Raw genomic sequence first — 144,179 nt, 5'->3', positions numbered from 1 at the left:
CGCAGCTAGTAAAGCATTAGGTTTACCAATGACAGCCAGCCACTAATAAGTTAGATTTATTTAAATGAGGCTGGAGTGGAGAAGATAATTGTAAACGTTGTACCTGCCTGTTACGTCTCGATATGGCGGCCTCTAAATGGACAATATAACATATCCAGTGAAAGAATGGAGGAATTGATTGAAATATTTATTAACGGTTTGCAGAATTACAGTACAATTCAAGCACAACTCAATACAAAGACTGTTAACTAACTGAGTGGACGACCCAATAAAGCATTACACTTAATTGTTTACAAGAGGGTCCACCTTGTTCAATTCATTAAAAAGTTTCTTTTAACATGTTTCTGAACAAAGCCAGGGAAACAAACTGGTGAGTGCCAAATCAAAATAGCCTACCATAAAACAAAAACTGTCAACTGAAAAATGTAAATAACTTCTAAACCTGCTATACACAAACAAAAATACAGAGGGTGGCACTCACACCTAACCTAATGTTTTAACAGAAAATAACTTGAAAATGTACAGGGTACCCCAGCTCTTACCTAGTTTCCCTGAAAGAAACAATATAGTGAAGGCTGAGACACATAAAGCAGGCCTGAATTTGACACAAAGCCTGTACACAACCAGAGCTGTCTCTGTCTGACATGGTGCAAGGGACAGGGGCTTTTAACCTTTGTTTAACAGGTAAAAAATACATTTAGACTGAAGTCTCTTTTACAAGTGTGAACTGGTCAAGAGAAGAGGCAAAATAAGTGACACAGCTCTGCCAGTAACAATACATACACGACAAAAAAACAGGAAAAACATACAATGCTCATAAATACAGAACCCACTACCAAAGAAGCTCAAAGGGAGAACAGGAACGTAGTAACACAACCAATAAAGACTAATAAATAAAAACTAAGCAACTAAACTAAAAAGCAAGAGAACATTTGCTATACATCAAAGCAGATGCAGTGTTTGGGAAGTGTGCCCATGGCAATCCTTTTAAAGCTCACTTATCACAGCAGCCAGTTTGAGTCTGGTCTGTAGGTCATTCCAAGAACAGGGTCCAAAATAAGCAAGTTTTTTCCCCCAGCCTCAGTACACTAGTACACAGGTGCTTCTGGGAAATTGAGATGATTGGTTGACTGATTATTGGCGGACCAATGAGATAGTGAGGCAACACAAAATGTGGCACTCCTCAACAGCTCAATAGCATTGCACATAATACTCTACCTAGTAATATATTATGTAAAATGTGCTGTCTAGTACAACCTATAGGCAGTACCATTGCTGTATGTCGGTGACAGTAAAGCAACAGTTTATCTACACTGTGACTTGAGTGAAAATGGAACAAGCACATTTTTTGTTTAATTTTTTGTTAAGAAAATGGAAGGCAGTGGTGAAGAAGAGGGCACATCTCAGGATCAGCAGAATGGTGCTGTTGGAGACCAAGAGGGCTTAAGAGATGTGAAGGGAAGGTACAGGGCACTGTTCAACTTAGTTAAAGGTGAGTAAGACAGAGGCCAGTCTATGCTGTAGTAAGTATTTTTTTAGACCTTTTTTTACCACTGACAGTTCTGCTTTCTTGTATGTTTGATCTGTGTTTTCCAGAGAACAGAGATGAAATGATGAATCTGTCCAGCGATGGGCTCAATGAAGTTATGCATGAGGCATCCGGTCTTTATTCCCATGCAGGTAGGTCCAACATCACACAAGTAACTAAACCTTAACTAAACCCCTACATACTTTTTTTGGTCAAATTCTACAAGTACACAACACATAGTGAGCTTGAGGTTCTGCTATATTCACAAACATTTCTGTCAAATGCTATTCTATTTTTGCAGAATGTTAACATGCCCAGAATAGGGTTTCTACTTTCTAGGCTTCATGTGTATACTCTTACTGGCCAATGTCTACAGGTGTGGAGAGAGAGATTGTGGTATCGCTGTATAGTTAATATTCGAGTGGTTTCGGATTAACAATTTCAGGTCATTTATTAAACATAAATTTGAACAGCCCAACTTTCGATTCAAAATAAACGAAGGAATTCAATTCATAGAAGGCTTATTCTGTCATAAATATGTGAAATATGTGTTTGAAAATGTTTGCTCTGCCGCTCTGGTTAAAATTTCGGATCGCCTGCAGTCACCTGTCTCATCACAGTATGACACCCACATTAGTAAACGTCACCCTCTGGGACATCACATCACCATAATCAGATGATCATCATATTAATAATGGCAGCAATAACTAAGAAAAATGGAAAAGCAAAAGGTATTTTATTATTATAATAATAATAATTCCCCAGTCCCCACTCTTTTTCCGTGTTTTTTTGGTTGCACTTCTTCCTCTGGAAGTCCCATCCTAACTAATAGTATCTCCCTTAGATAGGGTGAGAAGTTCAGTCACGCGAGAGACTCGAGTCGCTGCTTCTTTGCCTGGAAAGGAGGCAGCTTAAGTGGTTCGGGCATCTAGTTAGGATGCCTCTCGAGCGTCTCCCTAGGTAGGTCCTCGATGCATGTCCCACTGGGAGGAGACCCCGGGGCAGACCAAGGCACAGATGGAGGGATCACATCGGCTCACTGGCCTTGTAACGCCTCGGGATCCCCCCAGGAGGAAGTTACTAATGTTGCTCTGGAGAGGGAAGTCTGGACTCTGGAGCTCTCTGGTGGAGCTGTTGTCCACACGACCCGACTACGGATAAGCGCCGGCGGTTGAAGATGGATGGATGGAGGCGCTTTTAATACAGCGCTCACTGAGAGCAGTTTTGGCTAATACGTTATGCAGTACATATTAATAAACGTATTGCAGTGTTGCCACATTCAGACAACTAATTATTATTAGTTTGTATTTACTAAATAAATAAATGGTAAATGGCTACGGTATATCTTACAAAAAAAGTCTTCTGTCTTTTACTCATGTGCATATGTCTGGTAATTGGTTTCTTCTTCTTACAGTATGTTCCTTGACAGGAGCTTCTGCTCAAATACAAGCTCTGGATGCCCAGCTACTGGTTGTGATCACAGACCTGTTACAAGAGAAGGCCAGCCAGCTGTTTGTTGAGGGCAATGCTTTTGACATGTCTGTCTTTACTGAGCACCTCGTGAGTGTAATGAGTGATTATGTGAACTGTGAAGTAGATTTCACTAATGTGTACATTTCACATGCCCATTATTCACACACATACCGGTACCCGTGCTGGCTGATGTTTATCTCATGACTGTCTCTTTATCCGACAGCTGAACTTCATGGGATCTAACCGACTGGAGGATGAGGAAAATGGAGTGGCAACTAATGTACCCCAAGATGGCTGGCTTAAAGTAGCCAAGAGAGCCCAGTGTTGTTTCAAGACAGCTCCAACCTTCCATTACATGTGAGTGGCTGATCACTTCACCTGCTATTGTTAGAAAAGCGGAAGCAAATATCCCATTTCAACCTTCTTTATAGCAAATTATATGTTGGGAAATAATGTACTCCAGACTCCCTTTCAATATTTTATTAGGCTAGGATAGGCTCAGAGGCAAAGGCTATGTTTAGCTTGTGTGCCCGTGCCTGTGCCCGTACATAGCTAATCTCGGACACTGCGATTTCTGTTGATTGCGATCAAAGTTGCCATGCATAGAAGACTACCTCATTTTGTCCTGGCACAACCAAAAATCCTGGATTGCTTGTACCATGATGCAACTCCTCATAGCCCATGGCATGCCCATTTCCGCCTGGGCATGGCCAAGAATTTCCATGTCATCTTCAAAACACCTTTTGCTGCTATTCCTAGATCCAAACTCACACCAATCAATACACAATCCCTGGAGTCATGTGATTAACATTACATAACATTTTATTTGAGGATACTCACACAAAGGCACCAGATGTCGTTCCTCCCAGGAGAACACACTTTACCAGAAGTAATAACTTTTTAATTGTTTGTTTTATTTCTTTGTTTTTTTATGTTATTTTAGAGTGGTCCTCTTGAATCTGTAAGAAACATCATAATTCATACTGATATGCATTGATGTTTTCTAATAAAACCTGAACTTAAAATGTGTAATATTATTTAGATTCCATTCTGATTGGCTATGATTGCCTTCCAAAGTGGAGTGGACCATTTTTATAAAAAATGCCAAGAATTACCCCAAATTTCAGTGACACATTGAGTGGCCCTTAAATACAAGAGCCAACAATTCCCCATGCTACAAATGTCAGTGCATGTTATGGAGACTCATTAGAGCGCACCACCAAGAGTGCTTCTTGGAGTTTCTTGAAGTTGAACGGTATGTCGCAGAGACACACGACCGTTGTATCTTCCTCACAGAAGCCAAAGACACATTTTTGTCCTAGTTATTGACTTTTTCAATTGTTCTTATTCCCATTATTCCCACTTATGGTGGGTGTATATACTGTATGTTTCCATTGTTTTGGTTCTGTTAGGATGGGTTCATTCGTCTCAGAGACCCCTCCTCCAAAGCAAAGGGTAGAGCGCCAGAAGAAGGCACCCACTACGGAGGCCCAAAGGACCATGCCAGCACAGGTAGATTCGTTGTTTTTTTCTGTGTCAATTAACATATCGTTTGGTGCAACTCACATCTATGACTATAACATTGCTTATTTGCTTTCTGAATAGCTAACACTATTATCTTTGATAACTGAAAACATTCAGGATATTATGTTCTCAAAATATGGTTAATACATTACAAAGCTGGAAATATTGACAATGCTTATCGTGTGAAAACTATTTAGTGGTACAACATAACTAGGGTTCCAGGTAAACATCAGACCTAGTCTAAACATCTAAACAAAGTATTTTTAATTTAAAAAAAATCCATATTACTGAAAATCAACTACCGGTAATTTAAAGGTTATATAAATTACACACACACTCGCTGAACAGTGGATCATTGACAATAACCCATTATTCAGCTCAGCATGTAATTGTAATTTATTGAGACTCACTTATGTCCAAAAGATACATTACAGTAGATGTTATTCAAGTCTACAAAGTTAATGCATCTTGTCCATTTTCTTCTCTTCAAGTTGAAGCAAATGGAAGAGTCTCACCAAGAGGCTACCGAGAAGGAGGTAGAGAGGATTCTGGGATTCTTGACGACTTACCATGCAGACGATCGTGAGTTCAAACTCCACAACAGGAATAATAACTTTCAAACTTTCAAAGGAATAATAACTTTCAAACAGACAAATGTCTAATTTAAAAATTTCTGTCAATTGCAGCAACTTCACCCATATCGTACTATGAGTTTGTTATTGATCCCACGTCGTTCTCACGTACAGTGGAACACATGTTTCACACATCATTCCTCCTCAGGGTGAGTCATCTGTTTAAATGTTACAGGTACAGGGTTTTAGTTTTCATCTGCTTGGCGGTTTGCTTAATTTTTTCCAGTTACTGTAGCTGCATTGCTCTGAATGAGCAGAGATGGAAGCTTGAGGATGCTTGAGGACATTATTAACCACATAATGGTTGAGTGGTCTCCCTCAGGGCTCTATACTAGTGTAGTTTCTGTTATTGTTTGGAAAACAGATGTTGTGATGCGTTGTGAGCTTGTCGATCATCTATTTTCAGCGAAAGCTTTCCTCACACTGTGGATGCTGGGGTTATGTGGTTAATTCTACATGTTTTTTGCAGGATGGTTTGGCGAAGATGTATCTGGACACAAACAAGTTGCCTTGCATTGGTGAGAAAAACAAAAACACTTGTTGTTTAACTTGTTTTCCCCCTTCTTCAAAATGAACAAGTTGTCAGCATTTGTATAATTCCAAGTGCTAGCAATTAACTAAATTCAATCAGATACATGGACGAACTGATAAGAACCAGAGCGATACAGGGCAAAGGAAAACGCTAGCCCCCCCCCCCCCCCCCCCCCCCACATATATGCAGCACGCACACACACGCTCACACAGCCACCCCTTCACCCTCCTCGTACTATAATTCTCGAACTCCACCTTTCTAAACTACCGGTAAATGTGTTGGAACATAGCCTCGAATTGCACCTTTCTAAACTGTATATATGGAACATAATATTAACTTTGCTACTACAGGGAAAAATCGCACATGTACATATGTTGCACATATGTTCATGTGTATCTTTTTTTGTACTCGTTTGCTCTTTCTTGCACTCTTTTTTTCTAGCCTTTGTTTGCTGTGCTTGCTGTTTGATGTTATGTTATCTACTGTATGCTGCTGCATTGTCTAAAGGAAGCCAAACAAAAATATGTTTTTCTCTTATGTACCTGTACACAAGATGTAACAATAAAGTACAACCTTGAACCCTTTGGCATACATTACATACTGTACAAGCAATGGCCGCCAAGTGTATTTTTGGTTGGTTATTACATTATTTCCTTGGTAAAAATATAGCAGCCAATAATGTAATAATAACCACCAATAACTTAAGGTGATCCGGACGGCTCTCCCTGCCTTGGCAGTCTTTCCCAGTCTTTCCTCCATCTGTGGTATTCTCTCTTGCTTCCAAGTTCCAATAAAGATAAGTAGAGTGGTTGGCTCGATTCTCACTACTGGTGAGGTGGTAGTTTCACTCCTGTGCCTTGCTTGTCTCTGTGCAGTGACAAATTCAGGTTTCATGCCAATATTAAGCATTAACAGGTTGCTGTCTGTTCATTCATATTGTGTGTGTCTGTGCGTGCGTGCGTTTCAGCTCCTAGGACAGTGGAGGAGGATCATGGTGACGATGGAGAATCAGCCTTCAGTAGGCGTAAACAATGCATCATGTCCATCAGCATGCAGAGCTGGAAGGTGAGGAACTGTGGGCCATTATGGACCATTTCAAGAATACAAGTACTGCTCTAGAATCACTGCTCTAGAACCACTGCAGTATAAACAAAATATTCACTCTGGTTAAAGATCAATACAGTAATCTTTGGTCTAGAGCTAAACCCTGCGCAGGACCCAAACTAGTGAAGAAAAATGGGACCCAACCCAGTGTTTAGGAACCGGTGATCTAGAGAGTGATCCAATTGCTATCTCAAGTCGATTTTCAATTCAATTGAATCTAGGAACACAAGCCACTTCTTTACAAAGAACAAAGACTTGCTACTGAGATGCTGTCATCCAAATGATATCTGCTAGATTAGAGAATTAATAATTTCCTCACTATGACTGTACATGTACATTAACATGGATATACCATTTTAGTAAAGGTTTGCTAAAGTACCTGCACCTTTATTGCAGGGGTCTGATCTCAATTCCTATTTTTATTAACAGTAATCTTTATTTTATCATCTTCCTTAGGACATAATTGAAGCTTTTGAGATCACAGCGCCCATGATCCCAGCAAATAAAAATGTTGAATGATGTTTTTTGTTGTTTTGTTATTGTTAGGGCTGGACAAAAATATATCAAAACTGTTCTGTAGGATAATCGATAATCGAGAAGTGGGGTTTTTGTGATATTGTTTTATTTCCAACCCCCTGTATTATTTTTGTTGTACAATGGTGGTGTACAGAAATAGTGAAAATAGCTCATCTACAAGCTCATAATGCGTAGTATCGCAATTTGCGATGCATTGTAAGTTTGTAGAGCTGCTATTTTTGCACTTTTTGCATTTTTCCTTTTTTTCTTACTTCCAAATTTGCTCTTTGCCCCTAATGGGGCACAAGGCATCGATAAGGTTCCTTCACCTATCACGTTTTTTGGCAAACACCCATCTCCAGCAGCTCAGCCTCTACAGTTCTGTGGCAGATGATCTTAGGTCAGCCTTGTTTCTTTTTCCTTGGGGATTTTTGGGGCATCCGCTCTGGGGGCATTCGAAGTACGTTGTATTGTTCTTTAAATCGTTAGAGGCTAATGTTATTTGTGATATTGATTTCTAAGTCATATTGTCCAGCCCAACTTTAATTTGTTTTTCTTTTGTCAAATATTGAATAATAAAATATATTGTTACAGTTTTTCATTGTAAAAGACAGTATTGTGTTGTCATGGTTTCAGTAAACTCCCCTAAACCTTTCTAGTGACTGAATAAAGTCTGGCAGACAAGTGAGAATAATGTATGCCCAACAGGCCACAATTTATTTTGATCATGTGTGTGCTCACCCCATTTCAAGTCCAACGGTCTACACTACAGTCTTTGATCAAATACAAATCAATGTAAGTTGGCCTAAGAATGTGATAATATACCCAGCATAAAGACTTAACTAAACTCACCTTGCACCTCGAAGGACATTTTTACTTTGGGGGTGGTTGAAAAATCAGATGGGAAAAGTTCCATCCTTTTTTTTAAAGCAAGAATCTGCTAAAAAAATAACAAGATTCATCACAAGAAAAGCTCTCAAATTCAACAGACAGGTAGGTTGTGGCCCAACTCGATGTGAGCTGAACTGGAGACAATCTGATGTACATATCCGCAATGTGACATATGATATAGTTGTCTGTACTGGCCTGATCACAAGTACCATTTTAATTTGTGATATTCCATCCACAGATGAGGCTCTGTTCTGAACACCACTGCCCTTATCTATGCCCTTCACTGAACAACCACTTGAGGTCATTGTTGCTCTAAGAAGGTAGCAGACTGCTCTCCCCTATTAGTCCTGAGGCCAGAGCTACAGTCTGGGCCAGAGGCCTTATTATTGGATATCGTTGCGCTATAAAGGGACAAGACATATGTGGTATCATTTTGTTCGTCTGACATCCAGGAGTGCTATGATTTTAGGTGTATAATCTGATTATGCAAAACCATATAATATATTCTTATCTAAACTCCAAAATTATTCACTTTTATGCACATTTCTGATGTTTGTACCATGGATGGGCATGACCAACTAACTGGCATGACCCTGTGTGGGGATCTGTTTGTTAAATCATCCACAATGTAGAAAAAAAGCTTTCAATCCTTTTGACTAAAATGCACTTGCTTTTACTTTGGGATGAAATAAGTTATTTGGTACTCCCTGTTATGTTGATTTAAACAACAATTGAACAAACAAATAATAAAACAAATGAACAGAAAAAATATGTAGGCCTGGCTATATTATCTATTAGAAAAACGTAAGCTATTGTTGGCATTATGGTAGATGTAGTTTCCATGACTGCGGAAATGACGGTTTATGGCAACGTCTCTCAACGTTTTAGCTTTTTTGTGCCACCGCTATTCTCGCGAGATGGTCTTTGATGTCGTCGGCACTTTGCAGCAGGACCGATCATTCGACGTTGACAGTCCTTGGGCTTCAGATGAATGTGTTTTTGTCGTTAGCACTGAGTACTGCCAGTTAGCTAACTTTCGCTAACGTTACATATAGTTAGATTTAGTAGTAGGGTGACATTTAAGAAGCTGTAAAAAATTTAAGACGACTATAGTGCCAACACGTTCTCTGGACGTACTTTTATTTATTTTTCTTCAGCCTTATCATTTCAGTGCGATGCCATTGAGGACAGTGTGCTGTCACACACGAAGGCAAAATTAACTTCAGCTAGCCCGGCTAAAGCTAACGTGACTTGGAACTTGTGCGAGTCGGCTAGCGTGTTGGCTAATCAGCTTGCACCACCCAGTGAAAGTGGCTAGCTAGCATTATAGCATTACTGGCCAGACCTGCACCCGGCGGGACGACTCCAACCCGTGAAACAACAACAACAACAAGCTTCGGAGAACGATCGTACAATGAAAAAAGCCGCGTGTGACACGCTAGGATTCATCCCCCAGAAAGACATAGTCTATAACAAACTTCTGCCGTACGCCGACAGATTGGACCAGGAATCCAATGACATCCTGTGTAAAATCAAAGGCAACCTGGCCCGGGCGGTCCAGCTCAGGGAGATATGGCCCGGAGTGCTGTTCTGGACCAGGAAACTTTCCACGTAAGTGACCGTGGTTATAGTGGCCGTTCTTCGGCTCTTCAAAACGAACCATTGCGAATGATTGCGTCCGATCATCACTTCCATAAATATTAGCGACAGCTGTCAGTTTCTAGTCTTTAAATCATCAGATACTCTCAGTTTCTAGTCTTTAAATCATCAGATACGTTTGTAGTATGTATGTATGGTTGTCATCCAAGTCCAACTAGTGTGTCCCCTTAATGTCTGCCACCCACCATCAAAGTTCACAACAATAAGCCAACACACCGTACGGTACAATGTTTTCTAATTCTTATTGGACACTGTCCTGTCCCTTTGGTTACATTTGTACACTTTCATTAGTTACACATGTATAAATGAACACTTTTCTTTGTGTCTTTTGTCCAATGTGAACACATTAGGTTCATAGGGTTGTAATAATCAGATTATGAAAAATGAGTAAATATAATCAGCCAAGAAATTTACACCCTGAAAAATGTTGAAGGTTCTAGTTATATTGTCAAGGAAGCATAATTGCATGTTATCAATTTTCAACCCCCGCCCCTATAGCTACCCCACCCCCAGAGCTCAGCAGGACAGTCTGGGTCTCTTTTCTCAATACAGACACGGTGTCTCGGATAGCAGGTGTCTCAGACACCTGCTATCCCAATTCTCACCTCAGCTGCCGAGTCTGACTGCCCCTTCCCATGCCCAGCTCTGCTAGAGATGGGAGGTGGGCACTGCAGGAGATGTTGGTGGGTGGGTTGCTGATAATATTAAGTTATCCCCAGAAAAGTACATTTGAATGAAATGGTTTCTCTGCCCTGTAACGCCCACAATTCCAAGTAGACTCCATGATTACACGTTAATATGATCATGCTATTTGATAAAATGTGTTTTATTTGAACAGAATATATTTTGAGAAAAAGTTTTACTTTTTGTACACGTGTGTGTGTGTGTGTGCGTGTGTGTATGTATATGTAATTTGTATTCAGTAACTAAATATTTCAAAGTAGTCTATCCGACCCAGACCTGCGTATTCAGGAAGTGACAGACAGTAATCATCAGCAACACTGTTGTTGTTCAAGTGTTGCATGCTGCAGCCAGGTTATCTCAGCCACTGCCTGTTTATACGACAGCAGGTGTCGGGACATGTCTCATATTTCTCATTTCTCAATCAAAACCATTGGCACAGGCTCTGTGCTGTCACTGTGCGCTTGTCATCTTCACCAAGTTGACATGGTCACAAACTGTGAGTGAGGGGGAGGGGCTGTTCCATGTGTGTGTGTCACTGTCTCTGTTGGAGGGAGACATTTCCATTAGGAAGAAGTATTGGGAGAACACATGGCTAAAGGGCCATTCACACTGAGTAGTATAACTAACTGCACCCCGCCTGCACCACTCAGTTCACACCAGATTTTTCTTCATACACAATTAGCATTTCAAATTAATCGCATGCGTTTGTGTTTTTTGACAGCCATAATCTCACTTTTCTGAGATGTGGAACACATACAAATAAACTATTCAAGTCATTTGGAGAACACGTGCCAAACCTTGTTGATTTTTGTTTACCGGTAATTGTATTTTGGCCAATCTTCATTTGTGTTGGAATGAAATTGGTACTTAAAATATAAATATATATATATATATCATTGGGTGGCAAATATTCCAAATGGGATATCTCATAATATCTTTTTTTTTAATCTGCTGCTTTTAATCTGTCTCAGTCCTGTTGCTGGCAGATATCTCTGTCCAATTGTGAGTCACTGCCGTCTCCGAGAGATGGAAAGTCTCCTCTGGGGATGACCCAGATTCTGACTGCTGGTATTAGCCTATGGCTTTTCAGTAGAGAAACGACAATTCTAAGGCTGTTCAGACTGGCAGCCCAACCCAATTTTTGGACATCCAGATTTGAATCAGATTAAAGTCTGAACATGGGAAAGTCTTTTTGAAAATCTGATTTGATCACATTGATTCCTAGGTGGTTTGAAATCAAATAGGATTTATAAATATCTTTCTCAGTCTGGACACTCGGACATTGGAGCCTGATGTATCCCTGGTTGTATGGTGATGACGGTATCACTGTTTGTCTGCTTGTAGATGTGCTACTTTAATACACAAATCCGATCTGATCACTTGCAATGATGTCAGTGTGGACAGTAAATTTTAAGATCATATTTGATAAACAAAGCAGATTTCTCTGCTGTCTACTCTGAATAGTATATATGTCTTTTTTCAAATAGGCCAATGCCATGTGTAGTTGAATAATGTAATGTTACATCTTTTCAGTCAAATTAAACATGGTCCTTTTTGGTCATTATCCCTCCCATGTTTTGCATGTGTTATAACAAAAGGAGGACATTTCTCATTATTGCTGTATGTAGTACAAATAGAAGTCTTCAGCATTTCACTGTCCAAAATAACATGTATACTATAAACTTTCCTAAATGTGTACTTCTTCTTTAGGTACATGCGCTTGTATGGACGAAAGTTCAGCAAAGAAGACCATGTGCTGTTCATCAAGCTTCTATATGAGCTGGTGACAATGCCCAAACTGGAGATCAGCATGATGCAGGGCCTGGCTCGTCTTCTTATCAACCTCCTTAAGTATGATTTTGCCGATTTAAAGCTCTACTCACTATTGCTCAGCAAACCTACACACATAGCATAGCACACAGCCGATTTCCCTTTATAAGTATTACTTTAAAAGAGGAAACTTACAGTGTGATGATGTTAACCTTTTCAAGAATTAAACGACTTTTGAAAACCTAGGCCCTACATTTTCCGCTGCCATCCTCATACTTATTTGTGAGGGGTGCTAGCCCCATCCTATGTCCAGCGTTGAGGGTTTGTGCAGTTTGCACACACAAACATTGAATGCTATTGACAATGAATGGCCAGCTTTGAGTCTTGTAAACGCAAACATTGCATAAACACAAACATTGAAGACGAAGGTGAGGACGCAAATTGTGAATGGCCGGAATGTGATGATGTATGATGATAAGAGCGATTACCGGATGACTCGCCCCGGTGCTTGCCCGTTTTTCCTCCCGGAATTGTCACCAGTGAGGGGGATAACTTTGTAATATGCTATTGGCTGTTTGTATTCTTTTTGGAAAAATATAAAAATATACTCATGTAGAAAGCCTATATTATTTTACTTATATTGACCCTATAAACAATTTAGTATTATTTAGTATATGTAAGGTTTTGCACACTCAAATGGTACCTCATCAGATAATCCCCACATAGCCTACAACAACTTCTGTGAACAGACTTCAATGTACCGTAGTAGCTTTTCATAAATTATATTTGTACTTGTCTGCTGTCATGAAAGTTTATAGTTAGAGAAATTCAAAGTCCAGCCGTCTGCTGTCCAGCCTCTCCCACCCCTCACTGGGGAAAATTCTGGGAGGAAAACAGAAACGGGGCGAGTCATCTTGTTACTACAGTATAAGAGCGCCCCTCTTCACACGTGTGTGATTTTTGTTGTTGTGAATGTCATGTTTTATGTGTCTCAAATTCTCTCAATCGGATCTATCTATTAGGAAGAAAGAACTTCTCTCAAGGGAGGACTTGGAGTTGCCTTGGAGACCTCTATATGAGCTACAGGACAGGATCCTTTACTCCAAGACCGAGCATCTGGGACTTAACTGGTTTCCCAAGTAGGTCCCTGGATTCTTTCAACCTGCTTTTATGGTCTACTCTACTGAATCTTACAAACATGTTGTACCTGGAGGCAGCATTGAATGCAAAACTTGCCAACATGTGTAACCTAAAGAGTTTAATTCTTCTTAACCACTTGAGAAATTGGGGAAACATTCCCAGAAAATAGCTAATCTACAATCTCACAATGCAACACACTGTGAGGTTGTAGATCAGCTATTTTCGGCGTAGAGTGTAGATTGGGAAAACAGGCAGACCAACTAACTAAGTATTAGTTTATAAAGTATAGAGGGTTCAAGTGGTTAATCATGTATCCACAATTTTACTTTAGTTACTACAATTACAATTTTACTATAGTGTTTGGTAGGATATTAGAATATTTGTTAGGGTCCCACATTTGTGCTTACATTTACATATTACAGTACCTGTACTGCAGTCTTTAGGGCAATATTTAAATGCCTTCACCCCCCACCCATATGTGCCAGTTTGAACAACCCCTATCCCATTCTTCCAGCAAGCAGTGCGAGGTGCTCTTTTATGGTGCTATGGGAACATTGTATGTTTCTCACAACAATGCCTTGTACAGTAGTTGCTAGTGCATCACCATTAATTTACAACTGAGGAAAGCAAGCTGCCTTGACTCATTGCCAGTTCAAGTAGTAATATAATCATCTGGTTGATGTATGACCAGTATTCAGCCTGACTACAAAATGATGATTAATACATGTGTATACTGTTTATTGGCAATTTGTAGCCTGCTGAATGTGTTCTTTATGCCTTTGTCTCCTTTCACATTCAGTTCTCCACGGGCTCATTCTTCCTCTAAACTCGTAATGCTAAAATTGGTTCAGAGGTGGTAAGAAAAATATTTCTCTTTGTGTTTTATTTTGAATTCATCCTTTTGAGGTACTTGTTTATTAATATGTTGCATGTGTAAAAGGGAACACACTGGACCCCTCCCCACGCAGCTTGTCTGATGTGACAGTACTAGAGATATCAGTACCATATCAATGTTAACATTTCACTCATATTGGAGACTGTCGCACTGCAGCTAACAGATTTTATACCCCCCCCCCCCTCAATCCCTTCATCTCATTCTCAGCCATATCAGATTCACCTTATCTTCAGCACAGTATGTTGGTTGGTTGGTTTGATTTTGTTTAATCTATTTAAATTCACCAAGTGATTTTTCCAATAAGTCACAAGACTATAAATATTAGCATATCTATATTTACGATATGTGACTGACTCTGACACAGTTGTTTAGAAACACATTACAGAAATGTCATGATCTTTGGTAAAATGTGTCCTGGGTTCCTCACCTGACCTGGAGTTCTGCATGTCATCCTTCCTGTCTCACTTTCCTGTCAATTTTCATTTTCCTGTCCCAGATAAACACGTTTGGTGTTTAAATCAGAAAATAATTAAATTCTCATTTCAGTGTTGCGACAATGTTGCATTTTATTTCAGAGGTGGAACATTTTCAAAGATGTAATGATATTTTAGCGCAGAACTAGTGCAGATTAGCGTGTATTCTTCCCGTCACCTTGATGACAATTTATTGGCAAAAAACCTGTAGATGGGGGAGCCTCATAATAGAGTAGCATAAAGGCAATGGATAGATTGCACGTGACGAGGACATACAGTAGAAAGCATGTTAATGCAAATGTCAGACACACAATTGCCTCAACATTGATTGCCTACAGGGCACCGCTCCTATTCGTCTATACCTGCAGCCTAGCAGTCAGAAGTTGCTCATTGCTGCTTTTTGAATTAATTTAATCATTTAAATGTAAGATAATGCATACAAGTTACAATTGTGCATTTGGCAATATACTGAATTTAGTGGAACTGGTCACATATTAGTCCACTTGCCAGAATGTGAACCCGGACATGTTGAGTACACCAAGGCCCCCTTCATGACGTCATCATTTTAATAATTATTAAAATTATTATTAAAACCCATACATTTCTAACATAAAACCTTGGTGTACACTACTCAACATGTCCGGGTTGACAATGGGGCTCTATGGGCTGGCAACTAGACTATATCTACATACAACTACCACATAGCCAATGGGATTATTCAAATGTACATAGTGGCCGTGGGATCGTGAGGCCACTGCCAGTCAAATGCATGAAATACCACAGTAGAAGAAGAGATCCCAGGGCAACCAGGAAGTGTAGCCCCCCTAATATTGTATTCATAGGATACCATTAGGCTGCGGTAGACGGCGATGTGTTGTTTTCCTTCTGCGGATGTCATATCCGTGTGGTTTAAAATGTGAGTAAAAATAAATAAATATTATCTTTAATTACCGGATTAAATGACGTTAAAGAAAGATCTCTACGTTCTGGCACAGGCAGGGGATGGAGAAATAAACGGAATTCCACGTTCCTGGCATTAATACGGTCAAAATGTATCGTTGCCCCCCTAGTTGCGAGTTTAATGGTAGGCCCTAAAATAATGACCCCAGGTAATACCATGGTCAGTATACCAATTTCTAGTAGTTTTGACTCTTGTCAACATACGGAAGCACACAGTGCTGTAAAATATCCTAATAGGTGGTTGGTTCACTGACAGTGAAAACTTAACCCTGGAGTCAACACAGCCATCTACCAGGATATTGTAGAGCACTTTGTGCTTCAGTATGTTGACAAGCTTTCTGGAGAGACTGGTTTTCCTTCCAGCTCGATTTGGTACAGGTCATGTTCTACTTGCCCTCAGGTCATGGCCACTTGCCCCCTAAAAATATCGTAACATTTGAATTACCGTTCATTTTAACTAATTAAGAAAAAGAATAACAATCAAGTCATGTAATATATAATTTTATTTCAACAATAAGAACATGAGAGGTTGCTCTCTTCATAGTTGTATGCTCTTCAAAACATACAGTAGGTATTTCCAGATGAGGATCCTACACTGATCCCTGATTTATTTTCTCACCTTCATAGCCAATTTGGATAATATAATTAGAATTTCTAATGTAAAATAATAGCAATGTAAATATAACATGAAATCTTCATTACATATTGCACAGGCACATAGCTTAGCCTACTCACTTCACTTCTAATCAGTGGCACTTCTAATCAGTGGTGGAAACATTACTCACATGTTTTAATTATGTAAAAGTGTGGTTCTCTCTCTCTCACACACACACGCACACACAGGTTCGCTGTGCTCATGCACGCACGCACAGGTCCGCCGTCTCCTCTTTCACAACACAGTCAGGCTCAGAGCGAGACTTTATTTCTCTCGTCTGTAGCTGACTCGAGGCTCGGATAGTTTCTGAACACTTACACTTGAAATTATGTACTTTCTGATACACTGTGAAATCAAAAGGCGCTCTGGAATGTTAGCGACGCCCCGTACCGTTGTGTCAATGAGTAGTTAACTACACATGGTGTACAGTACACACATTCTACAATTAGATTAACATCAAGAGCTAGCTTGCGCAGCTCAGGGTCGCGGCCAGCCACTTCACGCTGTGTGTGTGTGTGGTGTGGGAGGAGGGTCGGGAGAGGGACTTGGTAGAGCGATTAGTCCGGCAGCTGAGGTGGACAGGTGGGAAATTTGGTATATAGTATTTTTTCTTTTTTATTATTATTATTTTTTATGGAGGGACAGACAGTAGCCTGACAGGAAAAGGGGAGAGAGATGGGGGGAAGACATGCAGTGAAGGCCGTCGGGATCAGGAGTCGAACCCGCGGCACACTGCCAGACTGGATTACCAGCCAAGGTGCCTGGACCACTGAGCCATGGCCCAGGCCTATATAGTCTTTTTTTTATATAATATTGTCTATATACATACATTCATGAATCCACTTGACTGACTGGCTGTCAGTATTGGGCAATTATTATTAAGGGGCACGGTGGCACAGTTGGTAGTGCTGTCGCCTCACAGCTAGAAGGTCCTGGGTTCGATTCCTGCTCGGGACGCTGTGGGTGCTGGCGGCGTGTTTCCTCCTCTGCGTCATCAGTGCCCATACCCGAAGGCGGGGTTGGCGAAAGGGCCTTTCTGTGTGGAGTTTGCATGTTCTCCCCGTGTCCCCTAGGGTAGGTACCCTCACAAAAAACATGCAGTAATCCTGGTCACTAAACTGCCTCCCCCTGGCCAGCCGGGGCATCTGATGGAGGGGAAAGGAACTGGTTGGAATAACGTGTTCCCTCCACGCGCTACGTCCAACCAGGGAAACTCCCCCCTGTCAGGTGTAAAGAAGCAACTTGGACACTCAGGCATGAAGGAAGCATGAGTTCAAGTCCGTTGCTCTCCCCATGTCCCCATATATGGGGACTAGATTGGTGGAGGGTGTGTAGAGCCCAGGATCACATTAGATGATTGACACAGGTGTGAAAAATGGGTTACAAAATCGTGGGATAGAAAAAAAGTATTGGGCAATTATTTTTATAGGGGTTTCTTGTGACCCTACCACACAATCAGTGCCGGGATTTCTTTCAAAATAGAAGCTCGGGGTGCCGGGAAGATATGGCCGCTTTTACTCTGTAAGCCCACTTCCGTTCCGGAAAAAGAAACGTGAGACATATTTTTGCTTGCTTACCTCGTCACTGATGATCGCTCGCTTCATATTTTGAACGAGAGGCATGTTGAAGTCAGAAATGAAGAGCTTAGTATATCCATCTGATAAAAACCACGGAGAGCTCCCTAGATTAGGAGATACGAGGGATTCCTTCTGCAGCGGTAAACAGGGAAGTGAACGGGACCGCGGATAAGCGAAGAGTAAGGAGTATGGTGGCCTTGGAGGCCTTTTTTTTTAAATGGATTCAGAATCATGAAAAGCCTCTAGTTTGACATGTCACATGCTACTTAAAGCACAAGGAAGGTTTGACAGTTTTGCCTGTCATAAGATGTTGATGGTAGGGTCACAAGAAACCCCTATAAAGAAATGTCCCACTTTAAACAAAAGATGCCTGTCGGCTGCCGGATTAGGGGAGAGATGCGGAGCGCATTTACCACGTTCAAGACGGATATATCTCGTGTTGTGTTTATAGCCAACTAAGACTGTTATATCCCCACTCAAAATGCACACCTGCCCGACCGGGCAACCCGGTAGCATCCTTCACCTGCCCGACCATTTTTACTTGCCCAGGGCAGGCGTTAGTGTCAAGCCCTGGGATCTTTTTTCATGAGCTGTATGCCATAATCATCAAGATTAAAAGAACAAAAGGTTTTAAATATTTCCCTTTTTTCAATGAATCTAGAATATATGAAAGTTTCACTTTTTGAATTATATTGTGAAAGAAAACTTTTCCACAATATTCTGATTTTTTTTATAAGCTCCTGTCGTCCCTAGAGCGGATATCACCAGGTGGCGGGCCTGGTGATATTATCCACTTCTAGACTGGATCAGAAAAACTCCAAAACAAATTGATTCCAGTCTACTACCCAGATATCATCTGACCTACTTTCTGAGTAGTTTTGATAGTAAACACTTTTCTTCCTAGTTTACCTTGAAATCAGCCAGGACTGCACTTCTGTATTGTTAAGAGTCATGATGGTGGTGGTGCATGCTTCTGTCACGTTCCCTCCCCTTGTGGAATGTAGCAGTGTGTACGTGAGGTTTCACCCTTGAATAAAGGTCACAGAATGTGGGGTTCCCTCTCCCTGGGGTTTTGATCGGTGCACTTTGTAATGGGACACTTCATTTAGAATTTTAGATGCTGATCTGGCTGTTTTGGGATTTGCTGTGCATGAGTTTTCTCCCTGGCTTGTGTGTTGTGAGCCTAGAATTTCTAGTGGATATGGGGCAAATGTTTGTTGCCAGACATTATCTGTGGGATAGTCATCATTTACTGTATGATCCTTCCTGCCGTTTGAGTTGATGGAAAATGGAAATGGATATAAGACATGGACATAAAAGGCAAACTGAATGGGATTTTGTCGGGGCAGTTCAAACAGGCATGGCTTGGCTTGAGCATGTGAGCAGATAGGTAGTAGGATTGTGGGTGGGGAGCTCAATGGCAGGGTTATTATTGGTCCAGCACTTTCAACACTGTTATGTGACCAGAGTCCTATCTTTGCAGTTCATCTGTTAAGATAAACACGCCATGAGTTGCTCATGCAAAAGAACACTTTATTAATTAATGCAAACACACACACACACACACACACACACACACACACGCACGCACGCACGCACGCACGCACGCACGCGCGCGCGCGCGCAGGCGCATAATATGAATGAACAGACAGACAGAATAGACTGTTAACGCTTTATATTGGCATGAGGCCACCCAGAAATAATTAACACCATTTCAGTGGCTGCTACAGAGAAGTGAATATAATCTGATTGCCATTGCATCACACTAGATCCTTCTCACACAGCAGACATCTTGACGTGTCATAGATGGTTAAACACAGCTGAAAGTAATAACATTAATTGCAGGTGTGATGCATCTAAATGCAGACAGGTCACATCCGATTTTTTCAAATGTGACTTGAGTCACATTCAGAGGTGGTTTCAAATCTGATTTTAAATCCGATCTGAGGAGATCTGACGTACAGAGCGTGAGTATTTTCATTTAAGTAAACAAACGAGAGAAAAAACTAAACTAAACTTCTCGAAATGTACAGAAACAAGGCCGTTTATGAGGACATTTCTCACGGAATGATAGATAATGGCTACACACGGTCCTATCTGCAATGTCAGATTGTTGTTGTTGGTTACCATGGTATCCAAAGCAGATATGCCGACGCAGGGTGGCTTTGGGTTGAGTTGTTCAAATCAGTCTGAACGCACAGATTGGATCTGGTCACTTGCAAACGGTAGTGTGAATGGTCGGGCCAAAAGATCGGATTTGAGAAAAACAATCAGATTTTCAATCAGATTTGACTTTGTGACTGCAGTCTAAATCGGGCCTTAGTGTTACAGTGTGCCAGCATGGTCAACTTCATACTGGCACACAAAAGCATATATGACTTCTGCTGCGTTTACCCTTCTACGGCAGTGTTTCCCAAACACCGATTTTCATGACTAGCAAGAACAGGAGAGGAGAGCTACAGGCCAGTGCATAAGGTCAATGGCATCATGTCTGCTGTGAAAAGGGTCAATTTCCTCACTAGGCACCAAACCCCTTACAATGTTCTTTCAATGGCTGTTCCACTGTACACTAGTCAAATTGTGTGCATGCGGTCAGACTTGAGTCTAATTGCACTGGTGTGGTCATTGTTTGATTAGCTGTCACCCTAACATCAATGTATCTTTATTTATTCAGACACCTTACTTAATCTCTCTCCCATTTCCTTTTATTTCAGCTCTGTGGAAAGTGTGTTGAAAACACTTGTGAAAAACTGCAGGCCGTAAGTATGACTTTTGTGAAATAGTTGTCTGTCTGTCTTATGCTGCATTCTCACTGGCAGCTACAAAAGAACATACATTATTTCTGTCTTATGCTGCATTCTCACTGGCGGCTACAAAAGAACATACATTATGTCTGTCTTATGCTGCATTCTCACTGGCGGCTACAAAAGAACATACATTATTTCACACTAACGGCCCGTTAGTGAGAAGCCTGGGGTTAAAAAGAACATGCAACTAGCGGAAACAAAATGGTAAATGGTCTGCAATGATATAGTGCTTTCCCAAAAGTGATTTAAGGGCTTAAAGCTGCACTTTGCTCTGCTAACCCGGATTTGAACCTGGTTTCCTGCACGAGTGCTGTAATGTTTACCAATAAACGAATGGAGCCTGCCTTCCAATTGTATTCTGTATCCTGTCTGAGGTCTCTATCCTGATTGGATAAAATTGGTATGCTGACCTGAAAATGCATTTTCGGATTAATTAAGAGCTGGAGAGACGGGGAGAATCCTGTTATTTCTTATTTCTTATTCATTATTACTATTATTCGTTCTGCCAGGAAAGCAAGTCCATTCCCAGCCAAACATTGTATGTACTGTGAACAATAGGACAGGTGTAGTTTTTGGACATCCCTCACTGGCCTCAGCATACCAATATGCAAATATAGCTGTCTCCTCACTAGAAGGCTTTTTGTAGTGATAAGTAACAAGGTCGCGCTTATGCATATCTTACAACCAGTGGCACTCTAGGGTTCAGGACAGGTCGTCAACTTGGTACTAAGGCCGATAATCCTATTATGTCTTCTAATTCTGTCTTGTCTGAGAATTTCCTCTTACTTTGAGAGGAGTGATTTGTGGTGAACTGCAACACCACTGTGGATGTGAAGCAGAGGTGGATTGGTTTAAAGCCGCAGCATATTCTGGAATGGCACCGTAACATCCTCTGTGTTAATTTCCGATACCAGGGATTGTCCTGTGTGGCTAGTGAGTCCATTAAAGTGAACTGAAATGCTGCAGTTGGTTTCACAACGGCTGTGAAAATCCCCCTGCAAGACCAGAAGCCCGGTGGCATCACATGATTTTACCCTGGATGGCAAAAAATGTCCCATGTTTAACATGTAATCTCCTCTTTCTGGAATATTACATAGAGATGAAGATGACAGTAGAGCCCCACTCAGACATACAAATGACAGTTGAGCTCAAGTCTATGAAAACACACACACACACACACACACACACACACACACACACACACACACACACACACACACACACACACACACACACACACACACACACACACACACACACACACACACACAATTCAATTCAAAGGGCTTTATTGGCATGAGAAAACATACATGTACATTGCCAAAGCAGAAAGAACAATACAGCAATACAATCAAAACAAGAATGATGTTCATTTGAAGGTCAGAATCTTCAATAGATCAAATTCTATGTACCAAGATCACTCGATGCTGGTTTAGTGCAGGAATATACACAATGATTAGTCTTTAGGGTGGTTGTGTTCCATTTGATATCCTCCTATCACAGCAACTCAAACACAAATCTTGCTGCTGTGTTTGCACATTGTTGTACTTCGCCCAGCAGATATGGGAGTTTTTTGTCATTGGTCATGTTTTCAAAATCTCCGTGTGTGGTAACGGTTGTAATCTGTGGGAAGTATGTGTCTCTGATGTCTTGGTACAATGGACAGATGTTTAGGAAGTGTAGCTCGGTTTCCACTTCATTTTGTGTGCAGTGGGTGCATAGTCTGTTTTCTCTCGGGATACAGGTCTGCCTATGACGGCCTTTCTCGATCGCGAGACTGTGCTCACTGAGTCACACACACAAGCACGCATGCACAAGCTGATGGGAATGTAAAATGAAGGGTCATTGGGCTTCCCTTTATTTGCTTACTTGGTCATGCTGATTGTTGATATCATTGCTATTCTTTGCTGTGGTGTTGGTGGTTTGTGAAGTTGTGATTTATTTGAGTGGGACTCGTAAGAGGCTTGAGGGTTCGTGTCATGCATGCTCTCTAAGCTCCTCTGCTGGTTGAGTTGCTTCTGGTGTCCTTACATATCTACCAATAAGCTGACCTGTTATAGCTCATCTAGTATAAGACCTTTAGCCCTCACTAGTGCCACATGTCACAGCCTAGCCAAAAAATGACCAACGCTGTTTCTGATTAATTCACTAGTCTAGACATTGTTAAACCGAACGCTGATTGTCATTGTGTTTCGTAATTCTACAGGTATTTTCCAGAGTCTGCTACTCAGGAGATGCTTGACGAGTGGCGGCCGTTGCTCTGCCCCTTTGATGTCACCATGCAAAAAGCTATCAGCTACTTTGAGCTCTTTCTCCCAACCACCCTGCCCCCGGAGTTGCATCACAAGGGGTTCAAGTAAGAACCCCCCCAAATTAAAGTTAGTTCAGGAGGCCGGGCATGGTGCTCTTCTAACAGTTGGGTTTTTCCTCTGTTAGGTTGTGGTTTGATGAGTTTGTCAACTTGTGGGCATCTGTGCAGAACCTCCCAAGTTGGGAAGTGGTAAGTGATGCGGAAGTTAATTAACCCAATGTACAATCAGTAACACATTTTAAATAATCTTTGTTATAATAATTAATATATTTCTCGTGCACCTTCTGCAGCATTTGGTCAACCTCTTTGCCCGGTTATCCAATGACAACATAGGCTATGTTGACTGGGATCCTTATATTCCCAAGGTTGGTTTCCCCCACTTGATCTGACCTGACCCAGTTTAACCGGCATCATGCAATCCCCCTTCCTTGTTTGTTTTGATGTCTGTGCAGTGTGCACCCCCCTGCATGCTATACTCTTGCTCAATAGCATGCATACATTCTCACAGAAACAAGCTATTGCATTTCCTGTTGATCTCCTACTTGGTCACACACGGAAAGTGACCTGTATTACATTTCTGTTGCTTCATTCTGACCAAATGTTTTTGGCTCATGTTCTGTGACCATGCTAATATCAATTCCTCATCAGTCACAAACATACCCTGCTGACTCATTGGTCATCTTGAAATACCTTGTGGGTTTTGTGTTACGTTCTACAGTCAGTGAATAGTTTATTAATAAAAAAACAAAATACTGTGTCGACAATAAACAGGAAAGGATGTATTTGGGAAAAAAAGATATTCGCTTTCTAACATCGTTTTGCATTTCAGATTTTCACCCGTATCCTGAGAAGTTTTAATCTCCCGGTGGGGACCAGTCAGATGATGGTCTCAAGATATGTCACCAATGCTTATGATATCGGCCATGTCGTCCTCTGGGTTTCATCACTACTGGTGTGTTTATTTTGATAGAAAATGTACTGCCATACTGTGTGTGTGTGTGTGTGTGTGTGTGTACATATACTTATTCAGAATTCATGTAGAAGACAGTCTTAGTCATATAATACCTGTTGTGTCACTTTACAGGGTGGACCTAACAAGCAAGCCCAAGTACAGCTCAGTGGCCTTTTCAACAGTATTACATCCTTCTTCCACCCATCGAACCATGGCCGCTGGCTGGTGAGTCACATGGATGAGCTTGAACTTGAAAATCGCATAATGTGAGAAGGACAAACGTCAAGTCATTTAGATGAGACTTTTACATTGAGGGACATAACCTTTCTGTCATGTATTGTAAAAAACATCCCAACGGTGTGCTTCTATCCAACATTCTGGAAAAACTGTATGTATGAAGTAATCAGAAGTACAGCTTCTATATTTAACATGGTCCCTGATCTTGCCCTTCTCTTGCACATCTCTGTTACCATAATGTTTTTTTTTCCTGGGTGGTGTCCTAAATCCCTGGCAGTGGTCTTGGTTTACGTCATTAATGACAACTAATTGGTTGTTTATGAAATCCCAAGCCGACGTGACTGTGACTGTGCACAACTGCTGCAAAAGGTCAGTCGAATCGGAGCCACATGCCTTTCTGCTTTCGGCAGGAGCGAGAGCAGCACCTCAGTTGGCAGGCTGTGTCTTCATACACAAAACATTTATTTTTGGAAAGGGGGATTGACTCCAAACTGTTGCTTGGGAACTCACGGATGTTTTTCATCTTAGCAGTAACTTCAGTCTTATGCAATCTGTTTGCTGTGCTAAGTACATGTCTTAGCAGGTTACCACACACATCATTAGGAACATCATTATGACTATTAATATTATTATTGCTACTAAGTTTTTACTTTTATTTATGACTTGTTTTATTATATCTTGTTTTGTATTTATGACTTCGCCAGGGACAGCAGGACACGCAGTATCTCAGGAACGCTGTGAGGGAATTTCTTCACATTTTGTTACAAACCGTTTTGGTGGTCACAGTCACTGTTGCCTGAGGTCCGCCCCATTCTTGTGAACGTAACATGTCATTAACACCTGGAGGGAATGTCGAACAGATGGCACCAACATAAAAGAATACTTAACGGCTTGAATGCCTACAATTTACGGCTGTCTTTCAGGCTAGACTGACTATGTTTAAAGTTACCTTTGAACAGCCAGTGCACTGATCACTGCGTTGCTTGTCAAATATTGTGGTGCCGACCACAACAACCGAACCGGATGGGGCAGCCGCTCGCTCCTAGGCAGCTCTCCCATTGTAAACAATGGGGACTCAATTTCCCATAACCCTTTGCATGTCGGAGCGACGGACCTTTTTGCGATGATGTCATCAAAACGCGTCTCATATCCCATTCTGTCCGGTGGATTGCCTGTATGACTTAAAACTGATTAAAAACGTTGATTAAACAATGAAAACATAACTCAGGCAACTCGCGAATCGCAGGGAAAGTGTTCTAAAATGAATTAACTTGAGCAACTCATGAATAGAAGTCAAAGTGTTATTAAATTCCTCTCCAACTGCATGTATCATGTGTCTGGATAGACATGGATGTTAGTTGGTGGAGGCATACAACCATGGTGCAGTATTTCTACATTCATATAGTTACCACAGTCTGCCAACCATGTCACACCAACAGTTCCCGGCACATATTTGGCTGCTGACAAATAAACCTTAAGTTGCAGGTTTACTTCAGATAGTAACTAACAACATAATTTTCCCAGGCTTGTCTTGCATATTGTGAGTTTGTCCCAATGAACACATGTTTTATGTCTTGAATGTATGTGTAGAATGCAGAGCATGTGAGCGGAGCGGAGCGCCGAGCGAGGGGATTTTGACGTGAGCGCGGAGCGGGTTTTTAAATGTGTCAGATTGACTTCCGGAGCGAGAACTGTCCTCCGCTCCGAGCCGCTCCGAGCCGCTCGGAGCGAGAACTGTCCTCCGCTCCGAGCCGCTCAGTGCACACGGCACGGCGCTGTGCAAGCTTGGCTAGCAGTTTACATCAATCATTGCCTCTCAAGCAGGCTCGGCACCACGGGGGGGCAAATGGGGGGAAATTTGCACCCTTAAATCAACCTCTTTGCCTTTTGTGCCCCCTCAAAATATCAATTGCCCCCTCAGTTTTTCATCCTGGCGCCGAGCCTGCTCTCAAGCCCATACCCGTAATCTGCTTCACGGACTGTCCATGAGAATAGACAGACATTGCATGTCGACAGTTTACATATCTGTTCTTTTGGATTTGGACACATGACGATGGGTAGCCTACAAACTTGCGGCATGGTGCTCGCAGTGGTACATTAAAACAAATGCCATGCTTCGGTTGATACATTTGAACTGGGTCTGTTTGAATTATTCTGTGATATTTTAAATGACGAAATCAAGCTAATTTACATCATGCTCCAAAAAAGACCGCATGTTGCTGCAACATGCGGTCTGAAACGAAAGCCTTCAGGTTTAATTAGCCAATTTCAGGAAAACAGCATTTTATTTCCCCCCCCGTCATTTATTTCTGCTGAGCGGAGCGGGCATCTGTGCTGAGCGGAGCGGGCATCTGAGTGTAGCCTCGGAGCGAGCACGGAGCGGGGAGCGCTCCATGCGTAAATGAAGGTGAGCGGGGAGCGGCGTGGGGGGAGATGAACGTGAGCGCGGAGCGAGCGTAACAAAAGCCGTCGAGAGCGGAATTATCGGCCGCTCCGCTCCGCTCCGCTCACATGCTCTGGTAGAATGACAGCTGTGTGCCCGTTACCTCTTCATAGGATCATAACTAGGGATGTGATTTAAAAAACTAGACTCAAAAAGTAGAAATTGGCCCAGGCCATAGCGTAACGGTCTGGGCACCGGACTGGTGATCCAGTCGCGGTGTGCCGCGGGTTCAACTCCCGGACCCGACACGGCCTTTACCGCGTGTCATCCCCCCATCTCTCTCCCGTTTCCTGTCAGCCTACTTTCTATCCCTTAAAAAATCAATAAAGGCGTAAGCCACAAAAAAAAAAAAAAAAAGAAATTGGAAAATTGTATATATTTAGTGTGGTTGCCCAAAGGGCAACCAGACTCTAGTAATTGTAACACTTTATTGTGGGCTCGCCACAGCGAGCACACTATTGTTACTGCCAGTTTATTGTGGGCTCGCTACAGCGAGCACACTAGTTATTGCCAGTTTATATTTATTATTCTTTATTTATTTATTCCACCCTTTTTTTGGCACCTAACTACTTCCACATACTTTACACTAGAAATGTAGTTCAAACTTCAAACTGTTCAGCTCTTTGCAGTTATTTATGCTTGTATTTTTATTTTTACAAAGTTTTATACTTTTTATACTTTTTAACTTTTTTTTACATTCTTTATAATGAGAGTCGATGGAAGAAAGGTCCCATTTTTCACAGTTAACTTTTTTGAGCTCTTATTACTCCGTCATACTTTCACTTTGAAACTTCATTCAAACTTTATAATGTTCATCTATCTTTGAACTTTCATTGGTGAAAAAGTTGTTTTGAAAAAGTTTATACTTTTTAAAATATTTAACTTTATTTCTAGTTTTTTCCTCCCATTGACAATGTATGGGATTTATCTCTAAATCAACCTCACTTTTGCAGCCTCATTACTCTGGCATACTTTGTCGTAGAAACGTGATTTAAACTTTAGAAAGCTCACATGACTCTGGACCTTTTCGTGGTTCAAACCGTATTCGAATACGTTAAACGGTTTTTCCGAAATCGCAGTTCAATCGCAGGCCGTTTCGCCTAATTAGTGCCAACTTAGAGTGCAGTGCGGGGCTTCTTTGACTAGAGTGTGGAAACTGAAATTCTTTCCTTGAAAATTTACCAAACAAATTGTCGTCCCGGCCAAAATATTCATTTTACACGCATGTTCTTTGGTCATTTTGTAGCCACACATGTCCTCTTTCACACAATGTGACCACCAAAGCACAGAGACAGAACTACGGCCTTTTAAGTGACACAAATACAGTCAAGCTGCTCATTGACCTCCATTGTATAATTCTTAGGAGGAAATTATCGCGATGACAATTCTTAACTCGCTCTTATAACCACATTTTCGATCGTTCCAACACCACAATCGCACATGGTGTACCTCAATATCTCAGGCCACTCACAGCGAAAAAAATATTTGCATTCGACTTTTACTTTTTGCGATAGAGCAATTTGTTCGGGCATAGTTTCCCCCATTCAGGACCATTGAAATCTCCCAGTCATAGTGCTGGCAGTCTTTTACACTTCCACAGCTGAGACATATAAGGGCTTAATTACAGGGCTGAAATTAAAGTTACAAGATCTCAATGAGTTGCTCTGCGATACCTTGTGAGCTTGTAGGTCTGCTATTTGTGCAATTGGCTGGCCTTTACACAGCTCTCGCAAGAGCACGCACGCACGCACACACGCACCCTGTCTTCCTATAGAGCGGCGCAGTCCCTCCCCCTTTCAGAACAACAAACGGCCCAGGAAATGAAATGCAATGCATTCTGACCATAGGATTTTCTTTAAGTATTTATTTAAAGACGGTTACGCCGCGGACAAAGCCAACTCGGATCGTGACAAATCATGACAATAAACACAATATTTTGGGCCGATCAAATCATTAGAAAGAAGAAAATTAAGGCAGGAGACAACACTATTTGTTTCGTTTTTCTTCTTATAAATTATTTGATCGGCCCAAAACATTGTGTTCATTGTCATGATTTGTCACGATCCGAGTTGGCTAAAATTATTTAACCTATAAGTTTATAATTTTATCGGTCGGACTCATGGTGGCGCTATAACTTTACGTTTTGGCTTATAACTCTTGAACCGTAGGTCGTAAAAAATAATTTTTCCCTGGATTCCTTGGGTCATGACGCATCTCGCCATATAGGCCACGCCCATTTCCGCCATGATAGATTTTCGGCCATTTTGAATTTTGTCCAAAACACACTTTTTGCTTTTCGCAAAATGTATTTTCTCCAAATCTCACAAAGATCTGTACACGTGATCTCTGGACCTTTCTGATGAAAACTCGAACGGCGGAACTTTGATCACTTACGCATGATCACAGGGGTGATGCGACATTGTAATTGGCTGTCAACATTAGTGGGAGGGGCATATGTAAGCCACTGCGGCAACCACACTGCGAATTCTCTAGTTTGTCGTGTAATGGCTTGTTCAAAAATGTTATAAACCGTTTCTGCTTTCAAAATGATCAAATGTTGGGGGGCACGGTGGCACAGTCGGTAGTGCTGTGGGCTGGGGGTGTGTTCTCTCCTCCGCATCATCAGTGCCCATACCCGAGGAGGGGTTGGCAAAAGGGCCTTTCTGTGTGGAGTTTGCATGTTCTCCCCGTGTCCCCTAGGGTAGGTACCCTCACAAAATTACATAGCAGTAATCCTGATCTCTAAAACTACGTCCACCTGGCCAGCCGGCGCGCCTGATGGAGGGGAATGGAACTGGTCGGAATAATGTGTTCCTTCCACGCGCTACGTCCGGCCGGGGAAACTCTCCCCTGTCAGGTGAAAAGAAGCAGCTTGGACTACTCATGCATAGAAGGAAGCATGAGGTCATTCCGCTGCCCCCCCAGGTTGGCAGAGACAGTGTTGCAATGGAAATTAATGGTCTCACTATTAGTAAGTGAACAACATCAGGAAGAAGCAGGACCGTCAGGATTCGAACTCCATTATTTTATTGTATATGTCATCACACCAGAGAGAGACTAGTGTCTCTCTCCAGAGCTTCCCGCCGAACTCCCCACACACATCCCCAACACATATTTTATACTTTCAGGAGTGTACAGAGTTTCAGGAGTAACAAGAGATGGTCATTCCTTAAATGGACTCTATTCTATAGTAAACTCACACAGTTTGAAATAGGTTCACATGAGTCGGCAGTCTCTAATGAGTTTGTCAGTGAGGAACAGGTGGTAATTGGAGTGTAGAGTATCATCTACTAGTAGGCTACATTCAATGGATCAATACCATAGTGTTTATATGCATTTTTGCCACCACAGTGTAGCGCCCAGGATTACATTAGATAATTGACACTGGGTGAAAAAAACAATAACAACAATGACATTGTGGGCAACCTACCATGTAACGGCCGCCTCACTCCGTAAGAAAAGCCAACAAAGTGCTCTTACCACGCATGGACAGGGTTGACGACAGGGTCCTATGTGACAATAAACGCTCACTATTTGGAAGGCTGGGCTGTGAAGAGTGCCATCCTACAGACACGAGCAATGCCAGAGAGACATACTGCAGAAAATATGTCAATGTCCTGCAGTTGAGAGTTGGGTCATAGCCGGGAGCATAGCCAATAGTGCTCTCCTCTCAGTCTCAACTGCTGCGTAGAAAAAAGACAAATCGATCAACACTTGACTCACAATTTACAATTTAGGCATTTACCTTAATCCAGAGCGACTACAGTAAGCAAGAACAACACATGGTAATACATCAAATACATAAAAAATTGTCATCAGAATCATGCTGAAAATAGCCGATCTACAAGCTCACAACGCGGCACGCTGCGATGCGTTGTGAGCTTGTAGATCATTACGACGGCATCAAGGCCCTCCAAAATACATTTTAGTCGACTAAATCACCTGTAGATTTAGTCGACTAAAATCTTATGACATTTAGTCGACTGAAACTAGACTAAATACTAAAACATTCCAGGTGACTAAAATGTGACTTAAACTATTGAAGACTAAAACTAAAATAAATAAAAATTCTGCCAAAAACAACACTGTGTCCCTTTGCAATCCTAGATGAAGCTGATGAAGCTGCTCCAGCGCCTCCCGGCCAGCGTGGTGCGTCGGCTGCACAGGGAGCGCTACCGGAAGCCCACCTGGCTGACGCCCGTACCGGACAGCCACAAGCTGACCGAGCAGGACATCACGGACTTTGTGGAGAGCATGATGCAGCCCGTGCTGCTGGGGATGTTCAGCAAGACGGGCAGTCTGGACGCGGCCCAGGCCCTGCAGAACCTGGCTCTGATGAGACCCGAGCTGGTCATTCCCCCTGTCCTTGAGAAGTATGTGAATAAAATAAAAAACACACAATTCGCAATTCAAGAAATGTGTTATATTATGAATTTGACAGCACCCTAGTCTACTTGCCAGCCCATAGAGCCCCATTGTGAACCTGGACATGTTGAGGACAAACACTCCTTCGGCTAACAACAGCCACAGCCGTCATCACAAATGTGATGAGGTCAGCACATTTGGGCACATTTGGGCAAGTGGCTATGGCTGAATTTAGCCCAAGGAGTGTTTTTCATGCAAAACTAATGCTTGCAATTTATTCGGAATCATGAAAACCCCCTAGTTTGACATGTCGCATGCTACTTAAAGCACAATGACATTTATAAAATGTTGCCTTATATAGGATGTTAATGGTACCCTAGCTTATTATGCTAATTATGAAAATGTCCCAACATTATACAAGTTAGTGTCCGGCAGTTATATAAATACAGATAATTACAACAGTGTGTTTATCCTTCGGTAGGACATACCCTGCTATGGAGACTTTGACGGAGCCCCACCAGCTGACGGCCACTCTCAGCTGCATGATCGGTGTAGCGCGGAGCCTGGTGTCTGGAGGTCGGCACTTCCCCGAGGGCCCCACTCACATGCTGCCCCTGCTGATGAGGGCCCTGCCTGGCGTGGACCCCAACGACTTCAGCAAGTGCATGGTGGGCATACTTAACCCATTTAGACCCGAGACCAGATTCTACACAATGTTTCTATATCGGTGTTTCTCAAACTATTTCATGTCAAGGATCCCAAACATATTTAATTGGCCGCCGATCCCCATCTGAATATATGTTGTTCCAGGGACTGGAAGTCCTTTCAAGCATTTTGACCTTTCAAGCCTCCGGCATGAAATTGATTGGACACCCCTGATTTAAACCATTCCATGCCAAATTGTACGCAAATGCTGCTGAAATTGGTTTATAACCCTTGCCAGAACTTTTCTGTGAAAAAGCCCTATTTGACTCAAATCCAAAATCCCATTCTCATCCCTGCAGATAACATTCCAGTTCATTGCTACGTTTGTGACTCTTGTGCCTTTGGTAGACTGTTCGTCTGCCCTCCATGAAAGAACTGACCTGACGGAAGTGAGTCATCACACTTGCAATCATAATGTAAATTCCACCTTACTGCCCACTTGTAGTATTTCCTCATGATCTGTCTTGTCTCTGGCTTTTAGGTCGAGAGAGAGTTGTGTTCATTTTCAGCAGAGTTTGAAGATTTTGTCCTTCAGTTCATGGACAGGTATGTAGACGATTAAATAAGTACAAACAAAAACATGTTACCTATCCACTTTGTGCCTTGTGGCACATAAGGCCTTCACAGAGCAAACATGTTAAGGCCTATAAACTAATGTGAGTAGTTAGTTGACCAATAAACATAAACTTTATCCAAAATCCCCAAAGTACATTCTCATTTTGCATACATTTGGAAGTAAATGTGAAATCATTCATTATAAAAGATGACTCCTAGAATTATGAACAAATCCAGAAAATGTAGTAGTGATTACTTTATATGAACCATATTAGAGTGGTACACTACTGTCTAATGGGGGGATTAAATTTCACACTATGGTCCCGGGTGCACTCGGGACCATTTGGCAGATGTTTTTGATTGATTGAGGTAGTGTGAACAATGTGTACCGTTCCCGGGAGCGGATCGCCCAACCGTTCCCGGGATCGGATGGGGCGCGGGTCTCTGGACCGTTGAAGTTTATTCGGATACGGATCGTTTTTTGTTGATGAGCCAAGCGTCAACAAAAAAAACAGATGTGCCGCCTGTCTCCTGTTGAATCTGTGTATACGCGCAGTACGCGCTGGACTTATTCTGTGGACTACATGTGGCTCTTGGGCTTGGCATAGTCTCCAAAGTAAAACTAATAATAATAATGCTAAAGCAGAATCCATAGCAAACTATATCAAACACGACACTGGAGCACAGAACTGACTGACACAGTGAATAGCAGGGTGACGGTGAAGTAACGGCAAAGAGGCAATGCAGTGTGCCTGGATTTATTGGAGACAATGTGGCAGAGTTGTTGGTCAGTGTCCGTGCCCACCAGCCATCAAGCACACTGCCACCTGGAGGATCAAAGTGTGTTATGCAAGTGGGACGGTTCAAATGCGGACTCAGTCCGTCTCAGTGTGAATCCCCTAAGGTTCTTTGGGTTTGGTATGAAAACCCCTAATTATGGGAATCCCAGTTTCTGACACCAGGCCTCATTTCTCTCTAGGCCAATTGATGAACAATCTGTTGTTGTAAAATGTTTGAAAAACACAAACACTAAAACCATATTCGTATTAAGTTGCCTTTACACATTGGTATTCACAAACAACTGTTCTATTTGCAAACGACTGTTTTCATGTCAAAGAACATTTTGTGCAATATACAAAAAATGTGTTTAATATCATGTATCGCTTAGCAAAATGCCCAACAGCCTATGCTTGGTTAACTAAAGCCTTTTTTTGTTTGTTTATGTATAGGTGTTTTGCGCTGATAGACAGTAGCACACTGGAGCAGACACGAGAGGAGACTGAGACGGAAAAGATGACTCACCTAGAGAGTCTAGTAGAGCTAGGACTGTCCTCCACATTCAGCACCATCCTCACACAGTGTTCCTTAGACATCTTCAAGGTGAGACTCAATAGCAGATCTACAAGCTCACAACATGTCGCAGCGCGACACGTTGTGAGCTTGTAGTTAACATTTGAGTGTCCACTCAGCTCTCTCTATAACATAAGTTATACATGTAACTGTGTTTCTGATTAATCCAGATTGACCGCCATGGGTGGTGCTTTAAGTGGAATGGCTTAAAGCAACCCATCGGGCAGTCAGAAGGGTTTAAAATGGAACCTCAAAACCTCAAAACGGTTGTTGTTTATGTTTAAATATCAGAATCATAATGCGTTACATTCTTTTCGCAGGTGGCTCTGGAAAAGGTTTTCAACTTTGCCACCACCAACATCTTTGAGACGCGCGTGTCTGGAAGAATGGTAGCGGACATGTGCAGAGCTGCCTCCAAGGTTGGTCTACTCGTCCGGGTGCACAGCCGACTTAAATCACAGGCCTAGAGTGTGTACTGTGATCCTTACCCTGACATGTTTTCTTTTCCTCTCTGTTCAGTGTCACCCCGAAGAGTCTCTCAAGCTATTTGTGCCACACTGTTGCAATGCCATAAACCAGATTGCAGTCAGTAAGTGCTTGGAGGAATCGAACATCTCAAATCTGGCCCCCGGTTGATTTATGCAATATGTCATGCTTATTCCATTGGGTCTTTTGTCTGCTTCTGATTTGCACTCTGTCCCTGTAGACGAGGAAGTGTTGAATGAGGAGGAGCTGGACAAGGAGTTGCTATGGAACCTCCAGCTACTGTCAGAGGTGAGTCTTGTCTTCATAAATAAATGTACTGTACACTGTACAGTACATTGGCGTTGGCTCAGGGGTTGAGTGGCTGGATGGTAACCGCAAGGTTGCCAGTTTGAACCCGGGTTCACCCAGAGTTAGTGTCGAAGTGTCCTTGAGCAAGACTCTGAACCCCTAATTGCTCCCGATGTGCAGGTTGGTGCCTTGCATGGTTTCCGCCGCCATCGGTGTATGAATGTGTGTGTGAATGGGTGAATGTAATGCACAATCTATGTGCATTGGATAAAGGCCCTATATAAATGCACCATTTACTGTGAAATCCAAATGACCACTGATGCACTAGGGCAGGGGTTCTCAACGTTTTTGGCTGAGGACCCCCAGAAATGCTTTGACCATGTCTCGCCATGTCCCCGGGCGAATGTCTAATTTCTGTTTTGGGTCACGGGCTAACAAGTTTTAGAACCACTGCACTAGCGGTCCTGAGGGCCCATGGACTAACATCAAACTGAACATCCTTGTTCTCCGTTGCCTCCCCGCTATTTATTCAGGTGACCCGGGTGGATGGGGACAAGATCCTGCGCTATCGCTCTCAGCTGGTCCAGATCTTGCAGCTGACCCTCCACCTCAAGTGTAAGCAGGGCTACACGCTCGCTTGCAACTTGTTGCACCATATCCTGCGCTCCACCGTCCTCATCTACCCCACAGAGTACTGCAGTGTGCCGGGAGGCTTCCAGCAACCCACTGGAGACTACCTACCCATCAAGGTACTGACTCACACCATGGCACGATTACAGGGGTTAAGAGTTTTACACTGCTGCCAGTGATTTGTGCTCCACTGAGAGCACATTTCTAGTTTGTGGCCGGTTAAAGGGGGTATTTGGATTCAGAAATCAGGGGTTCTGAGGCCAAAAAAGTTTGAGAACCAGTGCTCTAATCCAATGAAAGAATTATCCAAGCTGCATATAACTATGGCGTTATGTGCATATATACTTATTACATCGTTTTGAAACTTTGTGCAAAATAAAGACACCAGTTAATTAATGTGGTTAAACCAGACCTGTTAGCCCGGCCCTATTTGATTGGTTGTTTTGACCCCTGTGTGTGTGTAGTCAGTCTGATCCTATTATGTCTCCCGGCCACCAGAGCTGTGGAGAGGAGCTCACTTGCCTGGATTAGCACTGCTCTCTGGCACACAGGTGACACAGGTGTGTCACTGGTTGTTAAAGCACTATGCTGGCTTACACGGTGGTGTTATGTATCAAGGTGCTCTTTTATTAGCACCTCGTGCTTACTACTTTAGGATGCAGTGACACATGCTTGACCAGGTTGCAACTCTGTGACCTTTCATTCATTACATGTTTCGTGTTTCTCAGTCTTGAGAGATGGCATACAGAGCTATCAAAAAAAGATGGATACAAAGTGTACCAGGCAGTTAAAACATTTGAGAACTAATTAAATGGTAAATTATCAGGCTTTTGGCAGTCTGGGAATACATTCGGTAGAAATTCTTAGTTTTTGCCTCTGGGTGCATGACCTCCTTATAAATCGGATTTGGCTACACTCCTTTTCTTTTTAGTCCACTTCCCCCCAGGGTGCCTCCGTTTATTCCTACTAACAACAACATTACATGTTTAAGGCAGTAGTTCTCTGGCAGAATCTGTTTTGAGAGATTAGGCTTTCGGTAATCCAGCACAGTAAAATCCTCAGTGTTAACTTAAATGTAACCAAATGGAGCTAAAAAGCCTACAGTCAAAGAGTTAAGTTAACTCTTAACACGCACACATGTTGATCATCTAAAGGCTGACCAATAATCCTGTGTAGGACTGGGGCAGACCTGGAGACCTCTGGAACCTGGACATCCACTGGCATGTGCCTTGTGTGGAAGAGACCTCGTTTGCTTTCTATGTTCTGGACCTGATCCTTCAGCCCGAGCTCCAGCGCCTCCAGAGATACGCACAGGGGGAGCCGGGCATGAGCAGGTAAGGAAGACCGAAGCGCACGGATCTGGTCCTGCTTCTCAGCTTCTCTGCATGATGCCGACTAGCTATTCTGTATGGCCCCGCCCCCGTGGTAATGCTTGGTTTGGTTTGACGCTGAGCCTGTGTGTTTTCAGAGACGAAGTCCTGCAGAGCCTGGCTATTGTTCAGCACTGCCTCCTGGGAGCTGGAAGTGTGATGCCTCCCCTGAAAGGAGATCCCGTTCCTGAACTGTAAGACAATTGCATTCACCTGTTTATATCTTTTAAGCTAGTGGTTCCCAAAGTCGGGCCCAGGGACCCCCAGGGGTGATGCTAAGTGGTCCCCAGAGGAACAGTTTAAGGACTTTAATAGCTAGGCTATTCGAAAATGGCGGCCAGATCAATTTGTGGGTCCTTCTTGACATAAAATGTTTGAGAACCACTGGTCTAAGCCTAGATAATGTCCACACCACAAGAATTCAAGAAAGAAAAAGCCACTCCTCCCCGATTTCAGATAACCCACAATAATCTTTTGACTTTTAGCTTTTGTTATTTTAAATTAATGTTTCAGTCAGGACAACTCATGAATGGATGGAATATATATTTATTGAATATAAAATGAGCAATATGTTTATTATGGTTTGGATTCATTGGATCTGCTTTTTAGTTATTCTGATTAAGCGCATCAGTCCCGTCCCAACCATAGGGACTCCGAATCCCCTGTACTTAAACAGCAGATCCAAAACGATAGGTGGTAGCTGGGGTTGAGGAGGGTGAGCAGCAAAAGTTTAGAATGGCAGCTCAGCAGACTCTGAGTGCAGCAGCAAGCAAGCAAGCAGGATGAGTAGTGCAAACCTCCAGTTGAAATGGCTGGTATGAAGCTGGAATGAGTGTGTGATTGGATGAGTCAATCATGTGAAGGCTGTCAAAGAACATTCCGTATTCGAACATTAATATTAAATAAAATAATAAAACTATGAAATTAAGGTTAAAATTAAAATATATTTTTTTCTCCGTAATGTTAAACTTTCTCTTTTTTCCCCCTCCCTCCAGCGTTCATAGCACGGTGAATCTGGATGAGACAAGCCTGTATACAGGAATGGCGTACGGTAAGATATTTTAAATCTCTACGTGATAAAACCTATGTGTACAGAAGTGATTTTGCGACTTGATCAGTTTCATCTGCTATGTCTGTGTTGTGCCTGCAGATGAGAGCAGAGAGAACTATCGGGATGCCATCTGTAGTGTGATGAGAAAGCTGCTGCGTAAGTGTGGAACCCCTTTTGGTGTTTTAAGCATTATGTTACACTTTAGCTATTGAAAAATAACAGATCTACAAGCTCGTAGAGCGGCACTCGGTGCCGCTACGAGCGGTTAGTAATGGGTTAGTGACACTACACTCTTCACTTCACTGTGACTGAACTAAGCTAGGTTGGTCTGTTTCCAAAAATTGTAAACCACGTTTCAAGCCCCCCAAAAAAATGCGGTACTCTGTTTAACCGTCTAATTAATTTTGCCGACGTTACCCGGTCGAGATGACAGCTGTGAAATTGATTAACCGCTATTACAGTCTATCGCCACAAGATGGCCCATACATTATTCCCGGCTGCACTTAATTCTATCTTAACTGATTGATGTCAAGTCTGGATATTAAAGCTTGTGTCAGTTGTTTATGTGAACAAGTCAGTCAGTTGTAATATGAGTTTGCTGCCCCCCTGCCGTCACTTTTCCATTCGGACGCCGGGTTTTGAGCTGATGGTGGCTGATAGGCCACCCAACCTTTGTAGAAATCCAAAGTGTTACCTAATTGGGGGACGTTTTAGTACTTTGTAGACTAGTCTCCAGTTGATATTTGACACGCTGTCATTCTCTCTACTGCCTCCGTAAATACAATAATCACGTGCGTCGTGCACCCAACCCACATGTCACGCGACACGGTTTGGCTGGCGACACCGCCAAGATTTCATTAAACCGTATTATACTGTAAAACCGCACAACCTTGGCCATAACCATAACTGAGCTCCAGTCACATTGGCTTTTGCAAACAAGCCAACAGACACTTGAGAAAGATGAGCCTCTGCCTGCTGTGCCATCATTGATCCCTGTGTTCCTCTCCCTTTTCAGATTACATCCTGGAGCACTCTGAGGATGACACCAAGTCTCTCTTCTCCATAATCAAGGTACGGACAAAATTACAGATAACGTTTCTGCTAAAACTGGGCTCAGATTACAGGTTTTTTCATATTAGATAATGTCAGACTCATTGTCTATTTTCCCAATTTCAAGACATTCTAGATCGAGTCCATTAATCACTTACATGTCCAATCACAAGGGTACATTAGTCACTTAGGTCTGTCCACCATTATGTTTAATACCCGAGTGGACCCGAGAAGACCCGTACTACGGTGTGACCGTGTGTGCGCCTACGGCATGCTGCACTGGTGAAGGAGAGAAACACAATGAAGTGCTGTTTAAACTTGTGCAATGTTTTTGGCTGGCTTAGGATCAGATTACTGCAGCGCAAAAAAACTAAGTTGAGCTACGCAATGCATGCGTAGCGTACCAAATTGCAAGGCAAGCCCAGCTGGCAGGCTGATTTGAATTGAAATCACTGCGTACAATGATGGAATCCTCGTTGGGGTCTTTAATCTCGGAAATAATCGGATCTTGGAACATAAGAAAAGAAAGAAAGTTGGAACGGCTCGTAATCTGACCAAATTGTCAAGGGTCCACTTGGGCTTGGGGCTGTTTATTGGACCCATGAAGAGCTCTTAGGCCAAATAACGTGAAGCCGTAGCGTAGCTTAAGTCATGACATCTTCCAGTTTGCAGCGAATAATATCTTTGTTGTCTTGTCTGTGACGTTATTTTCACAGATCATCAGTGACCTTATGCACTTCAAAGGCTCTCACAAACACGAGTTTGACTCCCGCTGGAAGAGCTTCAGTCTTGTGAAGAAATCCATGGAGAACAGAGTGAGTTTTTTTAATTCCTTTTTAAATGTATAGCATTTGTATAACATTTTCAGTGCATACTGTACGTCAGGAGTACTATAGCACATCTTGAGACGTTAACTTGACAAGACGTTTTTTTTTTTGGGGGGTTCAGCTTCATGGCAGAAAGCAGCACATCAGAGCCCTGCTCATAGACAGAGTAATGCTCCAGCATGAGGTAAATACTTTGTTTTGTCCGTAGAAACATTTTATCACACCATGACTGCACTTTTATGGAACATTAATCTCCTTGTGGTTCACCAGCTGCGCAAGTTGACCGTGGAGGGGTGTCAGTACAGGAGTACTCACCAGCAGCTGATGAGAGATCTGTTGAGACTTACCACAAGCACGTACAGTCAGGTGAGATGAATGATTCATAGTTCATACTACAGTACAGTATGGAAACGCTATTGTGTTAATGGTTGTGTACCCATTTCTCCTTTCTCCGTTTGCTGGAAATCAATACTTCACTTTATGACCCTTCCGCCCCCCCTCCAAACAGGTGCGCAGCAGAGCTCAAAGTGTTTTTTTCTCTGCGTTGGGAACCTACAACTTCTGCTGCAGGGATCTGATTCCACATGTTCTGGAGTTCCTCAAACCCGACGCAAGTGGTGTCACACAGCAGCAATTCAAAGTATGATGGCCCTGTGTGGCATGTCTGTGTTTTATAGACAAACGAATACCAACGCTATTATAGAAAGCAAGCTAGCTAACGCTAAAGCTTAATTTATATTGAGGTTCCCAAAAAGAACAGATCTAAACACTGCAACATGTTGCTAGCTTGTAAATCTTTTCTTTTTGGAAAGCAACACTGTCAAACTATGCGGTATGAATTCGGCTTCAGGTTGGCTTGAGTAATTTTTTTGCCTTAAAGGTATATTCAGTGATTTCACTTAATTCAAATATCACTTATTTTTTTGTTTTGTTGTGATAATCCTCCCTGTCCCCAGTTAACCCCTGGGGGTCAAAAAACCTTAGGTTTCGTTTTTGACTCTCTAACCTGATTGGACGAAAGGCTGGGTCCCACAGCCAAAAACGAAACCTAAGGTTTTTTGAGTGAAATCACTGAATATACCTTTAAAGGTTTTATGACATTCATTTTCATTTATTTTTCTTTTTCTTTTTTCTTTTAGGTTTTATGACCTCAATTACACCCAAAAAACCTGAACTTTGAACATTCAGTGGATTTTCTGTGGTCTGAAGCTTTCTTTGGGGTTTTTTGGGCCTTTTGAGCTACAATGAAAACAGGCAACACAGTGAAAACAGTGACATCTGCTGGCAAATCCCATTGACATATATGGGATTTGCAGGGTCTTACATCACTTACTGCCGGCAAATCAGAGCACCTGTTTGAGCCAGAAAACCCCAGATCACAGAAAATCTACTGAATGTTAAAGGTTCATGTTGTTTGGGTGCAATTGAGATTAGAAAACCTAAAAAGAACAAGAACAATTCCAAAACCTTTTTTTTAATGTCACAATCCCTTTAACATTCTTTCCCCGTATGCCCTCTCTACATCTTCAGGGTGCCTTGTACTGTCTTCTGGGAAATCACAGTGGTGTGTGCCTGGCTAACCTGCACGACTGGGACTGCATTGCCCTGACATGGCCGGCCATTGTGCGCTCGGGTCTCAGCTCGGCTATGTCCCTGGAGAAGCCCTCCATAGTACGCCTCTTCGATGACCTTGCAGATAAAATCCACCGCCAATACGAGACCATTGGCATCGACTTCTCAGTAAGGGACCCTTAAAGTAAAGTAAAGGAAACTAAATGCAGACAAAAACAGTAGAAGCAAACTCAAGACACCTCAAGGGCAGTATGATGGAATAATTGACATTGGCTCTATTTTATTAGAAAGAGGTGGATTATCCTTAGCCAATAAAAAAAATGAAAGAAGTACGGTATTGTTTGGAGGGACAATCGGGGGGGGGGGGGGGGGGGGGAAACAATATAGAAAATTCACCAGACATGTTATACTTAATAGTGTTATTAATACATTTTGCAAGTGTAGTTAGTGGCAGTGCCAAAATCACTCTGGCCTGTCATCCCGTCTCTTCGGGAGAGATGGGTGATTGTGGCATTGCCATAACTACGGTAGTATTAACTACATATACATGTGGTGGCAATGCCAAATTCAGTATGGGGTGCCATCCCCCGAAGAGACGGAATGAGCGGCCAGAGTGATTTTGGCATTGCCACTACACAAGCATATTGTAGTTTGGGCTGAAGTTATATAATCTGGTCTTGTGAAAAACCTAAATTATATTTATTGTTGTTCAAAAGTTGTACAGCAAGGTTTACCTAAGTGTTTGTGTATATTAGATTCCTGATGAGTGCCATAGGGTGGCACACCAGCTGATGGTCACCTCCAGACCTATGCCTAAAGAGCCTGTCCCGTCTGAGGAAGAAGTGGCTGCTGGCCTGAAGAGGCAGGAGCTCAAGAACTCCGAATCAGTAGAGTGAGTTCACGCCATTGTCATGACAAAGTGTCCTCATCTTAATAAAAGGCCATATTGCCATCAACTTGTCATATTTATCAAGTTCCTATTAACTGCTCATCAGTTCAAGACTATTCTAGGCCTGGCTGGAGACTTTTCCAACTAGTGCAGAGGGGACACCTGTTCCGGGTGTTCCCCCACCTGTGCGTGCGTGCGTGCGTGCGTGCGTGTGTGCATGCTTGCGTCACCTGCCTTGTGGGGAAACCAATGTCAACTAAAATTCCATTCCTGTTGTTCTGATGTGAGAAAAATAAATAATACTGTCAGTCAGTGTGAAAAAAATATATCTTATATATTCCATACACTCTAAAATTTAGTGTATAGAATATAAACTCTGAAATTATGCATTTGACATACAGTAAGCGTCAAACATTTCATGGCGAACTACACAGAAGTATCTCATCACATCAGAAGAATGAATCAGCAAAGTGTTCCTTAAATATTATCAGCCTAATATTGTTCCCTCCCTCCCAGAAAGTACAAACGGCTGGTCGGTGATCTCCTGGACTGCATCAGCAACAGAAACATGTACGTTCATTTACTCTTTGCTTAGTTTGTCAGTTCCATGGTCTCATGCTTTGTTTTATCAACGTTGTCTATATCCTGGTGTGTTTGTTCCAGGCCTTGGAAGTTTGAACACATTTCTATTGGTTTCCTGTCACTTTTGTTGAGGGACGACCACCAACTCCCTGCACCAGCTGTCCTGTTCTTTGTTAAAAGCCTCAATCATGACTCCCTGTTGATCCGCAAGGTCCGTCTTCTCACAGCCATTCACAATAAAAAACGAACAAACATGAAGAGTGCATTTGAAGCCGCATCAGTTGCATGGATTCACCCGAAAGCTTCCTGTGGACATTTTGTTTTCTCCATTAGGTGGCGATATCGGCCGTGGCAGGAATCATGAAGCAGCTGAAGAGACCTCACAAGAAAGTACCTGTCAGTCCTTTGGAGCTCAGTAAGTATAAAGCTCTTTCTATACTTTGATTAAGTAAAAAAGAAAAGGCAAAAAAGCGTTTCCCGTAACGCTTAGCTTTGCCTTGTATGCAAAGATGATAATCATTGATTTCTGCTTTTGCGATCTCACCCACTTCTCCCGAATTCTCTCTGAAAGGTGGGATGAAGGAGTCAAACGGTATTATAGCGGGTGACCGGCCAGACAACCGTTGGCTTCAGTATCACAGTGGAAATCTACCACGATCGCAGAAGGACTGGGACGACTGCACGTTTGTAGAAAAGACTCACTGGGGATACTACAGCTGGCCAAGGTGCTCACTCAACAATCTGGTCCATGCCTTCGTCAGCTCAACTTATATTCTCTTGATGGCATATTAACTTTATTTTCCAATGCTATTTCTAGAAATCTGATGATGTATTCCCCACCAGAGGAGCAGCCCAAAGAGAACCTGGCCAGAGAGGACATGACAGAGGTTTGCCAACAACTACACATGATCATACATTGTCACTGAAAAATAACATGGCATCGGGTCAATGGTGGAAAGTAACTAAGTACTGTACTTAAATACAATTTTGAGGTATTTGTACTTCCAATTTCCAGTACTTTTACTTCTACTCCACTACATCTCAGAGGCAAAATTTGTACTTTTACGCCACTACAATTATTTGAAAACTTTAGTTTCTAGTTACTTTGGCGATTTAAACTTTGATTAGAAAACATACATTAACCACTTCAACCTTATACATTTCGGCCATTAGATTTTGTACACATTGTGAACATTCTGCAATATGATATTAGCGTACGTACGATTCTTTTTTTTTTTTTTTTTTAAGATATTTTTTTGCGGCTTACGCCTTTTATTGATTTTTTAAGGGACAGATAGTAGGCTGACAGGAAACGGGAGAGAGATGGGGGGATGACATGCGGTAAAGGCCGTGTCGGGTCCGGGAGTCGAACCCGCGGCACACTGCGACTGGATCACCAGTCCGGTGCCCAGACCGTTACGCTACGGCCTGGGCCGTACGTACGATTCTTGATGACTGTTTTATCATGTATTTGATGGCATTACCACATTTTGTTACTTGCTTACTGTAAATCGCTCTGGATTAAGAGCATCTGCTAAATGCCTAAATTGTGAATATATATATATATTGTGAATATATCCCTGACAGAGAGAGCAGATCATCTACGACCACTTCTCAGACCCAGTGTTCATCAACCAGCTCATTGAGTTCCTCTCTCTGGAGGATCGCAAGGGCAAGGACAAGTTCAGCCCCCGCAGATTCTGTCTGTTCAAGGTGAGAACGCAACACCAGAAGAAGGGGTTGGTCAGAACAGCCTGGGGATGTTTGAAAGGAGTAAACGAGACTTAAAATGGGTTAATTGTTGCAGGGACTGTTTCGGAACTTTCACGATGCCTTCCTGCCTCTGCTGCGGCCACATATGGAGCGTCTGGTGGCCGACACCCACGAGAGCAAGCAGCGCTGCGTTGCTGAGATCATCTCTGGCCTCATCAGGGGCTGCAAACATTGGAGTTACACCAAGGTATTGTCCAACCCGTCCTCTTCCACACTGAGGTGACCAGATTGCCCTGCTAGCGCCGTCTGGAAAAAGTCCCTCATTGCTCTCAATGAAGAATTTAGTTGTCAATGTCAATCATATTATAAAAGCACATTTGTTTGATTTTTATATTTACATATCTCACACCAGTGCATTTTCTTGCGTCTTCAAGCTAAATAAATGACCTTTACACCAAATTAAGGGCTGAAATGTATCCGAGCACTTTTAATTTGACCCGCCGCTGTGCTTCCATCACAGGTCGAGAGTCTTTGGGCAGTGTTGTGTCCGTTGATCCGTACCGCCTTGTCCAACATCACCATAGAAACCTATGCAGATTGGGGTACTTGCATTGCCACAGCCTGCGTAAGCCTTCATCTTGTTTGTACAAATATTATTACCTGAAACTTTTGGATCTGTCATATCATGAAGAATGTTACTAAAGTATTGCATTACTATTGATCTGTACAGGAGAGTAGAGACCCACGCAAGCTGCACTGGCTGTTCGAGATGCTAATGGAGTCACCGATCACCGGGGAAGGGGGTTCCTTTGTGGATGCTTGGTGAGCAGAAGCAGTTTCAACCTTTTTCAGGAGTCTAGCAGTATAAAACTCCAGATGTCTGTCTGCTTCTGTGTGAGTCTGTGAGATAATATTGCAAACCACTGGACCAATCGGCATGTTTTTTTAGCACACTAACTAAGAAAAACATGCATTATACATTTTAAAATATTTAACTAAAAAGTCAAGTTTTGCTTTGCTGACTGTGCTTCCTTGTCATTTCTTCCTCAGTCGTCTCTATGTGCTGCAGGGCGGCCTTGCGCAGCAGGAGTGGCGTGTTCCAGAGCTCCTCCATCGCCTTCTACAGTATCTGGAGCCCAAGCTCACACAGGTGTACAAGAACGTGCGAGAACGCATTGGCAGGTAATGTGACCCCCGATTGTATTATATTTTATTTTTATTATGCACACATATTTATGTACACATATATTATGTACATATATTGTATTCAGGGTTCCCACGGACATGAAATTCCTGGAAATATTTTGAAATGAGAAAACAAAATATATATCCAGTCCTGGAAAAGGTTTCTAATTTATCAAGGGTCCTGAAAAAAGTGTTTGCTATCCATTGTTTTTGGCTATTGATTTTGATCATAAAACATGTATAACATGTCGCTATTTATTTGCCAAACGGGAATTTTTGCGGGAATTGATTGCAGCCTAATGTGTACCAGTACGTGACAAAAATTACAGACAAAACATTTGGCACAAAATTTGGAATAGATCTGAATTATAGCATTCTATATTCTATGCTTTGTTGTTGCTACACTGCCTGTCTTTGGGCATTGCACATAGGACTAAGAGACTCATTATTGCGCTGAATGATTGTTATATAGGCCTGGAAATTGGGTTAAATATTGTGGAAATGTTTTGGAAAATGGTAACAAATGTGTGGGAACCCTGTGTATTGCTCCCCTGCTCCCCATATTCTTTCTGACGTCTCTGTCTCTCTCTCTGTCCTAAACTCTTGCAGCGTGCTCACATACATCTTCATGATCGATGTCAACCTGCCGTGCATTCAGCCCACCACCTCTCCGCGCATCGCGGAGTTCACCGTGCGAATCGTGTCGCAGCTCAAGCCTCTGATGGAGGGCGACGAGGAGATCCAAAACCACGTGATGGAAGAGAACGAGGGGGCGGGGGAGCAGGATGAGAGGACCCAGGCCATCAAACTGCTCAAAACAGGTGGGATTATTGCAAAGTAGTTGCAGAGCTGAGCAGAATAATAAGGAATTCACGGCTTGAAACGAAACCGTCACAACCTTGGTTGAATTACAGTCAAAGCGAAGAATGCACCACATGAATTAATGGTCTTCCGGCCACGTTGTGTCTTTTGGTTTGGCTTGTTCGGAACACATATTATTTCTGTCTAAGTATACTGAAGCCGTAAACGCTGGGCTTCTTTGTTAGCTCATTGATTCTTTTATTTGTTTTAAGTGCTCAAGTGGCAGATTGCCAGCGCTGGGCGTTCTTTCTCCACGGCCCTCACAGAACAGCTCCAGTTGCTGCCGTTGCTCTTCAAGGTCGGTTCTATCTTCTGTCTATGTGTTACTGTTAACTAAGTTGTGAAACCATAATTGTGTGAATGAATCGGTCATCCTCAACTGGCTTCTCTTTGTCCATTTGTCTGTCTGTCCCCTCTTTCTCGCGTTGCATTTAATCTGCCTGCGGGACAGATCGCTCCGGTGGAGAATGACGACAGTTATGATGAGCTGAAGAGGGACGCTAAGACCTGCCTGTCTCTGATGTCACAAGGCCTCCTCTACCCAGAGCAGATTCCAATGGTCCTCAGCACTCTGCAGGAGGTGAGTCATCAGTCATTCTGCCTTCAGCACTTGAAAGACCAGTTAGGAGAAGGTGAACTTCTTATATGCTATATATAAATAATGCCATTGAATCTACATCAAAGTGAAAGTTGAACTGCATGTGGATAATATATACATGTATATTTACTTTAAAAAATCACACCCATGTGAAGTGAGGGGCGCTATATATACACCTATATATCTTTTATGATGTAATTATCAGACAAAACAAACAAATAAACTCTGTCCATGTCAATGTCGTTTTTAATGTTTGTTTAAGGAAAAACAAACATTAAACCTGTATATAGGAAGGGCTAGCGCCCCTATGGGAGCCAACCCAGGGCAAAGCCAGGAGGGGAAAGAAGCGTACCACCTATGTAGACGTGCTGCGGCACGACAACTTGGCTAACAACACTGCAGAGCTCAAGAACCTGATGTTGGATAGGAATTTGTGGAGGGCAGCGATCCAGGAATCCCGAGTTGGTGTTGGCTAGACCTCGACTTTCGCAGTAACTAACTAGCCCCCCTCAATAAGTAGCCTTGGAAACCAACAGCTCCCAAGGCATGTGTGTTCAGGAACCTTTCCCTTCTTTCCATAGCTAGCGTGAGGCAGCTTGATGTATATGAACCTACATGACAACAATAATCATCATCATCATCATCATCATACTATAATTCAGTCAATGTCTGAGTGTGTGTCTCTGTGTGTCTGTCTGTGTGTGTGTTTGTGTGTGTGTGTGTGTGTGTGTCAGAAACAACGCCGTAGCTGCTCACTGCCTGAACCAATCACTCCCACTTTTCACACAGGCATTGACCATAATAATATGGAGGTCTTAACGAAGCCCTTTTTTCGATTTGACACATTAATGATTAATAATGAATTTATTTGTGAATTAAAAAAGCGAGTAAGGGTAAGGGCTAGTAGTAATAATAATAATAATAATAAAACTTTATGAAGTGCTTTACGAAAACAGTGTTTACAAAGTGCTTTTCAGTGCCAAGATAAATAATATCCATAGGGATAACCAACAACAATCAATTAAAATGTATCGATGCAAACAAAACCAAAAATAAAACCAAAGCACATACATAGACGGACATACACATTATACATATATTGAAAGTAACACCATTGAGATTGTGCAAGGTAAAGGTACTAGAATAATTCAATCTTAGGAAAGGCTTTGGTATACAAATACACTTTCAAGAGTGATTTAAAAGATGACACTGATTAAGCTAGCCTTAAAGCCACACTAGGTACTGTAGGTCTTTCATGAGCCTGGGCGCCCGGGCCGCAAAAGCCTGACCGCCCATGGTGGCAAGGCGAGTCATGACATGTCACGTCACGAGCAGGAAGCCATTGTGTACCAAATACCATTTTTATAGTCTTTGTTGTTATGACTCTGCCTTTGATTGATCTCCGAGCTCCCAGTCTCAGGGTGAACTCTAACCACAAGGCCAATGAGCTGGTTTTGTTTATCCTGTTGTTACAAAAGGTCAGCTGCAGCTGTTGCTGATGCTGGATGGGGTTTGTGTGTTGCAGATTGCTGGCAGCAGCTCCTGGCACGCTCGCTACACGGTGCTGACGTACCTCCAGATCATGGTGTTTTACAACCTGTTCACCTTCATGAGTGACCAGGCAGCCGTTGATGGCGCGCGGGCACTGGTCATACAACTGCTGGAGGATGAGCAGCTAGAGGTACACACACACACACACACACACACACACACACACACACACACACACACACACTGGACAGGTAGATATTATAATATTCCAAAGCTTAAAACATATTTCTTAAAGGACAACTTTAGTTTTTTTCAACCAAGGTTCATGTTTTAGGTTATTATTAGAGAAAGTAAAAGATGAGTGTTAATTTTCTTTCATTTGCTGCTTTCTTTCGTTTTTGCGATTTTAGCAGTTTTTGACAGGGGGGCGGGGGAATTCGAGCATGGGGCTAAATTACATCTGACCACAAAATATCACAGGATCTACTGAATGTGACAAACTGACATATTGAGCCTATACACACAGTATAAGCCTTCCCCCTATAGGCTACCTTCACATTCAGTAGATCCTGTGATCTGCTGTGGCCAGATGTAATTTCCTGGGGTTTATTAGGACTATAGTAAATAATACAAAAATAAATCGCCCCTGTCAAAAAGAGCTAAAATCCCTAAAACGAAAGAAAGCAGCAAATGAAAAAAAATGTACTCTCATCTTTTACTTTCTCTAATAACAACCTAAAACATGAACCTTGGTTGAAAAAAACTAAAGTTGTCCTTTAGGGTTCCTTACACCATAGTGGACATGCCGTTCCGAGCCTCTCGGCTCTTCATCAGGAACCTTAATACATATTTGTAAAGCTTTGGAGCATTACTCAGTGTGCGGACCGTACTTTTTGTTCTGTTACTACCTCGGCACGGCACCTGGCTTTAAGTGAGTGTATGTGTGTGCTATATTGTACTTTTCTAGATATTATGATATGGCATGAATTTATATTAAAATATCAAATGCAAAGCATTTGCGCTAAGCTTTGTGGCCAATCTGGAACAGTTGTTTGTCAGTAGATGACGTCGACAGCTGGTGAACAAACTAACGGCAACTTCTGTCAGTTTTTATAGTCCCCTAAGCATTGGCTAGTTTAGTTAGTGCACACACTAGCTGCACTTCTCGCTGTCTTTCAGCTCCACTGTAATGATTCAGCACTCCGCTCCTTGTGGCTCTCCGCTGTCTCCCCCTCTGGCCCTCTCGCTGTTGCTAAGGAAACCACAGGCTGCAGTGATCTGTTGCTATGGAGATAACGCTCGGATTCAAGGAGCATGAGAGGAAGGGAGTGGGGATAAAGAAGTGGAGGGTGGATGTTGGGCCTTTCCCCCCCCCCTTCCGCCTCTCTTCAGCTAAATGGAGGCTGGACAGCTGTCTCTCGTGTACTGTTAAAAAGCCCTGACAATACAGTATGACATGGTATCTACCTCTGGCTCTGTGTAGTCTATGCTGGTTGCTATTGTTCAGAGGTAGAGCAGATATATCGTTTTAAATTACTTTAAGAATGCTATCTGATGAGGAAACAGGATTTGGATTAATGATGTTGTGCAATAATGTGGCCATTATGTGACCACAGGTGCCAGGGCTTGCATAATCTACAGATAACTCTCTAAAACCGCATGAGCAAAGAACTGGCTCCTTCTTTTCAGTTGGTTGATCATGGGCCTGTGAGCCTAGACGTGTTTCTCTGAACCCGAGAATAAGAAAGAACTTTGCAAATCACTCCCTACCTTGAAGTGAGCCCACCTTAAAAGTCTGATGACATGCCTGCCCAGGACCTGCCATATCAATGGGAACATGATTTATCTGCTGGTCTACTGTCATTGATCACTGTTATTCAAAATCATAACACATAAATGCACTTCAGCATCTCTGTAGTTCAATCAAATTGGACACTTTCGCTATCAAACCGTTCAACATACACACACGCGCGCACATGTGTGTTAGGTAATAGTTTTACATTTTAGGGGCCAAGTACGCAAAAGAAAGATTCAGCAGTGATTTGGGTATTGGAATTTGGCTACTTTCTGAAGAAGTGGGAGGTACCCACTTGATATGATTTTGGTGGAAAAAACTTCTAATCGTCCTCTTCTCTTGCTAGGTACGAGAAATGGCTGCCACCACTCTGAGTGGCTTCCTACAGTGTAATTTCCTGCCTGTCATGGCCGACCCCATGCAGGCCCACTTTGAGGCTCTCTGCAAGACTCGTTTGCCCAAGAAGAGGAAGAGGGAACTGGGCTCTGTGGTGGACACTATCCCCTCTGCTGGTATGGATGGATGGAATATTTTACACTCTTGTAATATTACTGTAGATGTTTTCCCACAGGACACTGGCTGCCCTTTCCTATTTTAAATGTTGTTCCCTCGTTGTTTTTGCATAGATTTGGTTCGCCGCCATGCAGGAGTGCTGGGGTTAAGTGCTTGTATTCTCTCAAGCCCATATGATGTACCCACGTGGATGCCTCAGCTGCTCATGGACCTGAGCGCCCACCTCAACGACACACAACCCATTGAGGTGCGTCACTCCACACCGGTGTTAAATCACGACTGCAAATTTGGATTTAGTTTTAGTCAGTCTTTTGAATTAAAAAAATAAAATGTAATTTAGTTTGGCGGTCCTTGAGTTATTCTTAGTGTTACAACAGTCATCTTATTATCTCCGCCCAACAACTGTTGCTGGAATCTGTGGAAACATACATTGGTTCCAATTTGTCAGCTTGACCAATGACCAGACAGTTTCCTGGTTGGTTTCCGACCAGGGGGAGCTACCCTGTGTCTCAAATAACACACAGTCCTCTCGGTTTATTTCCAGCCTAGCTGCACAGTCATGGTCTCATAATAACATAATTTTGTCTGACTACCAGATCACACAATTGACACAGGACCATGTATAATAGTTCCCACAATAGGCACTTTGAATGTATTTTTATGCTTTAGTTTAATTTGTTCTCTGACATTCTCCACCCATCTATTTCTTTCAGATGACCGTGAAGAAAACACTGTCTAATTTCCGTCGGACTCACCATGACAACTGGCAGGAGCACAAGCAGCAGTTTACGGACGACCAGCTGCTGGTTCTGACAGACCTGCTGGTCTCACCCTGCTACTATGCATAGACCTGGTACAGCAGTCCCATCCCACCACCCTGTTATTCCTAAAGTCCACTCCGTTTGCATTTTGCCTATACAGAAACACAGCTTCTCTCTATACCGACTTGAATATTTATAAATCCAGCATATTTATATGGGGGATAAAACCCCGTTATAAATGGTAGATGGGCTTCCAGACCCTTTGAAGATTTTTTTCATTTTATATTTTAACTTATGTGGGAACAGTATTTGTTTGTACATACTTTTAACTACATCAGGAGCGGGATTCATACTTTGTAACTCCCTTCCAACGTGTGATTGTTTGTTAAATCACAGTCGTCATGATGAATATTAATTAGGCTTCACACAGAAGTCTACATGCCACTTGCACATGCACCCAGACCAGTCATCTCCAAGTACCGGTAGTTGTATTCATCACCAGTGGTGGAAAGTAACTAAGTACATTTACTTGTGCTGTACTTAAGTACAATTTCCAATACTTTTACTTCTACTCTACATCTCAGATCCAAATATTGTACTTATTCTCTGCTACGTTCATTTGAAAACTTTAGTTACTTTGCAGATTTGGATTACTTTTTACAAAACCTACATTAACCAAAATTTCGGCTATTTTCAAAACATTATACATTTTTAGATAGATAGATAGATACTAGATAGATAGATAGATAGATGGATAGATACTTTATTTTTCCTTTCGGAAATTTGTTTTGTGCACAGCAGTCATCAGGATATACATAAAACATATGGGAACAAACAGATCACACAGTACATAGACAATAAAGAAACAATGCTAACAGAAGGCCACCAGTCATAGTTCCAAGAGGCATCACATGCCTAAATGGGACATTCTGCAAAATGACTACTTTTACTTTTTGGTGCTTTAAGTACATTTTGATGCCAATACTTTTGTATTTTCACTCCCAAGTACATTTAGAATTCAGGAGTAGTTCTACATTGCAGTAGTGATCCTTTTACTTAACCCATTCTGGGCAGGAACCCCTTTTCGTGTTTTAAGCATTATGTTATACTTTAGCTATTGAAAAATAGCAGATCTACAAGCTACGAGCTTGTAGATCTGCTATTTGTGAAAATGTGTGGCAAATCTTTGAACATATATTCTTTCAAACATACGTTTTTAACTCAAATCTTTGCTTCTGGGGAGGTCCCTGGAACTACATATTTTCAGATGGGGGTCGGCGGCCAATTACATATATGTTTGGGGGTCCTTGACATGAAAAAGGTTGAGCACCACTGACAGAAACATGAGGTTGGGTCAGGATTCAGAATCTTCTTCAGGTCAAAATGGTTTAAGTAAAACAATGGAGTACTTTTCCGCCACTGTTCATCACTGAATGTTTAATGTTATCCATGTTGTCCTTTTCAGGGGCCTGTCGCTGCTGCTAGAGGGATATATTCTCATATCCTTGAGACACTTTTATTTTTTTGTTAGATTTTAGCTTGTATTGGTCTGGGATGACCTCAGACTGTGCACACACACACACACCAGCCTGCATGAGAGAAGAGGCTCCAGAATACGCCACAGGCAAGAGTGCTACAACCCCCCCGAGGATGATAAGCATGTCGAAGTAATGAATGAGTTGTGTATTTAATGTATTTAGCCCTCATTTACTTTTTTACTATACTTAATATTTAAGGTTAAGACATAGCAGGTATGTTTCGCCTGCAGTTTGTAACATTACTGTACAGTTTTTTGTTTTGTTTTGTTTTTTGGTTGGTTTGCTTAGCAGGTTTCAGTGGTGCACGAGAGTGCGTGCATGCATGCACGCTTGTGCGCGTGTGTTGGGATGATTTATTAAGACGAATGCCTGCAGGTGCACACATGCGCCTCTCAGGAGTATATCCTGAGTGTGAGCTCTGAGCCAACATGCTGTCCAAGTATAGGACAAGATGACGATGTCTTTGACCATCGTGTTTAGAGGCACAGAAGATGACTATTGCACAATAGTCTTTCCAGCTTAGACTAACCTGGAACACACATGGATGTGTGATTGTTTGATCTATATATGATTATGATATGCATCGTATATGTGTATATAACATGTATGACAAACACTCTCATGCATATTTATTTATTTAATTTTTGAAGTGGTCTAAGTTGTCATAGTGAGGTGCAGATTGAGTTGTAGGTTCTCAAGCTTTTGGCAGTGGAGCTGATATTCTTTAGACAGGAAATCAGTGCTATGCCGTATGACATGTTTGCTGTGAAGGTGGGAGCACAAGGTTGATCACAATGACATGAATGTTTCAATGCAAGGAAACACCTAAACTGCCTGTCAATTATTGTGACTTTGTCTCTTGGCTCCTCAATATCATTTACATTTTTTCTATGAGATCATTTTATTTTTGGTTGCTTTTTCACAATGACTTGAAATTAGTGTAATTCAATTAGTACCTCACTTATGTATAGAGTAGTGCCAAAACTTAAGTGATTTTTATTATTTTCTTTTTTTTAGATGTACTGTTTGCTTATTTAATGAGAACAATAAATTCTTTTTAACAAAAACTATGTTTGTTATGTTCAGTTTTGAATGAGCTTGATTGTATAATACTGACTACTACTATAAGTTACTGTACATTGGTGAGTGGAAAGTTTGAGAGATGCATCTGTGACATATAGTGGTTTGGAAACGGAAAACTGTAGGAAATCTCCAAGGAATATATCCAAATCTGTTAAACAACTATACAATTTAGTCTGGGGGACCTAACAGAGGACCCGGCCACAGAAAGGTAATGAGTTTGAGTCCATTTAGGCCGTGTTGGGACCCATGAAAAAGTGCTTAGAAAATGAGTTTCGTTCCCATGTCAAGCGAACTACGCATTCAATGCATTTTTTCATAGATAATACCCTTCTAGACTTTGGGTAAAAAGTTCTACTCATAAAAACCTGCTGTTTTTTTTTTATAGCCATAAATGTATAAACAGTTTATAACCAAAAAACGAAAATCGTGTGCTGCTGTTTTTGCTTGTAAAATGTGTTTTTGGCAACACATTTTTTTTCTCAAATGTCAAATGCATATACATAACATCTGACATAAGTATTGGTGCCTTTAGTTTACTCATATGTGAATTTATATCATGAAATGTAGCATATTTGTTAAAGAATATGCTTCAACTTAAGTGTTTGCCACACAGTACAATGAAACCTACACAGTAAATTGTGCCAAGAGCTTATGTTTCATACATAGAAAATGTCTCAACCTAATGTGTAATGAAAGGTAGAAAAGAAAATCAGGGCACCTTGGACCAACATGGCAGAAAATCTATCAAAATGTTACCACGCCCCCTAAATTGGAATAATGCAAAGAAATGGACAAGACTAAAAATTAAAGTACTAGAGGTCAGAATTATTACAACATATGGTATGAAACATTTATTTATTTACAAGTTCCGCAAAGTGTCACAGCATCTGTCATTTGTACATCCAACCCCCCCCCCCCCCCAGGAAATATATGAAAATACAAAATAGCATACAAATGTCATCATCCCATGTACCTCTTTCTTCTGTTTCCTTTGACACATTTTCACAGTCCTGGCAGTGACATAAATCAGTGCAAGACAGTTTTGCAGACATACATGAACATCTTTCAGTCTCACATTTGCTTTTTTACAATTACAGTGGACTACCTGCAACACACTATCAGGGGCAGGATTTCTAGTCAGCCATGTTACTTTTAACTCCCCATCCTCCATGCCCCATCCACTGCCAATGGGTGAAGGAGCACACATCCTACTAGTCAGAGAACGTCTCATCACTGCTGCTTGGTAGTTTGCCCTTTTGCAATGTTGGTGGAGAGCATCACTTGTTGGGGGAATGGACAGTTCTGGCAAAGCTGATGATGCCGTACAGAATGATTTGTACCTTGCATCCTGAAACAAGTTCTGTGGCCCTTGTCTTTTAGACTGTGGATTGTGTTGAATGTAGGAGGTGCTTTCAATGTGTAAACTGACTTCGGCAGTGGCTGTCTGTCTGGTCTAGACATTGTTTCAACAACAGAACTTTGTAGCATAATGCCATTTGTATGGTGAGTAGTTCCACAACCTGACAGTGTCTCCTCCCCAAAATCAATGTTATCCCACACCAGTATGGTAGGTGCCTTCTTTGAGAACCCCTTAGGAATTTTGTCTCTGCCCTCTAGAAGTTGTAGTTGAGCTAGGCTAGTGTCTAGACTGACAACTGTGTTCCATGAAGCACAGTGTCCTAATCTATTCAGTAGTGACAGAACATTGGATGAACCTGTTAAATGGCGAACAGTTAGACCAAGACACAGTGACTTAGGCGTCTGCTTCCGACCTTTAGATGCACAATGTATTGACAAACAGATAAAACTTTTAGGTTTACATCTTCAGGAATATCAACATAACAGTCTAGTGTTGGTTCCTCTGTTGCACCTATAATCCAGGAAATTACATTGAATAGTTCAACTGGCACAACAGATTTTGCTTCAGAAACATTCAAATCCTCTGCTGTGGGAGGCCAAGGGCATTTCATACCGGGAGTTTCATTTACAAGTTCAATATCAGTCCTGCACTATACAGTGTCCTTGTGTGCTCTGTAGTTTGTCCAGATGTGTGTTCATTGTCACTTTCAGCTTGGCTTACCTCGTTGACTCAGTTGTGGTCGTGTCTGATGGATAGCCTGTCTAACAGTGTATCTGCTGATAATGTTTCAACAAAAACTAGTTCAGAGATGTTGCGTGTTGCAGCTGGGGGAAATCACGGGCCAACCGCCTTTTCAGTTTATCCTGCCTGCAAAATGAAAATATAGAAAAAGACGGGCACAAATGTATAAATAAAGGGATTTTTTCACAATGAGAAACAAATTAATTTAAACATAGTGTCATAGCCTTTCTTGTGAGCGAATAAATCAATAAAATTGAAACTTTTCAGTATGAAAGAGGTTCTTTTTTGTTTACTGAACTGTCAAGGACACAGTTACCTGTAGTCTGAAGCATCAATATCCTCATTCTTCTTAACAATGTCTATGAACTTCTTCCTTAGTTGGTTCATTTTCAGGATGACTCGTTCGCAGAATATGTTGTAGCTGGCAGCAAAGGGTTGTTAATTTCTGAAAACACACACACACACACACACACACACACACACACACACACACACACACACAGACACAGACAAAAAAATACTTAACATGTGCAAAGGTGTCTGCTGTCAACATTGTATCTAAAGACAGCCAAAATACAGAGTATATATATAGTATCACACATTTACAATTCAAAATGTAGGTGAAATTTGTTTTTGTATCTTCTATCCATTATATGGTTATGTAATATAAAATTAACAGTGACCTGCCCCCTTGACCTCCATGCATTCCTAATAATGTAGTAATTCAATCAGCAGTGTTTCAGTCTCTGTTCTGTAGATAAACACTTTTATCAATGATAAGTATAATATAATATAATAATATATAAATGCACTACATCACAAGACCACCGCCTTTCTATCTGCAAACTTCCTTACCCAAAAAGACATGATATTCAACAGAGTGATCCCACAAAGCCTTGGCCTCAAACACAGCACATCAAAGACCTCTGATCTAATGGGAAAATGATAGGTCTGTATGTAAATACCGGTAGCACAGTTATCGTCATAATCAATATTTCACAGTCCAAAACTGGCAATGCATTTTCCAGTCCAATGTTAACGTGTGTGTGTGTGTGTGTGTGTGTGTGTGTGTGTGTGTGTGTGTGTGTGTGTGTGTGTGTGTGTGTGTGAGAGAGAGAGAGAGGGAGGGTGGTCGCTTACCTGACAGACACTGTTTCTGCTTGTGAAAGCTTCTTCCGTTTTCCAAAACAGTAATATATTTGTCCACAAATGATGCAGATGGCTGGAAGGACATGGCCAGCAGAAGGGACGGGCAAACCTGTCCGAGAACGACGTTTCTTTCGGGGGGTTTCAGACGTGACTGTCCGAGGCAGCTTTCTCTCTTCCCCCTGCACCGTCTGTGTGCAGCGTTTCTCGGCCAAACACAATCGTCTTTTACAAATAAAGTGACAGTAACACGTGGCGTGAAACACAGCCTCCTCGTTAGAGTCCTTTGATTCCCTTTTACGCACTTTTCCCCGCTGTTTTGGTTTATTTTTCCCCTCTTGGCTGGTTGAACTGGTGGCCGCCATTGCTCTAATATTATTATGGGAAGGGAATAAAGCTGCTACGCGATTGGTCCACGTGACCAAAACAACACCACTCCCCTTGCACATATTATTACGCCTTGTAAGAAATAGTCCCGTTTTAATTCGCGGATTATAAAATAACTGCAGGGCGGGACGAGTAGAACTTTTTTTTTAGTACTTTCTACCTATAAATCTCTTTTATGGAGAAAAAATTGTGTAGTCCCCCTTCCGTGGGAACGGACCTGAACGAAAAGGGACCTCACCACACGGCCTAATTGTCTCATTATTACTTCGACGTGGACTACCCCTTTCATTTTCTGCAAGTAGCCTGTTACGTTCTACTGTATTTCTTCTGTGGGTTTTGTGTTCTGTCGATCTCTCCTTGATGATTGTAGACAGCCACCAATCACCCCATCAATTGTGGTCGAACCCGTTCGTCAGCCTCTGATACACTAACAAAGCAGTAATGGTGTTATCAATGTTAACTGACTTGGGTAAAGGAATGTAGCCAGCGAAGAGACACGGTCTGGAGATGAAAATAAATAAAAATCTCATCAAATATTGATCCCAGTCTACTAGAAGTACTAGAAGTGATGGAATCACTCAATGCCTTTTTTCAACAGCAGAGGGCAGTGTGTCATGGCAGGAGAGAAGTGTGTACTGTAGTAAGTAGTCCTACAAGAGAAGATGTTTTGCATAACTATTTGAAAAACACATTGCATCATTTTTATACATTGTAGGCTAAGCAAGAACTTCCCAGTCAAAACATACCAATATATTGTCTAATTTATTGATCATGTCTTAATGTGTCTTAATCAATTTTTTGTAAGAATGTTATTTTGGGCAACTGAACATGACCTTTGGGGAAATAGTATAACTGTACCTGACCAAAATGAACACACTACAGGTATAAATTAGGCTTTTACTCTCACCCAAGTTGTGAAACCAATTGAATCACAGATAAACCTGTTGAACATCCTCAGTTGGCTTGGCTCTTTGTATCTGTTCTGTCCCATCTTCCTCACGTTGCATTTCTTTCCGGTGGAGAATGACGACAGTTATGATGAGCTGAAGAGCGATGCTAAGACCTGCCTGTCTCTGATGTCACAAGGACTCCTCTAGCTCTACCCAGAGAGCAGATTCCAATGGTCCTCACTTCTCAGCACTCTGCAGGAGGTGAGTCATCTTAACCACGCAACAGTTACAGCCGTCATTCTGCCTTTTGTCTCGATCACTCCTGCACAACCCTTCTATTTTCACGTACGCCACACTGCAACCTGTGTTAAGGAACCTAAATGATGAAAGACTAGTTAGGAGAAGGCCAATATGCTATAAATGCCAATGAGTCTACTTAAACTACATGACATGTGGATAATATTTTCATATTTCATTTGACTGAGAAAGTCTAGAACTAGAATCATATATTGTGCGGGGCACAGCGTTTTGCAGACTGCTGGCATGCTCGCTACACACAGTGTTGACATCATGGTGTTTTACAATTACAACCTGCTCACCTACATGAGTGACCAGTAAGCAGGCAGTGGTGTGCGGCCACTGGTCATACAACTGCTGGAGAATTGAGCACAGTGACACACACACACACACACACAAACAATATGTAGATATTTTAAAAAGGCATGATCATTCAAATTGTAAAAGTAAATGAAGTTCTAATCTTGTGGCCAATTTGGAACAGGTGTCCGTCAGCAGTAGGTGACGATGGCAGCTAGTGAAAAAACGAACGGTAATATTGGCTGATTTTACAGTATAATCACTATAAGCATTGGCTAGTTTAGTTAGTGCATGCTTGTATACACTAGCTGGATTTCTCACTGTCTTTCAGTTCCACTGTAATGATTCAGCACTCCGCTCCTTCTGGCTCTCCACTGTCTCCCCCTCTGGCCCTCTCGCTGTTGCTATGGAAACCACAGGCTGCAGTGATCTGTTGCTATGGAGATAACGCTCAGATTCAAGGAGCATGAGAGGAAGGGAGTGGGGAGAAAGAAGTGGAGGATGGATGTTGAGATGTATTTTCTTTGTTTGCTTGTTTTTTTCTCCTCCTCTGTCCAGCCAAACAGAGACTGAACAGCTGTCTCATGTCCTGTTAAAGGCCTTGTATGACATGGTATATCTACCTATGATGTGTAGTTGCTAATCAGACTTAATTGGGTCTGCTCAGAGGTAGACCAGATATATGGCTATGGTCTGGAGGATTACATGAAAGGCTTACATGAAGAAATGTGGCCATGTGTGACCGCACAAGCCAGTGTTGGTGTAATCTACAAATAACCACTTTTACTAATTATTCACTCTTTAAAATAACCTTTTCAATTGGTTAATCATGAGTGAGTGAGTGAGCATGGATATGTGCCTCTAAGCCTGAAAATAAATCCATACTTGCTGCCATGGCAAATCTACACTTTATAAATCTTTTTGTTGAATGATGGTCCAACACATGCGCAGGGGCACTTTAGCTAGTAGTTCATGAGGCTGGCTGGCTGCTGTATCTGGTCATTTCCCCACACACACACGTGCACGTCGTGCACACGTACATCATGCTTGCTCATAAACCGTTTCCGTATCCGTCTACGGTCCTAGGCAACCAATCTACAACCTGCAAAAAGTTAAATTATCCCATTCTAGCTCTGCCACTAGTCTGTCAATAACAGTAAATAAATGCAGCAGTTGAAATCTTTGCTGCCCCGCTGATAGTCATTCATTAATGAATGAATTAATGCAATGGATGACCAGAACCAATTAACAACAAACATAGTATTCAAGTAGCCTCGTTCCCACTTCCCAGTCTTAGGCTAGTCATCTCATGATGAAATTAGGCTTCACACAGCATGCCACTTGCACATCACCCAGGCCAGGCGGTTATGTCCAAAATCTTTCTCACTTATGGTCATGAACGGTGGGTCATGACCAAAAGATTAAGGTTGCGGATACAAGTGGACAAACTCGAGTTTCCTCAGACGGGTGGTGGGCACATATCTCCCTTAGAGATAGGGTGAGAAGTTCAGTCACACAAGACTCGGAGTAAAGTCGCTGCTACTTTGCTTGGAAAGAGGAGCCAGCTTAGGTGGTTCGGGCATCTGGTAAGGATGCCTCTCGAGCGTCTCCCTAGTGAGGTCCTCAATGCATGTCCCACAAGAAGCAGACCAAGGATCATATCTCTAAAATAGTCAGGGAACACCTCGGGGATCCCCCAGAATGAAGTTACTAATGTTGCTATGGAGAGGGAAGTCTGGAGCTCTCTTGTGGAGCTGATGTTGGGTCGCGGGACCCAACTATGGATAAGCAGTTGAAGATGTATGCATGGATTCATCACCGAGTAATCTGTACTTTGGGGCCTGTTGCTGCTGCTGTTTTGAGCTTGTAAATATGCTATTTTCACTACTTTAAAAGGAATGGTTTTGGAATTACAAGGTTTACCAACAGAGACAATATTGAAACTGCCTGGTGGGTGAGGTGGACGTTGGAAAGTGGATGTGGGCGTCAAATGTAACAAGCCCATGTATGGAGACAAACTTGGGAGGGATTGCGGTGCCTGGTGTGAAGTCAGTCGGAACGTGGTTGTCCAGAGCCACCGTTCAGCCACCGTTCAGCCACCGTTCAGACCAAATTTCCCATATTTTGGGCATGCCATATTTCAATTTTGGCATATGATGACATCAAGGATCTCCATATATGGGCATAAAAAGACAAGGACAGACAGATAGAGATATCCATATAGTGGCATAAAATGGACATGGACAGACAGACACAGATATACCGGTATTCATATACCGTATGGGCATAAAAGGGACAGACAGATGGGTACGGACAACCAGCGCTGGGTACATCAGGTACTCTGACAATGAGTACAATGTATTAAAGGTATATTCAGTGATTTCACTCAAAAAACCTTAGGTTTCGTTTTTGGCTGTGGGATCCACACTGTGTGTCGTCCAATCAGGATAGAGAGTCAAAAACGAAACCTAAGGTTTTTTGACCCCCAGGGGTTAACTGGGGACAGGGAGGAACTCCTTATATGGCCAGCACACTCTATAGTAGGGAGGATTATCACAACAAAACAAAAAAATAAGTGATATTTGAATTAAGTGAAATCACTGAATATACCTTTAACTGGACGTGGCTGGTGCCCTTTGGGCACTGGTGTAGTTGATTACAAACTGCCTGTCCTGTGATGACTCCTCTTACTCCTCGACCTCAGTATAATTTGAATTTGTTTAAAAAACCTGAATGTAGGCTAAATATTTCAACCGTTTTAGACTACCTTTGTTCTTCCTTACTGATAACAAAACAGTAGCCTAGTAATAGACAACACAGCCTATAGGCCTAGTTGTGTTTCACTTTTGACATGTGTGTGAGCAACACTGCAATGTAAATAGGCAATGTAAATAGGCTGTGATGTGTGATTGAAAATCTCGTGAGATAGCCAGGGCAATGTTTCCTTGAGAGATGATGAGGGTTTTTAGTATATTTGGAAGCAATATTTGTAATCTAAAGGGGGAATGGCCAAAATAAAAAATCCATAAGAAGACAAAATGACAAAATGATAATTGATGTACACACAGAGTTAACTAATAAATTAAAATAATTATTAGGCTAATATAGCTAATCACGGGCTTGTTTAGTAGGAACAAGTACACGTTTAGCCTCGTAGATGATCATGTGTTGTGCCTTTTGGCAACTGGCAAACGACACCGTCGTACTTGTCTATAGCTAATGCTTGGATACGTCGGCAGTGACTTCATACTCATTTTGTGTGCATCCAGTTGTAGCCTACTAGTCATTGCTTCAGTGCAAAGGATGGATCATGTGTCGACAAGAAAACGAAAATCGCCCGGCTGTTCATGCTGCTACGTGCACAAGATTATTATATGGAAATGGGAGGTATGTGAAGTATATATTCGGGCATTTTCCAATGTGCAATTTTTTCCATTGTGACGAACTGACGATAGCAAAAATACGCATTTTTGTCAGACCGCACTCCGCACGCGCACGGTGCCCATGCATGCACTTTCTGTTGGATGAAAATGAGTTCCGTTAAATAAATCGACGATGCACTGGAACACGAACACAACATTTCACAACGTGGACGCGCACGCACGCTATTATTTAAATTATGGTATGTGTGAGGGCGAGACTTTTAATGAATAATAGGTTGACTTACACCATGAGCTGAAACGAATATATAATGTAATTCTAGCGACACCCACACGATATTTGCAAGAAAACGTATGAGTTTGGGGGAGGGAGCATTAACCCATTAAAGGCCAAATTATGGTGGTATAATGCAATTTTTTATTTATAATTTTAGAGCTAATTTATTCTCAATACCCAGTAGACAGACACTATATGTCATATGTTTGTGTGTATGTTCAAGCAGTCTGTTGAAAGAGTACTATTTAATAGTAATATTGAATGAGTAATATTTGACTTTGTATTCTTCCCTAGCACCTGACCATGGGAGCCAGAATGGTGGAGGGGGAAGCTACTCTCGTAATTTCGCAACCCTTCCATACCGTGGAATCTTATTAAACCAAGCAATCTTGTGATCTTCACAATTTCCTCCTGGCACAATGAATGCCACTGGCACACTGGCATCTGGCCTTTTGGAATTGCAGAGGCAGCTGAACTCCAGTGGCACCATGATCCCACAGGTTTCTTCTGGCTGGGCTGTGATCCACACTGCTACGCTGACAACGTGCTCTCTCCTCCTCATCTTCATCTTCTGCCTGGGATCTTATGGCAACCTGGTGGTGTTCCTGTCCTTTTTTGACCCGGCGTTTCGCAAGTTCCGGACCAATTTTGACTTCATGATCCTCAACCTGTCCTTCTGCGATTTGTTCATTTGCTGCGTGACCGCCCCCATGTTTGCACTGGTGCTCTTCCTCGACACCGGCGACGACGGCGTGTCCAGGAGCTTCTGCTTCGCCTTCCACCTGACCAGCTCGGGGTTCATCATCATGTCCCTGGAGACCGTTGCCGTCATTGCGTTGCACAGACTACGCATGGTTTTGGGGCAACAGCCCAACCGCACTGCCTCCTTCCCCTGCACCTTAGCCCTCACTGCCCTTCTGTGGACGTCCAGCTTCACCATGGCCGTCCTGCTCACCATACGCGTGTACTCGCGGAAAGATGGACCCTGCCTGCCACATTTTGGCCTGGCGGGCGGACGAGCAAGAGTCGTGCTGTACGTCTACCTGGCAGACTTCGCCTTTTGCGTGGCCGTCGTGTCTGTGTCCTACCTGATGATCGCGCAAACGCTGAGGAAGAACGTGCAGGTGAGGAAGTGTCCCATTATCACTGTCGACGCCACGCGGCCCCCTCCGCCCCCTCCCCTCGTCGCGGCAGGCTTCGAGGGCATGCAGTGTGCGGTTCCCGTGCCCTCCCTCTACCGCAACCAGACGTACAATAAGCTGCAGCATGTGCAGACACACGCGTACGCCAACAGGAACAACCAGCCCCTGGTGCCGGGGGCTGCCCAGGGAGCTACCTGCTGCCAGCTGGTCTCTACGGTCAACCTGGCCACGGCCAAGGACTCCAAGGCGGTCGTGACCTGTGTGGTGATAGTGTTCTCTGTGCTGCTCTGCTGTCTGCCCATGGGAGTCTCGCTGGCGCAGGACGTCCTGTCGCCGGAAAGCGGCTTTGCACATTATCAGTTTGAGTTGTGTGGCTTTGTGCTCATTTTCCTCAAGTCCGGCATCAATCCGTTTGTGTACTCGCGCAACAGCGCGGGCCTCCGCCGCCGCGTGCTTTGCTGCATCCAGTGGGCGGCATTGGGCTTCCTCTGTTGCAAGCGAAAGACTCGGCTGCACGCCATGGGGAAGGGCAACCTAGAGGTCAATCGCAATAAGTCCTCCCACCACGAAACCAACTCGGCCTACGTGCTGTCACCCAAGCCCCAAAGGAGGCTGGTGGACCAGGCCTGTGGGCCCAGTCACTCCCGGGACTGTGTTGGCAGCCCGAGGGCCACAGGCGGACGCAAACCTCGGCCCCCCAGCACCTCCACCCCCCTTAACACTCGTATCGAGCCCTACTACAGTATATATAACAGCAGTCCCTCTGCAGCTCCCAGCTCTCCAAATAGCCTGCAGCCTGTCAGCTCTCAGACCTTTGGCTTTGCTAAGTCCTATGTAGCCATGCACTACCACACTCACCAGGAAGCGCTGCAAGACTTTGAAAGTACCTCTGTGCATCAGATTCCCATTCCCTCAGTCTAGACAGCAACATCTCATGGGAATCACATTCACCAATAGTATTTTTTTTTTGTATTTGAAATCAGCTTTGCTTTTCACTGCAAAACATAATAATTTGATTGCGGGGGAAACATTTATGAAGCAGCACTACTTCAGCACTACTACAGTATTGTGGAAATGAGGAAGGGGTGCAATAGTTAATTGAACTAATCAATTTAATAAATTCTGTCATACTTTTTTCTATGAGAAATAGCATATCTACAATGGGATTGCGCCGTGAGCTTTAGTCCAGCTGGTTGTCTCATTGGCTGATGTATGTGCGCACCGCAAATATGTCCGGGTGGAAACGAACGACTCAGAACACAATAGTTCCGCCTTAGAGAATTTTGGTTCCTACCTAAACTACTGCACTGAACCTGACACAGAGGCTGTTATAGCAGACCCCTCATTAATGCAGCTGGTAATTAATTGATTTAATCAAGTCTTGTTTTTCTATTTTTACATGACACAACGGTGTCATGTAAAAGGGCAAAATATAAAATAAGTGATATTTGTTGGTTTAAACAAAAGTTTTTGGTTTGTTTTTTAGTGAAAAGGTTAAATCTTTATTTTATTCAGATGGCAATCATTGCTATAGAATGTGTTGTCCAATAACAGGGGTCTCCCTGTCTCTCCAGCTCTTAAATAAACTTTTTTTGTATCCTGCATCCTGTATGAGTTCTGATCCTGATAGGATGAAAGTGGTATCCTCACTTGAAATGCAATTTTTGTTTGCTAATTCAAGAACTGGAGAGACGGGGAGACCCCTGTTACTGAACAAACACTATAGCAATGATAACAATGACTTATTTTAACAAAAGAAAATCACTTGCTGCACCATTTAGACAAATCAATTTATTTATTGCTCAATTATAAACAACTAATAATTTAGAATTCTTTGACATTGATATTATTATTTGATTAATCAAAAAAGTGATAGATGGAATAATCGCTATGAAGTGAATTGATAGATGAGTCTTGTTCAGAAGCAAGACAAATGTGATTGTTCCAAAGTGTTTCTTAGTGTTGTTGGAGTACTGTCTGGAATCTATTTTTGATGACATGGCATTTTCAGACTGTATATTTCAAATGGTCTTTCTCTTCCGATGAAAGCTGTATTTGTGAACCTCATTCATTTTCTAACTCAATAAATGTTTGGCAAGTGCAGTGCATCTGAGCTTTAATCACTGCATTAACGTTGCACTGCCGAGGGCTCAGTGGTATGGACCCATGAGGAGGGTCCAATGCATTTGTACACCCAAGAGTTAAATTAACAATTGAGGACTACTATCTGTTCTTTCTTAATTGGTTAAATGTGTGTACCCTGACACCTGAACTGACCTGATATTATATTTAAGTTTTTGTGTTTTTAATTAAAATAGTTCATAAACAAACAAAGCTTTCAAACTGCAAATGAACTAACATATCATGTGTTTAGTATTTTGAAGAAGCTTAAATTTGAGCAGGAATTTTGCTGTTTCACAGTTCCAAAAATGTTAGTAACTCCCAAAACAACATTATCTCTGATAAATTCAGTTTATAATACGTTGATTTACTGTTAAGAGCCAGCCTGCTACATGACCGGAGGTTAAGAATTAAAACTCCCTTAAAGCTGCAATCCTGAATTATTTTTTTCAACAATCTGCATGTTAGACAAAATAGCATGTGAAAAGTAAATAAATCGAATACTGCCATTAATATTGTAGATCACTAAACCATAGCAAATGTTTCATCAATTCGTTTAATTTGAGGAATGTTGAGATTCTGTTTTTCCAAACTGTGATATCATTAAGTAAAACTAACTAGCAGCTCAGTGTTTTCTAATATTATTCATGATTCTTTTTTTGATGAAAACTGAATTACAACCAATGCAATACCTGTACATTTATAATAGACTTTCCCTATACATTCAAGGCTTGAGATTGCCCTTGATATTGCAGATACTGTACTGCCATTTATTTTTAAATGGCCTAGGGTTTCATTCCTCTTTAGTAAGCAAGAATGATATTCAATACTTAGTATTTACACCCTCTGGTGGCCCTTTACTGTAAAGCTCAGTTTTATACTCATTCCAGTTTTGCTGCTTCAACACAATGTACTCTCATCAACTCATCCCATCAAATATAGTGGAATGTCTCAGAATACCTCATCACCTCCACTACTTATGTTCCGTAACCTATCATGTATGGAATACTGTATAAAAGACAATATTTAAAAACCTGAAATAATTTGAGATGATTCCACAACTTAGTAGTTAAAAGAGAATTTTATTATTTTACACCAGTTTATTCATTGTCTGTGATACAGCAGTGATCATAATCAAACCCAGCATGCATTCTTATTCATAAAACCACAGAATACCACAGAGGGACCCCTGCAGAGAATTTACATTTTAATCAAACACTCACCATCTGCCATCTCACAGAACAGCTAATACATAAATTACATTCACTCCTATAAGATAACTACCCATTCACGCTATCACAGAACACATTTTCAAACTGGCTTTACAAGTGCAAAGCGCCAAAGGTTTTGTTCAGACTGTAGGCAAATCCAATTCTGATATTAAAGGACTGACTGTCCACACTGTTATTGGCAAATGAGCAGATCAGATTTGTTTATTCAGACGGTAATGACGTAACAACAAAGACATGAGTAATGCTAAATGTATACTTCGTCACACAACGGTGTCACTGAAAATAGCAGTTATACAAGCTTGTGAGTTTGAAAATCGTCTATTTGTGGCGCATGACACTGCTGTACAACAATGTAAGAAATCTGATTTGAATCGCACTTCAACTCAACTAGGAATGTCTGAGTGCGCGTGTGTGTACGCACACTTGTTTTTCTTCATTTTTTTCATACTACGATCGGATTCCAATCTGGAAAAAAATTTGGAGTTGGTCTGCCAGTCTGAACATAGCCAAAATCAAGCGTCTAATCAATTCAAATGGGCCACATACACGCATACATACAACTTATAGCAACAAGAAAACACCATGAACAGAACATTGACGGATCCCCTGATTCTGTTGTTTGCCGTTGAGTAACAGATTGAAGTAATAAGTCCATCGCCTCATGGAGTGTGTATGTTTAAAGGATAATTTCTTACCTTTGTTTGTAGTTGTTACGTCCCCAACAAAGAGGTCCAGGTGTTATATTGTGCAAAAGTGCATTATTGGCTATTTCCCCTAATATAAGCACTCAATGGGGGTTGGGTGTTTGTGCTAATGCGCTTATTTCCATCAAAATAAGTAGTAAAGTGTGCTGCTTGGTATACTATTTACATTATGAAGAGAGGATATATATACAAAAAAAATAGATTTTTGAGCGATGGAAATAAGCGAATTAGCATAACGCCCCATTCAATTCATTGAGGGCTTATATTAGGGGAAATAGTCAATAATGCGCTTTTGCACAAATCAGCACCTGGACCACTTTGGTGGGGACGTAACAACTACAAATAAAGGTAAGAAAGCCTTCTAGTATGGAATTCTCCTTTAAGTCTGGTTTCTCAGAGTATGAATGAGTTGAGTCCGTCCACGGGATTGTAATTATTTTTACGATGGTGTCTCATGCTAGCTCATCTACAAGCTCACAGCGTGTTGCATCATGACCCATTGTGAGCTTGTACAGTAGATCGACACACGACACCATCATACGATGAAGAAAAAAAGAAATCAGGCTTAAGGCTGTAATGCAGCATAGGCCCTGTGCACAGATCTGTGCGTGGGCTGGGGCTGTTCTCCTGGGTTACTTTTAAGGCTGGCCTCAGGACAAACTTTCGTCCACCCTCTGGCTCCAGTTGGACCAGCCATTAGCGCAGTCATCACAGGCTTCTTCTATTCCACCACCATGCAGTCTTTTATTAACCAGTGTCCTCTCTCACCATGTGTGAACATCTACATCTGTTCCATTTTCGGCTTGCTCTCTGCCCCTCTCTCTCTGTCCTATCATTGGCCTTTGTGTGTTTAGCTGGAGACTGATAGAAGCCCTTGCTCATCGGCTGTGTCCAGGATTCGGCAGATGACCGGGGACTCAACCTGATAACAAGAACGCAAAGGTAGTGACCCCCCATTTCATATGTTTTATCTCTGGCATCCCTTGAATCTACACTGTAAAATCCAGTGTAAAAAACTATCAATCATTTAGCAGGGAACGCCAAAAAGGACCATTGGGGGTCCCCAGAACCAATGTTGAGGGCCATTGGCCTGCATAGTGCATGACGGCTTTGATCCGTGTCCCCCAAATTGCACCATAAAAGTACATCATATACTGAGTCACTGATCTAAAAGATGAAGTTTCATGGCCTTCTGTTGTGACTTGGCGATGTATGTACTTTCAGTTAGTCTCATTACTACAACAAAGCTTGTGTGGCTCAACTAGGTTTGTGCTTGTACATATCAGCATGGGCGATATGGGTATAAGCTCTAATTTATAAATAAATAAATAAATAATAAATTGCTTCACTTCAACTACTATAAAACTACCATTGTATAAATTAAATTCCAAAAACGTTGTACAGAAAATAATCTGGGATAGAAAATGACAGTAAAATGAAAAGATGTTTCTTGAATCGTGCATATTTATCTTACCCCAAGGATGTATTGACACATCTGAGGCTCCAGCATGTAGACAGTGACGGCATGGGGAGACTCAGACTCCTTGCACCTGACGGAGGACAGAAAAAATGGCATTAAGAAAACCTCCTGCAGATTTTATAAAGACCATCCCATTCCCAACTAGCTGTGTCATATGAACAACACTCACTTGAGCTTGACGATGACCTGCCTGGGCTTCCCTGTCAGATCACACACATCCCCATGGCCATAGTAGTGGGAAACCAATCTAAGAGCAAACGCAGATATGTTTTTTAAAAGTCTGTTTTACCCGGGTCAATAGCAAACATAGCAGAAATACAAGCTTGCAGTGAGACTGATTGAGCTTGTGTGACACCATCGTAAGACAAAGTCTAAAATATAGCTTAAGCGATTAATGGAACCGCAAGGACTTACTTCACTTTCTGCACCCCGTCATCCTTGAGTTGGTAGGAGCGAGCAACATTCTTCTTGGTCCACTCAAGATGTTCTTCGCCGTTCCAGTTCCCCACCACTACAATGTTCTTCCCTTGCTCTTTATCCTAATTGAATCATTTACATGAAACGTCAACACATAGTCACTCATCCCGTTGGCATTGAAGAAGTGCTCTTTTTTTCTTTTTTTTAAACTACAATTCTAATCTACATTTTTACTTCCTTACCTCATGGTACTGATGCACATGCTTCCCATAACAGAACTCGTACTTCCACCAGCCCACCCCCTGAAACACAAGTTATGGTAAGATTGACATTTTTTCATTTGAAAATACATCTTGGTTGGTCGACAATGTAGATTTTCATTAATTTTTCATTAATTTTCATGCCAATTAGTCGCACAGGGGGGGAAAGCCAGTGGTGTTTAAGGACCTTTACAAGTATGAGGGCCATGCCCACAGAAAGCATATTTGGAGTTACCAGCACCTTTTTACTGGTAAAGACGCGCTTCTGCGCTCAAAAAGTGACTGTGTTTTAGTCTGGACTCTTCAAGCTGACAATAGTGTAACTTTCGGAGAGGAGCGCCAGTCGTTTGATCATCCCGATTGTGTCTGACGACCCGACATTGAATCACAACCCAAGAAGTCCATGTTTACATTGTTCCAGCAGCTAAGCTATTTGTGCTAATAATGCAGATGACAGGATGTGCACAGCAACGATTGATAGGTTTGAACATTGCAGGCATGAATGAACGCTGTGTGCGAGAGCACATGTCCAAAGCTCTCCTGCACTCATAAAACACTTTCTGTGTACACTGGCCCTAGAAAAGGTTTAGACATAAACTGGCTAGCAGCCAGCTCACGAAACAATTTTAAGGCACTAGGAACCAGTAGGCCTCACCCCATGAAGACAATATGAACCACTCAGGAACTCCTTGATCAGCTGGTCATCTGTCAGACGGGAGATATGTGTGGTTCCAACAGTGACTTGAGATTGCCCCCCAACAGTCATGGGCTTGTGGGTGGATGTGAAGGCCTCCTCTCTCACAGGTGAAACCGGCTCCTGTAACATTGTCAGACGTTAATCTTCACACGCGAGGTGCCTACACACGTTTCTCTCTCTCGTCTTTTCTGTACATTGTGTTGCTCACCTCTTTGGTCTCTGGAGTGGCGCTGAAGGGTGGTTTGAGTTGTTCCTCCCGCTCTTTGTCCAGCTGGTCGAGCCGCAGCGGCCGCAGTGGGGAGCCTGCCAGAGCCTGGCAGAATATAGCATTCACTGGAGAGGACTTGAACCTAGGTAGGAGATAAGAGAGTAGGGCTGGGCAATTAACCGAAGAGATATCAATTCAAAACATTTCAAGACATTTAGTACCTCTAACCCTGGTGTGGGCAACTTTGATGATGGAGAGGGCCACTATATTTTAGTGATGCACCGAATATTCGGCTGCAGAAAATATTGGGCAGAAAATGGCTAAAAATGCATTTTCGGCCTATTCGGTTTCGGCCCAAATAGGCAGAAAATATATCACCGAATAGTGTTTGCAATTAATGCATTCAAAAGAGCTGAATAAATGTTTTATGGATCCATAATAGTGATTATTATTTAAGTTAACATAACATTTGTAGAATCAAACTCAGGTTAATGGGTTAAGTGAGGATACTAAAACAGCGATATTCAGTTACACTTCATACCAATGATACTGTGCGGGTGTATGTAGGTATGTTAAGTGATAACCACTTTCAACATGGCATTATAGGCAAAAGCTTTCTAAATCTTTCAAATTTTCCAAACATCTACAAGCTTGTAGGTCAACATTTTTTTCTATTTGTTGTACAACAAAGTATAGTGCTTAAGTGGCATTCTGGACTAGACCTGTATGGCTGGAAACATTGTGGTTGCAAGGACTGCATTTCTGACCTTTCAGATACAGGACTGTCACAGTCATTACCAAGTGATTGAGAGATTATTTATTCTGTACTTACTCTGTATAAACATACTATTTTAACTAGTGATGCACCGAATATTCGGCCGCAGAAAATATATAAATATATAAAAATATATCACCGAATAGTGTATGCAATTAATGCATTCAAAAGGGCTGAATAAATGTTTTATGGACCCATAATAGTGATTATTATTTAAGTTAAGTTTGGCCATAACCATTTATTTTGCCATAAATCAGGTAGCTTTAAGGTACGGCCATGACAGCAATGGTAGGAAAAAAGATGTATAATATTAATCATATTCGGATATTCGGTTTTCGGCCAACTGTTTCCTATATTCGGTATTCGGTTTCGGCCAAGAATTTCCCTTTCGGTGCATCCCTACTATATTTCCATACTCACTTCAGAGGGCCACAAGCTTAACACAATCATTTGTTTCTACATTATTTCGTTATTTATATGATGATTCTTTTTTTTTGCCAAATATTTGGTGGCCAACCCATGGCCCACAGGTTGAGAACGACTGCATTGCACGATGAGGTACCTGTATTTTGGGTGTGAACAGAGCAGTGGCGTCAACACCACCACCTCATATTCACAGGTGGTGACCTCAGCGATAGACAGGATCTCGTGCTTGGCCTCTGGATGGCACACGTACAGCACTGACGTGGCGCGTGGCTGGTTCTGCTTCAGCACACAAGGGGTCCCATTTCCCATGCCTACTGAGTAGTAGGGAGTCAGCTGGCCCTCAATATTCTTAGAAGGCACCTAGGCACAGTCAAACAGTAGAATAATCATGATTAGTAATAGTATTTAACCACATGAGCCCTAGCCTCCCTCTTGTGGGAATCATAATAGGCAGATAGCAGATCTACAAGTACACAACACGCCACTTAGCGTTAAGTGTGGTTGTACTAGATTTGGTGTAGAGGGGAAAACAGGAGGAGACCAATTATAGACCCTTGGGGCATCCCGGTCAACTAAGTATACAGGGATAAAGTGGTTCATAATAATAACAATAAGAAGAAGATTGGGGAGGATGAAAGGCTCCAGAAACGAGGCATTTCTTTATTACACCAACCTCTTTCACAGTGTCTGCCTTCACGTCATCTGCTTCATCAACTTTCTCTGTAAAAACAAATAAGAAAATAATTCCTAGCATTATCACACTGAGATGCAGAAATGACAGACACAGATTAACTGATGAAGTATATAAACAAACAGTAAACCATAATTATGCAATGTATATTCATGTTCACAAATAAACACTCACCTGTCCCTGTGGTGTGACTTGTCTTTGCAGCCATGTTTCCCAGAAAGTATTCCTGAACACTTATTTTCTATAGACATAATAGGTTGTTTTTAATGTATGCTGTACTGTAAGTGTCAGGAAAACATCAAATCATACTACACAGTTAAGAGCTAAATGAACATTGAGGATTTTACTGTGTAATGTTCTACATTTCATATTGTTGGTGCAGTAATGCTCACCTGGCCCGTTTCCTTCTCTTCGTGGTATTGTCTTACGTGTTTCCCGTGGCACACTTCATATGTCCAGTAAGACTCGATCTGCAATGATCACAAGGGGATTACGGTACTTTAGTTTAGCCCGTTCTGGGCAGGAACCCCTTTTGGTGTTGTAAGCAAGCTCAAGCTCGTGCCGCGTTACAAGCTTGTAGATCTACTATTTTTGAAAAATCTTGAAAATGTGGCGCAAATCTTTGAATGTACATTCTCTCAGAGCGAACATTTTTTAAACTAAAATCTTTGCTTCTGGAAGGGGGGGGGGGGGGGGGGGGGGGGATTTAGAGTAGATTTGTAGAATCTTTTCTCAGGTCTAAATGGGTTAAAATGAACATTCAACTAACCAGTCAGTCTGATTATGTTTTATAATCAACTAGAAAAAGTGCCCTTCCGGGCACAGGTCTCCACCAGGTTATCCACAGATCCGTGCAGTTAGAGGTAAAAACACTTTTTGGCCAGTTATAGCGCCACCTTGAGGCTGAGTTGAAATTGTTCATGTGGCATTTCGTCCTCGGCCTAGTGGGAATGTGGGTGCACAATTTCACGGAAATCACACGATGTGTTCATGATTTGCAGCATTTTGTTTGAAACTGAGCACTCCTGTGAACTTTGGAAGCCAATCTTAACCAATCAGGATGAATCTGAAAGACCCGTTTCGTTGAATGGCTCTAGAGAGACTGTGTACCAATTTGCGTGATGTTTGGACAAAATCTGTAGGTGTACTGTGCAAAAACTTGTTTTGCACAAAGCGGCCTCCTGGTGGCGCTATAACAGGCCGTTCTGGAAAGTTTGGGGCAGAGGTTCATGGTTGGCATCCAGGGAGTGTGTGTGCAAAATATGGCATCGACCGGGTTAACGGTGGCTGAGATTAGCTGTTCACGGACACACGGACGGACGGACGGAGTGCAAAACATACTCTCCCCATGCCTTCGGCTGGTGGAGACAATTACTTTGACGAACTGGTGCACCCGTAAAATCACAGCAAGCACTACAGCTGAGAACACCTGACTGGAAACGTCTACCCCACGGATATTAAGTCAATATATCATGAGAATCGTTCACTTTATGGTACAAGCACAAAAATTGGCACACGAGTGCTTCGGAACCTACTCTCAGAAAAGTACGTTGTCCACTTGAAAAAACAAAATGGACACCATTTTTCAAGATGGCCGCCAAATGAAAAAGGCCTTTTGTGTCGGTTCTGGACAACCGTGGGTCCGACCGACTCGAGACCGGGCACTGCACTCCCTGTGGGTGTGTGGAACGTGTGTGTCGAATTTGTGCAATTAGCAGATCATTGGATGGGACGGTTGTTCGCTTGGTGATACAAGCGTGACATTTGCCGTGAACATTCCTTTGGTCAACTCTTTAACTTTTTAAACCGAGCCATCCAAAAATCCAATATGGCGGTGATATTTCAAGATGGCCACCAAAATTAGACTGGTTTTGCATTTCAGCATATATTTGGCTATACCTTTGTGATGTACTGTACCATACTACTGTATAATACTGTACGGCACTGTAGGGCATCATACTGTACTGTACAGTACCGTACCGTACTGTACCATACTGTACCGTACTGCATGGTACCATACTGTACCGTACTGTACTGTACCATACTGTACCGTATTGTACCGTACTGCATGGTATCATACTGTACTGTACTGCATGTTACCATACTGTACTGTACTGTACGGCATCATACTGTACTGTACCATACTTTATGGTATCATACTGTACCATGCCGTACCGCACGTTACTGTACCGTACTGTACTTTACCATACTGTACCATACTGTAGTGTACTGTACAGTACCGTGTGTGTGTGTGTGCACGTGCAGGGAAAAGGGGAGGGGTCGGTTAATGTGGAAATTGTAATGTAATTTGTGTCACAGTGAAATGTTGTGCAATAACAGTATGTCATACAAAAGCAATATTTGTACAGTAAATATGACATGGATGCAATGTAGTGCAGATGGATTTCTGTGGCATGCATCATTTTTTGTGCATAGAGAGATGTGTGCTAACGGAGTGATTTGGTAGGAGAAGTCGGACGGATAAACGGACATATTGCTTTGCATCCCCTATAGTAGTAGGATCTAGGATGAGCATCAAAACTATATATTTTAAATACTTTTCATTAGCACATGCTTGAATTTTACATTCCATAAGGCTGGACCACACATGGACCCCATTTGGTTTTGTTTTCTGCATCTTCCTCTGTGACCTGCCACCTTCATGTCATCTCTCACAGCATCCTTAAACCTCGTCTTTGGCCATCCTCTTACCTGGCAGCTACATCTTCAGCATCCTTCTCCCAATGTACCCTCATCCCTCCTTTTCACATGTCTAAACCATCTCAACGTCACCTCTCTTGCTTTATCCCCAAACCTTCTAACCTGGGCTGATCCTCTAATTCAGTAATTTCTGATAATGTCCTTCCTTTTCACTCCTAATGAGAACCATAGCATCCTTAATTCTGCCACCTCCAGCTGTGCCTCCTTTTCATCAGTGCCACCGTTTCCAACCGTACGGCATCTATACTCACCTTAACCTGTTACACTACTGTCTACTGTCTGGTCAATTGGTACAAATAATTTTCTCCCTCCCTCACCATCTCTCTTTGCACTTACTGTACATCTCATATACGTTATCTTAGCCCTGACCACTTCTTAGCCCACACCACCTGACATCACATCTCTCTCTTCTTACCCATCATCTAAAAAAAAACCCAATGGGCATTGCCCATTGACATATATTCAAGTCTCTGTGTGTCTGTACATCTGTAATCCACATAACCCGAGAACCGTTCGCCCCACCGACTTCACACACGTTCCACACACCCACAGGGAGTGCAGTGCCCGGTCTCGAGTCGGTCGGACCCACGGTTGTCCAGAACCGCCACAAAAGGCCCTTTTCATTTGGCGGCCATCTTGAAAAATGGTGGCCATTTAGTTTTTTCAAGTGGACAACGTACTTTTCTGAGAGAGTAGGTTCTGAAGCACTCGTGTACCAAATTTGGTGCTTGTACCATAAAGTGAACGATCGTTTCATTAATATCCTCCACTATTTGGGCAAGTTGAAGGCTCTTACCCTGTAGGAGCAGCTGCTCTGTTTGAAAAGAGGCTCGAGCAGGAGCGCTGGAGTGGCACCGGCATAGTCCTTATCATCACCCTGGAACACAGACAGCACTCATTAAATGTGCTATATAAATAAAAATTGACCTGACCTAATGATGGCCCAAACATATAGGAAAAAAATTAAATAAACTCCCACACACTGTCCGCAAATGTTGCTGTCAGACACTGTAAGCTTTTTTAAATTATTAGGACAGGTATATACCATTGCATACTGTTGTATGTTTTGACTGCGTTTTTTCGGGACAGTGAGTGTGGGAGTTTATTTTATGTTTTTGAATTAACTTAACTGTGCTGCCTTACAACAGAGAGCGACAGGCTGGCCTTATTAAATTACTGATGACAGCAAAAACATTAATTTAAGAAGAAGAGCCAAGACCGCCTCCACCAGCATCACATTGATCTATACATTCTTCTACACTTGATCTACACTTCTGACCAAAGTGAGCATTATGTATCACTATCTCCAATTTAGTTATTGTCCATAGTGTTAGAACTAGCTAGAGTTCTCCTTCTTACGCTTAGGATGCAGAGCTATATCCCCAACCCACAATCCCAATTAAAAACAAGGTTGAGGACCACAATGGAAACAAGACCTGCTACAGCTTTTCTTTAGTATAATTATAAAATCGTACCACTGTACTCTTTGCAAAATGTTAATACAATATTCATTCAATCAATTAATGAGATACTGTATGTGTATGTAGTAGTATGTACTTACCGGTAGAGGTGTGTGTGTGTGTGTGTGTGTGCGCGCGCAAATAGTTTGTTGTACATAATAGTTAGAGATGGAGAGGGCTTTAATTAATCACTCACCTCATCACCGGATGCCAGGGAAGGCAGGATACATTTATATTTCTCCTTCTCTGCTGTTGTCATAATGACGAAGTCATCTTCATTGTAAAGTGGACCAGATACTGGCTGAAACGCAAAAGGCCGGGGTTAAGCTATAATAGACAATTATAACACATTGATACAGTACGTCTAGCCCGAAATCGATAAATAGATCTACGAGAATCTACATTTTGGGCTAGATACAGTCATACAGTCCATTGTACAAGTCATGAAGATAATGTTCTTATTTGCAGGTCAAGACTCATTACCAGCGTGAATTCAGCTCCTGGCCAGTTGATCTTGAATGGGATCTCATCAGTATATGACGGGTAGCCTCCTCGGTTCGCTGACACACTGCTGCAAACGTCCAGCAACACACCGCCGAGAAACACTACCAGCAGCAGCCCGTCCATGGTCGCCCCCTCCTCCCACCCCAGCCGGAGTATCGACTCCTATCCTGTTCTCCACCACATGTACCCGTAGTGAAAAGCCTACAATCTCTATGAATTCCAAACTGATCGAGGCTTCACATACTATAGGAAAAGCGATGGATGATACCGATGTCAAGTTGTCAACACAGTAAGTAATAGGGAAACAGGAAGTGAGTCGTCTGCCTGCCACGTAGATTTCCTGTCGTATGCCGTCAAACAACGCCCCCTGCCCGTGGATGTATTAAATAGCAACATTTAAAAGAATACTCTACTAGACTTTTGTATTTAAACAAAAATATTTGAAAGTTAATATAGTATGTTAAAACCAGCATTACAAACACAATTTTGCCTGGAATTGTCTGAGGGGAAAGTGTTGAAAATGGCCTGTTAGTATGACCACCATGCATCCAATATAAGGCAAATATTTTCTAGATTTCCTTTTGCTATGACCAAATCTAGCCCAAAATAAGTGTTTTTATGCAAAACTAAGAGGCCTTCCACACGGCTCGGATTCAGCATCATAAAAATCCCTAGTTTGACATGCTACTTAAAGCAAAAGGAAATCTAGAAAATATTTGCCTTATATTGGATGTCTATGGTGGCCATACGGTACAGACCATTTTCAACACTTCCCCTCAGACAATTCCCGGCAACTTTTTTCTGTTATTCAGGATATATTGAAGATACAAAATCAGGTTTTTTGCAATTTGTTTGAGGTCAAATTACATTATTACTGGACTACTGGTGTTGTGGGTGTGGACTTAGTTAACATTAAGGAAGTATTTAGACAGGTACATGGGTTTCTTGGTGGTGTATCAAATCTTGTGGACCAGATTGCAAGATGCTGTACTCTGTCGTCAACCCTAAGCCATTCCAGCCTATCAAAGTGGGCAGGGGTGAGGTGGGTTTAGGGAATGAGGCCAAGTAATATAGCCTGACCAGTTTGTTTTGGGAAGTCTGGAGTCTTGTTTTAAGGGCCTTTGAGGCAGGGCCAAATTAGCCATTGGGCCGTTGGGGCCGCAGCACAGGGGCCCTTCAGAGAAACTGGACTGCACGGTACTGGGTTTGAGGCCAAAAGGGCTCCTGGGGACCTTTATTGGCTGATGATTGTGTTAAATTTAGGTCAAAAAGATGCTAAAAATATGAAAAAAACCTGAAAGTTTTGTGCGCATGCACGCTATAGGGGCCCCGCAAACGATACTGGCCCAGGGGCCCTTATGTGGGTTAATCCGCCCCTGCTTTGAGGTGCTGTGGTACCAGAGGTGCATGCATAGTCGAAGAAACCAAGCTTGTATGAGGGCTCCTGTAAGGGTCTTCAGAGTGTTTTTGTTGAACAGTAAGGAGATCTTGTTCTTTGGTTGACTTTTTAGATTATGTTGGTGGCCATTTTATCACCGGAAAGATTTGCCTCCAGGATGGAACCAATCCTCATAACAAAACCGCTCTCAAACCGCCAGCAGTGCCAGCAGTGCCTGTGATGACTCCCGTGACAATCATAAGAACTCTTCCACTCTGTCCACCACGTGTGCAGGACCGGTGCAGGGGACCCTTCGAGCTTCAGTGCCCAGTGGGCCTATCATAGGTCCCTCAGAGGTGCTAATCCAGCCCTGGCAATTTAGGATGGAAAATGTACACAAAGGGGGCATACTCCCGACCAGGGGGAGGCAGCAATGTGCCGAAAGCCATCTAGACTGCCGGAAATTACAAGAAGACGAAGAAGATGAAGAAGAAGAAGAAGAAGAAGAAGAGCTTATTTCTCTCGCGAGATTTGGCAACACAAACACACAGCAAACTGCGCATTTGCGCAACACACAGCATAAAGATGTCGGCAGCCGCATCGTGGCTCCACCAGCATTCTAACAGTAACAATAACTATAATAATACTACTGCTACTACTAATAACAAGATGCGGTTAACCGAAGCTCTTCTGACTCTGATGAAACAACCTCACACACATTTACCCGACCTGCTGGACAACTACAGACAGCATGGAGGGGTCGGCACACTGCAGGTACACAAACACTACACACACACACACACACACACACACACACACACACACACACACACACACACACACACAGCATGTTGAGACAGAGGCACGCGTGTGTGTGCGTTAGTTTAGCATTATCCCAATGCAGGGCTAACATAATGTTGTGTATGATATGCTATAAATACTAAAGCAGGGCTTGCATAATGAATAAAGGGTCCATTTGGTTCCATTTGTTACACTCTCAGTCTCAGAGTTACAGAGCCATGGTTCCATGTGTATACACTCAGTTATAGTTATAGACCTGTAATAAGGGTTAATTTGTCTATTTGTACACACACTCACTCTGTTACAGACCTGGTTCCATGTGTATACTCTCAGTTATAGTTAAGTTATAGCCCTCCAAGCAGAACCCAATGGTACGGAAGTTTCTGACATTTTTGATGAACCAGACCATGGGGTCCTGTTGCAGCAGTATCCTGCCACCTGGTACGCGGACATAATAAAACATAAACACTGTGTTTACGGCCTGTCTGTGCTCTTTTACGACTTTTCTTCGTGTGAGGGCTTCTGAATCTGTGAACTATAAGTACCTATACATGCCGCTGCGAATATCTCCTGTGGCGCGGAAGCCGTTAAGTATTTTTAATCTTTGTTTGACCGATTTGGTCGCTTTGATTCTTCTCTTCCTTCCTTGTTTATTGACACCTCATTGTACTGCCTATCTGGCTAGCTAGTGGCGCTATAGCTATGACAGAGCAGATCAGAGGCAGGGACGTAGCCGCACAAGGCAACCGCACACCAGGAGGCGGTACAATAAACGGTAAACAAACAAGAAGAAATAAAGCGACCAAATCGGTCAAACAAAGATTAACGGCTTCCGCGCCACAGGAGATATTCGCAGCGGTTTGTATAGGTACTTATAGTTCACGATTTCAGAAGCCCTCAAAGGAAAACAGGCCGTCAAACGGCGCAGATACGATGTTAGTGAGCATATTTATGTCCGCGTACCAAAATTCCCACACGAAAATATAGTTATGAACAGGGACCCTACAATAAAGCGACATCAAAATTTCAGAAAAGCTTTATGGAGGGTTCCGAGAGGGGCTAGTTAAGTTATAGACCTGTAATAAGGGTTAATTTGTCTATTTGTACACACACACTCACTCTGTTACAGACCTGGTTCCATGTGTATACTCTCAGTTATAGTTATAGACTTATAGACCTGTAATAAGGGTCCATTTGGTTCCATATACTTCTGTAGAATGATGGTTTCTTTCGCCAATTTTTTTAATTTTGGTCTAAATGTTAAGTAACTTGAATAGAAATACAAATAACCATTAAAAACAGACGTGATAAAGTGTATCGTGATATATTTTTCCATATCGCCCACCTCCTACGCGCGCGTCTCTTTGAACACCTGCACTAGTTCACAGATGACTGATATGCATCTAGGCCCATTCCTATGTTAATTCATGCTAGTGATTGTTGCATGTGGCTCCTGTGCGGTCGGAGGTTAGGGTTAGGGTTCTCCCTGGAAATAAAAACATGTGTTTTAAATGTGGCTCTCCGGTCATCAGAGCTGAGCTCCAGTGTTCTCTTCTCATCTCCTCAGAGCTCCAGTGCAGTAGGAGGTTTAATAGGTTTAAGGATCAGGGTCATCATGATGTTGGATGTTCTCCTCACATGATGTTCCTCTCATCTCCTCACAGCTCCAGTGTTTTAAATGTGGTTGTTGTTCCTCTCATCTCCTCAGAGCTCCAGTGGTTTAAATGTGGTTGTTCTCCTGTTCTCCAGGAGGTTAGGATCAGGGCTAGGCTTACCATGATGTTGGATCATGTTCTCCTGACATGATGTTCTTCTCTTCTCCTCAGAGCTCCAGTGCAGTGGGAGGTCTGGTGGGATTCAGCAACGCCAAGCTGTCCTCCAGCAAGACCAAGTGAGTGAACCACATGCTGTATGATGTTACTTATATTATCTCATAAACCACCAAAGTGGACGAAGCGGGATTCTAAAATAAAATATGCAAGACTAGTGTTCTCAATACAATAGGAGAAATTGCATCTGAGCCAGTCTTGCATCTTGTATTTTGGAGTGCCGCTTTTTCCACTTTGGTGGTTTATGTGTTAAGTTGTATTTAATATTTATAACGGCACCACTGCCTTAACCAATTTACAATTTAGGCATTTAGCAGACACTCTTAATCCAGAGCGATTTACAGTGAACAAGAACAACACAAAGCAATACATCAAATACATAGAAATAGTCTTCAAGAATCATAAGCAAGCTAAGAACCCAATATCTGTCTAACAGTAGATCATCTGTAATTTGGGGCTAAGAGTAGTCATATTATAAATAAAGAAATAAATTGGCTGCCGATCCTCATCTGAAAACATGTTGTTCCGCCTCAGATGCGTCCTCGTGTGTAAACGGGTTCATGTGTTGCTGTTGCAGGTTCGAGGGGGTGTGTCTTCTGGCCGTGCTCATCAGAGACAGCTCCAGTGAGGTGTTCCAACAGCACTGTCTGGCCTGGCTGAGGTCTCTGCAGCAGATCATACAGGTGTGTGTGTGTACAGGGGTTGAGAACCCCTGTAGTAGTGTAGCTTTGCATCTGTTGCATCTGCCCGTGTGAATGCAGCATAACGTTGTGGCAGGATACGAACGTCCGTACCCCCCCCCCCCCCCCCCCCCCCGCTGTGCGCACCAAACTACATGGGCAGGTGCTCCTTTGAGTACTAGCCCAAAATAATAGTGTGCACCCCTGTATATATGTCTCAGGCCCCTGTGTGTATATTTAATGTATTCCTACAGTCTCAGGCCCCTGTCCAGACCTTTATGTAATGTTTTCTTACAGTCTCAGGTGTGTGTGTCCTGTCCAGACCATGCAGCTAGCGGTCTCAGCTCTGCAGGCCTTGCTGCAGTTCTAATGTTCTATATTCCTACAGTCTCAGGCCCCTGTCCAGACCATGCAGCTAGCGGTCTCAGCTCTGCAGGACTTGCTGCAGTTCGCTGCCCAGATAGCAGAGCTCTCCAGAGAGGTCGGCCTCAACTCTATCCTGGGGATCCTGACGTCGCTGCTGGGCCTCAAGGCCGAGGTAACCTGTCTCACTGTTACACCTGTCTCACCTATCACACCTGTCTCACTCTCTGCTGGGCCTCAGAGGTAACATTAAAAGAAAAATCACACCCGTGTGAAGTGAGTGGTGCAACTCCGTGGGGGGCGGAAGTTCCAGACCCACAGGAACGCACCCCGGCCCGATTCCGGCGAGCCACCCCGCGTCCGAAACGGTTGAGAAATGACAGAGTTACCGTGTGGGGGTCCCTCAACTGTACCCTCTGCTGTACTGTACTGTACTGTACTGTACTGTACTGTCACTTCACTAAACACCACCCCAAGAGCAATTGTCCAATGCCAATCCAAATAGTTTAGCAAGGTCCATTGCTAAGGTGGGCAAGCTTCCGTCACCTCCTACAGTAGCTGTCAATATTATTATTTGCATGGCTGTGTTGTTGAACAAATACACAGCTTAACGTCAAGAAAGTTACACGACTGACCCACCCAGGTGATGTTAATAATACTAGTAATGACCGTAGTCTTACCGTGCATTACATGAAAACTCCTGTTGGACGGTCATTGAAAATTGATACTTTTTTGTATACCTCTAACATTTTCTCGTGTTTCTAGTTTATTGAAATAATGCCATGTACATTTTGTCCAGTGCATACTGCATAGCCTACTGCAGGCCTTGTTGATTATATTTAGAAGACATTTTGAAGCTCTTGCTACTGAAATGATTGATACATGTCCATTCAAACTCTAGACGGGCCGCCCCAAAGTTATTAGTGCAGCGGCGCCCGGCAGCCGGCGAAGTTCTCAACAGGCCCGAAAATTAAGATCTTACCCCCCATGCCAAAGCACCAGCGCTCGCACAGCAGTCTGCTGTCACCCAGGTGGATATGTTGACCTGAAAATGAAATCGTACCTTGCGGTTTCTCGACGACACTGCAAACGAGGGCAACCTCAATGTCTTCTGAGAATAACTAAAGGTTTGAGTGAATGAATGAACATGTGTTGTTGTTTATATTGCAGTGCGAGTTGGCAGCGATGGAGGGGATGACGGCGTGCATGACTTACTTCCCTAAAGCCTGCGGATCACTCAGGGTGAGTTCTGGAGACACACAGCGGTAGGGGGAGTGAGAGAGCGGGAGGAGATGAGAGAGGGTTAGCGAGGAGAGAAGAAGAAAGTTTGTTGTACTGAGGTTGCACTTTCCAGTCTTTGTACACGTTGAATAACCTCGCCTCACCAGGCTTTCCACCTCGGAGGAAAGCCTTGTCTCTGTTTCATTTCGGGTATATGATCCGCTCGGGAGCGGATGATATCGTTACGTCATGTTGTAGTATTGTTTTATAGTCGACAGGCAGGAACAATCAAATGGAACTTCCTTACCCCTCAAACCGGAAGAATAACAATAAAAGCTCTCGTAGCCTGCAGCTTTTATTGAGAAAAATCGGTTTGAGGGAAAAGGAAGTTCCATTTGATTGTTCCTGCCTGTCGACTACAAAACAATACTACAACATGACGTAACGATATCATCCGCTCCTGATAGGGGTGTCAAAAAAATCGATTAGAATCGCGATTCCCGTTATGAACGATTCAAAATCGATTCAGAATTTCCAAAAATCGAGTGTTTGTGATATGAAATGTGAGCTTACCCTAATCACAGTAAACATCATGTCTTCAGTCATTTTCAAGTTACTGTAGTATTAGTCACTTCAGTTGGCTGGAGAAGATGGAGTAGTGTGATGAAATCCTATGTATTGAATCGAGAATCATTTTGAATAGAGAATCGTTTTGAATCTGGAAAACAAATGCTTTTGAATTAAAAAAATAAAAACCTTTTTGGATTCGATTAGTCGAATCGTGACCCCAAGAATCGGAATCGAATCGTGGGACACCCAAAGATTCACAGCCCATGGATGCTAGGATGGTTTGCTTGTTGCGTCCTTTCTGCATAAAATACACAGGATATACTGTGTTGTGTGCCGTGTTTAAACATTTTCAGAATATTTTTTATTTAGTCTTTGTTCTTTGAATAAAACACCATTTAGTCTAAAGATCAAAAACCTTAGTCAACGTAGTCTTTCGTCTTAGTCAACAAAATGAACACTGGTTGTGTGTCTTGTTGTCAGGATAAACTGGGAGCGTTCTTCATCTCCAAGATGAACAGCAACGACCACACGATCCAGGAGGTTTGTAATCACTACAGCTGTTTAGTATATTGATCCTTAAAACTGTTTTGTTGCAAGTAGTTGCATTGGTGTGGTTTGGGCCTAAATTCGTCTCGCATAAGAATTGTGGTCCAAAAATGAACCAAACTGTCCGCGAATTTTCGTCATATTTGATACAGTCTGTTGCTGGCAAAAACATACTAATTCAGCAGCAGTAACATTAGCGTTTTCTCGCCGTCAGTTGATCCATGAGTCAAACCACAGGGATGATTTGTTTATTTTTGGAACACAGGTGAACTGTCTTCCTGTCAGGTGTGAAAAAAACTATTTCGTTAGCTTAAGTTGTGGCAAATCTGCAAAAAAAAAAGCTTACCACAAACATTTGTTCCAACCCAACTCCCTTGGGAAACTTTGTGACAGCTGCTGAAAGTTGGGGTACCATTATCAACCAATATAAGGCAAAAAAATTACTACTTAAATACTTTAAGTAGCATGTGACATGTCAAACTAGGGTTTTTTCAAGATTCTGAACCCCCCCCCCCCCACCGCTATTCATGTCAGTGGAAGTTGCTCAGTGGCGTTTTGAATCACCCGGAAGAACCGTCTCTGTCTTCGTGTCTGATGTTGAAAAACTGTCTTCCTGTCAGGTGTAGAAAAACTGTCTTCCTGTCTGATGTAGAAAAACTGTCTTCCTGTCAGGCGGGGTGTAATAAACCTATCTTCCTGTAGGTGGCATGCGAGTGCTACGGCCGCCTGCCCTCTCTGGGTGGGGCCGTGGACAGAGGCGGTGGCCGCGCCGAGGGCTGGACCAATCAGATCCACTGTCTGCTGGCGTCTGCCAATGGCATCCTGGCTCAGCTCTACCAGGGTTCAGAATCAGGTAGTGTAGCGGGGGTGGGGATAACAAGCTCACAACGACTCGCATTGTCATACATGGAAAACTGGCGGCCCGGGGGCTTAATGTGGCCCACAAGTTAATATCGGAATACTGATATGAATGATTTCTGCTGTTATAATTCCAAACATGACCACTTTAATTAGTTCATTCAATATTAGTAGCTTAGTGACTAGTATAACAATTTTATTGTCTTTTTTTAAAGTCTAATGTATAAGTTAGCATTTGAAAGGCATTTGAAATTAAATAATGTTTTTACTTTTCAGGATTCTAATTAAAAAATAGCTAATTATTATTCAGGATTTCAATTCAAATATTGATCTACAAGCTTGTAGATCTGTAAGATCTTGTACAATCCTGAAATAGCTTGACATTTTTGTATCTTTTAGCACAGGCTGCACAGCTATTGCATGCGTGGTCACTGGCACAAATGTTTTCTGATGAGTCGGATCTTTGGGGACGAATGCATTTTTTATTTGGGGGTCGCCGGGGCTTAATTGCGTAATCTGTGATTTAAATCAAAGATAAAAGGGTGGGAAGATTTCGGCTACTGTTGGGAGTCAATGAAGGGCGAACCATTACATTGACGGACCATCCACTTCCAGTGTGTTGTTGTGCAACACACACTGATAGACAGTAGGATAGCTCTGTTCTGACGCGTAAGAACAAACGGTTTAAGAACACTTTTGTACTGGTCTGCATATGGGCAATAGTGAGCAGTGCTCTCTAAATGAATACATATAACGCATTAAAAGATGGAGATCTCCGTCCATGGCAGTAATGTGGGGGTCCTTGGAGCTGAATGCAAATTCATGTGGGGGACATGGACAAGTTTTAGAAACACTAGCCTAACAATCGTTTTTCGTGCTGCATCTCCAGCTTGTAGATCGACTGTTTTCAAACTGACTGTGTGTCTGTGTCTGTGTGTGTGTGTGTCTGTGTGCATGTGCGCACACAGAAGGTACAGTCCAGTATGAAGGTCCAGGGTTAGAGGTTCCATTTCCACCTCTCGACGACTGTGATCCTCTGCTGTTTATCCACTTACAGCACCGCTACCGAGCCCTGTGTACTGCCCTAAAGCACACTCTGAGGTATACTAGCACACTACGTCTCCCCTTATCCCTAAACTTATTTGACATGTTGTACTAAACACTTGGAAGTCTGACATGAGGACATCGCCGTTATGATCAATCTGTAGATTCAGAGTAAATAAGGAAGATTGTTGGCCAGTAAACCAAGAAAGCTAGAGAAGGAAAATACGCCAACGTCATTTTCTCTACCATGCAATTCAAGCCGGCAGATTCGTCACAGTGGGTGGCAATATGCTGCTGAAACGGCGGGGAATACATTGGTGTCAATGGAGCCGAGTGGACAAGAACATAAATAAAAAAACCACCCACTCGGAAAACAATCTGTTACATTCCTGGACAGGTTATATGACAAAGGTCGCTATAGTTCATAAATAATATTTGTTTACAAGATGTCCAGCGGGCTTCCATCCACTGCCATGTATTCATCAAACTTCCGGTGCGATTTTTGCCACCTGGGGGGGGGGGGGGGGGGGGATGGTGTCATGGCACAGCCCCGGCGTCCAGTCACGTGACCATGACACTTCCTTCTCTAGCTTCTCTAACCAGGAAGTGAAAGGAAGTGAAAGGCTGCAAAACAGCTCCGGGACAGACGTGCAAGGCGTTGCCTAGCAACGGCCACTGTAAAAAAAGGGATTTTAGCAATCCTGTTTTATATCGATATAAAAGTATAGTAAGCCTGATTGGCCTACCGACACAGCCTGTCTTGCCTGTCCTCCGAGATGCAAGGCTACTCCGTGGTGGGAAATAATACAAGTACAAGAGAATGGCAACACGCGACAGTAATTTGTAACTTAAATTTTTGTAGAAGAGGCAATGTTACCATGTCTATGCTCGGACGTAGAAAGAATATACGCCCACCACAAGTATATATTTTCAATGGCAAGCACTCCTAGATTGAAAGCCCACTTGGCTGGAAACTGAGTCGGGAAGTAAAAATCTGCTACATGTCCCACGATTGTCATTTAATCCACCCAAAACATACTTTTTGTAAGCTAGGATGAAAACGATAAGAGAAAGACCATTAGAAAACGGATAAATCAGTTAAAATGTTTTTCAAAATAGTAAAAAAACCCAAAGGGAAATGGTTTAGGGCTAATGTCCCTGCATTTTGTGTCTGGTTTGTCACGGATGTCATTGTGTGTGTGTGTGTGTGTGTGTGTGTGTGTGTGTGTGTGTGTGTGTGTGTGTCAGTTTTGACCCCAAGGCAGCGCTACGTTTGCCCGTCAGACAAGTTCTCAACCTGGTGTGTCGAGCGTTGGCTGTCACTGCGAAGAGCATAGTGAGTACACACACACACACACACACACACACACACACACCCGTGCAGGCACGAGCTTGTCTGTAGCGCTGTCGTCTCACAGCTAGAAGGTCCCGGGTTTGATTCCCGCTGGGGTGCGTGTTCTCTCCTCCGTGTCATCAGTGACTGGGTGTGGTTGGTGAAAGGGCCTTTCTGTGTGGAGTTGGCATGTTCTCCCGAATCTCCCCGTGTCCTATAGGGTAGGTAACCTCACAAAAAACATGCTATAATCCTGGTCTCCATACTGCCTCCCCTGGCCAGCCGGGGGGCCTGATGAATGGGAAATTAAAGGAACTGGTTGGATTAAGGTGTTCCTTCCACACGCTACATCCAACCAGGGACATTCCCCCCTGTCAGGTGAAAAGAAGCAGCTTGGACTCATCATGCATTGAAGGAAACATGAGGTCAGTCCGTTGCTCTCCCCAGGTTGACAGAGGGAGTGTAGCGCCCAGGATTACATTAGACAATTGACACCGGATGAAAATAATAATAAATTGGTTACAAGAATTGCGGAATAAATAAAAAGGGGGCATTATGATGCCATCAAGGCCTGCCAAAACACATTTTCGACTAAATCAAATCAAATTGAGTTGACTAAAAAGTTAAAAACGTATGATCTGTCAACTAAAACTGAAACATTTCAGTTGACTAAAATGTGACTAAATCTAGATGTTTTGTGTGTCAGAATTCGACTGGAGACGGAGCGTTCAGGCTGTTGGTTCTGCCTGGAGTTCACAAGAACACTATGGAGGTGTTGAGTGCACTTATCACAGCGTGAGTACACGCACGCACACACACAATGTATTTCAGGGTACACCACAAGGTGCTGTTTTTCCAGTAGTTGCGTTTCCATCAAGGTGTTTTTTAGCACATTTTGGATTTTTGCGCTTACATTTCTGAAAATTCGAAAGTCACATTTGCGCTTGAAGGGGCTGGAATTTGAGGCTTTATCGGTTTTATTTGATAGGACGTGTGGATGTCTTAGGCATCAGAAGTGTTTAACAGTCTCTGGACAGCATAGAGGACTTGCAGCCCAATCGTCTGTGTATACTATTAAAGTAAAATAAATTGTCAAATAATATGCGTCCCAGTTGACAGGCAAAATAGTGCCACCTACTGCTTATTTCATGAACTTATCTCCCAAGAATCGCCGTTTATCGGTGAATGGAAACGGGGCAAAATGCACCTTTCTTTTTTTCGAATTTCTGTGAAAATTCACTTCCTATTTTCAAAACTAAACTCTGTGTGTGTGTGTGTGTGTGTGTGTGTGTGTGTGTAATGTATTTCAGGGTACACGGTGCCATGGTCCCGTACGCTACAGTCCTACAGAAGCTCTTCTCGCAAACTTTGTCAGCCTGGATGCCTCTACCTGAGACCACTGTGGGGCAGCAGAGAGCTTACTGGTAACGCACGCACACAAAAAGGACCAGAAAGACGTTCTACGTGGCGAATGAGTTAACCTATTAGGACCTGACAACAGGTTCTACAAAACGTCTTCTAAATGCTGACAGTTTTCTGAAAGAAATTGGGCCGTATTGGGCCGCCGACCCTGATCTGAAAATATGTTGTTCCAGGGACCCCCCCAGAAGCAAATATATGAGTTAAAAACGTGAAAGAATACATATTCAAAGATTTGCACACATTTTCACGATTTTTCTAAAGTTAAAAATAATGGTTAAAGTTACGGTTGATCCGATCACGTGCTCAGAAATCGGGCCGATCACGTCATTCTCAAAGGATCGGAATCAGATCGGGAGCAAAGAAATGTCAGGCGACACAGATTAAACTACAATATAATGTTTTCTTCTCATCAGCTTGGTCAGAGTCTGAGGCCCTCATTTATCAACGTGATTTCACACAAAAAGATGTGCGTACGTCGAGATCACCGCAACTTTCAGCATTCATCATTCCATCGTGACTTTTAACTTTGATGTACACCATGGCAAAACTCACATGTGGTCAAGAGCTGTCGTTGGCTTTGTCGTTTTTCTGTCGTAGACAAGCGAAGCAGCATTGTCTGACCAGCTGAAAGGCATCTAAACATATGTATTCACTCTTAAAATGTATAGAGAGGTCGCAGTCTAGAGCCCTGCGTGCTGGGTAGAGAGACACACTGTGCCACTGCCTGACGCTGATGAAGCAGATAAGCAAGCCCCTCTGCAGACCGACAATGTTACATGAAAACTTTCGCTGTTGTCATAATTATTCCTACTGTGTGTACAGAACCGAAATAGGGAACCGTTAGGAACCGGAATCGGTACCAGACTAACGATACCCATCCCTAGTAAGAGTGCAGGTCTGTAATAAAGTTTTTAATGTAATCCATTCCATTCCAGCTCGGTCAGGGTGCAGGTCTACCAGACCTTACTGCTCTGGGTTCGAGTGGGCGGGGCGTCGTCCGGCGTTCTCCAGGGAAGCCACACCCACTCGGAGCTGCTGCTGGGACACCTGCTGAGTGACATCACACCCTGTGCTGACGCCCTAAAGGTGAGAGGTCACATGACAAGGTCAAAAGGTCAAGGTCACATGAAAGGTAGACGCCTCCTTCGGCTCTGGGGCGTCTGTATCTCCATCTGGGGCGTCTGTATCTCCATCTGGGGCGTCTGTGTCTCCATAGACATGGAAAGGTAGACGCCTCCTTCGGCTCTGGGGCGTCTGTGTCTCCATAGACATGAATGGTAGACGCCTCCTTCGGCTCTGGGGCGTCTGTGTCTCCATAGACATGAATGGTAGACGCCTCCTTCGGCTCTGGGGCGTCTGTGTCTCCATAGACATGAATGGTAGACGCCTCCTTCGGCTCTGGGGCGTCTGTGTCTCTATAGACATGGAAACGTAGACGCCTCCTTCGGCTCTGGGGCGTCTGTGTCTCCATAGACATGGAAAGGTAGAGGCCTCCTTCGGCTCTGGGGCGTCTGTGTCTCCATAGACATGAAAGGTAGACGCCTCCTTCGGCTCTGGGGCGTCTGTATCACCATCTGGGGCGTCTGTGTCTCCATAGACATGAAAGGTAGAGGCCTCCTTCGGCTCTGGGGCGTCTGTGTCTCCATAGACATGAAAGGTAGACGCCTCCTTCGGCTCTGGGGCGTCTGTATCTCCATAGACATGGAAAGGTAGAGGCCTCCTTCGGCTCTGGGGCGTCTGTGTCTCCATAGACATGAAAGGTAGACGCCTCCTTCGGCTCTGGGGCGTCTGTATCACCATCTGGGGCGTCTGTGTCTCCATAGACATGAAAGGTAGAGGCCTCCTTCGGCTCTGGGGCGTCTGTGTCTCCATAGACATGAAAGGTAGACGCCTCCTTCGGCTCTGGGGCGTCTGTATCTCCATAGACATGGAAAGGTAGAGGCCTCCTTCGGCTCTGGGGCGTCTGTGTCTCCATAGACATGGAAAAGTAGATGCCTCCTTTGCAGCTGCGTAACTAGACGTCAGTAGGCACCCATGCAGGCTGGTCAGCAGGTGCCTGTACAGCGTCTTGGTTTATAAACAGTGGGGCACTGTACAGTAGTTGTGATTTGTGAACGTACCTTTCGTTTCGCGATTGTGAATAGAGCAGCAGCATCCGCAGCCCAGCGCAGTCGGGACTCAGGAGAGCCCACTGCACACGACGTTGACTCGCCACTTCTGATTTCCTTCACATTATTAGCCTACACTCCACCAGAGCTGTTGGGTCCCGGATAAGAAATGAGTCCCGGATAAGAAATGCTGTGATTGGCCAATAGTCATTGAGTGGCAGTGATAGCAGCGTGCCTTCTGCACTTCCGCTTGACTTCCGCCTTCGTTGGAGACACATTGCTCCAACGAACTGCAGTGGCCAATGAGGCATCTATTTTTGTTTAATATCTATGTTCACCCGCAAAAAAATTATAATCATAAAAGCACTGTCACACAAATGTTGATGAAGTATAGTAATACAAACGTCTGTGTGTGAGTGGGCGCACGTGCGTGTGAGTGCACTGCTCAGACCACCCCCCTCAGAGGTAATGTAATGTGTGTGTGTGTGTGTGTGTGCATGCAGCTCAGACCAGCCCCCTCAGAGGTCCCCCGCTCTCGGCCCGGCCCTCGCTCCAGGAAGCCCCTCCTCCTCATTGACGGTGGCTCCTCCCTCCAGAAGAAAGGAGACCCGCTAGCCAATCAGGACACCTGCCTCGCCGCCCTCAAAGGTTCGTTCGTTTCAGTAGTGGTGGAAAAAGTATTCGCATTCGTTACTTAAACATCTGACTGTCTGAAGTGAGTGGTACTGTACTGTACTGTACTGTACTGTACTGTACTGTACTGTACTGTACTGTACTGTACTGTACTGTACTGTACTGTACTGTACTGTACTGTACTGTACTGTACTGTACTGTACTGTACAAGCCCTCCCTGGCCTGTGTGTGTGTCTGTGTTGGGCTGTGCAACAGTGACACTTGGTGGTAAACAAAGGCTATAACGCTATTTTCGTGCTTGGACCCAGGGACACGGGGACACACACACATAGCTGTCTATAGGAGTGGTTGCACCACTCAAAAAATGGAGTGCCGTAATTTCTTTCCACCCTAAAACATGATCATCAGGTATTATTATGAGGAAGATTTTTTTCAAAAAAGTGTACAGTATTTGTTAAAATGACGTTTTGATGTGGTATGCCTGGTTTGTCTTGTGGGTGGTGATCCACCTGCACTGAAGCCATAGCTGTTGTTGTATGATAAAGGGGGAGGGGATGATATTGTGATGTCACTATATCACAGTTTTTTGTTTCATTGGCACGTTTGACTGTCAAGGTTTCAGCCTCCAGGAAAATCCCTAAATACAAAGGGAAGACACATTGCACATAACCACACCAAGGGGTCTAATGAAGTACTGTCACCTCATAAACGCATGAAAAACTGGAAAGAAATTATGGCACTCCATCTTTAAGTAAAAGTATCAATACTACAATGTATAATACAATGTAGAACTACTGTAGTGGACCAACACCAGCAGATGACATGCAGCCAGATAGAAAGCTGGCCCGCCCCAAAATATATATATATATTTTTAATAATAAAATAATACATGAATAATGGTGTGGCGTCACATGCGTGCATGCAGGCCCACCCACTCCTGGCCAGGCCCATCCAGAACTTCAGTACTGGCTTTGCCACTGATGACATCGCACCCCAGCACAAAATTGCGTTTTGGTGAAAACCATGGAGAGCGCTGTAGATTTACAGTAAAGAGACACTTTAGTCGGGCCGTAAACAAGGAAGTGAACGGCAGTGGGAAAAATAATAATAAACTACAGCGATCTCGTTTGATATCAATAAAAAGGACCTTGGACGTGAGGTCCAAGGCCCCCACGGTTTGATTAGAAAAGACATGTATACACGTCATCAGCATAATTGGTGTTAAAACATTGTCTCTAACTGCTTCTCCTCAGCTCTGAGACACATCGTACTAACCAGTGGGACGGTGCTGAAAGATGACATACACAAGGTACTGTGTGCTTTATTATTGTTGTTGAGTAAGTAGTCTTTGCAACGTTCTGTACATGTACCAGAAATAAATGCAGTGAAGAATCTACTACTGACGGAGGAATAGTGAAATCAATGAACACACAGAGAGGCACTCGGTACGGTACATCATAACTGAGGTGTGTTCATTCACATGTTCCTTTATCTACACACAAGTAATGAGCACTTCCGGCTACGTCCGCTCAAGGAAATAAAAGTTTACAATTGAGATCATGAATCCCAACAATTATTTAAACATGGTATACACAAGGTACTGTGAGTGTTATTTGTTAATGTTCTAAATAAATTATGTAAGGGATAATGTATGGCTGAGTGGTCATTGTTTTATAGATAAATCACAGACGGACTGATTAACCACCGTCGCGTAGCGGAGGTGGTTAATCAGCCTGAATTTAGCGACAAGTATCACCAGCTGACGATTTGCTCCCTTTCTGTTCTGCCCTGTCTCTCGCTGTGATACCAGGGCAGATACATTTTCAAATAATCTTTCTCTCTGTGAGCGACCTGTCTGTCTGCTCACTGACCTGCCTGTCTGTCTCTCAGCGCCTCATAGATGCGGTGGTCCCGCTGTGCGTGCGTCTCCAGCAGCAGTTGACCAATCACAGCATGCTGTTGGACACTCCGGGCGTCGGTGGACAGTATGGCTCCGCTCTGCCTCGACGAGAACTATACAGGTTATTATTATTATTATTGTGAGCTCGCTCCAGCGAGCACACACTTGTTATCGACAGTTTATATTCTTCTAAATTCCGCCACTAGTACTTCCTAATAGTACTCCGTAGACATTTTTAAAGCACAGCTCAAGACTCACCCTTTTCACTATTGCTTTTAATTGAGTGTTCTTATTCATGTACTCACCGGTTTTATGCTATTGTCTTATTGTCATATTGCACTGCTTGATTTGCTGCCGGTTTGATGCCCTTTGCTATTGTTAATTGCCTCAACGTTATTCTGTTAGTTTTACTGATATGTATATTTGTTTGTTCTCTGCCTTGTAAAGCACTTTTACTTTTACAAAGTTTATTACTTTTACAAAGTTTATTATTATTACTTTCACATACTTTATGTATGAAATTTTGCTCAAACTTCAACATTTTCAGCTTTATGCAGTTATTATTGCTTGTACTTTCCTTTTTTTCTTTTACTTTAATACATAGATTTTCTACTGTACATCATATACAGTTTTCAGCGAGCCCATGCAGTTTCTGAACTGCTTTTCTAGTTGTTTTTTTTCTAGAGTAACCCAATGTTTGGCACACGACTTCATCTGGCTTTTTGCTAAGATATATGTTGTATAGTTTAATCGATATTAATTTATTTGTGCATTAAATATTCCCCCATTGACATGAATGGGCACAATGCAAAAACTCACATTCAAGTATTGTTTTCTCTGAGACCGTAAGGACTTTAATTACAAAACTTGGAGGGGAGGTTCATAATAATTTAAAAAAATCAGTCTGCCTCATGGTGGCGCTATAACAGCCAACTTTACTTTTTGGCCTATAACTCTTGAACCGTAGGTCGTAAAATCTAAATTGTATTTATAAAACTAAAGTGAAACTGTATGTCCAGGTTATAGTTAAACATCTGTGTGTGTATTCATAAAACTGTGTGTCCAGGTTGCTTTTGTCAGTATTCATAAAACTGTATCGCCATGGAGTACCAGGTTGCTTCTGTCTGTATTCATAAAACTGTGTGTCCACCAGGTTGCTTCTGTCCCTGGTTCTGGTTCCGTCTCCTCGCTGGCCACCTCCTCTGACCTGTGCGGTCTCTGTCCTGAGCCAGGGACGTCGAGACCGCACCATCAAGGTACTGAAAATGCCCTAAAATGCCCTTAGCAGATCTACAAGCTCACGTGTCGCGCTGCGACGCGTTGTGAGAGTAGATCGGCTAGTTTCAGCATTGTAAAATCAGTCATTATGACGGCATCAAGGCCCACCAAAATACATTTTAGTTGACTAAAACAACTGTAGATTTAGTTGACTAGTCGACTAAAACTAGACTAACACTGAAACATTCCCGGAGACTGTGACTCAAACTAAATTAAAACAATTCAAGAGACTAGGACTAAAACTAAAATCTAAATTTGCTGTCAAAATCAACCCTGACGTGCAATGTGTGTTTTCCACCCCTATAGGTGTCGTCGTTCTGCACCGAGGCTCTGGTGGTCTGCAACGCCTTGCTTCACCCCCGCACCCCCTCGCTCTCCCTCCCCCTGCCCCCCCTGGCCCTGAAGCCCACCCCCTCCTCCTCCCTGCTGGGGGGTCCAGGGACCCCCTCCTTCCCTCCCCGGGGGGGCCACGCAGCCCTGGGCCTGCTGGGCTCCCACCTGGAGAACCACCTGTCTCTGGTGGCAGGTCCGTCCCCCCAAGACCTGCTGCTCTCCTCCCACCACCACCACCCGGACCCCCCCGCCTCCTCCTCCACGGGGCCCCCCAAGGGCCAGAGGTAATGGTTCCTAAACTTTTTAGCCCCGAGACCCAAAAGAGAGATTATACATACGTTTGCCCCGGGACCCAAACTAGTGAAAATAGCCGATCTACAAGCCCCCCAGGGGCCCCGCGAGGGCCAGAGGTACTTTTATATGACCACTAGACTAGAGGGCCCCCCGCGAGGGCCAGAGATAATGTTATATGACCCCGGCCTAGAGGGCCCCCGGGGGTCAGAGGTACATTTGTGTACATCAGGGGTTCTCAAACCTTTTGGGACCGACAGAGGCCGTAATTGGAATATTAACGCTTCTAAAGAGAGATCAGACTTGACAGCGCAAGGTAGAAATGGAACATTTCACCTCTCGGTTTTGGGGGGAAATGGAAGGTGGGGCTTTTCAGAGTAAAATCTGCCTCATCTGCTTGGCACTCTAGTGCCTTTATTCTGAAAAAAAAAGTGTTAAACACATTATTATAATGAATTTCCATGGTATCTCACAGACCGGTGTATAATATTTTAGGTAAGTGTGGCAATATTTAAACACAACATAATATTTTCACAGACCAGTGTTTGTCCATTACGACAAGGAGGAGCCAGAGGACGTCGAGATCTCATTGGACAGCGACAGCAACGACAGCGTGGTCATCGTTCCTCCTGGCATGCTGACCATGGACGTCCATTCAGAAGAGCCCGCTGTCCCTGCAGCCAATAACATGACTTCTGCTGCAGGTTAGACTCCTCCCCCCTCTGTCCCTGCAGCCAATAACATGACTTCTGCTGCAGGTTAGACTCCTCCTCCCCTCTGTCCCTGCAGCCAATAGCATGAGCTCTACTACAGGTTAGACGGTGTTAAATTATTGTTACATATCTGCATTACTTAATTTAATAGAAGTCACATACACAATTAGAGAATTGAGAATAATTATTTTTGATCTCCCCTAATGGTACCAACATCAATACAGCATGGAATTGTGGACAAAATCTCATCCAACGACAACAAAAGTTTTGGGCCTGATAGGCTCAAATGCTGAATAAATAATGTGCCTTGATATATGATATGAAAAGGGTTTGAAAACCACTGCACTAAAACAAGCTGCACATGCTCCTCCTCCACAGCACCAGGGGGCGCCAACACCACCGAGTCGTCCTCCGTGACCCCCGTGGCCACGCCCACCACCATGGAGGGGGTGGAGCTTCCGTCTGGCGCCGCCCTGCTGGCGGCCGCCTCTGCCACCATCACCACCTCCTCCCTGGTGTCGCTCATCCCTCCGCTCATAGCGCCGCCCGGTGGCCTGGGGGGGGTGGAGTCTGCGGCCGGGCCGGCCCAGCTCCAGCAGATGCTGATGCAGTCGTCTGCGTCGCCCGGTGGCGGCGGCGGGGGGCCCACCGCCATGGCGGGGCCCCTGGGCCCGCTCCAGATGCACCCGCCACAGCAGCTGAGCCAGACGCCAGGTTAGCCCTGTACACCAACCCCCCCCCCCCCCCTGTGTTGAGTCCTGCATGAATAAATATGAAGCTTGATTTTATTCACCTGTTTTATTTTCATTGCTGCACGTTCATCCAAACATAGCCTGAGCTAACGTGTTAGGTTTCTGGTCTAGAGGGGGCGGGTCGTGTGTGAGATTTGCACACGCCTCCTGACATTATAGGTTGGAAATAAGCCACAAGCTTTCTGACTTTGCAAACAAAATCCGTTACATGCACGAGCGCTCGTGCATGTAACGGATCTACTGTCTATTGTTCAAAACACAATGAATCAATTAATTCCCAGGCGGACGCCAGCTGCACCCCCACCAGCCGCCGCCCCCTCACGCCCCGCCCCTTCCGGCCAATGAGGACTCGGGAGTCATAAATATCAACAGTTCTGACGAGGAAGAGGAGGAGGAGGAGGAGGACATGGAGGAGGAGGTACACACTTTTTTTTAATTATGACCCAATTACTGAATGTCAGTCTCCAGGTTTTCTTCACAATACGTATGGCACTGATTGCGAACGCAGTGAGCCACTTACTATGACAGCAAGGGCTGAATGTCTGTGTGTGTGTGTGTCTGTGTGTGTGTCTGTCCCGCTGTTACACCACCCGCCCGCCACCAGAGGGCGCAGCTGTAGCACACACACACACACACACACACACACACACACACACACACACACAGGGCGCAGCTGTAGCACACACACACACACACACACACACACAACCACACACACACGAGCTGCGTTCGCTTCCCGCGTTTGCGCGTCTTACTTGTTTACTACTATGACACTAAGTATGGCACGTTAGGAGTCGACTGGTACTGGTGGTTCTCAACTGTTTTATTTGCGGCTGCCACTCTCTCAACCTCAGATCAAATGCTTGGCTGCACTATGTCGTGCCCCTAACAAAATCGGAGTCTGGGGGGAAAAAAGCGTTGCGTTTTTTGGACCCTGGCTTCTTAGTTAGTGGGTACTGCGTTTATCAATGTTACATGTATGTCCTTGTATTTATTGTTACTTATTTTGCCTCTTCTCTTGACCAGTTCACACTTGTAAAAGAGACTTTAGTCTCAATGTGGTTTTTACTGGTTAAATAAAGGTTATATAAAAAATAAAGTCCTCCAGGGCTATCGCTTGACCACCAGCTGGATGCACAGAGCTTTTATTCGGAAGCACTTTCACCATTAATAAATGTAACGTTAACGATCACACCAATTGATAAAACCATTGCCGCTACTGAGCAGTTACAATATTAATGCTTCTGAAGAGAAATATAGTTAACGTTACATTAATTAATATGGTCAGATCGTTAACGGTACATTTCACCCGTAGGATGAGCTGGGCGAGGAGGAGGAAGATGAGGATGAGGAAGGTCTGGAGGATGAAGAGGAGGAAGAGGAAGGAAGTGACTTCCCAGATGAGGAGGAAGAGTATTACGACGGAGAGGAGTACGACTATGAGGATGTAAGTATATATAGTTATATACTATACTATGTCAGTGTTGTTTTTGGCAGCAAAATTTGATTTTAGTTTTAGTCTTTTCGAATAGTTTTCATTTAGTTTGAGTCACATTTTAGTCCCCATTTTAGAGTGTAAAATCAGTCATTACGACGGCATCAAGACCCACCAAAATACTTTTCTGTCGACTAAATCACCTGCAGATTTGTGTATATATATATATATATATGTATATATATATATATATATATATAAATAAATCTTATATATTATTTGTCGACTAAAACTAGACTAAAACATTTCAGGTGACTAAAATGTAACTAAAACTAAATAAACTATTCAAAAGACAAATGACTAAAACTAAATTCAACACTGGTGCAGGAGGAAGAGGAGGAGGGGGAGATCCCGTCGTCGTTGGAGACCAGGAGGAGACGCATGGGGCCGCGGCTGGAGGAGGGGGAGGTGCTGGGCATCGAGGGAGGCGCGGCAGCCTTCGGGTCGGACGGCGGGGAGGCGGGGCATGCCGGCGGCATCGAGGAGATCCCGCCCCCTCCCCCCAGAGCCACGTTCGGAGACGACGACGACGGACTCAGAGTGACGGAGGTTCGTTTGTTTGCTAACCCATTTAGAGAATGATTCTACAAATGGCTTCTAAATTCTGACAGCTGAAAAACCCCATGTTTCTATGTCAGTGGTTCTCAAACGTTTTCATGTCAAGGACCCCCAAAATTATATGAAATTGGCCGCCGACCCCCATCTGTTGTCCCCCCCCAGAAGCAAAGATTTGACTTTAAACCTTTGCTCTGAAAGAATATATATTCAAAGATTTGCACAACATTTTCAAGACTTAAAAAATAGCAGACCTACAAGCTCACTCGGTGCCGCGCTATGAGCTTGTAGATCTGCTATTTTTCAATAGCTAAAGTAACATAATAACATAATGCTTAAAACACCAAAAGGGGTTCCTGCCCAGAGTGGGTTAAAAAAAAGTTGCAGTCAATAAAAATGAGAAGGAGAATGCCTAAAAAACCTCCAGGGGCTTGACAAATGGCATGCGCCAGGAATATCTGTACATTCATAGGATAAAAACTAACGTACATCAATGTTGAATATGCAAATCTATTATATCCATCTATCTGTTTGCTATTACATGCCTTGATGTCATACTCGACCTTAGGTAAATGGTGCCTTTATCCAAGGCGCTATATATAGATAGTGCATTACATTCACCCATTCACGCACACATTCATACACCGATGGCGGCTAAATCCTGACAGTTTTCTGAAAAACCTCATGTTTCTATGTCGGTGGTTCTCAAACATTTTCATGTCAAGGACCCCTAAACTGTAATTGGCGGCCGACCCCCATCTGAAAATATGTAGTTGCAGGGACCCCCCCCCCCCCCCCCAGAAGCAAAGATTTGAGTTAAATATGTTCGCTCTGAAAGAATATATTCTAAGATTTGAGCCCAACATTTTCACGGTGGAGATCCTCATTTAACCCTATAATAACTATTTAAGGTGGAGAGCATTGTTTTAATAACTGTGTGTGATCTTTAACCCATTCTGGAGGGGAACCTCTTTTGGTACCCAAAAAATCACAGAGTGCCAGAGCGTGTTTAACCTGAATATAATAACTGAGTGTGATCTTTAAGGTTGAGAGCATCGGTGTGCTGGAGGAGTGTCGCCGAGGAGGCAGAGAGGAGGAGGAGGAGGAAGAGGAAGAGGAGGAGGACCCCAGCATGCCTCAGATCCTGTGTGTGACCGGAGCGGCTCTGCAGGAGATCCAGGACGCTCCTGGGGAGGAGCAGGCAGCCGTGGAGCCTCCTGCGGAGGAGCAGGAAGGTCTGCAGGAGCCAGGCGCCCCCCTGTCGTCCTCCTCCTGGGAGCAGGGAGGAGGGGCAGGAGGACACAAGGAGACGCCGGGCGCCTCCAAGGAGGAGCCGGCCGCTCACATCCAACAGGTACAACTTAAATTTTGACCTGACTTCGAAATTAAAAAAAAATTAAAATCTGAAAGACCTATGTTTGGGTGCATAGGTGGGTGGCCTGGTTAATAAACCAGACCGAATCAGCCGTTGGCAAAAAAGAAATTGCCTGCCGGCAGATTACGGTCTGGAGAGGCTCAATTGTACGCCCATTTCCTACACCAGAGAAATGGGGCGGCCAATCGGGACACGGTATGCAATATGGGCGGGCTTTGGTACAGTGACTTTCAATGCTTGAGACCTTTGACTGACAGTAGCTCTGACCAATTGCGTCAAAGAGAAAATGTTTCAACCCGCCCCCCCCTGGAAATGAAATCCAAGCTGAGCCTCCCCAGACTAATATCCCGCGGTCCGTGCGATATTAGTCTGGTTTATTAACCAGGCTATTAATGCCCTGCTGTGTGCAACACAATGAATGAACAATCTTTATCTGTACCCCAAAACAGGATCAAGGAGCTGCGGTGGCTGAACTGGAAGAAGTTAGTCCTGCCCCCGAGGAAGGAGGTGCTACACAGGAGGAGGACACGCCCCCGGCCGAGCCCCCCGCTCCCCCCTCCCCCTCCACCCCAACCAGCCAAGAACACCAACACAAGGTTAGTACAAGGGTTAGGTTAAATTTTTTGTTGGTACGGCATACTTTTTTTTTAGTGGTGCAACCACTCCTACAACCAGCAATGTCCGTGTACACTTATGTATGTATGTATGTATGTATGTATCAGTGGTCATGAGCACGAGTATGTCACTTATTAATACCAGTAGGGGGCGCCAAAAGCAGAGAGAGGGGTAGTGCTGTGCCTTCTGCCTGCTAATGAGAGAGAGAGAGGGAGAGAGGGAGAGAGAGAGAGGGGAGTTGCACCACTTGGTTCACACAGGTGTGATTTTTTTCCTTCTCTTCAGATTTCTGGGTTTTATAAATACAATTTATCATTTCAAATTACAATTGAAATACATCAGAATGAAACTGTATACACTATATGCTATGTCTATTGTCTGCTATCTAAATTACATAAGTTTAGCCATTGCATGGTGCAACCTATACATTGTTCTACCTTTCAATACGGATGCTACTTCTGTGTCTGCTGTACAATTAGTATTTATTGTTGTCTCCACCAGGCCGAAGGCATGGGGGGAGAGTATGTTTTGCACTCCGTCCGTCCGTCCGTCCGTGTGTCCGTCCGTGTGTCCGTCCGTGTGTGTGTCCGTGAGCAGCTAATCTCGGCCACCGTTAACCCGGTCGATGCCAAATTTTGCACACACACTCCCTGGATGCCAACGATGAACCTCTGCCCCAAACTTTCCAGAACGGCCTGTTATAGCGCCACCAGGAGGCCGCTTTGTGCAAAACAAGTTTTTGCACAGTACACCTACAGATTTTGTCCAAACATCGCGCAAATTGGTACACAGTCTCTCTAGAGCCATTCAACGAAACCGGTCTTTCAGATTTCTCAGACTCCATCCTGATTGGTTAAGATTGGCTTCCATAGTTCACAGGAGTGCTCAGTTTCAAACAAAATGCTGCAAATCATGAACACATCGCGTGATTTCCGTGAAATTGTGCACGCACATTCCCACTAGGCCGAGGACGAAATGCCACATGAACAATTTCAACTCAGCCTCAAGGTGGCGCTATAACTGGCCGAAAAGTGTTTTTACCTCTAACTGCACGGATCTGTGGATAATTTACTTTTGTTGCCCTTTTATCCAACCACCAGATGAAGGCAAGCTGCAATGTCCTACATTCCTATCCTGGTGGAGACCTGTGCCCAGAAGGGCACTTTTTCTAGTTTTGTTTATTTTAATAAGAATTTGAAGGTTTTCAGAAACTGTTTAGAATGCGTTTCTTTTTTAATCGGCATCAGGTCTAGCATGTCGTGGATTGTTTGTTTTTAACTTGTTCCATGCATTAATAATATGCAATGTCCCGTCGAAATAAACAAGTAAACTAAAGTGGAGAACAGCAGAGTTGTCAAATAAATTGCCCGACATTCATATTAACCTTAAAATATGGAACAAAGTCCGTCCTGTATCAGTTCATTGTGGGACACATCTTTAAGTTTAAAAAATAATAATAACGTAAAGTTACCGTTAGCAGGAGGTGAAAGAGTCGTCAGAGTCGTCAGGAGGGAAACAGCAGGAGGCGCAGAAAGCCTCCGAGGAGGAGAAGGAAACAGCAGAGGTGGAGGAGGAGGCAGGAGGAGGTGAAGACAACAAAGGAACGAAGAGGAAGAGAGATGAGACCACGGAGAAGGAGGAGGGAGGTCAAGGCACCGAGAAGAAGAGGGTACGTACCCCGAAATATATCATAGAACACTATAAACCTGTGTGATTTTCACCCCGACAATTATGTATTTTGGGCATTTTCATAATGTTGTTGATGTCTGAGGTGGGAGGGTCTTTCAGTACATTCATGATGCTCAGTGACATCATAGAAGGTAGGCTTGTTTCCCTGCCCACATCCCTGTTTCTTTACTCTACAGGCAGGTGTTTGGGTGAATTTCACCCATGTTTAGTGATAGTGATAGAGAAAAATCCCATACACCTGCAATGGGCTTTGAATTTGGGAATTTTCACATGTCCCAGGAATGGGTGGACTAAAGGAGAAGTTCAGCTCTTATGTTATTTCACTATTGCATTATTGTTTTTCAAGCACTGTGTAACTTTGTTTTATAAAAGTGCTATATAAATAAAGTTTTCTTATTATTTGACAAAAAGGATGTTTAGAGTTCTAAGGTTAAACCCTAACCCCAAAATATATCTAACCATATTAAATCCTAACACACCTGACATCATTGGTTAATACAAGTAAGACGCGCAAACGCGTGAAGCGAACGCAGCTCGTGTGTGTGTGGTTGTGTGTGTGTGTGTGTGTGTGTGTGTGTGTGTGTGCTACAGCTGCGCCCTGTGTGTGTGTGTGTGTGTGTGTGTGTGTGCTACAGCTGCGCCCTCTGGTGGCGGGCCGGTGGTGTAACAGCGTGACACACACACACACACACACACACACACACACACACAGACATTCAGCCCTTGCTGTCATAGTAAGTGGCTCACTGCGTTCGCAATGAACCGCCTTTGATGACATTTGTTCATTTTCTCCCCCTCCGTGTGTGTGTGTGTGTGTGTGTGTCCGTCCGTCCGTCCGTCCGTGTCCGTTTGTCTGTGTGTGTGTCACTCGGTCAGCTGGATGACGTTGCCATGGCGACCATGTTGGCAGACTTCATCGCCTGTCCGCCCGACGACGAAGACGGAAGCGGAGCTTCTGGATCCAAATGAAGCCCATCCGCCTAGAGCCCATCCCCCTTTAAACCAGTGGCTCTCAAACCTTTTTGTGGCGAGGACCCACATCTGAGCATGTTTAGTACCAAGGACCCCCCAGAAGAGAAGATATGTGTTAAAAAAAATCACACCCGTGTGATTCTCTCTCTCTCTTCTCTCTTTCTCTCTCTCTCTCTCATTAGCAGGCAACAGTGCAGCACTATCACTCTCTCTGTGTTTCTGGCACAACAGCGCCCCTACTGGTACTCATAGTCATATACTGGTGCTCATTAACGTCACACGGACACATAGGTGAACACGGACATTGCTGTTCCTTGGAGTGGTTGCACCACTCAAAAATAACATCTTCCAATAAATACAAAAATAAATAAATGATCAGCTGTATAATCTGGCAGTGCAGCTCAAACTGATGTGAATTGATTTATAGAGATCTATGTTTAAAACACCTGGAACGACATATTTTGAGATGGGGGTCGGTGGCCGAATACATAATACTTTTTGGGACCCAAAACACATTTACCGGTAGTAGAATCTGGTCTCTGGTCTCAATGTGACGCTACATGACGTGTACTGTTTGGCTGTAGATCATTCACGTTTAGTGGAAGGACTGTTTCTATTGGATATTTCTTAGTTTTTGTTTTGTTTTTCTATTAATTTGCTCTCATGATATCCATGTTTTTGTGCCACATGTTTTTGTTACAAAATAAATACACATGACTTATTGACGTTGTGATCTAACCTGCATTGTGAGATCATTTGGGCTGTGTGTTTTCGATAAACATCTACCTAGAAAGAAACTAGGTAGATGTACTTAAATGGATATTTCACTTTCAAAAGAACTTTTGGTCGTATCGTCTACTCAGGCTCATGTGAACACCACAGACGGAGAGGGAGAAGAATATTTCTGTGAAGGATCTCTCATATCGACCTTGTTGCAGCCATGTTGATTTTGACAGCACATTTTTATTTTAGTTTAGTCATAGTCTTTTGAATAAAATTAATTTAGTTTTAATCACATTTTAGTCATCTGAAATGTGTTGGTGTTAGTCTACTTTTTGTCGACTAAATATAAGATTTTAGCAGACTAAATCGACAGTTAATTTAGTCAACTAAAATGTATTTTGGTGGGCCTTGATGTCGTAATGGCTGATTTTACACTTGCTGAAAATAGCTGATCTATTGTGAGCTTGTAGATCAGCAATTTTTAGCATGCAACCAAATGTAAAATCACTTGTCTTACTTATACTGGATCTTTTGTCCACTAGTACCTTCCTAACATTTAGTCTAGTTATTTGTTGATGAAATTGTCAATATATTTAGTCTTAGTTTTAGACAACATAGCTTAGTTTTTATTTATTTTCCATGTAGGCCTAGTCTTTGTCTGTGAAAAAAAGTAGTCGACAACTACATTTTTCGTAGTAGTCGACGAAATCAACACTCCAGCAGACATATTCTTCTGAGGAGGACTCCTTCAGAAGAATATGTCTGCTGGATCTCTCATATCAACAAAGTGGTGCAGTGAGGCCTCATTCAATGTCATCTCGTTATGTTACACCTCATTAGCAAATCATGAAATCAAACATTTGGGTATGTAGATGATTTGCTGAAACTCCTGAAAGTTTCATGATTTAACCATGAAATGCGATTGGTTTGGTTATCTGCCCCACTTTAGCGCTTTTCATGGTTTCGTCCTCAAAGTAGCAGTTTTTGTATTGACTTCGTTTGAAATGTACCCATTCTACATCTACAAGTGTTAAATAAAATGTTCAATTAAACCAGTGTGATCTACCCTGGAATCTGGATCTACCTCATACTCTATGATCTAATTCTACCTGGACTAGAGCCCTCCCACTGTATCCGGTCATTTACATGAGGCACCGTTTCCGTAACCGGTCCAGACCCCAGACCGGATGTCAGCAATGTGCGACTTGCTGCCAGCCTATTGGCTCGTAGGCCGCTATAGTTACCGGGGAGCCAATCACAAGCGCAAGCAGAGCGTCCCCCGCTCGGGACATGGGTTCGAGCTACGTGATTGGACGGCCGTTCCTCCCGGGCGATGGGATCGGCCTTTGGCGCTGGTGGTGCGCGCGAGCTTTTCAATATGTCAATGTGTGTTTGTTTCTGTAAGCCAGCGTTAGCATGTAGCTAACACCAAGTTTAACAACAACAGCGTTTATTATTTACATTTAACGACATGTAAACAATTTAAGGCAGTTAACAGATGTATTATTTACATTTAACGGCTGTCCGACACGTTTCTTGGTTTATAAACATCTCAACGGATTTTGAAACAACTTTCTCCTCTTCAAAGGGAGGTGAGTTTGAAGTGTATGTGTTGGTCGGGTAGGAACATTATTATTATTCAGTACATTATCTGTTATTTCCACTGCTGACGTCACGTATCTCTTGTGTGGGACGAGTGGGACGGGACGTGGTTATCGATTTATTACTTAGGTTTAGATCTATAATAGATCAATAATAGTTAATAATAGTAAGTTGCGACAAAACTGGCCAAAGTAAGTAACCCCCCTGCACAAGAAAGGGTGCAAATTAGACCCCGGTACCGTGCTATTTCTATTCTTAGCTCCATCTCGAAAGTGAAAAATAGTCTACAGGTTGAAAAGTATCTTGCCACAAAAATAAATAAATATATGAATTCCATTCCGGCTTCAGAACATCCCACTCCACTGACACATGCCTCCTCTCTATTGAGTGACCACAAACAAGAGGTGGATGCTGGCAAATACAGTGGCATGGTCATGCTGGACCTCAAAAAGGCTTTTGACACCGTGATCCACTCCATACTGGTTAACAAGCTAAAAGCAAATTGGTTTTGATCAGTGAACTTGATGCAATCCTTTTTGATTGATTGATTGGAATATGTATTAACAGTTTGCAGAATTACAGTACATTTCAAGCACAAACTCAATACAAAGACTGTCAACTGTGAGTGGACGACCCAATTAAGCATTACACTTGGGTCCACCTTGTTCAATTCATCAAAACATTTAGAGACGTACAAATAGACACTTCTATATAGTTAAAGAACAGAACAGGAATTCATCATAAAGGAAGCAAAAAGGGAAAAGAAACATATGTCAGTGAGGGGAAAAGGTGGGGTGGGATTCAGATTTTACGGGGGCCAGTTTCGAATTGCAGCCGTCCGTAGGTGCCCTTTGAGAGCGGTTTTGAAGGAGTCAAGGGATTCACATGTCTTAATGACTGTTGGTAGGGCGTTCCACATTTTGGTGGCATAGGAGCGAAAATAATTTAGTCCCTTTGTGCCGAATCTGGGTTGTACATGGTTTGTTGCACTCCCTATGGTGTTGTGGGTGTGGACTTCGTTTACATTGAGGAAGTATTTAGACAGGTACATGGGTATCAAATCTTGTGGACCAGACCCATTGCAAATAAGGGACTAAATTAATTTCGCTCCTATGCCACCGAAATGTGGAATGCCCTACCAACAGTCATTAAGACATGCAAATCCCTTGACTCCTTCAAAACCACTCTCAAAGGGCACCTACACAATTCGAAACTGCCCCCCGTAAAATCTGAATCCCCCACCCACCCCTTTTCCCCTCACTGTTTGTTTTTTCCCAGTTTACGTCCTTTTATGATGATTTTCCTGTTTTGGATTATATATAAGTGTATATTTGTACGTCTCTAAATGTCCTGATGAATTGAAAAGGGTGGGCCCTATTGTAAACAAGTTTAATGCTTTATATATGGTGTCGTCCACAGTTAACAGTTTTTGTATTGAGTTGTGCTTGAAATGTACTGTAATTCTCCAATACTATTAATAAGTACTTCAATCAATCAATCAATCAATATAGGACTTTTCTGTTTGGGTGTATGGGCTGTCAATGGAGGGTATTGCAACTCTAGATTCATCCCATTATTCAAAAAAATAAAATAAAAAAGAAGAAAGTTGGTCTTGCAGATTCCGGTTAGAAAAGGATGACCAGATCCAAACTGTTCATTTGAGGGACTGAAGTATAGCTTGTTTTAATTGTGTGGGACAAGTGGGACAGGATGGGGTCTGAAACGTATTATTTAACTTGATGTCATATTCGACCATAGGCCTAATATTGCCTATAATTTGGTTGTTTAACCCTGGCGTCTCAGATTTTCTTGAAATGATACTACTTGACAGTAGCTCATAACATATATGGCTTTTTATGAAACAAACACTTTGCAGATAGAGGATAATTCATGCTTTCCGTAAAGCTGCAATGTTGGTGGTGAGTTTAAGGTGAGGACAGGCGTCCGCCGTCCGCCTGTCCAAATCCATTTTCTGTCTGGCCAAAATCCATACACTGAGGACAAAAACAAGACCTGAAAACTATTAGTGGACAGCGGATTGGCTGTTGCGCGTATAGAGCGACCCTCAATTCGAATGCAAATGCATGCCTTTCAGCCTTTGCATCCTACTGTCTGGCAGGTATATCTCTTTGAAAACCTTTAGTGCTACTGATTGTGCACGGAGGGGCGACAATTAACACATCTTGCCTGCCCAAAATGTAATTCCTGGAAACGCCACTGGTTTAACGTTGTTTAATACAATCAGATTATAGTTTGGATGTGTGGGCTGTCAATGGCTGGTGTTGTTTGCAACCCATAACATAACCCATTATTATTTATATTAATATGAATATTTTAATGTTTCAGTGAATCATGTCGATGGATTTTGATGCTGCCGCACTTCAGACACAACATGAAGAGGAAGATGACGATGAAGCAGACTACGAGAGACAACAAGAGGTTAGACACACACACACACACACACGAACGCACATGCACACAGCACTAATTCAGGGGGCCCGGGATTCCTCCCGCGCGAAACCGGCCTAGGATCGCTGAATATTTGATATCAATAATACAGCTTATATGACGGAACGTGGATGGATGGATTCTATATGGCGGAACGTTCCTTCATGAGCAGTTTTTGTGTCAACAATAAAGACATGAGGTTGCTCTCTTCATTATTGTTCTTCCATTCGGAGGACTCCCTTCATTGCTGGATGCATCGGTGCTAGAGCCTGGGCCAGTTTGTCAAACATTTTACAGGCTTTGGGTCGGGTCGGGGTGTACATTTATAGGCTACATTTAGCCTAGGAGCCAGGAGCAACAACTGAAGCAGTGTTGCCAAATTGTGTGAGAGAAATAAGCAAAATAAACCGGCTATTAAAAAAAATTGACTTGGGGGGGGGGGGGGGGGGGGGTTTATAGATGTAGGGTCTTGGACAAATTCATGTGGGGGTCCTTCTTGACATGGAAATGTGTAAGAATCACTGGTTTAAACAACATTAGGATTAAGCAAGCCCATATAGCTAGGGAGATTAGCAAAAAAAATTGGACACGGCTGACAAAAGCGCCAAATGTTTTCCACATGCACTCCATCACCATACGTTTCATTTTGGAAGGGGGGCCAAGTCCAATTATTTAGCTTAATGCCAGTTATCGCCAGTAATATGTGACCATACCATTCTGACAACCTACTGTAAAGCAAGATTTCATTATGCTTTAAGTAGCATGTGACTAGGGGGTTTCCGTGATTCTGAATGCATTGCTGGCATAATTTGCACGAAAAACAATCCTTGGGCTAAAAACAGCCATAGCCCGGCCCCTCATCACAAATGTGACATTTGGGTTCTGGGTGCCTGACGGCTGACGCAGTGCCCTGCCAGCCCCATCCTTCTCTCTCTGACTTTGTCTGTGACCCGTGGTAGGTCCCCATAGAGGTCAACATAGAGCAACATTAGTAACTTTGTTCTGGGGGATCTTGAGGCACAGTTTTCTCAGCAACCTGTCTCACTGTCATTGGTTCAAGGTTCAGGTTGGGAAAGCTGTCCTGTAACGGGTGTGTCACGCTGAAACTGGCCCTGCTCTGTGTGAGTCACGCTGAAACTGGTCCTGCTCTGTTTTCAGTTTTTTTCACACAATCTGTCATTGTGGATATGATTCTGCTACAGTTCAGTCAGTGGATAGGAGCTGCCTGGCAAAGACATGCCAGCCTGGAAACAAGCATGTGTTATAGCTACGTAGTATTAGCATACATAAAGGCAGCCAAGTGGAAACATGTTTGGTCAGTTTTTCTGCTCCAGTTAACAGCCTTATTTCACCTTCTGTGTTCTGTCTGAACAATGGAATGCAATGGTAGGAGTGAAACAGAAAATAGCAGCAGTTTTACATAGTTCTCACACAACAAGGTTGTAGTTTGGCTGTGTGTGTGGACTGTGTACATCATGGAGACATTAAAGGATGTCAGGAATATTCAGCGCTCCTTGTGTGAAGTAAGTCAGCTTGTTGTTCAATATGTTATGATGCAGAGTAGGTTGGGATGTTAATCGATTAAAGATTAAACTTAATAAATCGTCTGTCTCGCTGCTACGCTGCCTGCCTGCTAACACACTGACTTCACACTGTCACTGACCACACTCAAGGTTCAAGGTTCTTTTTTATTTGTCTCCCGAGGAAGAAATATGTCTTAGACAAAGGGCATGCAAGCGTAGCCCTTATGTCCATGTCGCCGCAGTACAAAAAATGGGTTGCAAAATCGTGGGATAAAATGTTTTTGAAAGAATATATATATATACTAAACCATTACGTTGCAACTAGAGGTGGGACTCGATTAAAAAAATTAATCTAATTAATCGGAGGCTTTGCGATTAATTAATCTAGATTAATCGCATTTTAATCGCATATCATTATTTGACCCGAGAACAGTGAGAAAGCAATTTTTTCAAATGGATTTTGGTATACTAGTGAATCAATGAATAGTGAATACATAAGTTTAAGCAATAAAACATTGTTTTTGTAGTAATAGGGGTAATAATTCTTTATTGAATAATTGCACACAACTGTGCTGTAATCCACGCTACCATCGGATAGCCTTTTAAATCCTATTTCCAATCCACGGGGACAAGCAAAGTGATCTCAGCGGCTTCCCCCAGTCTGGTGAACTGTCTGCGGTTTCTGGTGGTGTTATTGTCTGAAGAGGACACGGAAACTTGGTGCGCAGGTCCGTCTGAAAACTGTCCAGTGACAACGTTCCGCAGTGAAAAAAATAGTGCGATTAAATGCGTTTTTTTCTGTAGTTAATTAATCGCAATTAGTCCTGGCCCTAACACAATATGGGAAGAAGGAAATTGCGGGAGTTGACAGACTCCACTTGGGTTATTAATTATTATTATGTGTTGTTGCGCGCGCACGCTCACACACACACACACACACACGCACACGCACACACACACACACACACACACACACACACACACACAGAGTCACTGGTTACTTTGAATCCGTGGTGGGACTGGGAAATAAATAATGCACGGAAGAACTTGGCTTCGATGAGAGGTGTGTGTGTGTGTGTGTGTGTGGCTGGCTGGCTGGCTGGCCGGCCATCGTAGACACACGCACACCCTGGGTAAATAGAATGTGTACTGCGCGCGCGCACACACACACTCACTCACTCACTCACCAGGAGGACGACTTTTGTAAATTACATCTTTTGATATTACTTCTCCATATTTTGTCCAAAAATCCTGCAAATCGTTGCACAGTATCTCTATAGTCATGTGCTCAACACAGATCTGTCCGATATTTCATATTCCATCCCAATTGGCTAACATTGGCTTTCAAAGTTTACAGGATTGGCCCGTTTTGAACAAAAAGCCTCAAATCATGAACGCAGCATGCAATTTACGTGAAATCTTTCACAGGCGTTCCTACTAGGCTGAGGAATATATCCCACCCTTTTCACATTGGCCTGTTATAGCGCCACCAACAGGTCAATTTTTGCAAAACACATTTTTGGAACAAAATGCCTCAAATCATCCAAGGCATAAGAATAAATGACACCCCTTTTCACCTGACCTGCCCTGGTGGAGACCTGTGCCCCGAGGGGCACCAAAGGATATTTACCCACTATTAAGCAGGAGGCACCACCTCTGCTATACTAGCTCTGGTTGTGTACCTAGTTATTTTCTTTTCATGGACCATGGTTAATCTGGCCTGGATTCTACTGGGAACTCTCTGAACTGGTTCCTATATATGTTTATTGAACAGTTCTATTCTGAACTTGTTCCTACCTATATGTTTACTGAACAGTTCTATTCTGAACTTGTTCCTACCTATATGTTTACTGAACAGTTCTATTCTGAACTGGTTCCTACCTATATGTTTACTGAACAGTTCTATTCTGAACTGGTTCCTACCTATATGTTTACTGAACAGTTCTATTCCTACCTACTGTATATGGGTTAGGGACAGGGTTATATGTTATATGCAGTTACGTCACCAAGTATGGTGGTCCCTCATTGGCTGAGAGAGGACACCAACACATACATACATTCATACATACATGCATACATACATACATACATACATACATATCCAGTCGATCGCAGTACTTGCACGCTCTGCTTGCGCAAGTAATATTACACTGTATGTACAGCATTGGGGGTGAAAAAAGAACCTGTTTAAGGGAAAAGCGATGCTAGAAGGATTCTCCTTTGGTTATTATTGTATAATACGTTTGGTTGCTGTTGGTGACTCATGGCCATGTGTTTATTATGTGTGACAGTTACACAAGCTGCTCACGGACCTTCCTGATGACATGCTGGAGGACAGCCGGGAATGTTCCTCCCCCGAACCCGAAGATTACTCCTCCCACCAAAGGTAATTAGATTACTCCTCCCACAGCAGGTAATCAGATTACTCCTCCCACAGCAGGTAATCAGATTACTCCTCCCACATCAGGTAATTAGATTACTCCTCCCACAGCAGGTAATCAGATTACCCCTCCCACCACAGGTAATCAGATTACCTCCTTAGATGTTAGCTATTGGATTACTCCTTTTCTTTGTATATTTCAGTTATTTGTCATACTGTATCTGCCCTGTGCATTTTTCGATTGTCAGGCAAACATAAATGTATTCTTCGTTCATATGTTTCAATGTTTAATCCAAAAATAGTTAATAAAAGTGTAATCGTGGTGGTCCCCTTCGGGATCCGATGGTAATTCCGACGGATCATTAGTGTGGGAACAACAGTCGGACTAATGACTGTAAATGTAAAGCTAATGTTCAATGACAATTTGAGACGTGACAGGTAGCACGGACATCTTCGCTCCGCAAACCTCTGCACAGTGCAATATTAATTGATATTAAAATGATTCGCATACAGCAATATTTTCTCATTTCCAGCTGTAGGAAGTTTCAAATAATATATATGACCGTGAATTAATCCGTCTCTGTGACTTTTCTGTGAAGCGCATGCTGGTTTCATAGGCTAATATGGCCAAAACATTCTTTCATCTCAGGCATAATGCCATTTAACAAGTATATAGTTTTATGAAAACGTTTCACCTGGGAGCATTTTGACTAAATCAGTGTATTTGTATTTAATTTACAGAAGAAATATGAAGCCAAACAAATGATGTACCGGTACTTTCATCTGAGTGGTGCTGGGGCTGTATTTATTTACTTTGGGACTGTTCAAATTGTATTTTGGGACGGTTCCGGGACGTTGGTGAGAAAGCTTTGCCTGGAGCCCTGCACAGACCTCAGTGTGTGTTGTTCTAATAGTGTTTCTCTGATCTCACAGACCTCAGCCTGCATGGACTCAACAGATGCAGTGGTCTGCTCATCATGAAGAGGTAATATAAAACTGTCTCTCTGAGATATTGTCAGGGAGGAGGTGGCTCTGTATCGTTTAAGACAGTCAGTCACTCATATTTGTCTGTTTCCTAGTGAAAATGTAACTTATTCAGCAGCAGTAACATTAGCGTTTTCTCTCAGTCAGTTGATTCTTCATATCCATACAGTAGCGTAACTAGCCGACGCAGGCTGATCAGCAAGTGCCCCCGACAGCACCGACAGCACCCACCCCTGGCTTATAAACAGCGCAGCGGGGCACTGTACAGCAGTTCTGACGGTAGCTATCGCGATTGTAATCAGAGCAACAGCTGCAGCCTGTAAAAAGAAGCCCAAACTGCGTGTTGGTTTATAAACAGGGGCACTGACACTGTACAGTTGTAGTTGTGATTTGTGCACGTACCTGGCTGTCGGGACTCGAGACTTGGAAAGCCCACTGCACAATCTCTGACTTCCATTACGTTATTAGCCTACAGCCTGGGACCAAGGCTACACTAGAGGAGAGCTGTTGGGAGGGAGGCGGCACAGGTGGGCGGCCGTGTGCCCCCCTTGCCTCTGGGCCCCCACGCAGTCGCGTTGTCTGCATCGCACAAGTAACGCCCCTGTATCCATATGAGTCAATGTTGAGATTGTTTGTTTATTTTTGCAACACAGTTCTTTTTTGATGCAATATAAGAAAAGTATGGGAATTCTTAGGTAATTCGTAATGTACGTACGATGAGTAAATTATGTCAGACTACGGTGCTCTAACTGTACATACAATTTACGCTCTTACAATAATAAGAAGAAAAGAAAACAGCAGAACATATTTGTATAGTGCATGGTGGTGGAGATTGAATACAACTCTCAGTAGTACTCTGTTTATCTTTAGCCTATAATAGACATATTTATGTTATCAACTATTTTGAAATATTGTTCAGGGTCTCCCATCTCTCCAGCTTTAACGAACCGTAAATATATCATCACGTCGGGATGCCGATTTCAGCCAATCAAGAAAGATAACTCGTGCATGGATTTCAAAGAGATTAAACGACTGTTAAATGGGTCCTGGATTGGATGAAATTGGTGTCCTACCTGAAAATGTATTTATTTTGTTTACTGGAGAGACGGGGAGACTCCTGTTAACAATATACTGTATCCACATTTTCACCGATTTTGCCCCCCCCCCCCAAAGAAGAATACCTAAATTTGCCATGTATTGCTGTACTAAAAAATATACCCACGTTTAGTGATGGCGTGACAAAATGTAGTGTTCTAGGGTTAATTTTGAATCCATCTCTGCGTGTGTCTTTTTTTGTAGTTTTCGGTTCAGACCACCAGCAGTGTCCCAGGGGGTCCCCATGGGGCCCAGCCCTGGGTGCATCAGTCTGGAGATGACCAGTACAACCAGGGAGGGTATTCTTACATCAGCGTGGGCACAGAGGATGCCAACGACCCGAGCACAGAGCTGGGATACCCACCTGGCACCGAGGCAGACGTACAACACAGAAACCATGGCAATGTGAGTATTGAGGGTATGTGCATGCATAAAGTGACCGGAAGTCGCAATCCGCCATGTTCGTGCCACCCGAGGGCTCCTTCGCTGCTGCTAGAAGTGCTAATAGAGGGTATGCGCATGCTTAAAGTGAATGGCACATCGAGTGGCAAATCGAGTGGCAAAGCAACAGGCGGATGACACCACAGTGGTGGGACTCATTACAGAAGGGGATGAGACTGCGTACAGGGAAGAGGTGAAAGTGCTGTCAGAATGGTGTGAGAAAAACAACCTCATTCTCAACACCTCCAAGACCAAGGAGCTGATAGTGGACTTCAGGAGGAAGAATATTCAGCCTATCCAGCCTATCCACATCAATGGAGAGGAGGTGGAAAGGGTCTCAGACTTCAAGTTCCTGGGCATGGACATCTCGGACAACAGGACCTGGAAAATGAACACCAATGCGCTACAGAAGAAAGGTCAACAGCGACTGTACTTTCTCAGAGTGCTGAGGAAAATGGACCTAATGGAGAGTGTGCTCCTGTCCTTCTACCGATGTGCCATTGAGTCGGTACTGATCTACGGCATCTCCCTGTGGTTTTGCAGCTGCATGGCGGCAGAAAGAAAGTCCCTTCAGGGGGTCATAAACACTGCCCAGAGGATCATGGCATGTCCCCTTCCATCTCTGGAGGACCTCTACAAAAGACATTGTAGCAGGAGAGCCAACAGCATCCTCAAGGACCCACCCAGGCCATCACCTGCTGCAGCTCATGCCCTCAGGGAGGCGCTATAGGGTCATCAAGACAAGGACTAACAGACTGAAGGACAGTTTCTACCCCAGAGCAGTCATAGCTCTAAACACTGACACTTGAACTCTGACACTCAAAACTTTATGAACTAAAAGGACTTACTGTGCAATATGCGTTAAATGTTAGGGTATTATGTATTTTGGTTAACAAGCTAAAAGCAAATTGGTTTTGATCAGTGAGCTTGATGCAATCCTTTTTGATTGATTGATTGGAATATGTATTAACAGTTTGCAGAATTACAGTACATTTCAAGCACAAACTCAATACAAATGTTCTGTCTACTTGTGTTTTCCTCAGAATGCAGAGGGTCCTGAGGCAGACCAGAAGACCTCAGACCTCTACCACATCAACTACAAGCCTCAGAACACCCTTCCTCATCCTCCTCTTCCTCCAGAGGGCTCAGAGATGGACCACCTGCAGAGACAGTTTCTACATTCAACACAGAGTCAGTGTTTATCACAACCCATTCAACAAATGTTGAATGTACCCATTCAACAAAGATTTGAGTTAAAACAGTTTGTTTAAAAAAATATCACACCTGTGTAAAGTGAGCGGTGGAACTAGGGTTAAATAAAGACCTCAGGTTTTAGAATGAAATAAAGACCTCAGGGTTTTAGGGTCTCATGAAGACCTCAGGTTTTAGAATGAAATAAAGACCTCAGGTTTTAGAATGAAATAAAGACCTCAGGTTTTAGAATGAAATAAAGACCTCAGGTTTTAGAATGAAATAAAGACCTCAGGTTTTCGAATGAAATAAAGACCTCAGGTTTTAGAATGAAATAAAGACCTCAGGTTTTCGAATGAAATAAAGACCTCAGGTTTTAGAATGAAATAAAGACCTCAGGTTTTAGAATGAAATAAAGACCTCAGGTTTTAGAATGAAATAAAGACCTCAGGTTTTAGAAAGAAATAAAGACCTCAGGGTTTAGTGTCTTATAAAGACCTCAGGGTTTAGAATGAAATAAAGACCTCAGGTTTTAGAATGAAATAAAGACCTCAGGGTTTAGTGTCTTATAAAGACCTCAGGGTTTAGAATGAAATAAAGACCTCAGGTTTTAGAATGAAATAAAGACCTCAGGGTTTAGTGTCTTATAAAGACCTCAGGCTTTAGAATGAAATAAAGACCTCAGGTTTTAGGGTCTTATAAAGACCTCAGGCTTTAGAATGAAATAAAGACCACAGGTTTTAGGGTCTTATACAGACCTCAGGGTTTTAGGGTCTCATAAAGACCTCAGCAGGTTTTAGGGTGTCTTGTCGCATTTCCATACATGCAAATGAAGTCTGACTGGTTACACACAATCAATATTTATATAGCTCATTGTGTATATTGCGTATAGATTTTTTTTGGGCTTGACCCGGTCTTATAGCTGCTTTATTGTTGTGTTTTTTTTCTCCAGACGGTGCCGACAGCCAGCAGGTGCTCCAGCTCCAGGTCTTACACAAAGCCCAGCAGAGACAGACGGAAGACCTGGAGAAGAGGCTGGAGGATTCACAGAGGAACGCGAGGAGTCTCCAACACCAGCTAGCCATCGTCAGAGGTTAGTTCAGTAGAGCTGTAATGGTCCAATTGTTACCACTTGGAGCTGTAATGGTCCAATTTTTACCACTTGGAGCTGTAATGGGAGCCGTGGGTTGCTTATTACAGCCGTAGGTTGCTTATTACAGCTGTAGGTTGTTTATTACAGCTGTAGGTTGCTTATTACAGCCGTAGGTTGCTTATTACAGCCGTAGGTTGCTTATTACAGCTGTAGGTTGCTTATTACAGCCGTAGGTTGCTTATTACAGCCGTAGGTTGCTTATTACAGCCGTAGGTTGCTTATTACAGCCGTAGGTTGCTTATTACAGCCGTAGGTTGCTTATTACAGCCGTAGGTTGCTTATTACAGCCGTAGGTTGCTTATTACAGCCGTAGGTTGCTTATTACAGCTGTAGGTTGCTTATTACAGCCGTAGGTTGCTTATTACAGCCGTAGGTTGCTTATTACAGCTGTAGGTTGCTTATTACAGCCGTAGGTTGCTTATTACAGCTGTAGGTTGTTTATTGCAGCCATAGGTTGCTTATTACAGCTGTAGGTTGTTTATTGCAGCCGTAGGTTGCTTATTACAGCTGTAGGTTGCTTATTACAGCTGTAGGTTGCTTATTACAGCCATAGGTTGCTTATTACAGCCGTAGGTTGCTTATTACAGCTGTAGGTTGCTTATTACAGCCATAGGTTGCTTATTACAGCTGTAGGTTGTTTATTGCAGCCGTAGGTTGCTTATTACAGCCGTAGGTTGCTTATTACAGCCCTGGGTTGCTTATTGCCGTCGTGAGTTGCTTATTGCAGCCGTAGGTTGCTTATTACAGCCGTGGGTTTCTGAATGATGCCCAAAGCCATGCAAATGGTGTTTTCTCTACATGAGTTTTAACTTTGACTTCAGTTCGATAAGCTGTAGTTGCAAGATTCATTCATTTTGCTATGATTCCCTTCTTTCATGTGACATACATTTCTCACATGGCATAAGTGTTGTATAAAATATAAAATCGGATCGGGAAATATCGGTATCGGCATGTCTCAAATTCAAATGATCGGAATCGGATCGGGAGCAAAACAACGTGATTGGGACATCCCTAGGTCCAATATTAACCACTGACTGAATAGTCAAAGGTTTTCTGTGTAAAGCAAACGGTTTTAATTCTGTCAGAGACAGAGAGTAGGATCCAACATTAATTTAATCCAACTTCAGCATAATCTGTGTGACACATTCTCAAAGAATACATTGTCGATCTATTCTGTTCTGTTGTGTTTTCTACAAATACACTTGACCTCAGATGAGAAGGAGGGTCTGGCGGTGAGCCTGAAGGAATCCATCAGAATAATGTTGTGTTGTGTTCTTGTTCTTGTTCTCAGATGAGAAAGAGGGTGTGGCAGTGAGCCTGAAGGAATCCAGCAGAATGGTTGAAGAGTCCAAAGACAGAGAAGTTCAACTGAAGAACACCGTCCACAGTCTGGAGCAGAAGGTCCAGAGTCTGACTGACAGAGAGACTCAGGTTAGTTAAGGCCTATTCGTACTCCAGGGCGTGGTTATAAGCACAACCTGGCTGGGATTTTGAATGTCGCTGTAATGTGTACTGTTTCCTGATGATGTGTTGTTTCTCTATAGTGAGATGTACAGAGAGCCCTTGGGGTGACCATGCACCATGAGCAAACCCAAATTGAATCAAAGTAAAATGTTCCGTGTGTGTGCATGCGTGCGTGCGTAGAACCTCCGTCAGCTCCAGGCAGCCGAGGCCTCCATGGACAGCATGAAGCTACAGATCTCAGATCTGTGTCGTTCGGAAACGTTGTCTCGAACCCGCCAGCAACACGAGCACCACCTGGAGGCCATGAAGGAGCAGCATGAGGCCAAGGTGTTGGCATTGAGCCAGAGCCTCGATGCCACCTCTGATGCTCTGAAGGAACAGGTAATTATCATGATGCCAAGGTGTTGATGCCACCTGTCTGTAGAAACAGGTAATTATCATGATGGCAAGGTGTTGATGCCACCTGTCTGTAGGAACAGGTAATTATCATGATGCCAAGGTGTTGATGCCACCTGTCTGTAGGAACAGGTAATTATCATGATGCCAAGGTGTTGATGCCACCTGTCTGTAGAAACAGGTAATTATCATGATGGCAAGGTGTTGATGCCACCTGTCTGTAGGAACAGGTAATTATCATGATGCCAAGGTGTTGATGCCACCTGTCTGTAGAAACAGGTAATTATCATGATGCCAAGGTGTTAATGCCACCTGTCTGTAGAAACAGGTAATTATCAAGATGCCAAGGTGTTAATGCCACCTGTCTGTAGAAACAGGTAATTATCAAGATGCCAAGGTGTTGATGCCACCTGTCTGTAGAAACGGGTAATTATCATGATGCCAAGGTGTTAATGCCACCTGTCTGTAGAAACAGGTAATTATCAAGATGCCAAGGTGTTGATGCCACCTGTCTGTAGAAACGGGTAATTATCATGAATTCATGATGCCAAGGTGTTGGCACTCAGCCAGAGGCTCGATGCCACCTTTCAGGCTCTGAAGGAGAGCAGGCAATTAATCACAATACAGTATATGCCAATGTCGAGATATCTCGTCTATAGCGCTTAAACCCACCTGTGCCAAGACGAGAAATCTCGTCTTTTGTTGAAAAGGTATCAAAAAGTACTCTTTTCAAAAAGTAAAGGTATCAGAACCGAGATACAGTTGATAAACGTAATGCCAGTACATTTTTTGTCAAACAACTGCTTAAATAAGGCTTTAAATAAAAATGTAGTCCAGTGAAGTCAACCCCCCGTTCGCATGCGCAGTACTTCTTCTGTAAGATTGCATTGGGAAAACATGGTACTGGCTGACAAACAACCACTTTGTAAGCGGTTGTTTTACCCCAGACTTAACATTTTACGTGCCGGCCTTAAGTTTATATCAACTGTATCTCGGTTCTGATAGCTTTACTTTTTTGAAAAAGAGTACTGTTAGATACTGTTTCACCACTGTTTGTGGACGGGTTCGACCCAGCTAGAGCTCATTTGGATCTGTGCAGGGATATCCTGACACGGAATCTCATCTCGGAGCTAAAGCGTAGCTATAGAGGTTCCAAACGGAGCTATTCAAATGTATGAACACCAATGATGTACAGTGTGGGTAATGCGATTTAATAGATATTATCGATGTATGTATTTTGAGGCGTAATCAGTCTGGTCTCAGAGGCACTTGCCCGTGCTGACATATGATGTTTGCACCCGACAGAGACCCTAACCCTACTCTGTTTTAGGCATTTAATTTGAGTCAGAAAGAAACATGATCGTCCTATATATTCAAATTGTCTTAACCTGTATTTCAGACGGAGGTCACCCAGAGGTCACGGCAACAGGTCGTTCAGTTGGAGCGTCAGAGAGAAGAGGAGCAGCTGGAAAGGTCAAAGGTCATCAACACCCTCAACCAACGGCTGGAGGAGAGCCAGAAGCAGTGTGCCACACTGCTGACGTCAGGTGACTTTAACCAATGACATTACAGAGAGCCAGATGCAGTGTGCCACACTGCTGACGTCAGGTGACTTTAATTAACCAATGGCATTACAGAGAGCCAGAGGCAGTGTGCCACCCTGCTGACGTCAGGTGACTTTAATTAACCAATGACATTACAGAGAGCCAAGATTCCATGTGCGTCCAAGGCACGTAATGGTGCGTCACGGAAGGGGACGTTCTGTAGGCCACTCGGAGGCAATGTGAACATTTGTTTTCTTGTGCCAATAAAGCACATTTGGTTTGAATTGATTGAAGTTCTGTAAAAAAACATGCTGTGATTGGTCAGTAGTCACTTGAGTGGCAGCGACGCAGCGTGCCTTTAGTACTTCCGCTTGACTTTCTCCTAACGCTGGAGACACATTGCTCCAATGAACTGCAGCGGCCAATGAGGCATCTATTTTCTTTTTAGCTGCTGTGTAAGCATAGCTGGTTTATGTTCTCTCTGCTTGGCTTTCATGCCCACTCGACCTATCTTTCTCATTGGCTGCTGTATTGACTACCTATCGTCGTGATTGGCTGCCTTGTCTCTAGGCAACCAGACACTTTTTGCCTCTAGCCTCTAGCCGACCTCGCCAATGGGATAGCATTGCAGCCAGCAACAACCCACTTGTGTGTGCGTGCTTGCGTGCGTGCGTGCGTGCGTGTGTACGTTACCAGCTGGTAAAATATGACATTTTGGGCTTCTTTTATATCTGATTTCTCTCTGAACTACTTTTGTTAAGTTTGAGGTTCTCAACTATGAACTAGTTGTGGTTTGTTTGATGTTCTGTTCAGGTTCAGTTCAGAAGATGAACCATATGTATTGATGTTGTGTTTGATGTTCTGTTCAGTTCAGAAGATGAACCAGATGTATTGATGTTGTTCTGTTAATTCAACATCACTGATGTTGTGTTTGATCTGTTTAGGTTCTGTCCAGGAGATGAATCAAATGCAGGCCAAACTACAACAAGCACAGAAAGCCAAGACCCTGAGCGAGAACATGTCCCACTCATTACAGGTGCACTTTTAATTATTGCCATAGAGTAATGCTTCTGTCATACAGTCTGGAGCAACGGAATCATGAGTAAGCAATAATGCGGAAGTGGAGACTCCTCCCCACTCCCCCACACCAATATTACACGTGTTTCTGCATGTGGTTATAAAGTATTTAATGGTTCTCCAGGAGGATGTGACTGAGTACCACTCAGTGTTGTTTTTGTCGACTAAAACTAAGACGAAAAATGTCCGTCAACTAAAATATTTTTTTTGCTGCCAAAAACAACACTTGAACCACCTGAACAAATGTAAATGGTCTTCCTCCAGGAGGACGTGGCTGAGCTGAAGGAGCAGATCACGCTGTATGAATCGGCGGTGAAGATGGGCGTGGTGTCGTTGGAGCGGAACGGGGCCGACTGGGAAAAGCAGCTGTCAGAGTCCTACATGGATCTTGGCATCAAGAAGAGCAACTGGAAGAACGGCACCATCCACAGGTTAGTTGTAGAACAGCACCCTCCACAGGTTAGTTGTACAACAGCACCCTCCACAGGTTAGTTGTAGAACAGCACCCTCCACAGGTCAGTTGTAGAACAGCACCATCCACAGGTTAGTTGTAGAACACCACCATCTACAGGTTAGTTGTAGGTAGACCTTTTAATTTAATTACATTGTCTTGTATTGTTGTCTCCACCAGCCAAAGGCATGGGGGAGAGTATGTTTTGCACTCCGTCCGTCCGTGTGTCCGTGTGTCCGTCCGTCCGTCCGTGAGCAGCTAATCTCGGCCACCGTTAACCCGGTCGATGCCAAATTTTGCACACACACTCCCTGGATGCCAACCATGAACCTCTGCCCCAAACTTTCCAGAACGGCCTGTTATAGCGCCACCAGGAGGCCGCTTTGTGCAAAACAAGTTTTTGCAGAGTACACCTACAGATTGTGTCCAAACATCACGCAAATTGGTACACAGTCTCTCTAGAGGCATTCAACCAAACCGGTCTTTCAGATTTCTCAGACTCCATCCTGATTGGTTAAGATTGGCTTCCAAAATTCACAGGAGTGCTCAGTTTCAAACAAAATGCTGCAAATCATGAACACATCGCGTGATTTCCGTGAAATTGTGCACCCACATTCCCACTAGGCCGAGGACGAAATGCCACATGAACAATTTCAACTCAGCCTCAAGGTGGCGCTATAACTGGCCGAAAAGTGTTTTTACCTCTAACTGCACGGATCTGTGGATAACTTTGTATGCCAACTCCCTAGAGGCCAAGGAAAAACCTTTGCCTGGAATTTTTCACATCTGCTCTTTATAGCGCCACCAGGAGGCCGACATATGTAAAACACATTTTCTATTATTACTCCTTCAGATTTTATCCAAATCGGTACACATGATCGGTACACATGATCTCCATAGTCATGTGATCAAGACAGGTTTGTTTGATTTCTCATATTCCATCCTGATTGGCCACGATTGACTCCTACAGTTTTCAGGAGTAGCAAATGGCCACAACTCCTCAACGCAGCGTCCGATTGCGATGAAACTGTGCACGCATATTCCCACTAGGCTGAGGAAGAATCCTGGTGGAGACCTGTGCCGATTGGCACTTTATCTAGTTGATTTTGCTTTGGCAATGTAAACGAATGTAAATGTAAATTAATGTTTGCTCAACACAATAAAGCCCTTTGGGGTGTGCGTGTGTGTGTGTGTGTGTGTGCGCGTGTGTTTGTGTGTGCATGTGTGCGTGTGTGTGGCGTGCGCTCAAATCAGTGATCTTTCAGAAGACGGTGTGAAGGAGCTTCGAGGAGAGCTCCAGCGCTGCCTGGTGTGTCTGAAGGGAAAGAGACAGAAGGTCTCGCGTCTCCAGGACCAACTGAACCAGTCTGAGGCCAGAGTCAGCCAGATGCAGCACACTCTGGATGACGCAACGGTGAGAAACCCAACCCATTTAGACTTGAGACCAGAAACACGGGTGCGACTGTAAAGACGGAACCGGAAGTGGGTGAGGAGGCCTCACTTGTGCTTTATCGCTTGCTCATGGACACTGTGGATGATAACAACAACCTTGAAGAAGGTAGTGGACACACATCCGTAGCCCAGGACCAATGCAAACAGAAATATCAAACATTAGAATAGATAGTCTGTCACTGTGTGTATGCGTGTGCATGCGACGCGTGAAATCCTGAAATGTCATGATTTGCTCGTCAACGTTTCGATTTTATTGGATCTTCATCAGTACATGATATGTAGGCATGTAACAATATATCATATATCGATATAAACTGGTGGCAATTTCGCGATCCAAACGGCAGAGGGCACAATCGTGTTAAACTCCCTTTCTTGTTCAGCGGCCTACATCAGTGGTTTTCAACCCTTTTCATGTCAAGGCCCATTATTTATTCTGCAATTGAGCCATGGACCACCATTTGATGGCATTTTGCCTCTCAGACCAAAAACGAAAGAATATGTGCACATCTCCATGCTGTATTGATATTGGTACCATTAGGAGAGATAACAGGCAAACGTTGATCAAAATAACAATTCTTCTACATTCTCTAATTAGCCCTTCAATAAATCCCACCCCAAAAAGCGATTGTCCAATGCCAATCCAAATAGTTTAGCAACGGTTGCTATGCAGGTCAAGCTTTCTTCTCTGCTAACGTGCCTATTGGACAAGGATGGGTTGGGGAGGGACTTGGGAAGGGCTAATTGTGTAGACTTCTTGTAAATGAACTAGATGTTTAATTTAACTCTTGCAAGCATACAATTAAACCAAATTGTAAAGATATGTAAGGGTCCAGTTGGTTATCAATTCTCCATAATTTACCTAGGGACCACCTGGAACCCCCTCAAGGACCACTGGTGGTCCCCGGACCACTGGTTGAGAACCACATGTTGATGCGTAGTGGCGGGGCTAGTCTCACGTAGCCAGACAACTATTCCACAATCTGCGAATGCTATATAATATAGAGTCTGGAACTACACCTCCCGAAATCTGAGTAAGGAAGCTGCCATTTCCGTTAACGAAAATATATTTTAAAATGTCTTTACATTTTATTTTTGTATTTCCTTTTCTGCTAAGCAGCAAGCTACGGAATAAACGGAAGTGGGGAGGAGGCTACACTTCCGCTTTATATTTTACTCATGATAGAGCTTCCGTTGCTCCAGACTGTATTTCGGAAGCATTTGAAAATTGCGAGAGGCAACAGTCTGGCAACGTGAGACTATGGCGGGGCAGGCAGAACATGGGGTGGCGAATGTGGGGTGTTGATGTCGACTGCAGTGCACCGACAGACACACAAACAGTATTGTATTGCGATGAAGATTTGTAAGAGAAATAATAATATAAATTCGGTAATTTGTGTGGAAAAAAATGTTGTGTTGAAAGAAATCGTGAAAAATCGTATTGTGAACCTAATATTGTGATTCGAATCATATCGTGAGTTGTGTGAATCTTTACGTGGCTAATGATATGTCCTATCTCCTCTGAGCTGTACCACTGTAACGTGTGTGTGTGTGTGTGTGTGTGTGTGTGTGTGTGTGTGTGTGTGTGTGTGTATGTGCGCGTGTGCGTGTGCGTGTGCGTGTGCGTGTGCGTGCGTGTTCTCTCCAGATGAAGGAAAGCAGTCAGCATCATCTAGATGTTTCTGGAGCGTCACAGAAAGACCTGTTGAGACTCCAGCAGGACAAGCAGAACTTACAGGAACAACTAGAGGTTTGTAGCACTTCTATCTATTTAACATGGTCTGATCTTCATGAATGTATGGAGATGTTAATGTGGACTGTTTCTTCAAATATGTATGGAGATGTTAATATGGTCTGTATCTTCACCGCTCCTCAGAACCTAGAGAAACAGAACGAGGAGCTGAGGCAGAGCGAGGAGAACCTGAAGGCTGTGAACGCTAAGCTGTGCTCCAAGATGAGGCAGATGATCCAGGAGCTGGACCAGGAGAAACAGGAGGATGCTGAGAGGTAGGAGAATGTGTGGAGAGCATTGAGGTGACCTAGAGGTGGTAAGACCATAGAGCAGGGTACCCCAATAGGCGGCCCGCGGGCCATTTGCGGCCCACAGAGCGCCCCCTTGTGGCCCATGAAAAAAAAAAAAAAAAAAAAATCATTTTATTTTTTTATTTTTTTTAAGGGTCCCAGATATAAATGGCATTAAATGGGGGTCAGTAGCCTATGCATGTCAAACTGGGCATCCTTTTCAAATGGGGTCTTGCCCTGAAAATGAATTTTAAGGGCAAGACCTCGACCTCGCACGTGCAGACTCGGCCCCCAGCCTGGTACGCTAGTCAAAATATGGCCCTTGAGGAAAATTAATTGGGTAACCCTGCCATAGAGTAATAAAAGGATAGAGACAGAGCCGTAGTAAGACATGGAGAACAACGTTCCTATCCTGCCACAACGTTATGCTGCGTTCACATGGGCAGATGCAAAAGATACAAAGATGCAAAGCTACACAGTAGTACACAGAGTCACACAGACTCGTATTTCTAGTCGTTAGATCCCTTTAGCAGCAGGTGTCCGTTTATCATTAGCACAACCACAAACGTCCAACTAATATAAAATTAATTACTCACCTAATGCTGCAGGTTCCATGTTTAATTCCATTGTGTGTAACCTACATTGTTTAAGTGACAGATGCATGGTTTTCATATTGTAAATATGGTCACTAATTGGCAACTAGCACTTTGACAGCTCACCATCCATAACTTTCCCTTTAAGTTTAAAAAACTGTCATCATGCTGTTTACAACTGAAACGTGTGCTCTGACTTCCTCATCAAAATAAGAGCTGCTTGTAATGATTAGTCTACTTACAGGACATTAACATCTCATTTGAGTGCCTGTCAGGATTCTCTACATAACTGTCTCAGCTGTTGGTGCGCAAATGTGCCTTGCATGCCTTTGATCTACCGTGCGGAAAACATTTTGACGACGCATGTACCAGTTATGTGCAGGGCTGTCTATAATCATGTGGTTCCATGATGTAAGGTCTATAATGTGTGGTTCTATGATGTAAGGTCTATAATGTGTGGTTCTATGATGTAAGGTCTATAATGTGTGGTGCTAGGATGTGTTTGTTTCCAGCTACGAGCGCACCCAGCAGCGGTACAGTAATGTAACGTGTGGTTCTTGTTTCCAGCTACGAGCGCACCCAGCAGCGGTACAGTAATGTAACGTGTGGTTCTTGTTTCCAGGTACGAGCGCACCCAGCAGCAGTACAGGAACGACGTGGTCCACCGGGTCAGAACCCAGCTGACCTCGGAACACAAAGGTCACCTGGACCAGCTGACCGCTGCGCACCAACGGGACGTCCTGAAGCTACAGTAAGACCCTCACAATGTGTCCTTCTACAGCTAAAGGGCCACTTCACCCCTTTTGCAACCAGATCTTATTTTAATGATGTTTGGAGACAATGGACATGGACTCCATGATGTCATGGACACTGGGCTCACTTCCTTCCTGGACTACAATTCCCATAATGCTTTGGTGCACTGCTCCTCCTTGTGGATAGGGGGAGGGCTGTCTTACTGATACAGCATGAAGTCCTTGGAAAAATAAAGAGGAAGGTGCATGGAGGTGTGGCCCAGTCTCCTGCGGGAGGTTTGCACATGCTCAGTGTAAACAGGAACAGCGATGATGGAGTGTTCCAGCAGAGGTGCTAGAGGTGCTGACCCTGAACTGAAATTATAAAAAGGATATAAAAAAAAGAGAATAGTACAATGTTGATTTTGTTTTTATTTTAAAAAGTATATCAATTTCATAACTGTGGAAAAAATGTTGTGTATAATAGACTGAAAGACAAAGGACAAGTACATTTACTAAATGTTAATGTTTTTGTATATTTTCCTTGTTCTTTTGATGCCTGCTTTGATTGTAGTACATGTGTTATTTTTGTGAAATGACAAAGGAACATGGATACTTTTCATTCAAGAGCTGTGGATGATATAACACATTTGAAACAGGAAGGGTGACTGCAGTGCTGTTTAATTCTCAACTGTTCTGGATCTCATTATTTACATCACGGTTTGAGCTTTCTATCTAGCACCTCTGCTGGAACACTCCATCATCGCAGTTCCTGTTTACACTGAGCATGTGCAAACCTCCAGCAGGAGACCGGGCCACACCTCCGTGCACCTTCCTCTTTATTTTTCCTAGATGTAGTCCAGGAAGTAAGTGAGCCCAGTGTCCATGACATCATGGAGTCCATGGACGCTTTGAAATACTAAAATATCTAAAAACACATATTACCCACATAAAAACCCCAGGAAAGTGTTTCTTGTCTCCCAAACATTAAAATAACATCTGTTTGCAAAAGGGGTGAAGTGGCCCTTTAAATTAATACACACTAATACATATGTCTGTCAGTGTATAAATATTACTGCTGGGCCGTTATCAGCGTCAACGTGCTGCGTTAACGCGAGACTCTTATATTGCAATAAAAAATATATCGCCGTTAATCTATTCTCAAAGTTGGGTCTGGGAGCTGGGTCTCACTCTGCACAGAGCCTCTGGGTCTGCAGTGTGAAAGATCACAACCACGGAACCACAACACCGCTTTGACCAGGGTTCGCAAAAATTCAGAAAATAAATCTAGAATAAGCAATTATAGTGCTGACTGTCAAACATCATTGTCCAATGTTGTTTTAGAGCAGTGGTTCTCAAACATTTTCATGTCAAGGACCACCAATATTTTAAGAAACTTACAGATAAACAAGTCAAAAGTAGCTTATAATGACTAGATGTGGCAACACTGAACAGTTCTACAAACTCACAATATGAAATATAAAAGGTATTAATAGGCTAGTTGTATTGTTAATATCCATAATTAGGGATCCTGGTCTAAACCCGTTCTCAAGGACTTACTTCTGGTCATTATTTAGGTAGCGCACACCTATTTTAAATGCCTTCAGCAGAGTTCAAATGAGCTATTTTAATCTAGATTAATCTAGATTAACTCCATGATTGCAGTGAGATTAATCTAGATTAAAGAATATATATCTATGCCCACCACTAATAAATATTGTTAGGACAGTGCATTAACAGCTTGTTTTCTCCTATAGGACAGAGCTATCAGAGGCCACCGACAGGCTGACAGCCACCCAGGAGGATTATGTGTCGGTCTGTATGGAGAAAGACCAACTGGAGGCAAGAAAAGTACTTCTCTAATTCACACGCATTTACACAAGAAAAGCACTTCTCTAATACAAACATTTAAAGAACACTGATAATAACACGCATGGTCATTTAATCTCTGGTACTACATTTCATGTTCATTTTATCCATGGCATGAACAAAAGACCAGGATAGAGAGCTTCCATTACATGATCAGTCAGAGTCCTAGGCCAAACGTGATTTTTGGTAGTCGACTCGAATTCCATAATTAGCGTTGAATAGTCGATTCGGTGGTAAAATATATATATATATATTTTTTTTTTCTTCTGAAACAACCAGCGAGTAAAGGATTAACTATAGGCGGGGCAGCTGCCGTTCTGATAGGCCAGAATTCACAGCAGCTGTTACAAGTCCACAATGCCTCACGGATGGGCGCGTTGTGAGCTTGTAGATCTGATATTTTTGATGTGCAACACCGTCTACGGCGCAGCATAGCATGTTGCGTTGTTGCATGTCTGAGAGCATAGAGCCACACATAGGAGGAGAGCAGTTGAAAATAAATGTATCTGTGATTGTGATTGAGCTGTTTGTTTTTAATAATGCTGCACGCTTGCTCCTTGTATAAGCATACAGAAAGATTAATAAGAAGCATGACATCACGGCAAGAGCTACTGTAGTGTCACCAAACTGTGGATGTAATAATGGGCAGAAACAGTTGAGTGTCATCGGCATAGCAGTGATAATATGGATTATGAGCAGAGATGACTTAGTGATTTAGTGTGCAGGCATATTTATATTTATTTATGTTTCAGGTGAAGCTGAGGAATGAGATCATTGTTAGTTATTATATGTTTCAGGTGAAGCTGAGGGATGAGATCACCAGAGCTGTTCAGAAGCTCAGGTCAGAGCTGGAAGCAGAACATCAGACCAACATCCAGGCTCACCTCGCCTCAGCCAGGACCGCCTGGGAGGAGGAACGCATGAAGGTACCATGACTGTTTTTTACCTAGTAGGAACAACACGAAGGAACAGATGTGCCATTTGAGAACATGCGTCATGCCATTGGCAATACAGTGGATGCTATTCAGATTATTTTTTACAATGAAAAGAAGTGTCAAAAAGGGTCACTTGTTTTCATTAACAAAACGGGAAGAATTTGCAAGGCTAAAAAGTGAAAAGAACCTTGGGAAAACAAGTATTTCCAGAAACAATGCAGGACAAGTACAGGACAAGTGTTGGAATAGCACAATAGCACCATGTCTAAATGTTTCTACTAGTAGTAGGTCAGGTCATAACGTTCATATATCAGGACTTTTCAGACAACATTGGTAGCGGTAATTGTTAATTAATAATATTAATTCTGGTAATTGTGCTGCCGATATGTCCTGACTTTTAAACCTCTTTAAACTGACGTCACTTTTCATGTGTAAAGAAACCGTGGCATGTTTTAAGATCTGCAATTTCGGAACATCATTATTTTTTTATTTGTATGCTTATAATTTTAATATTCTATAATATTTTAGGAACATCCAACTTGGATTAGAATTGATTGGGTCGTGCTGTAGTCTACGGTCAGCCTTTCTGTATCAAATATGTGACATTGTCAACGTATTTACTGCCAGATTTGTTTAACCAACATAGCCCTCACTGCCAGCATTTTATTTATTTATTATTTTACTCACCTTTAAGTCACAGAATATTCATCTTTACTATCGGCGGCCTGTGGGTGCAGCGAGACACATTGCATTTGAGTGATAAGTTACTTATCGCTCGATTGCATTCGAGTGTTAAGTAACCTACTGGTGATTATCGGTTGATTTCGTCAAAGTTGTCTTTGGCATTAAGCGAGTTCATATTTGTCTGTGCAGATGGAGAGGACATCGGTACAGTCAGAGACACAGACGGAGACACTGGAGGACAGACAGGCGGAGACCGCAGAGACACTGGACAAGGTGTCTCAGACGGCTGGAGGTAAGGGTGGGCGATATGGTGATAAATATCGTCGAGACTCGAGACGATACAATGTCTCCACAATATGCCTTTTCAAAGATATCATATATATCGTCATACAGTGAATGCACATTCTATGATTTGCAGTTAACAATTTGCAATGATTTGCAGTTCATTTGCAGTTATTTGCAGTTGAGTTAACCTTCATTTATACTTCTGTATAAATTACACTGACTGTATATATTTTTGAGTGGTGCAACCACTCCAAGGAACAGCAATGTCCGTGTTAACCTGACTATGTGACTATGTATCTATGTATGTGACTACAGTATGTGACTTTAATGAGTACCAGTAGGGGCGCTGTTGTGCCAGAAACAGAGAGAGAGAGAGATAGTTCTGCACTGTTGCCTGCTAATGAGAGAGAGAGGGGGGGAGGGGAGTTGCAACACTCAGTTCACACGGGTGTGATTTCTTTCCATTATTGCCCACCGCTAGGTGGAGGTGTGTCTTTGTGTGAGGAGGCCTGCCAGACAGAGACACCCCTGGAGGCAGCTCAGACGGGTGGAGATGTGTCTCCAGAGCAGCTGGCCTCCGCACTGTGTGTCCAGAGACAGCAGCTGCTGCTGGAAGCGGAGAAGACTCGGCTCAGAGCCGTAGAAGACGCCAGGATGGAGACCAGGAGAGAACTGCAAGAGAAGTACCTGCAGGACATGACTAGACAGGTTAGATGTTTACTTAATTATATTAATACACGCACGCATACGCACACACACACACACACACACACACACACACACACACACACACACACACGCGCACACACACGCACACACATACATACAGTACTATGACAAAAATTATTCAGTGTAACTCGGATAGTTTAAGCCTTTTTTAACAGTAACAGACAGTAACAAACGTTTAGATGTCAACACGTCTGGTGAGGTCATGACCTCACCAGGTCGTTTGTTAACTAGAGGTCGACGTTGGTGATGTTTTTGGATCGATGCAGGTGGAGGGAGCATTGACTTTATTTGGTGATCTTTTTGGATCGATGCAGGTGGAGGGAGCGTTGACTCGGGCGTACGGCCGCTGGCTGGAGGACCTGACGTCTCTACCAGAATATAAAGAGCATCTTCAACGAGAGAAGGAGCAGTGGACGGAACAACACCAGAGACACCTGCAGCAACAGGTAGGTGCCAAAGACGAGAAAGCCAAGATTTTGTGTCTTCAAAGTCCAGTTTGAACTTGGTAGATCTGCTTTTACCTTCTGTTGCCCTGCCAATTGGAATGACCTGCAAACTAGATTAAGATTAACCACTTTGGCACCCTTGATTGGCTACCAAACAGATGCCCACAATATGTAACTGTTTTTAGATTGTTTTAAATCTGTCTTGGTTTGTATTTGTAAACCATGTGCCCTTTTTCTTTTTTTCTTTCTTCTTTTTCCTAATCCTCTGCTGTATTGGGATGTTGTTTTATATGTACCATTACCATTATTATTATTATTACTCTCGACGACACTGCGAATGAGTTTAATTACTCAAGATTTATTTCCGAGATAATAAATTATAACTTGAATGAATGTAATCTCCAAAAGCCATGCATTGGAGGGGCTAGTGGTGCGCCCCTCAAAAACATGGCACTTCATGTTAAAAAGAGTGTTTTTGTGTGTGTGTGTGTGTGTGTGTGTGTGTGTGTGTGTGTGTGTGTGTGTGTGTGTGTGTGTGTGTGTGTGTGTGTGTGTGTGTGTGTGTGTGTGTGTGTGTGTGTGTGTGTGTGTGTGTGTGTGTGTGCGTGCGTGCGTGCGTGCGTGCGTGCGTGCGTCAGGTGTCTCAGGCCCGCAGCGAGGCAGATGGGGAGGAGCTCCAGCACCACGTGGACAGGCTGCGGACGGAGCAGGAGGTGCTGATGAAGGCTCAGCTGGTGGAGGCCAGAGCCTCCTGGAGCAGAGAGAGACAGCAGCAGGTGTCCTCTCAGCAGGAGGCCCTGAGGCTGCGGGAGGAGCAGTGGAGAAGACAGCTTCAGGACGAGGAGCAGAGGAGCAGGGAGACCTTGCTCCTGGAACTGCAGACGGAGCTGGCTGAGCTGCAGACGGAGGAGAGGAGCTCTGAGGTGATCAGGAGGACCTCTGAGATGTCCTCCATCTCCTCCATGGTCCAGACGGCCTACAGAGAGCTGCTCCAGAAGGCCAGGAGACAGTGGAGGACAGTGAGTTCTGCTGCCTGTGTCTCACATTGATGAGGTCATTAATATATATAAATATATCGCTTTTTTATCCAAAGCGCTTTATATAGTGTGGCCACTGAAACAAACCAAACTAACCGAATCCATACCATATTATGGTAAGCTAACCCTCCTTTGCCAAACACGAGATTTGATAAAAGAGTATTAATCCAGAATTAATAATGATATTTAGCACATAATGGCAGCACTGTGTATTGAAATAGACCCTCTGGGGTGGAGAAGGCTGTCTGCCAATACCCTTTGGTTAAGTCGAGCCTAATCGTTGACTAATCATTACAAGTGGCTCTTATTTTGAAGAGGACGTCGGATCAGAGCAGAGGAAGTCCGTTGTAACAAAGCTGCCATGACAGTTGTTGATGTTGAAAGGGAAAGCTAGCCCATGTTAATGACTATATTTAGATATGAAAATATGTCACTTAAACCAGGGGTTCTCAACGTTTTTGACCCCCAGGAAATGCTTTGGCCACGCATATATCTAATCTACGTCCGAGCATAGACATGGTAACGCCCTGCCTGCCTCTGATTGGCCTACCGACCTTAGAGTATATATGAATAGAGACGGCACCCGAGTTCTCCTCCCATCCACTTGCATTAAGTTGCTCTAAAGCGCATGAGGCGATTTTCACTCCTCATGCGAACCGAGTGCATTCTGGGATGGATTTGCCCCAAACACATGAACGTGCTGCCGTTGACTATCATTGCACACGTTCACGTGTGTTCACTTATGAACCAGCATTCACGTGTCATCGTGAACGTGCACAATGATAGTCAACGGACCAGCGCGTAAGCAAGTACAAGAGAATGGCAACACGCAAACTAATATTGTTTGTGCCGTTTGCTTTGATTGAATAATTGATTGAACACATAGGCCTATGTACTGTACTATGATTTGATTTGGCTGTGTTCTAAATTAAAGTGTTATTATTATGATTTGGCCAACGGCATAAACAATATTAGTTTGCCTCTTCTACAAAAATAAAAGTTACTGTCGCGCGTGCCAAGCTGTCATTCTCTTGTATTATATATCGTACTTGTATTATTTATTTATTTCCCACCACGTGACCACGGAGTAACCTCGCGCAGCAGACTATCCAGCATGTATCTTCCACCTCGGAGACACCGGCTGTGTCGTTAGGCCAATCAGAGGCAGGTGGAGCGTTACCATGTCTATTCTCGGACATAGAAAAGATATACGCTTTGGCCACGTCTCGCTCCATGTCTTGGAGCGCCTGTGGATGCATGGTTTATGTCATGTGCAATCTCATGCTGGCTAAAGTAACGGTGTGGACTTGTGGTAGACTAGAGTGTATAGTATGAACATGTTTACTGTATCATGTGTAGTGTGTTTCTACAGGCCAGTGAGGACAGACTCAGTATGTACTATGAACATGTGTACTACTGTGTTTTATGTACTAGTATGAAACATGTGTACTGTATGCATACTGTATGTACTATGAACAATGAACATGTAATAATAATAATAATAATAAAACATTATTTGTATAGCACCTTTCATGACATGAAATGCAGCTCAAAGTGCTTTACAGAATAAAAGAAAAGCAAGGCAACGACATTAAAAAACAAGCAGTAATGCAATACAGTGAGGACATGAATAACAAAAAATAAAAAATTAAATATCAATTACCGTAAAAGCAATGTTGTAGAAGTGGGTCTTGAGCTGAGCTTTAAAAATGTCTACAGAGGCTGCCTGACGAAGGTACAGTGGGAGCTTGTTCCATGCCGACGGCCCGTAGAAGCAAAAAGCTGCTTCCCCGTATTTTTTAGTTGCCATTTTTTTAGGCAAAGCGAGCAGGCCAGCAGTGGAAGACCTTAGGGGGGCGGTTTGGGACATATTTAGGCAGGCAGTCATGTAGGTAGGAAGGTGCGAGACCATTGAGAGCTTTATAGACAAGTAAAATAATTTTAAAATCAATCCTAAAAACAACCGGAAGCCAGTGCAGTGATGCCAAAACTGGAGTAATATGTTCTCTCATCTTAGTTCTAGTTAAAACTCTGGCTGCTGCATTTTGGACAAGTTGTAATCTGTCAGTTGTTTTCTTAGGCAGTCCTGAAAAAAGTGCATTGCAGTAATCAAGCCGAGAAAAAACAAAGGCGTGGATTAGCGTTTTTGCATCGTCCAAGGACAAATAGGCTCTGATTCGTGCAATATTTCTAAGGTGAAAAAAGGCAATCTTGGTAACATGATTAATGTGCACTGTATGTATATGTATGAATGAACCTACATGTGTACTGTGTCTCTCTACAGGCCAGTGAGGACAGACTCAGCCGCGTGTTGAAGGAAACGAAGGAACAGCATCAGAGCGTGTTGAAGGAAACGAAGGAACAGCATCAGAGCGTGTTGAAGGAAACGAAGGAACAGCATCAGAGCGTGTTGAAGGAAACGAAGGAACAGCATCAGAGCGTGTTGAAGGAAACAAAGGAACAGCATCAGAGCGAGATCCGGAGAATCCAAAGTGCGTTCATCTCATGTGACATTTCTTTATCAGTTACCACGTTAAAACCGTTCATCTCATGTGACATTTCTTTATCAGTTACCACGTTAAAACCGTTCATCTCATGTGACATGTCTTTATCAGTTACCACGTTAAAACCATTCATCTCATGTGACATTTCTTTATCAGTTACCACGTTAAAACCATTCATCTCATTCTCATGTGACATTTCTTTATCAGTTACCACGTTAAAACCATTCATCCCATGTGACATTTCTTTATCAGTTACCACGTTAAAACCATTCATCTCATGTGACATTTCTTTATCAGTTACCACGTTAAAACCATTCATCTCATGTGACATTTCTTTATCAGTTGCCACGTTAAAACCATTCATCCCATGTGACATTTCTTTATCAGTTACCACGTTAAAACCATTCATCTCATTCTCATGTGACATTTCTTTATCAGTTACCACGTTAAAACCATTCATCCCATGTGACATTTCTTTATCAGTTACCACGTTAAAACCATTCATCTCATGTGACATTTCTTTATCAGTTACCACGTTAAAACCATTCATCTCATGTGACATTTCTTTATCAGTTGCCACGTTAAAACCATTCATCCCATGTGACATTTCTTTATCAGTTACCACGTTAAAAACCATTCATCTCATGTGACATGTCTTTATCAATAATCATGTGTGTGTGTCTGTCTGTAGACAGTGTAGCCATGTTAAAACATAAATATATAACATGTTAATGAGCTGTCTGTCTGTCTGTCTATACTCTATAGGTAGTGCGCCCCAGAAAGAGGAGGCTGTTTGTGGCCCGAGGTGTGCAGAGAGGACGGGGAAACTCCAGCAGAAGATCCAGGAGCTGCAGAGACACCTGGAGAAGGCCTGTCGACAGCTGCAGCTCGCTGTGCGACAGAACAAGGCTGCCATGCAGCGTATCAGAGGTACGGAACAAGTGTACCTCACACACACACACACACACACACACACACATCACCTAGCACAGAGGTTCACTATAAACACACACACACACACACACACAAACACACACACACACACACACATCACCTAGCACAGAGGTTTACTATAAGTGTGTGTGTGTGTGTGTGTGTGTGTGTGTGTGTGTGTGTGTGTGTGTGTGTGTGTGCGCTTACAGAGGAGCACGAGGAGACTCTACAGAAGTTAAAGGAGAACCACTGCATACAACTGAATGAAGTGAAGAACAACAATGAACTGTACGTATTGAATATAAAATATATGAACTGAACATATTAATATAAAATATATGCACGGAACATATTCAATATAAAATATTGATAAAGACCTCTTTCCCTCCCGAACACGAATTGCCAGAGTTTATTTGACATTTTTGATAACTTTTATTTTCCTTGGACACAATGGAAATTGGAGACGTCACACATTTGGATCACGTGAGTGGAAAAAAGAAGAATCCGAGATATTATGATCGTAAAAACGGTGTTCCCATAGCGGAATTTTCACTTCTGTTTATTTATTTTTTCATCGCACCTGGACCCGAGCACGTAGAGAACACAGTTGTGAACCGTAATCAATTTATATTAATATAGGCGGCAAAAAGGCAAACTCTGTGCTGAGGGCGTTTGGACCAGAAGGTGTCAAAAGGCGATCTCTGTGATAAAAGGGATAATAATAATTAAATAATAATAATGTTTTTAGGAGTCAGAAGCAGAACCTGGAGAGAGGTCTGGAGGAGATGAAAGGACAGTATCACAACGCTGTGGAGAAGATACGAGGTGAGTAATCTGGTTACTGTACACTGTGATCTGATTACTGTGGTATGATACGAGGTGAGTAATCTGGTTACTGTACACTGTGATCTGATTACTGTGGTATGATACGAGGTGAGTAAACTGATTGTGTGTGGTCTGATCATTGTGTGATCATCTGACTGGTTAGTTAAGTACATTTTATTTATAAAGCACCTTTCAGAACAATAACAATTGTAAGAGCAATAACGCATCAATGCATATATAATATACACACTAGGGATGTCAGGGGTTAACCGGTTAACCGGTTAGCCGACCGTTAAGAAACATCCGGATATTTTTATCAGCTTTAACGGTTAATTTGCATAATAATAAATGCGTGTTCTGATCTTAAATCCCTTTATTTTAGATCGTTTTTAGTAATAGTACAACATAAACATTACAGAGACTGTAGTTGTCACTGTACAATACTTTAAAACAGTTGTCATGTTGCACACATGCCTAAAATTGCTATTTGCGCCGCCCAGCTTGTCGCACTCCAGGCTGCATGAACAGCGCTCGGGCTCTGTTTTCTGCCCCCTCAATGTCACCGTTCTCTGTTGTACTTCAATGGCTAGTTGGCTACAAGTAGTACAAGTTACAACGGTAGCTTTGCGGTAGTCAAAATGTAAGCGAGTGACAGCGAGACGAGATGAACACATGTCGACCGTATCAATGCAGAGACCTACATTATTAAATCCATTATTGGCCATTTGGCCTGGAGGGAGAACGTTTACAGCCGCCGCTGCCCTCCTATCCGTCTCCACACTGGCACGGCTTACGGCTATCAAAAGTTAGCCATGTGCTATCGATGTTTGAGGGTTTTCTCGTCAGCGAAAAGTCAACAAGCGGAACACGGTGACATGCATGCTGATCTTCCTTAATAATAAAAAAAGGCTTAGCCCATGCGTCCAGTGGCTTTATAGGTATAGGTTGCTCGGATCTGGACTGGATTTATTTATGTTTTGTTGGACTAGAACCGGCGGACCTCTGTACTGTAGACGCGCAGATGCATGCATCATGCAGATGCGATGCGTTGTTTATTGATGATTAAGCCAGAAGCCTACAACAATTTATTTATATTGTTAAATGTTGCCTTTTTGTTTGTCTTTTATAAAAGGAGCATAAATAAATGTATGCCATTCGTCTACCAACTTTAATTATGTAGCCTATACATGCATATTACATTTGGGGTAGCCTATTAAAAAAAGAAAAAAATCAACCACTATCCGGTAATGAACCGGTTAATCCTAACGGGTACTAACCGGTTGGGAAACTATCCGTTACTGACATCCCTAATACACACACGTCCACACGACTCAGAGTAGAACCGCTGCTCCTTCGCCTGGAAAGGAGCCAGCTTAGGTGGTTCGGGCATCTGGTTAGGATGCCTCTCGGGCGTCTCCCTAGGACCTACCCTCGATGCACGTCCCACTGGGAGGAGACCCAAGGGCAGACCAAGGCGCAGTTGGAGGAAACACATCGACTCACTGGCCTTGGAACGTCTCTGAATCCCCCAGGAGGAAGTCACTAATGTTGCTCTGGAGAGGGAAGTCTGGAACACTCGCCCCCGCGACCTGACTACGGATAAGCGGTTGAAGATGGATGGATGGATGGATGGACACACGTCCAGGACTCTAAGCGGAAAGCAGCCCTGATGGTGGATAATGTTAATAATGTTATTAATCTATATATATTTAAATTTGCAAACGCAGTGAGCACTAACTATGAGACCCTGCATCGTGTCTGTCTGTGTGTGTCTGTGTCCGTCTGTGTGTCTGTCCCGCTGTGCCACCACCCGCCCGCCACCAGAGGGCGCAGCTGTAGCGCACACACACACACACACACACACACACAAAACTACAAAGGAAAAAAGTACGTAATTTATTCTAATTGTTGTTATTGCAATTTACGAGCTGCGTTCGCTTCCCGCGTCTTACTTGTACTCTATAGGAGACATGCTACAGTATCTGCAGGACTCTAAGCAGAAAGCAGCCCAGATGATCAGGGTGGAGGTGCAGAAAGAGAGACAGATCACCGCCAGGAAGATGAGACATTATTACCTGAGCTGTCTGCAAGATCTACTGGAGGACGGAGGACAGAGTACTGGGTAAACCCCCTGTCCCTAAACCTTTACCCCCCAAACCCCCATCTACTGCAGGACAGAGTACTGGGTAAACCCCCTGTCCCTAAACCTTTACCCCCCAAACCCCCATCTACTGCAGGACAGAGAACTGGGTAACCCTGTCCCTAAACCTTTACCCCCCAAACCCCCATCTACTGCAGGACAGAGTACTGGGTAAACCCCCTGTCCCTAAACCTTTATCCCCCCAAACCCCCATCTACTGCAGGACAGAGTACTGGGTAAACCCCCTGTCCCTAAACCTTTACCCCCCAAACCCCCATCTACTGCAGGACAGAGTACTGGGTAAACCCCCTGTCCCTAAACCTTTACCCCCCCAAACCCCCATCTACTGCAGGACAGAGTACTGGGTAAACCCCCTGTCCCTAAACCTTTACCCCCCCAAACCCCCATCTACTGCAGGACAGAGTACTGGGTAAACCCCCTGTCCCTAAACCTTTACCCCCCAAACCCCCATCTACTGCAGGACAGAGTACTGGGTAAACCCCCTGTCCCTAAACCTTTACCCCCCCAAACCCACATCTACTGCAGGACAGAGTACTGGGTAAACCCCCTGTCCCTAAACCTTTATCCCCCAAACCCCCATCTACTGGAGGACAGAGTACTGGGTAAACCCCCTGTCCCTAAACCTTTATCCCCCAAACCCCCATCTACTGCAGGACAGAGTACTGGGTAAACCCACTGTCCCTAAACCTTTACCCCCCCAAACCCCCATCTACTGCAGGACAGAGTACTGGGTAAACCCCCTGTCCCTAAACCTTTACCCCCCCAAACCCCCAACCCTGAGCCATGGAGGACAGAGTACTGGGTAATTAACCCATTTAGACCAGTGGTTCCCAAACTTGTTCATGCCAAGGACCCCCAAAATTATACTCATTAGCCCGCAGATCCCCATTTTAAAATATATGCCAAGGACCCCCTTAAAGGACCACTTCACCACTTTTCAACCTATCTTCATATAATAGGTCCTCACTAATAATCATGATAAAATGGCACGATTTTTTCTACTCAGTCTGTGTCTCATAGGACGGCTGTGGGCAGTTTAGAAACCGTCTACCCCTGATGAGGATGATTAACAATAATTTTCTCTCTTGAGAGTTAATAAGGGTCCATTTGGTTACTAACTCCATCTTTTGGATGAGGACCACCTGGAACCCCCTCAAGGACCACTGGTGGTCCCTGGAGCCACTTGATCACCATAGCAACCCCAGCCTAGGCCTGATTAGGTGAATTCCCAACACCTGCTAAATCCTCCAAACCTGTATCTTGACCACTCACACTCCTCTCAGTCATGCAGCTACACAGACACATCCCAGGCACACCTTGGTAGGCCTATAGCCCTGTCCTGTTTGGATGACAATATTGCCTTTCCAACAGATTAAAAAAAATAAAGAAAAAGATTATTAATTTTAATAATCGATTTCGGGTCCGATCCATACTAAATGGGTTAAACCCTAAAACACCCTAACCCTGAGCTGTCTGCAGGATCTGCTGACAGATGGAGGACAGAGTACTTCTTCTTCTTACTTATTCTCGATGACTATTGTTTATGTATTTGATGTATTACCATGTGGTGTTCTTGCTTACTGTGAGTCGCTCCGGATTAAGAGTGTCTGATGAATGCCTACATTGAAAGCTGTTAGTAAAGCTGGTCTTTTGCCGTCTAGTTAGTAAATAGAAAATTGTTCTTTCACCGTCTGTAGGGCGGAGAAGAAAATCATGAACGCCGCCAGCAAGCTGGCGTCTATGGCCCGAGTCCTGGAGACCCCCGTCAAGAGGAAACCAGGGAAGAGCCCCAATTTACAGGGTGAGTAAGGGCTCGTACACATGGTAGGACTTTTAAAGTTGTTGGGGAGTCATCAGATCCTTAAGCATTTCACTCCTTTTTGAAAGTGGCTGGTGTTACATCAGGGAAAAAGCAATGTCTCTTTATTCCAAAACTAGGAATGCACCGTTATTGAAATGTTGGCCCATATCTACAACATAGACATAGATTTTAAAATGTTCCCACTTGTTGACCCTTTTGAAAGCTTCCCCAGAACACAGATAGAATCTGCAGCCTTCATCGTCACATAAGGCTTTCTCAGGCTTTCATTTAATTCTTCAACATAACAATCATAAAATAAAATATAGGCTAAAACAGATATTTTATCTATTTATCTTGATATCGGTTCAATATTGATTTTGAATTTTAAGGCCAACATTGGCCCATACCAATATGAAGACAGATTAATTGCCCATCCCTAAATATAATATAACAATGTGTAGAAGTCTAGAAGTAGTGTTTACAGTGGTTTCATTTCACGTGAAATAAAACCACTGTATGTCAATGTTGTGATTTCCACACAGTGGTCAAGGTCTCCGAGTGTCCCGCCGTCTCGGAACTACAGGGCACTGAGACCCACCCAGATATGAGGACCCCCTCTGGGACGAAGGACCCCCACCTGCTACCATGCAGACCCTCACCACCCAGTGGAGGAAAAAGTACTCAAATGTTTTACATAAAGTATCAATACTGCAATGAAGAACTACTCTGTTAGAAGTAAAAGTCCGGAGTTCAAAATGTACATGAGTAAAAGTGCAGTCGTAGTCTGAAAACTCACCTCTTCAGATCCTAGATGACAATTTCTATGTATTTGACCTTGTGTTGTGTTGTTTTCTGGATTAAGAGAGTCTGCTAAATGCTTACATTGTAAATTCACGCCTAAATTGTAAACTGTCTGCACGTCGCTCCCTCTGCTCACCACCAGGTCTCACCGCCGTATCTGTGAGAGGCAGAAAGAAGTCCAGGGATCACGTGACCCTCCTCGGTAGCTCTGATTGGATGATGATGCAGGAAGTTCCGGTCAGAGACCACCAATGGGCACATAGTGCCTGGGCCTTCCCCAGAGCCGTCTCTCCGGATGAGCGGTCGCCGGCGTCCGGGGTCTCTTTGGACGAGGAGGCGCGGTCGGCATTCGGAGGAGTTCTGACTCCCGACAGCTCCGACTTCACCGTTTATAACGAGATCATGGCCAACGTGCCGACAGCCTCCTCTCACCACCTCGAACGCTCCTAGAGAGAGTCTTGACTGTCCTGGACCTCCAGCATGATGTGATGACCTACAGCCCCAGAGAGAGTCTGTCCCTGACCCTGACTGGGACCCCAAACAGACTATCGTGACTACTTGGGACAAATGTGACCAAACATCAAACCCTTTGACTTGAAACGTGTCACCTGTCCCTTCCAGTCAAAATGGTCCATGGGTCGTGAGTAAATCCCCTTTGTTGTTCCTGCATTTAGTTTTTAATATTTTCCCCATAAAATCATTCTTTTATTAAAAAAACATTCTTCAAAATGATTCCATATATAAATGCCAAAAATCTAAGAAATTCCATAAATCTGAAAACAAAATGTTTTAAGAAGTAGTGAAAAAACTCACAATCTACAAGCTTGTGAGCTTGTAGATTGGCTATTTTCACGAGCTTGGGTAACGGGTGCAAACGTCTAATCTCTGGTTTTGGGTCTTGAGCTTAAAGGTTTGGGAATGACTGCTCCAGGATTATGTAATGTCTGATATTTGACGTAGTTTACAGTTAATATCAAGTTTACATTTAGCCAGTGACATGTTCTCATTATTGTGGTTTGTTGTTTTCTCTCAGATTGAGACTTATATCTGTTGTTTTGTGTTTATACATTTAGTGTTTTGCTTTTTGTGACGCTGTTTTATACATTTATTTTTATAGTTTATTTATTCAAAGTTTATTTTAAAATCAAGCTACTGAGCTGTTTAATAAATCGTTTTTTAATGAATTGTTTGGATTTTTATTTTCTGAAAATGAGTATTCAATCATACCTGCCAACCTGCACGCATTTTGCGTACCAACTACGCAAGTCTAGGTCTCGGTATGAAATGCACAATGAGAACTATGCAATGTCGGGGGATGGGCGCGGTATAACAATTAAACCAAAAATATGTTACATTCGGCAAGATTTACCCCTCCTAGTGAGCTGGGCAGATTTACCCCTCCTAGTGAACTGGGCAGATTTACCCCTCCTAGTGAACTGGGCAGTGTGTGTCTGTCTGCCTGCCCCTCTCCTCTTGGCTCCCTTTTCCCCCACAATTTTGTAACCCATTGG

At 43.1% G+C, this 144,179-nt stretch overlaps 6 protein-coding genes across 9 annotated transcripts; 5 read left to right on the top strand and 1 right to left on the bottom strand.

Moving 5' to 3' along the window:
* Window positions 1–1,371: 1,371 nt before the first annotated feature.
* Window positions 1,372–7,348, top strand: LOC310865692 (non-structural maintenance of chromosomes element 4 homolog A-like; the record flags this gene model as incomplete). The annotated part of the gene is made up of 9 exons (XM_083774904.1): window positions 1,372–1,492; window positions 2,943–3,088; window positions 3,225–3,358; window positions 4,414–4,513; window positions 5,017–5,107; window positions 5,212–5,306; window positions 5,627–5,675; window positions 6,657–6,754; window positions 7,250–7,348. 9 exons carry the CDS (start codon window positions 1,372–1,374, stop codon window positions 7,310–7,312), a joined length of 897 nt encoding a protein of 298 aa, XP_083631030.1. The 3' UTR covers window positions 7,313–7,348.
* Window positions 7,349–9,178: 1,830 nt separating this feature from the next.
* Window positions 9,179–54,216, top strand: psme4a (proteasome activator subunit 4a). Of its 2 annotated transcripts, XM_083775555.1 has the most exons (48): window positions 9,179–9,811; window positions 12,254–12,394; window positions 13,336–13,452; window positions 14,253–14,309; window positions 20,728–20,772; window positions 23,027–23,176; window positions 23,257–23,320; window positions 23,422–23,496; window positions 23,961–24,083; window positions 24,216–24,308; window positions 30,871–31,136; window positions 31,610–31,796; window positions 32,133–32,222; window positions 32,315–32,379; window positions 33,618–33,768; window positions 34,059–34,157; window positions 34,258–34,327; window positions 34,445–34,512; window positions 35,046–35,261; window positions 36,319–36,476; window positions 36,611–36,706; window positions 37,508–37,563; window positions 37,663–37,719; window positions 38,579–38,634; window positions 39,330–39,428; window positions 39,562–39,624; window positions 39,711–39,806; window positions 39,949–40,080; window positions 40,971–41,180; window positions 41,768–41,904; window positions 42,418–42,471; window positions 42,565–42,694; window positions 42,817–42,898; window positions 43,055–43,208; window positions 43,301–43,370; window positions 44,071–44,196; window positions 44,291–44,443; window positions 44,717–44,821; window positions 44,927–45,018; window positions 45,247–45,378; window positions 45,991–46,202; window positions 46,455–46,540; window positions 46,694–46,822; window positions 48,366–48,521; window positions 50,473–50,638; window positions 50,753–50,886; window positions 51,353–51,492; window positions 52,866–54,216. In XM_083775555.1, exons 1-47 carry the CDS (start codon window positions 9,615–9,617, stop codon window positions 51,485–51,487), a joined length of 5,550 nt encoding a protein of 1,849 aa, XP_083631681.1. In that variant the 5' UTR covers window positions 9,179–9,614; the 3' UTR covers window positions 51,488–51,492; window positions 52,866–54,216. The 2 variants fall into 2 exon arrangements, with proteins under 2 accessions (XP_083631681.1, XP_083631682.1); XM_083775556.1 differs by lacking the exon at window positions 14,253–14,309.
* A 4,466-nt stretch (window positions 54,217–58,682) lies between these two features.
* On the top strand, window positions 58,683–66,008 carry gpr75 (G protein-coupled receptor 75). 2 transcript variants are annotated; one of them, XM_083774237.1, is made up of 2 exons: window positions 58,683–58,806; window positions 63,094–66,008. In XM_083774237.1, exon 2 carries the CDS (start codon window positions 63,219–63,221, stop codon window positions 64,860–64,862), a length of 1,644 nt encoding a protein of 547 aa, XP_083630363.1. In that variant the 5' UTR covers window positions 58,683–58,806; window positions 63,094–63,218; the 3' UTR covers window positions 64,863–66,008. The 2 variants fall into 2 exon arrangements, with proteins under 2 accessions (XP_083630363.1, XP_083630362.1); XM_083774236.1 differs by lacking the exon at window positions 58,683–58,806 and adding an exon at window positions 62,402–62,529.
* A 1,116-nt stretch (window positions 66,009–67,124) lies between these two features.
* On the bottom strand, window positions 67,125–77,929 carry erlec1 (endoplasmic reticulum lectin 1). The gene is made up of 14 exons (XM_083774798.1): window positions 77,617–77,929; window positions 77,330–77,434; window positions 76,470–76,550; window positions 73,345–73,422; window positions 73,127–73,193; window positions 72,935–72,981; window positions 72,398–72,621; window positions 71,061–71,202; window positions 70,811–70,972; window positions 70,138–70,197; window positions 69,893–70,017; window positions 69,648–69,725; window positions 69,473–69,548; window positions 67,125–68,920 (listed from the first exon to the last, which is right to left on the bottom strand). Exons 1-14 carry the CDS (start codon window positions 77,758–77,760, stop codon window positions 68,849–68,851), a joined length of 1,461 nt encoding a protein of 486 aa, XP_083630924.1. The 5' UTR covers window positions 77,761–77,929; the 3' UTR covers window positions 67,125–68,848.
* A 1,640-nt stretch (window positions 77,930–79,569) lies between these two features.
* Window positions 79,570–105,114, top strand: pelp1 (proline, glutamate and leucine rich protein 1). 2 transcript variants are annotated; one of them, XM_083774325.1, is made up of 26 exons: window positions 79,570–79,789; window positions 81,643–81,707; window positions 82,223–82,328; window positions 82,714–82,863; window positions 83,859–83,930; window positions 84,960–85,019; window positions 85,728–85,878; window positions 86,852–86,984; window positions 88,176–88,263; window positions 88,967–89,055; window positions 89,571–89,684; window positions 90,618–90,768; window positions 92,294–92,438; window positions 93,677–93,732; window positions 94,314–94,444; window positions 95,477–95,579; window positions 95,908–96,218; window positions 96,763–96,929; window positions 97,317–97,652; window positions 97,972–98,108; window positions 99,006–99,137; window positions 99,513–99,734; window positions 100,786–101,094; window positions 101,565–101,711; window positions 103,211–103,399; window positions 104,296–105,114. In XM_083774325.1, the coding sequence occupies exons 1-26, from the start codon at window positions 79,601–79,603 to the stop codon at window positions 104,386–104,388; spliced, it is 3,846 nt and encodes a 1,281-aa protein (XP_083630451.1). In that variant the 5' UTR covers window positions 79,570–79,600; the 3' UTR covers window positions 104,389–105,114. The 2 variants fall into 2 exon arrangements, with proteins under 2 accessions (XP_083630451.1, XP_083630450.1); XM_083774324.1 differs by having other exon boundaries at window positions 103,208–103,399.
* A 1,457-nt stretch (window positions 105,115–106,571) lies between these two features.
* On the top strand, window positions 106,572–143,244 carry cep152 (centrosomal protein 152). The gene is made up of 30 exons (XM_083774903.1): window positions 106,572–106,706; window positions 109,063–109,155; window positions 112,979–113,073; window positions 114,001–114,052; window positions 115,351–115,551; window positions 116,631–116,778; window positions 117,731–117,871; window positions 119,223–119,362; window positions 119,576–119,776; window positions 121,191–121,338; window positions 122,280–122,371; window positions 122,677–122,843; window positions 124,118–124,277; window positions 125,961–126,062; window positions 126,189–126,319; window positions 127,550–127,678; window positions 129,416–129,500; window positions 130,280–130,453; window positions 131,336–131,438; window positions 131,913–132,139; window positions 132,475–132,606; window positions 133,245–133,625; window positions 135,928–136,135; window positions 136,913–137,077; window positions 137,290–137,368; window positions 137,829–137,905; window positions 139,871–140,027; window positions 141,764–141,867; window positions 142,410–142,544; window positions 142,811–143,244. Exons 2-30 carry the CDS (start codon window positions 109,069–109,071, stop codon window positions 143,116–143,118), a joined length of 4,329 nt encoding a protein of 1,442 aa, XP_083631029.1. The 5' UTR covers window positions 106,572–106,706; window positions 109,063–109,068; the 3' UTR covers window positions 143,119–143,244.
* The last annotated feature ends 935 nt before the right edge of the window (window positions 143,245–144,179 follow it).

The sequence above is a fragment of the Protomyctophum parallelum genome, assembly GCF_964188405.1.
Source record: "Protomyctophum parallelum genome assembly, chromosome: 10".
Classification (NCBI taxonomy): domain Eukaryota; kingdom Metazoa; phylum Chordata; class Actinopteri; order Myctophiformes; family Myctophidae; genus Protomyctophum; species Protomyctophum parallelum.
The sequence above is the reverse complement of the archived record's forward strand: the minus strand, read 5'-3'. Positions and strand labels throughout refer to the sequence as shown.

Coding starts and splice junctions, on each gene's coding strand:
- cep152 (XM_083774903.1), top strand. CDS start 109,069: ATGTCGATGGATTTTGATGCTGCCGCACTTCAGACACAACATGAAGAG. Junction 114,053..115,350: donor GGTCTGCTCATCATGAAGAG/GTAATATAAAAC, acceptor CTTTTTTTGTAG/TTTTCGGTTCAGACCACCAG. Junction 127,679..129,415: donor CGGGACGTCCTGAAGCTACA/GTAAGACCCTCA, acceptor TTTCTCCTATAG/GACAGAGCTATCAGAGGCCA.
- erlec1 (XM_083774798.1), bottom strand. CDS start 77,760: ATGGACGGGCTGCTGCTGGTAGTGTTTCTCGGCGGTGTGTTGCTGGAC. Junction 69,726..69,892: donor GACGGGGTGCAGAAAGTGAA/GTAAGTCCTTGC, acceptor GTTTGCTCTTAG/ATTGGTTTCCCACTACTATG. Junction 69,549..69,647: donor CAGGTCATCGTCAAGCTCAA/GTGAGTGTTGTT, acceptor GTCCTCCGTCAG/GTGCAAGGAGTCTGAGTCTC.
- gpr75 (XM_083774237.1), top strand. CDS start 63,219: ATGAATGCCACTGGCACACTGGCATCTGGCCTTTTGGAATTGCAGAGG.
- pelp1 (XM_083774324.1), top strand. CDS start 79,601: ATGTCGGCAGCCGCATCGTGGCTCCACCAGCATTCTAACAGTAACAAT. Junction 99,138..99,512: donor AGGAGTACGACTATGAGGAT/GTAAGTATATAT, acceptor ACACTGGTGCAG/GAGGAAGAGGAGGAGGGGGA. Junction 99,735..100,785: donor ACGGACTCAGAGTGACGGAG/GTTCGTTTGTTT, acceptor GTGATCTTTAAG/GTTGAGAGCATCGGTGTGCT.
- psme4a (XM_083775555.1), top strand. CDS start 9,615: ATGAAAAAAGCCGCGTGTGACACGCTAGGATTCATCCCCCAGAAAGAC. Junction 20,773..23,026: donor CTTGTGAAAAACTGCAGGCC/GTAAGTATGACT, acceptor GTAATTCTACAG/GTATTTTCCAGAGTCTGCTA. Junction 34,513..35,045: donor ACCTCCAGCTACTGTCAGAG/GTGAGTCTTGTC, acceptor CTATTTATTCAG/GTGACCCGGGTGGATGGGGA.